Source organism: Podarcis filfolensis (assembly GCF_964270895.1).
Source record: "Podarcis filfolensis genome assembly, chromosome: 5".
In the NCBI taxonomy this organism is placed as follows: Eukaryota; Metazoa; Chordata; class Lepidosauria; order Squamata; family Lacertidae; genus Podarcis; species Podarcis filfolensis.
Genome location: NC_139608.1, coordinates 64363168 through 64492630, shown reverse-complemented (window position 1 = coordinate 64492630; position 129463 = coordinate 64363168). Strand labels below are relative to the sequence as shown.

The 129463-nt window shown below is 42.8% G+C and overlaps 4 protein-coding genes and 1 long non-coding RNA gene across 8 annotated transcripts; 4 read left to right on the top strand and 1 right to left on the bottom strand.

The window, feature by feature from the left end:
- Positions 1-1054: 1054 nt before the first annotated feature.
- Positions 1055-18548, top strand: LOC310763252 (lysosomal acid lipase/cholesteryl ester hydrolase-like; the record flags this gene model as incomplete). Its single annotated transcript, XM_083615137.1, is given in 12 exon segments — positions 1055-1125; positions 5570-5597; positions 6459-6563; positions 7642-7759; positions 9192-9390; positions 11116-11225; positions 12611-12681; positions 12684-12734; positions 14684-14830; positions 15495-15566; positions 16111-16176; positions 17354-18548. Coding segments are annotated over 12 exon segments (1272 nt in total). The 3' UTR covers positions 17588-18548.
- Positions 18549-30325: 11777 nt separating this feature from the next.
- LOC310762727 (lipase member M-like) lies at positions 30326-44297 on the top strand. Its single transcript, XM_083614188.1, has 9 exons — positions 30326-30606; positions 30999-31116; positions 31754-31952; positions 32581-32690; positions 33142-33278; positions 33926-34072; positions 41167-41238; positions 41974-42039; positions 43165-44297. Exons 1-9 carry the CDS (start codon positions 30460-30462, stop codon positions 43396-43398), a joined length of 1230 nt encoding a protein of 409 aa, XP_083470314.1. The 5' UTR covers positions 30326-30459; the 3' UTR covers positions 43399-44297.
- Positions 44298-47672: 3375 nt separating this feature from the next.
- LOC310762722 (lipase member M-like) lies at positions 47673-68191 on the top strand. Of its 4 annotated transcripts, none has more exons than XM_083614168.1 (11): positions 47673-47813; positions 47847-47952; positions 57722-57830; positions 58867-58984; positions 60041-60239; positions 62574-62683; positions 63189-63325; positions 64263-64409; positions 65087-65158; positions 66368-66433; positions 67662-68191. In XM_083614168.1, the coding sequence occupies exons 2-11, from the start codon at positions 47939-47941 to the stop codon at positions 67893-67895; spliced, it is 1206 nt and encodes a 401-aa protein (XP_083470294.1). In that variant the 5' UTR covers positions 47673-47813; positions 47847-47938; the 3' UTR covers positions 67896-68191. The 4 variants fall into 4 exon arrangements, with proteins under 4 accessions (XP_083470294.1, XP_083470293.1, XP_083470292.1 ...); XM_083614167.1 differs by lacking the exons at positions 47673-47813; positions 47847-47952 and adding exons at positions 56711-56751; positions 57136-57147; XM_083614166.1 differs by lacking the exons at positions 47673-47813; positions 47847-47952 and adding an exon at positions 56735-57147.
- A 30405-nt stretch (positions 68192-98596) lies between these two features.
- Positions 98597-112536, top strand: LOC310762735 (lysosomal acid lipase/cholesteryl ester hydrolase-like). The gene is given in 11 exon segments (XM_083614204.1): positions 98597-98940; positions 101979-102087; positions 102790-102860; positions 102862-102899; positions 105652-105850; positions 107154-107263; positions 108944-109080; positions 110015-110161; positions 111058-111129; positions 111693-111758; positions 112292-112536. Coding segments are annotated over 11 exon segments (1197 nt in total). The 5' UTR covers positions 98597-98926; the 3' UTR covers positions 112526-112536.
- On the bottom strand, positions 110678-123635 carry LOC310762798. Its single transcript, XR_014548184.1, has 2 exons — positions 123374-123635; positions 110678-111100 (listed from the first exon to the last, which is right to left on the bottom strand). It is a non-coding gene; the product is annotated as an uncharacterized lncRNA (long non-coding RNA).
- Positions 123636-129463: the final 5828 nt, after the last annotated feature.

The following is a 129463-nucleotide window of genomic DNA, read 5'->3' as shown; positions in this document are numbered from 1 at the left end:
TTCACCGGAAGAAATCAGCGCTCTCCACAAATGGCGACGCGGCTTCGCTTCGCAGGCTGGGTGGAAACGACTCTCGGCACCGCTCCACACACCCTCCACTGATCCACAGCCTTTAAAAAGGCTATTTCACAGCGTCGGGGGGGAGCAAAGGTGCCCGCCGAGTCTCCGGTTCACAGGCTACGTGCCTGTGATTTTTGAGGGTCCCCGCTCCGCCGTAGCTGGCAGGACCCGAACCCACGAAGCAGATCTCTCCCGGAGCTCCGGGGGAGATCCACCATTACGCGCTGGCGCTAACCGGAAGGCTGAAATATGCACAACTAGAGGTGTGCGTATCTAGAGGTACCACTGTAATTAGATCTTAATTGGACTAAAGTACAGGCATGTGCTAGAAGAGATGAGATCACAAACTGTGGAACAAAACCAACTAGGGCAGTGATGGTGAACCTTCCGGAGACCGGGTGCCCAAACTGCAACCCCAAACCCACTTATTTATCGCAAAGTGCCAACACGGCAATTTAACCTATATATCTCATTTTTTTCTGTGTGTTTCACGTTTCTTCTTTATGACTGCTGTTGTAATAAATAATCCTTCATAAACGTTATTGCATTACATTCTTCATTTAATTATCTTTCCACTGATATATAATTTTATGGTATAACTCAGTGCTTTTTTTCTTAAAAAATGTTTAGGGGTACTCTCATTTTGACTCAAGAAAATCACCACCAGGGGTGTGTGTTAGGATTCTTTTCCTGTGTTGCAGTCATGGGATTGTTTTTATCACATGATGGTGTATGTTTTCATTCCACATTGTGGGAAGTGAAGGAGACAGGATGCTTGTATTACTGTGTTTCCGTGAGGTAGGACATTTGTCCTTTGTTCTTTCTCTTTGCTGTCTGATGTTGAAGAGGAAGGAGCTGAGTTACGATGCTCCAAGTGTGTATATGTAAATAAACATAGTTTAGCCAAATGCTGCACTACTGAGTCTGTACACTGACTGCCTATACTTTGCTGATCTTGAAGTGTGCTGATGCCTCTGAGGTATCAGTCGCTGTGATGTTTGGGATGGAGAAAGATTTTGAATCTCCTGTACAACTCACCAGAAGGGAGAGAACATTGCCAGTCAGGTATGTGTCCCTGCCAGACTCCTAGTCGTGTGTAGGACCTCCTGACCCAGTGGGGGGGGGGATAAATACAGTTCAAATTGGGAAAAATAAATACAGTGGTACCTCAGTTTTCAAATAGCTTAGTTTTTAAACTACTTGGAACCTGAACACTTCAAACCCAGAAAGGAGTTTTCCGGTTTTGGAACTGTTTTTGGAAGCCAAATGTGCTCCGTTCTGAGTATAACTTCCGTTTTGAGTGCCACACTTCCGTTTTCCTAGTGAGCACTGCCGCCCTCCAGTGCTGGGTGCTTCTGCCACAGCAACCACCCCCTCCTCCAGCTCTGGCAGCCCCAGAACTGAGTGAGGGAAGGCTGGGGGGGGCAAGCGAGCAGGCAAGGGATGTTGCCCCCCCCAGCCTGCTCCTGCTTGCAGGCAAGTAAGAGCAGGATCGAGCTGCTCCACTAGGCAGTGTTGCTGCTTGCCCGGGAACAGGAGCTGGATTGGGGCTGCTCATCTGGGGAGGTGCAGGCTCTATCACACTTTCCACTGAGGGGTTCGCGGCTGCACTCCCCTCAAGGAAGAAGTTTAAACGAGCCCCCACCTCCACATCAGAGCCCCTGCACCACCTGAAGGCAGCCAGGCTGAATAGTTGCTGGGGTTGGGGAAGGTGGAGGCAGCCCAGAAGCTGCATCTGAGAGCCCCTGCACCACCTGAAGGCAGCCAGGCACTCCTCAACTGAGCTGCCCAATCCCGCTCCTACTTGCGTGCAATCAGGAGTGGAGGCAGGGATCTCTTGGCATGAAGCCTCCACTCCACTTCTGAGAGATCCCCGCCTCCCTGCCTGCTTGCACGTGAGCCCTCCTCTCCTCCTCCTCCCCTACCCCCAGCATGGAAGCTATGGCCCTGATGGGGCAATGGCGCACGTACTGGCATGCTTGCCATAGGTTCACCACCACTGAACTAGGACATAGTATACAAAGGCAATGCCAACAGGCCACACTTCGTCCACAATTGACTGCGCAGCACCTGAAAATTAAGCAGCTCATTAGTTGAGGAGGAAAACATATTAACTATATTATTCAAAAATTCCATGCATGTGCTTACACAACAGTATTGCTATTCCAAAATCATGTGTGTGTATAACATATATGAGAATATGTATACACATACATCCACATATATGATACAAGTGTACCATACAAGTGATCCAAGTGTACCATAATTCCCATGCCTTAAGCATAAGTAATACAACTAAACAATACATATGTGTACCCGCATGTGTGTGCATGGCTATATCCCTATGTATAGAAACAGCTTAAGAAATCAGTATCCTCTTGTAATATTACCACATTAAGGTTGGAAGGGGCCCTGGGTCATCTAGCCCAACCTCAAAAGGCACAGAAACCTGCATAATAAATTCGCAGCAAACTCGCATAACCAACACTATACATACACACCTGCACACATGTAAGCACACACATGCACATACACCCATGTCCACCCATGTAAACACACCGCAAACGTAGTGATTGATTCTCTGTACTTTCCTAAAGAATATAGTTAAAGTCGAGAGAAGCCCCTGGTCATCTAGCCCAATCTCCCAGCATATTTTATAGTTGAAGGGGATCCCAAGGACCATTCTAGTCCAACCCCCTACAATGCAGGAATATACAGGGAAGTTAGTACTCTGCTCTAACTACTAAGCCGTGCTGCCTGTAATGCCAGGTGTGCAGTTATGCCATATGTGGTCAATTTCTATACCACTTAATATAACAATAAACCTTGGGTTACAAATCTTTTTAACAGAATGAAGTGCAATATACAATGTAATTCTTTGTACAGACCTGCCTTGACATTAGGCATATGCTGGGTGTATAATTCTTATTATTTCTTAATCATTTTAGTTACTCTATATGTGTTCCAATATTTAAAATGTGTCTATAAAGAGACATGATGCATAATTATACAGTATGATGAAATTGATCTTATTATCTGAAGTTTATTATAACCTATAATAACCTATACAGGTATATATAGGCAGTGTGTAGTTGAGATCTGGTCACCACTGATGAACAGGAACAGGTAAGTTAAAAATATTTTCTTCCATGTATCTTTTAAATTATGTTTTTTGGGGGGTGACCTGTCTTCAGTTATGTATTTTAATAGCTTGCATTCTTAAGTTTTACATTTAACAACGTTATACGTTACTGTAATGAAGCACAATCCTGTAAAACTTAAGCAGACTTCCATCCCATTGTAAATAATAGTACACCTTGCCAATGCAAGTTTAAATTGCATTGTGCCATTTTAATATATATTGGAAACAGTTTAGCTAAGCCCACACAGTTTAATGGACTGAATCACGAGCTGTTGCAGTCCCTATTTCCCAGCATCAGAAACAGGAATTCCCACATCTCCAGACTCAGTCACCTTCCTTAATGGTTTTTTTTTTTATGGTGGTTACAGATGCTTAGTTTTTTTACTTATTTTTTACTTTAAAAGGTTTTAACTCCCCACCCCCAGCAGAATGTTGCTTATTCCCATGTAAATGTAGTTTTATTCCTGTAGAGAGTCTTGTAATCTGGGGAACCGGGTTCGCGTCTCCGCTCCTCCACATGCAGCTGCTGGGTGACCTTGGGCCAGTCACACTTCTCTGAAGTCTCTCAGCCCCACTCACCTCACAGGGTGTCTGTTGTGGGGGAGGAAGGGAAAGGAGAAAGAATGTTAGCCGCTTTGAGACTCCTTTGTTGTTGTTGTTTAGTCGTTTAGTCGTGTCCGACTCTTTGTGACCCCATGGACCAGAGCACGCCAGGCACTCCTGTCTTCCACTGCCTCCCGCAGTTTGGTCAAACTCATGCTGGTAGCTTCGAAAACACTATCCAACCATCTCGTCCTCTGTTGTCCCCTTCTCCTTGTGCCCTCCATCTTTCCCAACATCAGGGTCTTTTCCAGGGAGTCTTCTCTTCTCATGAGGTGGCCAAAGTATTGGAGCCTCAGCTTCAGGATCTGTCCTTCCAGTGAGCACTCAGGGCTGATTTCCTTAAGAATGGATAGGTTTAATCTTCTTGCAGTCAATGGGACTCTCAAGAGTCTCCTCCAGCACCATAATTCAAAAGCCAATTCTTTGGCAATCAGCCTTCTTTATGGTCCAGCTTTCACTTCCATACATCACTACTGGGAGGGCTAAATATTAAACTACATTTTATTTTATTTTTATTTTTATTTTATAAAATTAAAATTTTAACGTTTGATGTTTTATCGTGTTTTTAATATTATGTTGGGAGCTGCCAAGAATGGCTGGGGAAACCCAGCCAGATGGGCAGGCTATAAATAATTTATTATTATTATTATTATTATTATTATTATTATTATTATTAGTTCTGTTGAGTTTGATGCTCCACTCTGCTTTTTCTCTTCAATGCTACTCTTTATAATCATTAATTTCTCCTCAGATCTTTTGTCTGACTCTATGCATGCATACTCAAAGAAAGTTCCAGCAAGTTCTTTGGGACATATTCCAAATAAATTCTCCATTATCTTTGACCAGGGTGTCCAGTTTGATGCCATACACCCCAAACATGTAATTTCTTTCATAGCCATCTCAGTTTCCCTCCAAAGCTGGTTTGCTGTGGCATTGCTTTATTTGCACAGTTGGTGCTCTCCTTTAGTTAGGGAATCAGACTTTTGGGTGAGGGGCTCTTGGTACCCACCATAAACCTTTAATGAACTTTGATTAAGAGTGCTTGATAGCTTTCATAACTTTAAACCAGTCCTACCACTGGTTTAGGCTATAAGCACAACAAGATTTGCCAACCATGTGAACTAAGACTGGGGAGATTAGGCTGATAATTATTTTTAATAATAGTTTTATTATCTATATATGCTACCTATCTGATTGTGTTGCCACAGCTATTCTGGGCAGCTCCCAACAACAGAATAAAAACACAACAAAATGTTTCTGCCCTCTCATGCTAAAATGCTCAGAATGTGCCTTGCAAAATTAAGACCCAGCTCTGTGTATTGGCTTTCATTCCCTCCCCACTGTAGGAAAAAAATGGAGGTCATTTAGAAAAAGAAAAAGTTTGATGTCTCTAGATTTAATCTAGTTGAAGCCCAGAATGGAAATTGCAAGGAAGCAATGATGGTATTATTAAATAAATAGCTATTTATTGAAATGAAATTAATCACTGAAAACCACATTCTCAATTAAAACCACATTTTAAAACTTTATATGTACAATTTATATACCACATAATATAAAAATAAATGTCTAAGTGGGCTACATTTTAAAAAAAACCAAGGGAGTGAAATATACAATTCAATGTTTTATACAGACTAGCCTTGTCACTAGGCAAATGCTCAGTGTGTGGTGATACTTTTTTCTAAACCATTTTTGTTGATCCAATAGTGCATGATGAAACAGATGTTATTCTCTGAAATTTATTACAACCTGGGTTTTCTGCAGTGTCTATCTAGTAGCCACTGATGAACAGGTAAGGTAAAGGTAAAGGGACCCCTGCCCATTAGGTCCAGTCGTGACCGACTCTGGGGTTGCGGCGCTCATCTCGCTTTATTGGCCGAGGGAGCCGGCGTACAGCTTCCGGGTCATGTGGCCAGCATGACGAAGCCGCTTCTGGCGAACCAGAGCAGCGCACAGAAACGCCGTTTATCTTCCCGCCGGAGCGGTACCTATTTATCTACTTGCACTTTGACGTGCTTTCGAACTGCTAGGTTGGCAGGAGCAGGGACCGAGTAACGGGAGCTCACCCCATTGCGGGGATTCGAACAGCCAACCTTCTGATCGGCAAATCCTAGGCTCTGTGGTTTAACCCACAGCGCCACCTGCATCCCGATGAACAGGTACAGGTTAGCAAAAATACTTTATTCCATGTATTTTTAAAAATTGTTATTTTTTAGTGACATATCTTTGGTCTTGCATTTTAATAGCTTGCATTCCAAAGCTGTGTACATTAAACAGTGTTATATGTTACGGTATTGAAGTACAATCAAGAAAAAAATCGGCAGACTTGCATCCCATTGTATATAATGGTCTGTTTTGCAAATTACCAAAGCAAACATGTTAGCTAAGCCCACATAGTTTAATGGATCGAGTCATGAGGTGTTGCAGACCCCATTTGGTGTCAAAACTCGCTTGACACTGCTGGGTCTAGCTCTAGCATGGCAGATACTGGAGGAAGATGAGGAGGAATGAAAGAGGGAGGCTGGCCCCACCTCAACCCCACCTGGCTCTGTGTGGAGATAGGACTTCCAGCTCCGTTTCTTCCAGAGGGAGAATATTGTCAGAATCTGGGGAGGCCAAGCAGGATGATACTGTAGTTCTTTTTTAAGCTCAGGTACAAGATGTGTTTTGGGGAGTGGCCTGCTTAGTCCAACAGGCTCTGACATCTGAAGAATTCAGCAGCAGAAGACATATCAATCCTCAAGAATTTATGACTATTGTAAGTTAATAATTCAGATGGCCTTGAAAACAGTGGACCATGATCCTTATAATTTCATTTTTAAAACAGTTTTCAAGAGCACATGCATTTCCAGGAAGAAACCCCATGCTTGGCAGGAGTTATTTCAAACTGCAAATTAATCTGATCGTGTTTGAAACAATACTCTCTTGGCTGATTATCTGATCTAGAAGACACAGTTAGCTTTGATAACTCCTTCTCGGAGCAGAGGTTTAGGAGCCTGGCTCCTCAGTGTAAATGTTGACATTTGCTACACAGGCATTAGCTGAAGCCTTAGGCAGCAGATTCATTATATTTCTCATGGTGAGACATTTCTTTGTAGTTGCTTACCATACAGATTTGGTGTTCTGCATCATATCAGTACAGATTTCCTTTTTGTCTTTTGGTTGTGGAATGGAGAAAACCACAATCTCTCTGTGGTTATGTACACTTCACACAAATATACCCAGATGGGGGAAAGGGGGAACAAATTTGATTCAGTTTGCATTTCAAGTTGAATCTACATGATTTGCATTTTCTGGAACAATACACAAACCAGAACAAAGCCATCCTTCAAAACTGGCACGTCTCCAATTTTTGTGTGCTGTTTTCCAGCCAAGTAGTACCAATATAAATGCATATACCAGGGTAACATGTTTTTAAAAATGCATACACGAGTGAAAATAGCATACCAAAAAATCATTTTATTAGGCAAAAAAAAAAAAAGGGGGGGTGTGTGTGCAGAAAGGGGTCTGTTTGGCAAACTTGCATACAACCATGTGTACATTATGAGAGTTTAGGGGAGGGATAGGGAACCTAAGGCCCTCCAGGTGTTGTTGGACTACAACTCCCATAATCCTTGACCCTTGGCCATGCTGGCTGGGACTGATAGGAGCTGGAGTCCAGCTATAGCCACAGATTTCCCATGCCTGGTGTAGGACTAGTAAAGTTACTTCACAATAATCTTGGCCCTTGGAAGTTTTTGTTCTTTGAGATATTCAAGCCATTGTCCCAGAAATCGAATGATCAGATTCTTTTTAAAAAATCTAGTGTTTCTATTTCCATCCTTCTCCACTCACAGCCTGAAATCATCGGGTATTGGGGACACCCCAGTGAAGAGTATACAATCCTGACAGAGGATGGCTATTACCTGCAGGCAAACAGAATTCCACATGGAATACATAGTTCTGGGAAGACAGGTAGTTTTGAAATTTAGTAGTAAATGTTGTAAAATGCCACATGCCATAACTGATATTCCTGTGTTCAACTTTTAAAATGTTATCCATGCTTCACTATTTTTTCTTTCATTCAACTTTATGTGGTAGCAGTCTTATAAATAAAGGTAGAAATTGTTGCAAGGTGGCTAAAATTGCTTGAGTTGTGCTCAGTTGTTCATTATATCTGAGCAACAAGCAACAATAATCCCAAATTATCGACCATTAGAATACACAGGGATGCATAATTATCCAGTCTTCTATTCAGAGTATTAATAAAATGAGACACTATGAAACATCTTAAGTCATACGGGGATTAGTCTAATGGGGTTTTTTATGCCTTTTCAGAAATTAATTGAATCAATGCAGATATTAACTATCTCCTTATTCTTAGGAGAGTTGTTTGGAAATGGCCACTGGGCAGGATCTGGCTGTTGTAAATTCCCCAGCTGACTACACGGCAGTACAGGATAGCCCCCCAAGTCTAAAAATTTTAAAAAATTAAATTCCCCAAACTTGGGCAGCCTGTGAGGCTGTGTCTGGCTGTCGGACTTGCGCATGGAAGATCTCATTCTGGTCCGCCAGCTAAGGATAAAAGCTGACTGTGCATAGCGCTTATATGGTACCCCATTAGAGGGATCTAGGTGGAAATCTCTGTCCAGAAGGCAAGTGTGGGGCAGAGAATTCATAGAGCTTCCAGCAGTGGTTTTGGAATGGCCACCTTGGTAGAACGACCCTGTTTAAAATTTCAGCCCGCCAACTGGAGGCCGGGATGGATATATACCCAATGCCAGAACCAAAGTCTACCTACATCTGAAATCAATAAAGTGGTAGTGAACTCTTATCCCAGATCCTTCTCCTGTCATGGGATCACCTTCACATTGTGGCAGGGAGAGTGTTGCAAATAGCCCCACAATGATAATTTTATCAGATGTAGCCAGTTCTTCATCTGTTCATGTTGATAATGGTGGCAATGAGCTGCTTCACCCTCCTCTGATCAAAGTGTATGGTGGATAACTTCAGCGGCAGATGGCAGTCACCTCAGAGACACAGCGTTTCACCCACAGGAGAGGCAAGACCTGCCCACCTTCTCACCTCACCTACTTCTGCTACCTTTTGCCAATGCTTCAGCACTGCCTCTCTGGATTACTTGGGAAACGTAGGCAGGGACATGTTGGCAGAAGAGAAAGCGGGCGGGGAAAGAAGTGTCACAGCATTTTATGTAGGCTTACACAAAACATTGTTGCTAGTCTTCACACAATCAATGAAAACATTTTCTGAGGTCCTAGGAAATGTCTGGCTCACCTCCTTTGTACCCCTGCACCCTACTCTGCTTGGCCTTGGGCTAGATACCAGTGGGAAATGTTGGTGCTCTGTGAGTGCCCATTCTCTATCTAATGTTGTCTTTGTTTTCCAGGGCCTAAGTCAGTTGCGTTATTGGTACTTGGTAACTTTTGTGAAGGCAGGAGCTGGATTTCAAATCTTCCCAGCAATAGTCTGGGATTTGTTCTTGCAGATGCTGATTATGATGTCTGGATATTAAATAACAGGGGGACCACCTGGTCTAGAAGACATCAGCACTTCTCAATAGACCAAGAAGAATTTTGGAATTTCAGGTAAGTACAAGGGGCTATTGTTGCTTGGATGGAAGGAAGGGATGCTTTTCCTGAGAACTTTCCCAGGACTCAGCTAGATTCGTAAAGAAAAAGCTTTTATAGGCGTTGTATATGCGATATAACACTGTGACACCAGATGGCGCTGTGGAGTCCTTTCTTTCCCAACTGGATTTCCCTGTATGAGTTCACAGTGCATTTAACTGAAATGCTTCATAGATGTGTTTATAACCAGCCCCATATTGTGAGCATCTACCTTGAGTCCTTAATCATTTTACTTTCTCCTGCCTTGAAGCAGAACGGTTAGAGCCTAAACCAGCTTAAATAAGAGAACAACAGTATCACAAGAACCACAAAATACTTCAAGGAAATATTTCTTTTCCTAGAGAATTAGAAGAGAGGTAGGCTTGACCTGCAGTAGAAAGGGCATGTTTAAAGGGCAGATTGCATGCACTGAAAGCTGAGTAAAAGAGAAAACATATTGGAATGTGTTTCAGAGACGAACCTATGCATCATTACTCTAATACGTCAAGATCTGTCCCATCTTTGAGGGAAGGTGAGGCAACCACCTTCTGTGACAGGCTCCACAGGGTTAGCAGATTCAGCCTCGAAACACACTGTACAGAATATTAGAGAGTAGTGACAACAAAACATCCATTTTCTGCTCTTGCCCCTGCACTGTGGAATGCCCTTCCCTCTGCCATATGTAAAGGGTAATCAAATTGATTCCCCACATTGTTCCTGGTGTAGATCTTCCATCCCCACTTGTTCCTAATGACAATATTTCTTCCCACCTTCAGTGGCAGAGGAAGCCTCTCCGGCACCTGGGGTGGCACGAACCACCCATACGGGTGTAGTGAACTTCCCATAGGGAGGGATGGGATGGGGAGCATGGCAGCCAGGCTAGGGGGTGCAATCTGGCCCGGCAACCAGGCCAGGGGGGTGAGATCTGGCGCAGTGGCCTGGCTGGGGAGTGTGCTCTGGTATGACCGCGATCGGGCCCACCAGATTTTGTCACATCCCCCTCAGGGATGGTACCCAGGGTGGACCGCACCCACCACACCTACCTTGCTCCGTCTCTGCCCACCTTGTTCCTGGCATAGATCTTCACTCAGTGCTTCCTCCCTGTGAAGACTTACTGTATTTACATGACTCTAATGCATCATCAAATCTAATGTGCGCCTCAATTTCAAAACCTTGAAACCAAAAAAGCATTTGCCAGCAATTGTAAATGTGTCATCAAATCTAATGCACACCCCTATTTTCGTGACCTAATTTGGCCAAAAGCAAATGTGCATTACATTCAGGTAAATACGGTACCTTTTTGCCCAGGCTTTCCAAATCTTAGACTGTGGAAAGGGACTTCTGAATTACCATTTAAATTTAACACAGTTGAGTATTTTGATAATATTTTTTATATAATAATTTCTACATATAATTTTATATAATTCTTTAAAATTACCCTTTGACCTGTAGACGATGTATATATTTGAGAATCGATTGGGGCTAGTTTAAGGGACATAGAAATATTTAAATAAATCATAAAGATATATGTACTTTTTCTTTCCTTACTCCTTCCATGGGAGAATAAACTTACAACATAATTCTCCAGATGTCAGGTTATCATACCTGATGTATTATATTTTATGTATTTATACATTAATGTCCACAATTGTATGCAATTGCAGACAGGCAAAATTTCAGCTATATTCTGTGTTTGCCTTTCAGCTTTCATGAAATGGCAATTTATGATATTCCAGCAACCATAAACTTTATTTTTCAGAAAACTAAGCAAAAAAGCTTGTATTATATTGGCCATTCCCAGGGAAGTACAACGGGTAAGTTAAGAAGAAGAGAATGAAATGCCTTTTATTTTCTCGCCTTCTTGTATTATCAGGGACTTACTGAGGATATGGTTCAGTCTCAGGACTATTGGGAAGTTCAGAAAAGAAAAAGACAGATTAAAGCATGTTGATGTTTAGTCAATTAGTCGTGGCCGACTCTTTGTGACCCCATGGACCAGAGCACGCCAGGCACTCCTGTTTCCCACTGCCTCCCGGAGTTTCGTCAAATTCATGTTGGCCACTTCTAGAACACTGTCCAACCATCTTGCCCTCTGTCATCCCCTTCTCCTTGTGCCCTCAATCTTACCCAACATCAGAGTTTTTTCCAGAGAGTCTTCCTGTCTGATGAGGTGGCCAAAGTATTTGAACCTCAGCTTCAGGATCTGTCCTTCCAGTGAGCACTCGGCTGATTTCCTGAAGAATGGATAGGTTTGATCTTTATGCAGTCCATGGGACTCTCAAGAGTCTCCTACAGCACCACAATTCAAAAGCATCAATTCTCCGGCGATCAGCCTTCTTTGTGGTCCAGCTCTCACTTCCATATATCACTTTTGGGGAAACCATAGCTTTAACTATACAGATCTTTGTTGACAAAGTGATGTGTCTGCTTTTTGAGATACTGTCTAGGTTTGTCATTGCTTTTCTCCTAAGAAACAGTCATCTTTTAATTTCGTGACTGCTGTCACCATCTGCAGTGATCATGGAGCTGTGATCGTGGATCACTGCCTTCATGGATCACTGCCTTGTCATGGCGAAGGGGCTTGAATAACTCAGAGAAGCCATGAGCTATGCCATGCAGGGCCACCCAAGAAGAACAGGTCATAGCCAAGAGTTTAGACTAAACGTGATCCACCTGGAGAAGGAACTGACAAGCCACTCCAGTATCCCTGCCAAGAAAACTCCATGGATAATAACAAAAGATTAAAGCATATTTGTTTTTTTTTAAGGTTCCATGAGAAAGTCTTTTCAGGATCAGGACTTCAGTATACAGCTCTTATCAGTTCCACAGTCATGAATAATCTCCATTTGTGGTGCGAGGCAGCAAAGACCAGCAGGCATGAAAAAAGTGGATCCTGCTCAGAATTTACATGTGACGCATTTTATTGAAAACTCCAGCGCCTAATTTAAGACAGGTGGACACCCAACATCCAAAAAGCAAACTACCCTGAATTTGTTGAATGACAGGCATTTCAAAAGAAGAGAGATGAGAAACCTTTGACCCTCCAGGTGCTTTTGGACTGCAGATCCCACCAGCCCCAGCAAGCCTGGCTGATGGAAGTTGTTGTCCAGCAACAACTGGGGAGTCGCAGGTTTCTTATTGCTTATTTGTTCGTTTGTTTGCAAGTGTAATGTTTAAAATTCTTTCTTCCCCCCCCCAGGTTTAATTGCCTTTTCAACTATGCCACAGCTTGGTCAAAAGGTTAAACTCTTCATGGGCCTGGCTCCTGGCCACACAAAGGACTCTTTTCAATCATTCTACACCTTCCTAAAGAATTGATAAGAGTAGGTATTACTCAAGTGATTGCCATTGTACAGACCCATTATTTATATGTACATACATACATACATACATACATACATACATACATACATATATTCACCTTTACTGAAAGTTACTCTTCCTGCCATTCACTCCGTTTTTTTTATCTCAACACTGAGTGTGAGCTTGAAGGATTAGAAGGTCATGACTTAAGGTTTGAATGGCATGGACATCTGTGCTATGATAAGGTCAGAGTCAACATAGGCCTTAAAAACCATTTCATTAGACATACTACAATGAGAATCTTGAATATATATGAACCTAGGTTACATGTGAAAATACCCTTAACACTAAAAGTGTGATAGGGAAAGAGAAACGGCTAATGTACCATGAATTATTATAGGTCTACCAATAAGACTTTAAAGTTAGAACAAGGGAACAACTAGCACAGGAAGGTCACAGTCTCCAATGGTTTTCCTACTTACAACTTACAGAGTATAGCCTTTCAGTATAGAACAAAAAAAGACAGACATTGAAATACAGGTGTGTACAGATGATGAACATGTCTTTGCAAAAATGGCTACTTATCCAGTCTTGGTGTGGGCACCTGTTGAGGCCCTGTCGCAGCGGGCTCTGTCCCCCTGGCAAACAATGCTAGGCTAGGTGGCAGCATTTGGGGAATCTCCTGGCTTTCCCACCTCCTGATTTTTGAATTCCAGCCAATCCAGGGTGTTAAGGCTGTCAGATTAGCCAGCCAGCCACTGCAGTTCAGAAGCAGGCAAGAGACTTGACGAACAATTAGCTTTTATTGCTCAGATCACAGACACACAGAGATCCAGAAGATATGTCTCTGAGGATAAAGACATTGCAGAGATTAAGTCTCTGCCCCCTCCTCCCCTCACTTCAGATTCCTTCCCAGCAGCCATCACCTAATGATGAAGATGATGATGATGATGATGATGATGATGATGATAATAATAATAATAATAATAATAATAATAATAATAATAATAATTTATTATTTATACCCCGCCCACCTGGCTGGGTTTCCCCAGCCACTCTGGGCGGCTTCCAACAGAATATTAAAATACAATAGTCTATTCAACATTAAAAGCTTTCCTAAACAGGGCTGCCTTCAGATGTCTTCTAAAAGTCTGGTAGTTGTTTTTCTCTTTGACATCTGATGGGAGGGCATTCCACAGGGCAGGTGCCTGCCTCATTCTTTGCTCTGCTTTGTTCATGGCACTCCTTGCTCGGACTGTGAGAGGAGGTGGGGAAAGGACTGTCTCTCTGCAGAACAGGAGATGCAACTTCTGCTTCTTCTCGGCCAGCATCTGCGCTCACACTGAGCCTCTCCACCTCCATCCTCAAATGACTTCCCCCTTCTGCCTCCCCACCATCATCTTAACTCTCTGTATCTAATAACTCCCAGCTGGTTCCTTCTGTCCTGTCTCACCAGTCTGAATCAGGATCAAAATCTTCTCCCCCAGTATCATTCCTAGGGACTTCCTGGGCAACTGGCTGCCACCACTCCTCATCCAGCCAGTCCCTGACACTGGGTAGACAGGGCTTGGGCATGGACCAAAGTGGAGCAGGCTTCACTCCGGTTCGCCCCTAGCCTAGAAAAGTTGACTGTGCTGAACCCTGTCCACTATTAAAGATAAATTAACAGAGAATGCCCTTTCCCAGGACCACACTCCCAAATATTTTAGGAACTTAGCATCTGAAAGGTTGTGTGAGAAGGAGGTGGTTGTTCAAGAAATGTCTCTTCACCTATCCAGAGCCAGGCCACATCAGAACCTGGAGACAAAATTGCCTAGAAAGCCTAGGCGTATCATATTGAGCTTGCTTGAAGAAAAGTGGTATATAACTGTAACATAAAGGAGATCCGTTCCTAACAGGAACCTCAATGTTTCCTTCCAAGAAAGGATGATTATTTAGTAATGCTTCAGATTTTATTTTATTTTTACAGCTTATATGTGGCAATAAAGAATACTGCTTTTTCTTTAATGAACTAACAGCCATTGATGCCAAGCTGTGCAGCTATCCAGGGATTGACAAAATTTGTCTCCAAATCATGTCCTTATTTCAAGGACACAAGGAGAAAAACCTAAATGTGGTAGGTAGTTTTATTCTCTATCATTTATTTCTTTTTGAAAGAACTTGCTGTGTACATATACAAAACAACAAAAGAAAATCAATCAAACAAAATATAGTATTTGGCGTAATTTTGAGTTCCTTTACACTTCTCTTCCATGGTGAAATTCTAGCGGCCTATTCCAATAAATGCTAATCTTTCTTTTAAATTTTATTTTCAAAATTAACTTCACGTCTAGTAGGTAGTTGGTCACTTACTCGTCGCCATAGAGGAGGAAATGCACCACACTCCAAATATCAAAGAAGTCTCAGAGTGGCTTATTTTAATTGCTTATGCTAAACTCCAGGTGCAAAGACAGAAAGAATTCCTATAGTGGGGCGGACTGTGATGAGGTGAACTTTCTGCCTGCTTCATGTGCTGTTCAGGTGCTCACTGTTGAGAGGCAACTTCAAGGCCCCTGTTCTTCCTTCTTATGGCTCTTTATCAGCTGGATTCACTATGGGTGGGGGATACACATCTAGGTACCCAGACACCTCTTCATCAGAAAGCTGCTTCCTTGTGCTGCATGAAAGTGTCTGTATGCTGTACTGCCTTGAATGCCATGACCTTGTGAATGCGGGTGTTGCTTGAAAACTCTTCAAGAATGTGATTTTAAAAAGCATTTTCTTTCCTATCATTCTTCCAGAGTCGAGTAGATGTGTATCTTGGAATTTTCCCCGATTTTACTTCTGTAAAAAATATTGCACACTGGAGTCAGGTGCGTTCTAACAAATATCTTCTCAGCATTTCAAAACATGGGAGTCAAAAGTCTGACGTTTCGACTTGCCTGTTTAGTTTCTCATGTTTGTGTTTTGGTACTAAGGTTTCCATTTCATTTTATAAAATGAAGATTACCAGACCACTCAAAAGTTATATTCTAGATCAGTGATGGCCGAACTTGGCCCTTCAGCTGTTTTGGGACTATAGTTCCCATCATCCCTGACCACTGGTTCTGTTAGCTAGGGATGATGGGAGTTGTAGTCCCAAAACAGCTGGAGGGCCAAGTTTGGCCATGACTGTTCTAGATACTTCAATATTCAAACATGAGCTGTAACAGTTCTTTGGATCTTGTGGAAAGAACTCAGGAAGCTGCCCTTTACTGAATCTGACCTTTTGCTGCTTTTATTGGCCAGGGTAGATGGGTGGGAATTCTGATAATCAAGATCCCCAGCGTTTGAATTTTCTTGTGACTCTCCATTTTTTAGAGGATTTTGTGTTTTGAACTCGCACCAAATTTCATATTGTCTTTTCCATATTTTTAGTTTGCTAAAACCAACCAATTTAAGTATTTTGATTATGGATCAAAGAACAAAGCTGTCTACAACATGGTAAGTGGTTTGGATTCAAATGAGACATTTTGGTTGCAGGTTAGACATTCAATGTGAACCGTGTTATGATTTCTGAGTTCTCCTTTGGGAAAGAGTGGGATAATACCAAAGACACAGAACTGGTTGAAATTATGGTTTTGTCTATGGCAGGTATTTAATGAGTAGGAACATAGAAAACTGCCTTATGCCAAGTCAGACTATTGATCCATCTATTTCAACTCTGTCTATACTGATTGGCAGCAGCTCTGATTCCAAGCCCTATTTGGAGAACCTGGGAGACCGAGGACCTTCACACAAACCAGATGCTCTACCAGTGAGCTACCACTCCCCTCTAGATTTTGGCTTTGGGGCTCAGTTGAAGGTCTCTATCTGAGACACATGTGCGGGACTTCGTTGAGCTTGTTCAGCTGATGCATGAGGGAACTCTTCTGCATATTGGCTGAGCAGCCTCAACAAGTCTCATGCTTGTGAGGAGACTTTCCCCAGAGCTGGATGTGCAGCAGCGCTTTGCTGATAAATGAGGAAGTGGTTGCCTCTCCAGTGCTACCCGTCCCAGAGCCTGAAGATCATGTCATCCTCATGAGCTAGAATAACTTTTGAAGGTGCTCCCCACTTATGGGCATTTCCCTTATGCATGTGGAAGCCTGGAATATACGGTAACTGCTGTGTAAGTGGGGAGCTGCCTGTATTATATTACAAATATATATATATATATGTTTGCAGAAATATGTATATTACTTGAAACTGAAGAACAGAAATATGTATTGGGCAAAATTGCATGCAGCAATAGATGTCATAGATGACGTAATAGATGACATATGCAGGCAAATGTATACAAAAAACCCAATGCAAATTGTTGCAGAAATGGAGCAAACTGGAAAAATGAAAAACTAGGAGAAACCATAAATGACAGATTAATCCAGCTCTACTAAAAAGTAAGCCTACCAGGATTTAGTGCTATGTAAATGACTATGAGTCCAACTTAATTTTTTTAAAAAAATTAATTTTGCTGGTCCAGAGAACAGAATTAGATATTGAACAGAAAGTTAAAGAATGATTTGCAAGGGACAGATGTTAGACATCCAATACATTTGAAGACCCAAATGATGTCTTAAAAATGAGAAAAAGATGTGAAAGGTGAACCTCATTTTCATGTTTCTGATCTTTTCCTCAACAAAGTACACCCCCATTTTATAAGATAGAAGACATTACTGTGCCAACTGCTGTGTGGAGTGGTGGACATGATATTATTGTAACCACAGAGGCTATTGAATGGCTGCTCCCTCGAATCCCTCATTTAGTTTTCTATAAGAATATTCCTGAATGGCAACATACGGATTTTATCTGGGGTCTTGATGCACCAAAGCGGTTGTATAAGGATATGCTTTGTCTGATGCAAAAGTTCAAATAAAGTCTTAATGTAAGGTCCAAGCTATATATCTGATATTAATGCAGACTCATATTTTAAAGAAATCTTACATAAATCAACATATTCATTTATATTCTTTTATTCTGTCGCAAAAAAAATGAAGGTGGCATAAATAGCAAAAGTAGCATAAATAGCAAAAAGGATCTAAAGAAAAATACATAACAAAATGGATGGTAAAAATGTAACAATAAGCAGGAGTGCAGCCTCTAGTACTACTTATTATTATATTTCATTTTATATTTTGTAACCATGCTTTATAGAATAAACTTGCTTCTCTTCTGTATAGAATTATGGAACTCCCTATCTGAAATCCCCCCACCCCCTTTAAAATGTAATCAAAAAATTAACTGCAAATTGAAATATACTCTGAATTTAGTGGTTGATGTTTAGCTGCTGTATTCTCATATTGAACAGGATCTTAATTCTCTAAAGTGATTGGGCAGCAGACTTCTAACTCTAAATTAAAAATCAAACACCAACTAAACTAAAAAAGCACGTGAGTACAATTTGTCAATTACTGCAGAAAAAACCAACGAGGTAGTTCTATTTGAAACCACAGAACAGCTGCATTTCTAGAAATCACATTTGCTGATTGTTTGAGATTAAATGCTTCTTAATACTTACAAAGGGTTGGGAAGCCTGGGCCATGCTGTAAACTATGTCTCAGACCCTTCAATTCCTATTTTCCAGGAATTTACAGAAGCCATCCCATTTTCTGATTTTCTTTTGTTGCTGTTTTCAAGTGAGCTCATCCCAGGACACGTCCAGAGATGAGCAACCTGTTTCCCACCACTTGTTGGACATCAGCCCCAGCCAGCATGGCCAACTGTCAGGGATCACAGGAAATGTGGCCTAGGAACAATTAGCACAGGTTGCAGACCTTCTCTGATTAAGATTCAGAAACCAAGGCATAGGACTGTCTATGTTATAACATAGAAAGTATTAAGTATCTGTTCCTTAGGATGTTTCAGAAGAAGAATCAGCTGCAGCACTCTTATTACCTGTATACGCCATTTACCTTAAAAAACCCCAAAAGCTCTTGAACAATTGGAACAATTGGAAATAATTGTTATCACCAACAGCAAGCTTAACAGATCCAGCAGGAACCCAGTTTATTAAAGCTAATGCAACAGGACAACCTCACTAACCAGCAGACGTGCTGGTTAGAAAAGACTGCCACAAGTCACATTAGAACAAAGCATATATAGCAGTTTCGAACACAGCACACAAAGAGACATAAAACTTAAAAACATCCTTCTACATACAGCAAGAAAGGTTATAGGTCATAGTATGTAAAGATGCATGACTCCCCACTCAATTTCCTTGGGGTGCCCCAAGACATTTGGTCTCAACTATCCCACTTTAACCCCAGCTACCTTGGCAACCAAGCCTTCAGTAGGGGCCATCTTACTTCCGTGCTCCCAAAACATGTCAAGAAGCTTCATAGCTCAAAACACCATATAAACTTCTCCTTACGCAATGATTTAGAAAATCCTTTGTCATACCATAGGTAAGCATGCCACCCAAAACTATTCCCTTATCCTTCTAAATCCAACACTTTTGCATTCTTTCGTAATATCTATTTCTTTAACCAACTAATACACACTGTTTCATAGTATAATTTTAGATCTGGCAGTGGGAATCCACCTCTATCTTTTACATCTATTAAATTTTTATATTTAATCCTTGGCCTTTCCCCTGCCAGATAAATGTAACTATCTCCCTTTGCCATTGTTTAAAGCAGCTCACCAGAATTGTCTGAAATATTCATCTATACCACTGCTCAGAAAGGAGAGTCTCATCCTATTCCATCTTTCTTTGTCTTGCTTAATCTTACTCTACACAACCTCATAATTGTTCTGGATCAGATTCATTTATAATCCTTCTAAAGTCCGTTTCTCATATAACTGTGTGATTCCTTTGTGTCTCACTGTTATTCCTCCAACTCGTCTTGTTGTTATACTTCTATTACCTCCACTTTTTCCCCCCTCCCAGAAATCTTGTGCTCTTTGCAGATCTGTACATCTATGACTTTCAACTTTGTAAGTGGAACTCAGTCCCTCTGGGTATTCCCATCTAAATGGCATCTTCTGTTTCTATAATGCCTCAACCAAAAATCTGTATTCCTTTCTTTTATTTGGGATTTCCTTAAGAATTATGATCCTTTGATCTTCTATGCTTAGATTGTTTTGAAAATGAGTTTGCAATTTTTAAATCTCTCATTGCTCTTGAAGAAAATTGCACCAAAGTCCCCTGGGAGTTTCTTAGCTTTCAGATATGATGATTGACCAGTAATTATATAAGCTCTGTCTATTGAATTCTCCATTATCTCTGGTTGTAGTTGTAAAAAAGATGCCAATTCCTTTGCCAATCTTTTTTTAAAATCTTCCTCCCAAAGCTCCAGTATACCTCTAAATCTCATATATATATATGAGGGAGCCTTCCCAGACCCGCTGAAAGAGGCGGTTATTAAACCGCTTCTTAAAAAACCATCTTTAGATGCGGCCACGATGGCCAACTATCGCCCAGTCTCAAATCTTCCATTCTTGGGCAAGGTGATTGAGCGAGCGGTTGCCGAACAACTCCAGGCACGCCTGGAAGAAGCGGACCATTTGGATCCCTTCCAGTCATGGGACAGGAGGTGGGCAGTCATGGGATCCCTCATCATGGGACTGAAACTGCCTTGGTCGCACTGGTTGATGATCTCCGGCGGGCTAGGGACAAAGGTGAGAGCTGTTTCCTAGTCCTGCTGGATCTCTCAGTGGCGTTTGATACCATCGACCATAACATCCTTCTGGACCGTCTTCAGGGGCTGGGAGCTGGAGGCACTGTCATACAGTGGTTCCGCTCCTTCCTCCTGGGCCGTGTTCAGAAAGTGGTGGTGGGGGATGAGTGTTCAGACCCCTGGGCTCTCACTTGTGGGGTGCCTCAGGGTTCTGTCCTCTCCCCCATGCTTTTCAACATTTACATGCAGCCGCTGGGAGAGATCATCAGGAGGTTTGGGCTGGGTGTTCATCAGTATGCGGATGATACCCAGCTCTACCTCTCTTTTAAATCAGAACCAGTGAGGGCGGTGAAGGTCCTGTGTGAGTGTCTGGAAGCGGTTGGAGGATGGATGGCGGCTAACAGATTGAGGTTGAATCCTGACAAGACAGAAGTACTGTTTTTGGGGGACAGGAGGTGGGCAGGTGTGGAGGATTCCCTGGTCCTGAATGGGGTAACTGTGCCCCTGAAGGACCAGGTGCGCAGCCTGGGAGTCATTTTGGACTCACAGCTGTCCATGGAGGCACAGGTCAAATCTGTGTCCAGGGCAGCTGTTTACCAGCTCCATCTGGTACGTAGGCTGAGACCCTATCTGCCTGCGGACTGTCTCGCCAGAGTGGTGCATGCTCTGGTTATCTCCCGCTTGGACTACTGCAACGCACTCTACGTGGGGCTACCTTTGAAGGTGACTCGGAAACTACAACTAATCCAGAATGCGGCAGCTAGACTGGTGACTGGGGGCAGCTGCCGAGACCATATAACACCGGTCTTGAAAGACCTACATTGGCTCCCAGTACGTTTCCGAGCACAATTCAAAGTGTTGCTGCTGACCTTTAAATCCCTAAACGGCCTCGGTCCAGTATACCTGAAGGAGCGTCTCCACCCCCATCATTCTGCCCGGACGCTGAGGTCCAGCGCCGAGGGCCTTCTGGCGGTTCCCTCATTGCGAGAAGCAAAGCTACAGGGAACCAGGCAGAGGGCCTTCTCGGTAGTGGCGCCCGCCCTGTGGAACGCCCTTCCAGCAGATGTCAAAGGGATAAACAACTACCTGACATTCAGAAGACATCTTAAGGCAGCCCTGTTCAGGGAAGTTTTTAACGTGTGATATTTTACTGTATTTTTGGTTTTTATGGAAGCCGCCCAGAGTGGCTGGGGAGGCCCAGCCAGATGGGCGGGGTATAAATAATAAATTATTATTATTATTATTACAGTATGCCACACTCCAAACTGTCGCAGTAAGCTCTCACACCACACTGTCCAGGTCTCATAATTGTGCCGATTTAACTTTAGGCACTGAGTGCCATCATCTGAGGCTTGTGAAAACTCCATTCCAGCTCTTCACTTGAGCCTTGAGTCTTTATGCCTCCTTATCTCAGCAACTCATAAAACTTGAAGCCTAGCTTCGCTCGACTCCCAGGCTAATTAGCCTGCCGGACGTCAAAGTCTCTGCCGTGGCAACAGAAAAGCCTTGCTTTTGCTTTTCCCCACATACCTCACAGTCTCTCGCAGTCTTACTCTCCTCTAAGTGCCGTGAATCTGGGCCCGAAACCTGTTGTTGGGATACTGCCAGGGAGACAAAGGCCATCATTTTTTATTTTTTTTTATATAAATTTTTATTAATTTTCCAACATATATTAAGACACAATACAACTGACAATACATAAACAAACAAACATATAAACACGTATAATTTCATAACCCCTTTTTCTTAAACCTTATTTCAACGACTTCCCCATACCTCCCTTTTCTGCATCCCTGTTTTAAACTTTTCCAGCAACCCCTAATTTCAATTACTTATAATTCACTTTCTTTAATCCTTTTTCTCTTACCCAATTATTTGTCACTGCAATTCTGTTTTACATTACCCATGACATTTTAGCACTCATTAATTTTACAACAGTTCTTAAGATAAACTTTAAATTTCTTCCAATCTTCTTCCACCGTCTCTTTTCCTTGGTCGCGGATTCTGCCAGTCATCTCGGCCAGTCCCATATAGTCTATCACCTTCGTCTGCCACTCTTCCAGCGTGGGTAGTTCTTGTGTCTTCCAATACTTTGCTAAAAGAACTCTTGCTGCTGTTGTAGCATACATAAAGAACGTCCTATCTTTCCTTGACACCAATTGGCCTACCATGCCCAGGAGAAAGGCCTCTGGTTTCTTATGAAAGGTACACTTAAGGACCTTCTTAATTTCATTATAGATCATTTCCCAGAAGGCCTAATCCTTGGGCACGTCCACCAGAGGTGGTAGAAAGTACGTTCAGTTTCCTTACATTTCCAGCATTTATTATTGGGCGTATGATAGATTTTTGCAAGCTTGACTGGGGTCATGTACCACCTATAAATCATTTTCATAATGTTCTCTCTTAAGGCATTACATGCCGTAAACTTTATACCGGTAGTCCATAACTGTTCCCAGTCAGCAAACATAATGTCATGACCAATGTCTTGTGCCTATTTAATCATAGCTGATTTAACCATCTCATCCTGTGTATTCCATTTCAACAGCAAGTTATACATTCTTGACAAATTCTTAGTATTGGGTTCCAACAATTCTGTTTCTAATTTTGATCTCTCCACCTGGAAGCCAATTTTCCTGTCCTGTTTGAAAACTTCATTTATCTGGTAATAATGAAGCCAGTCTCTTACTTTAGACTTCAATTTCTCATAGCTCTGCAATTTCACTTTTCCCTCCTCTTGTTCCATAATTTCCCAGTATTTTGGCCATTTAGATTCCATATTAAGTTTTTTCACTTCCTTAGCTTCCATTGGTGACAGCCACCTAGGGGTTTTGTTTTCCAACAGATCTTTATACCGAATCCAAACATTATATAGTGCTTTCCTAACAATATGGTTTTTGAAACCTTGGTGAATTTTAACCTTGTCATACCATATATATGCATGCCAGCCAAACCTATTATTGAACCCTTCCAGATCCAAAATGTCTGTGTTTTCAAGAAGCAGCCAATTTTTCAGCCAGCAAAAAGCCGCTGATTCATAATACAATTTTAAGTCCGGCAGGGCAAACCCCCCTCTTTCTTTTGCATCAGTTAATATCTTAAATTTTATTCTGGGCTTTTTGCCCTGCCAGACAAATCTAGATATGTCTTTCTGCCACCTCTTGAAACAATCCATTTTATCCACAATCTGCAATGTTTGAAACAAAAACAACATTCTCGGCAAAACATTCATCTTAATAACAGCAATTCGGCCTAACAAGGAAAATCTCAAATTTGACCATATTTCTAAATCTTTCTTAACTTCTGTCCAACATTTCTCATAATTGTCTTTAAATAAGTTCACATTCTTAGATGTCAAATTAATCCCCAGGTATTTCACTTTCTTTGCTACCATTAAACCAGTTTCACTATGAAACCTCTCTCTTTCAGCAACTGTTAGATTTTTATCCAGTACTTTCGTTTTCTGTTTATTCAGCTTAAAACCTGCTACTTGACCAAATACTTGTATTAGCTCTAAAACTCTTTTCGTACTAGTGTCTGGCTCTTGTAAAGTTAATACTAGGTCATCTGCAAACGCTCTCAATTTGTATTGTTTAGCTCCGACCTGAATCCCTTTAACCAGCTGGTCCCCTCTGATCATGTTTAATAAAACCTCCAAGACAGATATAAAAAGTAATGGGGATATTGGGCACCCCTGTCGTGTCCCTTTTTCAATAGCAAATTCTTCGGTAACCACGTTATTTACAATTAGTTTTGCTTTTTGTTCAGAATAAATTGCACCTATACCATTCTCAAAACCTTGGCCTACCCCCATCCCTTCGAGATTCTTTTTCATAAAGCCCCAAGAGATATTGTCAAAGGCTTTCTCCGCGTCCACAAATATTAATACTGCCTTAGTATTAATATTGGCTTCTAATAATTCCATAATATCTATTATGTTTCTCACATTGTCAGATAAATGTCTTCCTGGAAGAAAGCCCGCCTGGTCTTTATGAATCTCTCCCACCAAAACTCTCTTCAGTCTTTTTGCCAAAATGTCTGCAAAAATTTTGTAATCCACATTAAGTAATGATATAGGGTGGTAGTTCTTAATCTGGTTCTTCTCAGTCTCCGATTTTGGTATAAGTGTAATATACGCTTCTTTCCACGATTCGGGTGCCTTCTTCCCCTCTAAAATTTCATTACAGACCTCCTTCAGCGGTTGTACAAGCCATTCTTTCAAAGCTTTGTAGTATCTGGAAGTCAATCCATCTGGTCCTGGAGATTTTCCCAATTGCATATTTTGAATGGCTCCCTCAATTTCTTGCTCAGTTATCTTCTGGTTCAAAATCGCTTTACTTTGTTCAGAAATTTTTTGTAATCCATATTTTTAAAGAAATTCTTCTATCTCTTTTTCATTCACTGGCCCTTGTGCGTAAAGTCTCCTGAAATAACTCTGAAAACAGTTTCTAATCTCATTTGGTTTATAAATATTCCTTCCTTCAACTTCTAGGCTTGTAACCATATTCAGTTTTTGTCTCTTCTTCAATTGCCATGCCAGAAGTTTCCCACATTTATCTGCCGATTCAAATGTCCTTTGTCTCATTTGTTTTATCTTCCATTCTATCTCCTGATTCATCAGTTCCATATATTGCCTCTGATAAAACTTAATTTCTCTCAAAATTTCATGTGACTTTGGCTTTGATCTCAGTTTTTTTTCTCCTTCTTTTATCCTTTCCAGAATCTTGTCCTTCTTCTCATTCTGTCTCTTCCTTTTTATAGCATTCTGCTGAATCAAAAATCCTCGCATGACGGCTTTACTTGCGTCCCAAATTACTCTTTTCTCCACCTCTGTTCTCAGATTTATCTCAAAGTAATCTTTCACCGCTTTCTGGGCCTTTTTGTACACCTCTTCATCTCTAAATAGGGAGTCATTCACCCTCCATCTGAAGGAGCCAGCTGTTGTTAAGTTCATCTCCATCTTTACAGCATTATGGTCGGAGCAAGTCTTTGGGCAGATTTCCACTTTCTTTATCTTTGGTGCCATCCCACTAGTAACACAAATTTGGTCAATTCTAGTCCAGGTCATTTTTGCTTCAGAAAAGAAAGTTCCCTCCCTCTCAAGAGGGTTCCTTGTTCTCCAAATGTCAATCAGGTCCATATTATCTGTCATTTCAAAGAAAGTCTTTGGTAGTCTCCCATCCTTGGAAACCACCTGTCTTTGTGCTTTATCCATATTTGTTGAGACCACACCATTCATGTCTCCCATCATAATTACATTGTAATCCAGATAGTCCATTAATATCTCATGCAATTTCTTGAAGAATTCTGACTTCCCTTCATTTGGAGCATAAATTCCTATTATCAATAATTTTTCTCCTTGAACTTGTATTTCAATTGCCAAATATCTTCCTTGTTCATCTTTAAAAATTAACTTAGGGGCCAACTTTTCCTTTGCATAGATCACCACTCCTCTTTTCTTCACTTTATCTGATGAAATAAATTCCTGTCCTAATCTTTTGTTAATAAGTAATTTTCGATGTACTCTGGTCACGTGGGTTTCTTGCAAACAAATCAAATCCAATTGTTCTCTTTTTAGAATATGAAAAACCTCACGCCTTTTTCTGGGAAGATTCAGTCCATTACAATTTCAACTTAGAAATTGCAGAGCCATCTTGTTATTTACTTAATTGTTCCCCCAACTGCTCCAAGCAGTTGTTCTTCCTCTGTTGGTGTTTTAAGCCCGAAAGATAAATTTGAAATATCTGTCACTTCCTTTACATTTGTAGGTTCCACCACTTCCTTCAAAAGGTCCTCCTCGTTCCTTTCCAGAAATTGTTCTTTATCTTGCACTGTTTTTATTTTAGTTTTCTTTCCTTTGTAGTTAAAAGACAAGCCTTGTGGAAACTCCCATCTAAATAGTATATTATTCTTTCTCAGCAGAGTGACCAAGTCCTTGTAATGAGCTCTCACTTCCAAAATATATTTAGGGATGTCTTTGTATATCTGCACATAGGAATCTTCAATCTCCAAAGTTCTTTGAAAATGTAAGTTTAATATTTTTTCCCTCTCCTCCTTAGATCTTAAAGTTATCAAACAGTCCCTTGGACTCTTTCTATTTTGTCTCCTGCCCAGTCTAAAGGCGGTTGCTATCTTGAATTCCTCCTCTTTCAAATTTTCCTGCCAAAATTCCAAAAACTCTTTTGTAAGAAAGTCTATCAAATTATCCTTTTCACTTTCTGGAACCAATCTCAGTCTCAAATTCCTGTCTTTTCTCTGCAGTTCCAATAAAGACAGGGCCGCCTTGTGCTCATCCAGCTTTTTGCAGACTGGTACTAACTTTTCCTGTGTAGTTTCTGCAGAAATTTTTGCCTCCTCAGCAATCTTTCGGGTTACAGCATTTTCTTCAATTTATTTATTTATTGTCTCTGTATTGGATGTGACACTTTTAGTATTTAAATCAAATTTTGTTGACAGTTCTGTCAGCTGTTTGGAATTCTCTGTGCTCTGCTTTGTCAGAGCTTCCAAGGCCTCATTTATTTTGACTAATGCCTGTGTCACTGGCTCCATAGGTATAGTTGTAACTGCGCCTGCTGCAGCTGAACCTGATATTGAGCCCCTTTTCCTCTGTGCAGCTTTACTTTTAGCTCTTGTTGTTATCTCTTCTGCTGGGCCACTCATGTCCCAAGGTCTTTCCCACGGGAATTACTTTCAGATGGAAAACTCCACCAGCTTGCTCTTCACAGTGTAGTTAGTAACTGTTTCCCTACAACCCTCTAGAGGGAGCAGTCCAAAGTTCAGAATACAAAGAAACAAGGATTCCCTTCAAAAATGGCAACAAATTTTCCAATATATTTCCAATAGTAGAACTGTCAATTAGTAACTTCTCCAGAGTCCCAAACTTATAACAAATAAAGTCCCCACTTTATAGTAAATAGGCAAAGCAGCAACTTTGTAACAAGTCTCTAATGGCAGTTCTCAGTCCCGGTGACTTACTTTCCAGGCAGTCCCTCCCAAGGATTTAAAACGGTAGAAAACTCCGCTTCTTTACTTCTTTCATGCAGGTAATACAAATTAAAATCTCCCCCCCCCGGCTCCTGCTTGCTGAGGGGGAGGTTCAGATCCAATGTCCGAGTCAGTCAGTTTTAAGGCTATTTTCTGTCAAATTGCAGCTTTGTATTTCGTTGCTTTAGCTGTCATGCAGTCCGGGGAAGGCAGACTTCCTTACTTTTTACCTTCCCCGTTTTCAGCCAAATTTCAGGAATTATTTTGAAGTTGTTGTTCAGTCTTACTCACGGATAATCCAATTAAGTTCCAAATGTCAGGAAGGAATCGTCGCTCTCCGTCTATGGCGACGCGGCTTCACTCCACGGGCTGGGTAGCGACTCTCAGCACCGCGCTCACCCGATGCCGCTCTGGAGCCTTTAAAAAGGCTCCTTTGCAGTAAGGGGGGCGCTTAAGGTGCCCACTGAGTCTCCGTGTTCACAGGCTTCCGCGCCTGTGATTTTAGGGTTCCCCGCTTCGCCGTAGCGGTCAGACCCGAACTCGTGGAGCAGTCTCCCTGAGCGGAGCTCAGCGGGAGACTGCCATTAAACGCTGGCGCCGACCGAAAGTCCCGGAGACAAAGGCCATCATGCCTCCACGTCGTTTCCGGATGATCCATCAACCTCCCGTAGAAACGCAGTATCAGTCAATTAGTGACACCAGCCTCAGAAACATCTGCCCACATTCCAAGGACTTGTGCACGCCCTTTGCAGAGTTCGCACAACGAAAGATGCACTCAGGAGAGCATTATTTACAACTTTATTCAGCGTTGGTCAGAACAAAGAAAACATGACTGCTGCCTGCGTGTCGAGACACAGAGAGAGACAACAGCTATATACAAAAACAGAAACTTCCTGTGAGCAGGAAATACGTAGGCTGTGACTCACAACAGCCTGTCCCCTTTTTAAGGTGGAACGGAAATATCCTAACACAACGATCATATGAATGCCAACCCCAAAGTAGGATCAAGTGGATTAGGGTGGCTTATTACCAGTTAAATGTGTGTAGGAGTACACCCACAATCAATCGATTACAAAATCCATGTAGGCCTCATAGATCAGGTGCTTAACCTACATATTTCAGAGGTTGAATGTGTAATGGTGTCCAGGGTACTGCATGCCACCATAATTATTCACAAAACATATGCAGCTAAATTCCCTTCAACACTTCTGCAGCATCCAGCTGAAATTCAGACTCTGTTGGAGAGGAGCAGGTAAGCAAAAACCTTCAGTCGGCTTTCGGTGGTGTATTTTTTCCTGTTGCAGCAACTTTTAAATACTGTATTTAAGGTTAGCTTGTATTTTGAGCAGAGCTCTCTATTAATGCCCCATACAAGTGAATCATAGTTAAACTTGCACTATTACCTAAATTGACCAATAAGAATATGAGATCAAGTTTATATCCTTCTAACCACTCCTTTCTTCGGCAACCCAAATTTATTGCAATTCCTCTACAATATAAATATAAATATGACTTAATCTAAAAATCTAAGTGGGCTACATTTTTTTTTAATAAAACAAGGAATTGCAATATGCATTTCAGTGCTTTGTACAGTCCTGCCTTATCACTAGGCAAATGCTCAGTGTGTGATGACATTTTTTTGAAACCTTTTCTGTTGCTCTGCATCTGCTCCAATAGTGTACGATGAAACAGATATTGTTCTCTGTAGCTGATTACAACCTAGGCCTTCTGCAGTGTCTGTTTGAGACCTCGTTGCTACTGATGAACAGGAACAGGTAAGCAAAAATACTTTCTTCCATGTCTCTTTTAAATTTATATTTTGCTGACATAACTTTTGTCTTGCATTTTATTGGCTTGCAGTCTTAAGTTGTACATTTAACAGGGTTCTGCATTACAGTATTGAAGTAAAATCAAGTAAAAAATGAACAGACTTGCATCCCATTGTATATAATAGTAGGTTTTACACACTACCAATGCAAGTTTAAAGTGTATTGTACCATTTTAAAATAAATTGCAAACATGTTAGCCAGGCCCACACAGTTTAATTGATTGAGTCATGGAGTGCTGCAGACCCCATTTCACAGTATCCCAGCAGCAACAGACTCATCTGTGACAATAGTCCAGGGGACAGGAATTCCCAGCATCTACAGACTCCAATGAGAACTCTATTTTTGTTAAGTTGTGGGTGAACATATCAGACGACACAGCGATTCTTCAAACAGCTCTTGTTTATTCACAGGCCAGAACAGAACTGAACTGAAGGGTTCAGCCAGCCTGCTTATATAGAGCTCCACTACAACGCAACTGTAACACTTTCTGTAACTATCCAATCACTGAACGTCACTTTCAATCCCTTATTTGCATATGTGGACCTGAGTGAAAACTATCTACAGTATCTCCCTGCTGGCCCAGGGTGAGAACTTCAGTACATAACAATTTCCCAGCATGCTATTTTGTATCGTTAATTCCTCATCTGATTGATTGTCTTCTTCCATGCCTGCTTATTCAAAGCAAGTCCCAACAAGTTCTGTGGGGCATATTTCCAATAAATCCCCATTATCTTTGGTTTAGGTGTCCAGTTGATACCATACAGCCCAAATTTTCATTTTCTTCATAGCCATCTCATTTTCCATCTGAGCTGGTTTGCTGTGACATTGCTTCATTTGCACAATTGCTGCTCTCCTTCAGTTTGGGACTCAGCCTTTCAGGTGAGGGGCTAGCCATTTCACTTTAATAGGTTTAAGTTCTGTGAGCCTTTGCCATAGGGCTCCCCCCCCAAAAAAGGTGTCAGAACTCACCATGAAGTTGCGACAGTAAGTTCTTATCTGAGACGTGCTAGAACCACATTCCAGTGTGCTCCGACCAGAAAAGAGCACTGGTTGCAGTAAGCATTTTGTTTGTATTTCATGGAGTCTTTCTGGAAGTGTTATTCAGACTGTGTTGCTCCTTCAGCCTCCAGTAAGTTGGGCAACTTTGTTCAAGTAATCCTTCCACCGAACAAAAGCTCAGCAAGAGATTCTCCATGTTCAGTGGGACATGCCCTATAATTTACAGCCAGGTATGAGCCAGTACCTTAATCATGCTGTGAAGCAACTTGGAGCTTGGAGTGATATGAAGCAACTCACATACGGTGGGAAAATCCTTACTCATGAGGTGCAAACTGGGGCCATTACCTGTCCGAACCACCTCAAGAATGTGGCTGTTTTTGGCAGTGGCGTGTTTAATCCAACAGACAATCGAGTCAGAAGAATTCCTAAGGAAACGGCACTTGAATCCCCAAGAATTCATGACTATTGTGAGTTGCTTGTTCAGATGCATTTGAAAACAACAGGCTATTGCTAGGACAAAATAATTTGTACATCTTTCTTTTAAGTGATATTCCAAAGCATTTGCTTTTCACAGAAGCATTTCCAAGCCTGCCTGAGTTACTCCAAAGAGGGCTTGATAGATTGCAATGGATGGATATAGCTGACTCCAAGGCCAAATGACATATTTTGTTTAATGATTAATACATAGTGTATTGATTGCACCTCCTCTGCTTTTGTTCATTACAGCCAGCAGGGGACAAAGGCAGAATCTGGGACTTTTTTCTCTTCTCCTCAGCACCATTGTAACTAAAATCCCCTGTAGCACATCTAGATTTAGAATAGAAGTCTCAGTCTGCCGAGCCTTTCTTTATTCTTGCAGAATGAAATCATTCAATATTGGGGATACCCCAGTGAAGAGCATGAGATTTTGACAGAGGATGGCTACTACTTGCAAGCAAACAGAATTCCTTATGGAATGCACAGTTCTGGGAAGACAGGTAATTCTGGAATGTAACTGGTTGGTGTTTTTTTTAAGGAAGTGTACTGAAAGGATTCAGCATAGCCTAGAAGTTCTTAAGTTTAAAGTTCCTAATTGTTGCAGAAAATAAGTCACATCCAACTGTGTGTGTTTTAATGTTTATTTACCTATATTTTATACATCAGCACAGCAGCTTGTAACATTCTGAATGCTGATAAAAAATTGTCGGGGATAATTTGAACTAAAATCTGAACTGAACATGAAACAGTTCCTTTTGTAAGTGGACAAATGTGAACTGGAATTAGTTCCTTTTTGGTCATGTTCAACTTGATCTAGAATTAGTTCCTTTTTTTTTAACAGCCCTTTGCAAGCTATGGAATCTTTCTTGAAAAGCAAAGGAATGACTTGTCTACACAGGCATTACTGTGAGGTCTTGATCTGAGTGTCCTATTTTACTTGCTGCATTATTTTAATGAATTGTTTTGCTGGATATTTTAATGATGGATGCTAATATGTGTATTGGGTTTTTGCATTTTGTAAACTACTTAGAGATCTATTAAGCAGTATATGTATTATTATATTAAGTGGCTAACAACAACTCCTACTGAGAACAATATTATCTAATGCCCATTTTGTTTCTGTTCCCCTCCCACCAGGTCCTAGGCCAGTTGTTTTACTGGTACATGGTGTTTTGGGTGAAGGTAGGACCTGGATTATAAATCCTCCCAAGAATAGCCTGGGATTTGCTCTAGCAGATGCTGGCTATGATGTTTGGATAATAAATACTAGAGGGAACAGGTGGTCTAGAAGACACAAGACTCTGTCAATTGACCAAGAAGAATTTTGGAATTTCAGGTATAAAGCACAACTTGTAGCTTGGATAGTTGAGATAATTGTAATAATTACTGTCTCTGAAGTATAACTGATACCAACATATCTTTTTTCCTTCTGTTGTGTCAGAAGTGCTTCAGTCCTGCAAAAACTTCCCAAAAAGGGAAATGGTAGACTATGGTTCCTTTTCTTGTTATTTTTAGAGCCTACATCAACATGACAAAATTCATGACTTTCTCCATATTCTTGCAGGCTGAATTGGTGGAGCTCTGAGATATAGATAAGGATAATAGCTAGGAATGTGCATTCACTCTGGATGAATCCTAGATTCTGAACTAAATCAGGCCAATCTGGGATTTGCTGGGAATGTGTAGATGAAGCTCTAGATTGCCTGGGTCTGGGTTCACCTGGAGCAATACAAAGATGTCAATGGGGCAGCGGTGGGTGGACAACCACACCTTTAACTCTCTTAACATTCTTTTTAAAGGCACAATCCCATTTAGGAATGGGAGATCACAGCCCAAATAATCCCAATTCACCTCATTATTTGGGGCAGAGTCCATACACACCTCTAATAGTGTGCCCTACTAATGCAACATGAGGCTAAGGGGAGAAAACTTCACCTGCATTTTGTTTCTGTAATGTTCTATAGCTTCCATGAAATTGCGATATATGATATTCCAGCAACAATAAATTTTATCCTGCGCAAAACTAAGCAAGAAGGATTGTATTTTATCGGCTACTCTCAGGGTGGGACACTTGATAAGTAATATGAAATGAATGGAATCCATTTACTGCCTGAGCCCTTAATTTTAAAACCTTCTTACAATCCAAAATTTGCATCACAGGTATAGTTCCAATCTAATAATTCAGATTGAAGGAACAACAAGCAGGGACAGAAATGCTGTTTTTGGTATTGGTTTTGAGGCCTCTGCAAACTGGTTGCAGATAAGCATATAGGAAGATAGAGAGCTGTAGTACCAAGTCAAACAGGTGCTTCCTGTAGCTCAACATTGTCAACACTGACTGGCATCAGCTTTCCTGGGTCTTTCCCAGCTCTACCTTGAGACACCTGGGTTGAACACATATGAATGCGCTCTTCCACTAGGATAAGACCATTCCCCAGTATGAGAGACCCAAAGACTGAGTGTGCATATTGACTCTGGTATATCTGGAAAAGCTGCTGAATTCTGGAATCCTTTCTCTTTGGCAGGTTTAATTGCCTTTTCACTCAGGCCACAGCTTGCTCAGAAAGTTAAGCTCTTCATGACTTTGGCTCCTATCTACACATTTGTGGGCACCAGTGGACCTGCAGTGCTAATTCTCAATCTTCCTGATGGATTAATGAAAGTAGGTATTTCTCATAGGTTTTTGTAGTGTCTTCATAGGCGCCAAACCCATGGGCCCCTGGGGTCCTCACTGCCACCCACTGCCTCTGAGACCACCTCTGCCCGCTGTGGTGGTTAGCCACCTCTGCGTGCTGCCTGCTTTGGCCTGCAGTAGTGGGATGGCATGAAGCAGTCCGACACAGTTGTAGCAGCACCACGGGGCTCCTGGGAGGCCCATGCACTCTCTCAAAGGCCCCACAGGGCCTGCTGCAGTTGTGACTGGCTCCATTGTCCCACCCACTGCCTTTCCTCTGGGGTTCAGGCCTGGTCCAGTTGTGGGTGAAGTGCGGAGCCAACAGGATGTGGTGCATGGAGACTGTGGAAACGGCCATATTGGGTGGTTCCCAGAAGGGGCTGGGGTGATGCATGGAGACAGGGGGCAGAGGAATCATTAGTGTAGTGCGTGCCGAAGTTGGGCACTCCCGAGTGCGTTAATGCAGTCTTCTAGCATAATCAATTTAGTGATATGGGCAGTTCAACCCTCAAGCTTATACAATGGTGGGAGGGTCATGCTATACCTGGTTTAATTAAGAGGATTTAATTTCTAAATGCTTGGAAATTAATTCTAAAGAGAATCACCAAGATCTCTCTGTGTGTTTAATTTTACAGCTGATATGGGGGAAGAAAGAATTTGTCTTTTTAAGTAACAAATTGAAAAGACTGATGGCCAAGTTTTGTAGCTATCCAGTAATGGACGAGATTTGCATCCAGTTTATGTTCCTTGGCTCCGGACGCAATCCAAATAACTTAAATGTGGTATGTTGACTCTTTATTTTGCTAAACATATTGGCAAAATACCATACTCCAGTCCCCACAAAAGCAATATATTTTATTCTGTTGGGTGTAGTGAAGGGTTAACCTTCTGTGCCTCGAGCTTGAGAGGAGGCGCGTACAAGGGAAGTACGCCAGGATGTGACAAAAGCAGCTTGGAATGCTGTGAGCTGAGGGCAAAATGAAAGCTGTTCTGTTGCGTCGCTGCAAGCTGAGAGAGAAGGGCACAGAGAAAATGCAGCTACACTCTGATGGCTGAAATGGATTGTAAATACGCTGTTTTGTTTCCAATAAAGAGGTATTAGGATAGAAGAAACGTCTGGACCTTTTTTACTGCCCTTTCACACACAGACGCTGTGCAATTCTGCTAATTGCTTTACGACCGCTCCAAAGCCACACTGCGTAAACAGAAGCTGCAGAGACTCGCAGGGGAGCGTGGCTCGGCGCCAAACAATAAAGCAATAAATCTACACGAAGAGGTTATGGGTCGACACGAAGCGTGTGAGAAAGGGCTTTGGAAGACTTCAAAAGACTGAATGTCAGCTTGAGCGACTGCCAAGGCTTCAAAGAGAGCAGAGGGCAGATCGGAGGAGGCTGACGGAGAGGGAGCTGAGAGCCACATCGTCCGGAGTGCCTGGTTTGGCTGCTGAGTGAGTACTTTTGCAAAGGCCAACAGAAGGGAGGCAATGGCTCAACCCCGAGAACATGGCTTTGAGCTTAAGCTGCCATGTCAGAAACTGGGTAGCCAAAATTGGCTGCAGTGGAGCTTTCAAGTGGAGCTTTTGCTAGTGGGGCAGCAGCTTTGGGACGTAGTCCAGCCACCACAGAACGCAGCTGGGAAAGCAGAGGCTGAAAGGGCTGCAGAGCAAAGTGGAGCTGAGAAGCGTGTGCTTGCTTTTTTGGCAGAGAATGTGGATGCTCATCTAGTGCCAGTTGTCCTGGGTGCAGGAAGGCCAGAGGCCGCTTGGCTAGCACTCCAAGAAGCTTGTGGAGCTGGGGTGGGAAGCAAGGGCCGAGACGTGGCTGCATCCGAAGGGGAGAGGCAAGATGGCGCCGGCCACATTCTTGAGAGCCGACACACAGCTGGGAGGAGCTGGGAGCCCCCACAGGGGGGCGAAGGGACTGTTGCTGGCAATGCTGCTGGTGCTTTTGCTGAGCCTGGGAGCTGTATGGATGCTGCAACGTGCCTGTGTGAGGAGCCTGGAGAGAGGTCAAGTGTTGGGAGCCCTTTACCCACCAGAGGGGGTGCGGGAAAACATCCTGGGAGCCCCATGAGTAGTGGGGGGGCAGTGAGCAGTGAAAGCTCAGAGACGCCTCTTTCTCCAAAAGCTGCCAAGAGTTGTTTATGCCAAGAGCTGAAGCCTAGCTGTGCTGGAGGCTTCAAGGCCGGCCACCTGCAGCAAGTAGAGATAAGAGCTGTGGAGTTGTGTGGGAACGCTGAGAAAAGTCCGGTCTCCAAGGCAACTGAGAGAGTTGCATCTACGGAAGCTGTGAAGGTCGTGGGCAAGTCTCCCTGCCGGGGGGAGTTTGTTGCCGTGACAACCAGAGAGGACATCTGCAGAGGCCCCAAGGAGGGGGGCAGTGAGAAGATTGTTGCCATGGCAACCCAGGAATGTAAACAACAAGACTTTCTCACTGTAATAATCAACTCAGGAGCCACAAATACGCTGGTGCCATCTCCTGGTCTTTTGAGAAATTGCAGGACAGTAGAAATTGAGAAATTTGTGACGATTGCAGATGGAAGCAGAAAAAGACTAACAGAGACAGGCTTTTTCTTCTGTCCCTTTCTTAAGCATGAAGTCAAAGCTTATGCAGTGCCCGGTTTAACTAACTGTTTGTTAAGTGTGCATGATTTACTCACTGATGGTTATCATGTCTCTTTTGCAGGTACAAAATGTGAGTTTTCCAAGGATGGGAAACACGTGTACACAGTGCAGTCTCAAGGCAATTTGTTTGCTGTAAATGTGCCTTTTTCTACAGGAGAGGATGACACCGAAGAAGCAAAGGGCCAATGTGTGAATGTAGTGCCTCACCATGGTTGTTCACATATTTGGCACCGACGCTTCGCCCATTTGAATTGGAGATATCTTCAGAAAGCACCAGAGCTGACACAAGGGTGCAAATTTAATGTTTGTGACAATTTTTTAGATTGCAATGCATGTAAGCAGGCAAAGATTGTGACATGCTCCTATCCAAAGTCAGAGAGGCAGACCACACAACCCTTTGAATTATTTCATGCAGATCTGTGTGGACCCATGTCAGTTGAGTCATTGGGAGGATCGAAGTATTCTCTGCTCCTGATTGATGATTTCTCGAGATCTGCTTGAACCTTTGCCCTGAAAACTAAAGGGGAGGTGGCTAAAATGATCAGGGATTGGATCACCGCAGTTGAGGCAACCTTTTCCACCAAAGTGCGTGGTTTTCAAAGTGATAGAGGTTCCGAGTTCACTGGTTCTGCTTTACAGGATTTCTTTAGGGAGAAGGGGATTAGCCACAGACTGACCACTCCTTACTCTCCGCAACAGAATGGGGTCGCAGAGAGAAAGAACAGGACGGTGCAGGAAGCTGTGTCTGCGATCCTGTGGGATGCAGGGCTACCCCAGAAATATTGGTCTGAAGCTACAAGATTTGTGGTCCATACGCAGAACAGAGTGTACAACTCTAGTGTAGGAAATACCCCGTATTTCTTGTTGCATGGAAAGAAACCCAAGGTACACTATCTTCGTGTGTTTGGTTGTGAGGCTTGGGTGCTTATTCCAAAGGCTCTACGCAAGAAAGGTGAGCCAAGATCTAAAAGAATGATCTTTGTAGGGTATGAGTCTGGCTCAAAGGCCTGGCGGTTTGCGTACCCAGGTGGAAACCAGTCAAGGTTGGTTATCAGCAATAGCACTGAGTTCTGTGAGCAAGCTGGTTAGAAGCGTCTGCACGCTAATCCAGACGTGATTCCACAGCCGTTCTATGACTCAGACGTTGAGGAGGAAGAGGAACTTATTGCTGGGGACCACGGTCCAGAGCAACAAGGTCCACCACAGAGACCAAGGCAGGGACAGCTCAGGATCACTCAGAGGGGGGAACCTAGAACACCTCCTCAGGCAAGTGTCAAGTTTGAGCCAAAGAGTGAGCCTTCTTCACCTGCTGGACCAGCTGTAAGGCCCAAGAGGCGCAGCAGGTCAGAGGGGGGAGACACTGAAGTTGAGGAAGATTTAGCTGGACCCAGTGAAGCAGCAGGGTCACCAGGAGTCACACTGAGGAGATCAGCAAGGACAAGGAGGCCTCCTGATCGATATGACGCTTCAGGCGTCTGGGTAGGTTCAGCCAGATGTGAACCTGAATCCTTCGAGGATATTCAGAGTTTACCTGAGGAAGAAGCAGATAAGTGGCACAGGGCAATGGACAAAGAGATGAAGTCCATGGAAGACCTAGGTGTGTTCTCACTCACAGAGTTGCCACCAGGAAAGCAGGCTGTGAGTTGCAGGTGGGTTTACCGCTTGAAACCCACTGACGCTGGAGATCCACAGTATAAAGCCAGGTTAGTTGCTCGAGGATTCACTCAGAGAAAGGGAATACACTTCACGGAGGTGTATTCGCCAACGTCACGAGCGGAGACTCTGAGAACGCTTTTAGCTTGTGCAGCACAGAGAGGCTGGAAGGTAAACCACTTTGATGTGGATGTTGCCTACCTTAACTCAGATCTCCAGGAGGAGCTATACATGATTCCTCCTCCGGGGTTTGAGAACTTGAGGCAGGATGTTGTGTGGAGATTGCACAAATCCATCTACGGATTACGTCAATCTGCCAGAAACTGGAACTTGTGCCTGAATAAAGCCTTAGAAGAGCTAGGTTTCAGGAGAAGTGTTGCTGATAGTTGCTTTTATTTGAGAGGTTCAGGTGCAACACAAGAGTATTTACAGATTTGGGTTGATGACTTGTTGTTCTTTTCAGAGACGAAAGAACAGGCAGAGAAGTTTGCCAAAGAGCTAGGTAAACGCTTCAAGCTCAAACAGCTTGGTGCTGTCAAAAACCTATCTAGGTGTCAGTGTTGAGCGTGCACAGGATGGAAGTTTCTTGCTCAGCCAGAAAGGCAAAATCGAGCAATTGCTTCAGAAAATGAGGATGAGTGATTGTGCAGGAGTGAGAAGTCCTATGGAGACTAGTTTTGTGAAGGACAGCCAGCAAGTAGAACGCGCTGCGTTCGAAAATACTGAAGTGTTTCAGTCAGCCCTAGGGAGTTTGTTGTACTTGTCGCAGTGGAGCAGACCTGATATAGCATTTGCTGTCAATCTGCTCAGCAGGGAAGCTTCAAACCCTAGTGTGCAAGCCTGGAATGGCATCAACAGAGTTCTGAGGTATTTGTAGGAAACCAAAGACTTTTGTCTTAGGTTGCCAGCACAAGGAGAAGTCAAACTGACTTGCTCTGTGGACTCAGATTGGGCTAATCTTGAGGATCGCAAGTCTGTGTCTGGCCTAGTGGTGAAGTTTGGGAACTCAGGAGTTGGATGGAGGTCCAAGAAGCAAAGTCTTATAGCGCTCTCATCCACTGAGGCTGAGTTCAGTGCTCTTTCAGAGGTGTGCAGAGAAGTAGAGTTCTATGCTTGCTTAGCGCAGGAACTCTGCGAAGTGGATTGTCAACCGATACGTGTTTTCGAGGACAATCAACCACGCCTGAGTTTGGCAGAGTCAGGTCAGTTCAAGGCTAGAACTAAACACCTAGACATTCGCTTTCGGAATGTGTGCCAGAGTGTTCAGGAGGGATTAGTTGCGCTGAAGTACTGTCCCTCTGCCAAGAACCTAGCTGATGGGTTCACGAAGCCACTCTCCTTCCAAAGACATGGAGAGTTTTGCGAAGGTCTGGGTTTGGGACGACCAAGGGTCGATTCTCCCCTCAGGCGAGAGACAAGAGGGGGTGTTGGGTGTAGTGAAGGGTTAACCTTCTGTGCCTCAAGCCTGAGAGGAGGCGCGTACAAGGGAAGTACGCCAGGATGTGACGAAGGCAGCTTGGAATGCTGTGAGCTGAGTGGAAAGCGAAAGCTGTTCTGTTGCGTCGCTGCAAGCTGAGAGAGAAGGGCGCAGAGAAAATGCAGCTACACTCTGATGGCTGTTATGGATTGTAAATATGCTGTTTTGTTTCCAATAAAGAGGTATTAGGATAGAAGAAATGTCTGGACCTTTTTTACTGCCCTTTCACACACAGACGCTGTGCAATTCTGCTAATTGCTTTACGACCGCTCCAAAGCCACACTGCGTAAACAGAAGCTGCAGAGACTTGCAGGGGAGCGTGGCTGGGCGCCAAACAATAAAGCAATGAATCTACACGAAGATATTCTAATATTTAAAGATAAATTAACCATGCTTTGGATTGCATACTGAGTAACTAACATGATGGAGTTCAATAGTACATGCTTCAAGTTATGCGTGTATAGAATTGGAGACCTAAATGTGTAACTGGGTGACCATGTCTGTACATGTTTGAGCCAGAATGGAGAAGAATCTTTGTGGAAGAGACCCTGGTATATTACGGAAGGGATAAACTATATGGCTTTTGTTGTTTTCTCTATCTGTTGATATCTCACGGGGTAGAAAACTGGTGGCCCTTCAGATGTTGTTGGATTCCAACTCCCATTCATCTCAGTTTGCCTGTCGAAGGGTCAGGGATGAGGGCAGTTAAGAGCCTGCTGGATCAGGTCAATGGCCCAGCTAGTCCAGTGCCCTGTTCTCACAGTAGCCAGTCAGGTGGCTAAACCCTTAAGCAGGACCTAAGCTCAAGAGCAACTTGCGTTCAGAAGCTTTATTGCCTCTGTCCATGGAGGCAGAACATGGCGGCAAGTTGCTCTTGTAGTCTAGAGTCAGGGAATGGTCTGAAGATGAGGGCTGTGGGATGCATTCTATGACAGACCAGCTTTTCTCTAATGGAGAGCTGGAGGCGGAAGAGTCATTCCCCTTGTCCACAGTGTGTTCAGAAGCAGAGAGAGAGACAGAAGCTGAACAGCTTAGGGAGGAGTTACCCAGTTGTGAAATAATGACAAGGGAACCAGAAGGGAGGGGACAGCTAGTCAAGACATCAATTGAGAGTGTGGGGGACCACCCCCCATGGACTCGGAGGTTTGAATGTATCAGAGAGCAAAGGAGGCAGAGAGGGGGAGGAACTTCCCGTTGGTGCCTTGAATGCTGTGGAAGTTGGAAGAAGGATTCAGAGTAGCCATCTGCCCTCCTTGCGGAGAGCTGTATATTTGTGCTTGCAACATGATGTTGTAATCAAAGAACTATAAACCTATAAACCTATCAACTGCTCAGTGTGGTTCAGATTCTTCCTGAGGTGCAAGCTAGGCAAGTAAGGTCTCTCTGGGCGACCAGGGTGCAGATTCCTTCTGGGCAGATACCCCAACAAAAAGCTTGTGGGTGCCATGATCAATCATCACCTCAGGTCCCTTATCACCCCCCCCCCCATACTGTGTTGATTCTGCCTAGTGGCATTCATGCCCTCATACAAACAACATTCTTCAGCTAATAAAGGAAGGCCATAATTTCACAGAGGTAAAGCAAGTGCCATTCAGGTTGAGTTATTTAAAATTATTTCCTTGCCCTCTCAACCAGTGACCGAAATTGCTCAGTGAATGCTCTAACCCCAGTGTGGGTGGGTGGGAAGCTTTCATGGCAAATTGGCCTTGAGTATCATAGGCAGCAGCCTTATATAGGCTTTCCACTCTTCTTTGCAAGGGCTCATGGGACAGTTTTTCCCCATGAGCCCACCACACAAACAAGATACTGAGCAAAGTTTTTCCGCAATCTGTGAGCCATAGCGCTGCTGGGCAACAGTGTCCTGCGCTTATTGACCACGGAATGATGCTTAAAATAGTATATATATATTTTTTAAAAAATGCAAATTGGTATGAAACTCACAACCACATCTTTCCTGAGATGTATGTTTTCCTATGCAATATCCCTTTAAATTTCTCAAGGTATTTGGATATTGTATTGCTCTAATGCTTGTGATCTTTTTGCTAGTTCAATTCATCCATTCCTCCCTCTGAATGATAGGAGATGATTCTTAAAAACATTTCCATACTTATTTCCCCCCACAGACCCGAATAGATGGGTATTTTGGAATTATTCCTGATTATGGTTCTGTAAAAAACATGATCCACTTGGCCCAGGTGAGCTTTAATGCATATTTTTCCTTATTTCAAAATTTAGAGGCCATTTAATGTTCAAGTGAATGTTTAATGTGTGTGAATATTTAAGGGTTTTCTTTTTTAAATTTTCAGAAGGTGACAGGAAAGTTACAGTAAATGAAAAACAATATAGCAATAAATGGTATATGACAAGCTGCCACTCACAGGATCTTTGTCGCTCTGAGTTACTGCTGGTGTAGTTGCCCGGTTACATGCGATATGCGTCTACAGGTGTAGAAACTGAGAATCATAATATGACAATGAAACCAAAAGAAAATATTCTTAAATAGGGTGATGCAAAAGAAGAAATAAAGAGAAACTTTTCAATTTTGTTGCCTAAAGAGTAGTTCTTAAACTTCAAACATCAAGTGATTTTTTATTCAATATATCTGAAGTGATAGTTAAGTTTTAATTTGCACATTGCAGTTTCTCATTAGCTTACACAGTTTGGCCATTACTAGGATAGAGAACATTAAGGATTGATTTTTGAAATTATTGTATAAGGGTTCCAAAATCATTTACCTTTTAATTTGCAAAGTATGCAAAATATTGCTAAAAACAGATTGTATTTGAAAAAAACAGATATATTAAAACTATCTATTTAAAGAAAAGTTTTCACAATTTTTGCGGGGATTAGGGACAGGGTTCTTTCTGTATGTTATAAAGATGCCTGCATTAAAAATTTGAAAATTCTGTACTTTCCCTTTTATTTTATAGGTTTTTAAATCAAGAGAACTGAAATATTTTGACTATGGCAGTAAGAACAAAGCTATATACAATACGGTAAAGAGTTAAAGAAAAGTAAAGTTTCAGGAGTAAACCAGGCACAAATTCGGAGACAGTTGGGTGGGGCCTTGTATGCCTCCTTCCAGCGCCTTCTGCAGCCAAGCTGGTGCCAAATGCATTGCTCTACTTCCTTTGGACCACATCAGTGCAGCCGAGATGGTGGTCTTATTGTCTGGGTAGCCCAGGTCATTTTGGTGCTGCTAGTGCAGTGGTTGGACTTCACCCCTGGAAACGCACTCCATTCTCTCCCAAGACAGATGGATACCAACATTGTAAACCTAGATCCCATCCCTCTCCTGGTAAACCCTTGATGCTTCCCACTATTCCTTGTGCAGCCATGCCTGGACCACATGGCTGAGGGCCCAGATTCCACAGCCCAAATGATCACCTAAAGAGCACCAGATAGCACTGGCAGTGACAAACCAGCCTGACTCCAGCACCATGGCCAGCATGCAGTATTCCAACGAAGATTTTTTAGTCAGGGGTGACCACCCTGGCATTTATGTGGTTAGAGATCTTCTTTTCTTTTCTTTTACTTTGAAATCATATTATCCTTTTCTTACATCAGAATGCTGCTTATTCCCAAGGAGATGTGTTTAACCTCAGAGCAGCAGAAGCAAACTGCTGTGAAGCCATGCAATGGCAGTAGGAAAGAAATATTCTGAGAACTTCAAAACTGAAGTCATATGGGCAGCTTTCTAAAGCCTGCTCACTGCTACCTGAAAGATGATTAAGTCCAGAGCCTAAATGTGCCAAGCTGAACTATTGCTCACTTTAGCAGACATGCACATTAATCCTGATACAGATCCTCAATGTCATTGTACATCCCACAATGTTGGTATATCCGATGTTCAATCCAGTCAGTCCAGTCAAGCCAGTCAAGCAGTTGTCCTACACATAAATCAAGAATGCACAGTAAACAATTAATACGTGACAGATTCATTAATACAATGGAGGAGAAAATCTGATACTAATGCTCAAGGAAGCATTTTCCAGAAACATAGGTCACACATCCCAGAGTTTTGATGGTCCTGCATCACCATCATATGGCTAGGAAAACAGGTAAAATCTAAGATTGGCAGATGAAGACCGCTTTAATCATTCTGATATTTTCATCCACAGACCACTCCTCCATTCTATCAAATCGAAGACATGGTTGTGCCAACTGCTGTGTGGCATGGTGGACATAATATTGTAATAAACAGAAAGGACATCCAGCTGTTGCTTCCTCGAATCTCTAATTTAGTTTTCCATAAGCATATACCTGAATGGCAGCATGGCGATTTTTTATGGGGTCTGGATCCTCCAAAGAAACTATACCCTGATATATTCTATCTTATGCAGAAGTACAAATAAAATGTTATGAAAGTCACTAACTGCTTATATTCCCTGTGATTGTAGACATTGCATTGGGTCTGTATGACTTATATTTATGGTCAATTTCTTAACTGCTTTTTGTTTCTATTACCTATTGCTCGTCATCTAATAAAATCTACCTTTTGGCATTGATACAATTGGTAGTGGAATTCATTGACCTTGCATTGCAAAAGTATACTTCTCTCTGCAAGGGCCTCATCTTTTAGCCACAGCATAGATGTTTCTTGTTGCTCCTTGTTCTTAACCTTTGAGCACAGTGCTCATAGGCCCTTTTTAGAATCTGATGAAAGCAGTGGAGCCCCTTTGCAGAATTCTTTTCACAAAGACAATTTTCTAAGGCACAAGAAGGAAATAAAGGAAGGGAGAATAATTTTTGGTGCCTGGTTTATGGGGCCCCTAAAGTTCATGCATGGAAGCCTAGGGGACCATGGCCTAGGGGTCCATGGTCAAGAACCCCTGCTGTGAATCATTGTCCTGACAAGGAGATAATGAGGCTAGGGGTGGGAGGTGGCACACAATTTCCTCCAGCAACTCTGAGATTACATCCAAATCTTATTGTGTACCCTTGGATGCAGTTCATCAGGGCCTGGAGATTTGAATTTATTTAAAGTAGCTATGTTATTGTCCATGGAGAGTCACAAAGAGTCAGACATAACTAAACAACTAAGCAACAACAAAGTAGCTAGCTGTTCCCTTACTACCTCTTTACCTATCTTGGGCTGTAGCTCCCTCTTTACATCATTTATTCTGCTATCACCAGGTGGCCATGCAGGAGTTGTGTGTGTAAGGGGATTGTACAAAAGGCGGGGATGTAGGACCGGTGTGTGTAGGTGAAAATGGGTGCAGAATAGAAGACATAAGTGGCTTCAAAAAGAAAACGTTGGGAAGGCCAGGTGTGAGCTTAGAAGTTGCACAGGGTGCTAAAAAGAAGCACTAGGAGGTTAATGTGAGGGGAGGTGGTTGGTGATTAGAATGAGTAGGGTGAGCAGGGGGGCAGAGCCCCCTAGTTAGGCAAAATTGCATAGAAACATGTCAGGTCAAATTGACACTAAATCACTGAAGAATGTTCAGGAGCATTTTTTTTTAATGCAAACAAATGTGGAGAACTGAAACTGAGAATGAGACGGTCCTGGAGGTTTTGCTTAATATGATTAGGAGGGACCAGTTGGTTAAAGGGATTCAGGTCGGAGCTAAACAATACAAATTGAGAGCATTTGCAGATGACTTAGTACTTACATTGCAAGAGCCAGAAGCTAGTACGAAAAGAGTTTTGGAAATAATTCAAGAGTTTGGTCAATTGGCAGGATTTAAATTGAATAAGTTAAAGACAAAGGTATTGGAGAAAAATTTAACACAGATTGAAAAAGAAAGGTTTCCGAATGAGACAGGGTTGACCGTGGTTAAAAAAGTGAAATATTTGGGTATAAACATGACAGCTAAGAATGTGAACCTATTTAAAGACAATTATGAAAAAACTTGGACAGAAGTGAAAAAAGATTTGGAGATCTGGTCAAACTTAAAGCTTTCCTTGTTAGGTCGAATTGCAGTTATAAAAATGAATGTATTGCCAAGAATGTTGTTTTTGTTCCAAGCATTGCAAATAATGGAGAAAATGGACTGTTTCAAGAAGTGGCAAAAAGATATATCTAAATTTGTCTGGCAGGGCAAGAAGCCCAGAATTAAATTTAAGATATTAACGGATTCAAAGGAAAGAGGGGGGTTTGCCCTGCCAGACTTTAAACTCTACTATGAAGCGGCAGCTTTCTGCTGGCTGAAAGAATGGCTGCTTCTTGAAAACACAGACATTTTGGATTTGGAAGGTTTTAATAACATTTTTGGGTGGCATGCATATTTGTGGTATGACAAGGTTAAAGCACATAAAAGTTTCAAAAACCATATTGTCAGAAAGGCACTATTAAATGTTTGGATCAGATATAAAGATTTGCTGGAAAATAAAACTCCAAGGTGGCTGTCGCCAATGGAAGCTAAGGCAGTTAAAAAGTTAAACATGGAGTCGAAGTGGCCAAGATACTGGGAAATTTTGGAAAAGGAAGGGGACAAACTGAGATTGCAGAGTTTTGAGAAATTAAAAGGGAAGGTGAGAGATTGGCTGCACTATCATCAAATAAATGAAGCGTTTAAATTGGACAGTAAAATTGGCTTCCAGGTGGAAAAATCAAAATTGGAAACAGAATTGTTAGAACCCAGTACTAAGAATTTGTCAAAAATGTACAATTTGCTGCTGAAATGGAATACACAAGATGAAACGGTTAAATCAGCTATGATTAAATGGGCTCAGGACATTGGTCATAATATTTTGTTTGCTGATTGGGAAAAGTTGTGGACCACCGGGATAAAATTTACGGCATGTAACGCCTTAAGAGAAAATATTATGAAAATGATATATAGGTGGTACATAACCCCAGTCAAGCTTGCAAAGATTTACCACTTGCCTGATAATAAATGTTGGAAATGTAAAGAAAAGGAAGGTACATTTTTTCACCTTTGGTGGACGTGCCCGAAGATTAAGGCATTCTGGGAAATGATCTATAATGAACTAAAAAAGGTATTTAAATATACTTTCCCTAAGAAACCAGAGGCCTTTCTCTTGGGTATTGTCGGACAGGGGGTGTTAAAGATGGATATAACTTTCTTTTTGTACGCCACAACAGCAGCTAGAATACTTATTGCGAAGTACTGGAAGACGCAAGAATTACCCACACTGGAAGAATGGCAGACGAAGGTGATAGACTACATGGGTTTGGCAGAAATGACGAGCAGAATCCGAAACCAGGGAAGAGAAGCAGCGCAAGAAGAATGGAAAAAGTTTAAGGATTACCTAAAGAAATATTACAAAATTAATGAAAGTTAGAATGATGTTGGACTGGAAAGTAAATGGTTACTATTAGCAATGGTTAAGACAAGGAGAATAAGGAAGATTAGATTAAATTCAAATTAAAGTAAGGGAAGATTTGCTGAGTATTTGATAAGAATTTGGAATACAGAAAAGGGAGGCATGAGGAAGTCGGGGAAGAAAGGTATAAGAAATTAAGATATGAAATGGTACATGTTTTTTGTTTTGTTTTTGTTTTTGTCTGTTTATGTATTTGTTATATGTTTGTTGTTGTTATAAAAACCTTTAATAAAAAATTATTTAAAAAAAAAGAAACTGAGAATGAGAAAATGAGAAAATGAAAATAATCTATCCCCTTGGCAAGGATTCTCTCAACCTGTGGTCTATGAGCTTTATTTAGGTGGTCTGCAGCAGACTAGAACACTATATCAATTGATTTCTACAGAATTCTATGGCATGCAACTGTAATACATGAAACTGCAATATAAGGAATAAACGAAGCCATCAAAATATATCACTATCACAGCACAGTACAATTGCCGTCAGAGGCAGGAAAAAGATAATTAAATGGTCCACCAGAAACCTCAACAATTTTCAAGCGGTCCATGGTTGGGAATTCTGAGGACCTACTGTGCTGGGGTTTATGCAGATTTTGAGAGGCTTTACATTTCTGTTACCAAAGCTGGGGAGGATAAACTATCTATGGTCTTTGTATGAATACCTCCCTCTCCCCCTGCATTTCATAGAAAATAAGTTTTAAGTTTGAGAGGTCCATTTGCCCTCCTAGGCAGGTGGTTTTGCAGATGGGCTCTGAGCCGCTCTAGCTAACCAGCTAATGGCAGGCCAGATGATCTGCTGCCACATATTGGCCTATGGCGGTAGGAGGTCTCAGGCATTCCCTTGGGCAGGGAACCAACTGACCAATAGGGGAACTTGGTCCTGTGTCCAGGGACAAGATAAATTGCCTCTTCCTTTTGACTTTTGGTTCAAAATGAAAAAAATCCCCCCAGATGGTCAGGATTTCCTGGGTGTATGGCAGCCCTATTAATCACTGAAAACCACATTCTCAGTTAAAACCACATTTTAAAATGCTGATATACAATTTATATGCCAATTAATATAAAAATAAACCTCTAAGTGGGTTACATTAAAACAACAACAAGGAAAAAGGAGAAACAACAATATACATTATAATGCTTTGTACAGACTTATCATTAGGCAAATGTTGGGTGTGTGATGATGCTTTCTTTCTCAACTGTTTTTATAGTTTCCAGAAGCTCCTGGCTAGTTGCCCTGGAACGTATAAAGACAAGGAAAGTTTCTTACAGTCCTTTTTCATTTCAAACACAGAGAGGCTCTAGACCCCAGCCTCTTGTCCTCAATCTGCACCCCCCTTCTCTCCCACTTCCTCATTCGCCATCATCATCACCTGCTATACGGGGGGTGCTAAGTGCCCTCTGTCTTTGAGTTCTTTCTCTCCTACTTTTAAGGCTCGCTAGGTTCTGGGAAATGGAAGGTCTGGAATGTTCTCTAAGAACAGGTCAGCAAGGTGTTGCTCCGCCTCTCCCATCAGGTCAGGAGGCGGAGGCGGTCTCCACCACTCCTCTGCTCACTCCCTGACACAAAGGTCTTCTGCTGTGTCTATTTGAAAACTGGTCGCTACTGATGCACAGCAACAGGTAAGCAAAAATACTTTCTTCCATGTCTCTTTTTGATTTATTTTTCGGTGACATAGCTTTGGTCTTGCATTTTAATAGCTTGCATTCTTAAGTTGTTCATTTAACAGTGTTATACACTGCTGAAGTACAATCTATAATTTTTTAGCAGACTTGCTAAAAATAATGGTCTGTTCCCAGCTAGAATTGGTGTCTGAAGGGTGCAGTAAGACTTTTAAAAAGTACTGGGGTTAGGAGGGAATGCTGTCTGGTGTCATGACTCACTCGGCGCTGTTGGGTCTAGCTCTAGCATTGCAGATACTGGAGGAAGATGAGAAGGAATGGAAGTGATAGGCTGGCCCCCAGTCGACTTCTGCTTTTACCACAGCTGCAACAGTGTGAGCTCTGACTGCAGTAAGCAGGTCGGAGCATACACCAGTACTGTGAGGGGCAACGTTAGGCTAAACGACCCCTGAAAAGGCTTGGAAGGAAGCTCAAGTCAAAGGAACTTCGGCAGTGTCCTTTTAGAGTCCCGGCACCCCTCGCTGAAGAAAAAACAGCTGAGGGGGGGGGGGAATCCAGGCACAGAGAAGAACAGCAAACAGACCGGTGAAAAGCCTCACATCACTGAAGCAGCGACAAGATGGTAAAATCTCTATTTCTATATTAAAATAAACATAAAGTGGTAGCAGCAGTAACAAAACCTAAAAGGAAATTAGACAGGGGGGGGGAAGGAACTCGGGGGGGGGGGAAATCCCTCACGGAGCGAGTAAACCCAAAACAAGATAAAGAGTAAAAATAGCGGAGGAGAAGTAATGCTACCACAAAAGTAAAGGGAAGACAGAAGAACAGAAAAAAATATGGAGAGAGTGTAAAGAAGTCACTCAGATTGCAATTAAACTATTTGAAAAGCACACTATCTGAAACGGACTTACTACAAAGTGCAAAGCGGGACAGGCTGCCTGTTGTTGGAGCTGGGTGGAGGAAAGCAGCTGCTTTGAAACTGAATGTCCTTGAAGGAAAGATAACGACAAAGGAATAAGGAATGCTGTGGGGAAAAGGAGGGGAATTTCACAAATAAGATAAGATGGCGTCAAAGGTCTGAAGACACTGAGTAATCATCAAAGAGGAAGAAGGAGGAAGTGACGAAGACAAAATAGTGAAAGAGAAGATTAAAGGAGGGCAGAAGCTAGCAAGCAGAGCAAATAAGAACACAGTGACACCCAACGGACAAAGTAGGAAAAGCAGTAATAAAGGAAAATTGGAACAATAGAAGGACATCTGGTGGTCGAAAAAGAGAACGCAAAATGTCTCATGCAATTAAAAAACAGACTGGAACTGGAAGTCAACAGCAACAATTAAGAAGAAACTCAGGCCTTGAAGAAATGGATTTGAGGGAGCTTATTATTAGTTTGAAACTGGACGTGGGAGGATTGAGAAGAGAGCTGGAAGAAAAAATCAATACAATTGATGGGAAATTAGAAAAATTAGAAAACACAATGAAAAAAATGAAAAAGAAAATGAAGAAATAAAGGAAAAATTAACAGAAGTCTTAGAAGGAATGAAAGAGACAGATAAGAAAGTACAAGAAATTAAGAATAAGAATCAACAAATGGATGAGATGGTGAAGAAAATTAGCAAAGAACAAAGGGAACAAAGAAAAGAAATGGACAAATTGAAAAAGGAGATGGAGGAACAAAAAGCAATCAAGGAAGCTACTGGGGATGCACTAGCAATGATGCAGATGCAGATTAAAGAGAAGACCTTGAGATTCAGGAATGTGCCAGAAGAGGAGAAGGAGGATATTTGGAAGAAGATGACTGAAACTTTAGCAAAGTGGCTACATTTACAGGAAAAAGACATAATAGAACAGACAGAGAAAATCTTCAGAGTGAACTCAAGGAAAGCAAAAATGAACAAATGGCCGGCAGACTGCATCATTGTATTCACATCGAACTGGATGAAAGATAAGATCCTCCAAGTAAAGAGTAAGAACAAATTAACCATAGATGGAAAGGAAATAATAATTTTACGAGAAGTCCCACCTAGGCTGTTAAAAAAGAGACAGCAATTCTAATTTCTAACAAAAGCACTAAAGGCCAAATCAATATCCTTCAGATGGGAATACCCAGTGGGAATTTCCTTCAACTTCAAAGGAAAAAGAAGACGATATGAGACATTTGAGGAAGCAGATATGTTTTGGAGGAAGTATCGAGGAGAATTAGGAGGTTAAAGGTATATAGGTCGGAGCTAAACAGTATAAATTGAGAGCATTTGCAGATGATTTAGTATTGACGTTACAGGAGCCAGAATCTAGTACTAAAAGGGTTTTAGAACTAATTCAAGAATTTGGTCAAGTGGCAGGATTCAAATTGAACAAGTCAAAGACTAAGGTTTTAGAGAAAAATTTAACACCGATTGAAAGAGAGAGGTTTCAGAATGAGACAGGTCTGACTGTGGTTAAGAAAGTGAAATACTTGGGGATTAACATGACAGCAAAAAATGGGAACTTATTTAAAGATAATTATGAAAAATGTTGGACGGAAGTGAAAAAAGACCAAAGAAATTTGGTCAAATTTGAAGCTTTCCTTGTTGGGTCGAATTGCAGCTATAAAGATGAATGTATTGCCTAGAATGCTGTTTTTGTTTCAAACTGCAAATTGTGGACAAGATGGATTGTTTCAAGAAGTGGCAGAAAGATATATCTAGATTTGTCTGGCAGGGCAAGAAGCCCAGAATAAAATTCAAGATATTAACTGATGCAAAGGAAAGGGGTGGATTTGCCCTGCCAGACTTTAAACTTTACTATGAATCAGCAGCATTCTGCTGGTTGAAAGACTGGCTGCTTCTTGAGAACACAGACATTTTGGACTTAGAAGGTTTTAACAATGTCTTCGGGTGGCATGCATATTTGTGGTACGACAAGGTTAAAGCACATAAAGTATTTAAGAACCATATTGTCAGGAAAGCTTTGTTCAATGTTTGGATAAGATATAAGGATTTATTGGAAAATAAAACCCCAAGGTGGCTGTCACCAATGGAAGCAAAAGCCCAGAAAAAGCTCAATATGGAGGCCAAATGGCCAAAATATTAGGAAATTTTGGAACAAGAGGGAGATAGACTAAAACTGCAGAGTTTTGAGAAACTAAAAAACAAAGTGCGAGATTGGCTTCATTACTATCAGATAATGGAGGCATATAATTTGGACAAGAAAACTGGCTTCCAGGTGGAAAAATCAAAATTAGAAACAGAACTGTTAGAACCCAAAACTAAGATTTTGTCAAGGATGTACAACTTGCTGTTGAAATGGAATACACAGGATGAAACGGTGAAATCTGCTATGATTAAATGGGCACAAGATATTGGTTATAACATTATGTTTGCTGACTGGGAACAGTTGTGGACCACAGGTATGAAATTTACGGCATGTAATGCCTTAAGAGAGAATATTATGAAAATGATGTACAGGTGGTACATGACACCAGTCAAGCTTGCAAAAATTTATCATTTGCCCGATAATAAATGTTGGAAATGTAAAGAAACTGAAGGTACATTCTTTCACCTTTGGTGGACGTGCCCAAAGATTAAGGCTTTCTGGGAAATGATCTATAATGAAATGAAAAAGGTATTTAAATATACCTTCCTGAAGAAACCAGAGGCCTTCCTTCTGGGCATTGTCAGCCAATTGGTGCCAAAGAAGGACAGAACTTTTTTATGTACACTACAACAGCAGCAAGAATACTTATTGCAAAGTATTGGAAGACACAAGATTTACCCACTTTGGAAGAATGGCAGATGAAGGTGATGGACTATATGGGATTGGCAGAAATGACTGGCAGAATCCGAGACCAGGGAGAAGAGACGGTGGAAGAAGATTGGAAGAAATTTAAAGACTATCTACAGAAATATTGTAAAATTAATGAATGTTAGAATGATGTTGGATAGAAATTAAGTGGTTTCCAGCTGTAATGCTTTAAGAATATGGAAGAAGGGTATAAATAGGTAAAAAAAAAATAATTAAAATGATGTTGGATTGGAAATAAGTGGTATTAGCAACAAAGTTAATAAGAATATGCAAAAATGAATTGATAATGGATGAAAATATTGAGTTATAAAATGTTAAGTTATAGAGATAAGATAAATGAAAGAGGGTAAGGATTTGCTGATTTGATTATGTAAATGGGAATACAAGAAGGGGAGGTGTGAAGAAGTCAAAGAAACAAGCAAATGAGTTTTAAGTTATGAAAAAGAATTGTTTTTAATTTTTCTTATTTTTTCTGTATGTTTATTCTCATTTTTTGTTTTTTTATTATGTGTTTTTGTATATTTGTCTTTGTAAAATCTTAATAAATATTTCTTTAAAAAAAAGAGAATTAGGAGGCGGGAAAAGAGAAGCAAGAAATGAGGAAGGAAGAAAGGGAGAGCTATCGGATGAGGCGGAAGAAGAAGAAAGAGCTCAGCAAAGGGTGGAAGGATAAAGAACTACGCCAGTGGTAAAGAATCAGACCAATAACTATCACAAAACCCTTCTCCTTTACCACTGCAGATAATTTAAACTCTTTCCACTAACTTTATAATTTTTCAACTAATATAGAATGGAATTTAATTTGTTATCTTGGAACGTAAATGGTTTAAATAATAGGAGGAAGAGGCAGAAAATAGAACGTATCTTAGAGAGGCAGAAGTGGGACCTTGTTTGTTTACAAGAAACCCACATCAATACTAAGCATAAAAGACTATTGGTAAAACCAAAGTTAGGGGAAGAATTCATCGCATCTGATGTAAGAAAAAAGAGGGGGGTTGTAATGTATGTTAAAAGCAAATATGAACCAGAATTGTTATATGAAGATAAAGAGGGGAGTATTGTAATAGTCAAAATATCACTAGAGGGGGAACCAATTGTGGTAGCGGGAATCTATGGATCAAATAAAAGAAAATCAGAATTCTATGTTAAAGTAAGATCATTATTAGTGGAATATATAGATATGAGAATTATTGTGTTAGGGGATTTAAATGGAGTAATGGAACCAGAATTGGATAGATCGCAGAAGAAGAGGGGGGGAAATGAAGGGAAGTTGCCAAAAAGCTTTATGGAAATGGTAAAGATTTTTGATTTAGTGGATATATGGAGATATAAATATCCTGTCGAAAAGGAGTTCACATATTTCTCAGAAGCAAAAAATTTGTATAGTCGAATCGACAGTATATGGATTACTAAGGATATGACAATTGAAGCAGAGAATGCCGAAATATTACCAAAAACACTTACAGATCACAATCCAGTATCATTAACTCTTAAAGGAGAAGAGGAGAAAGGGAAAAAAAGGTGGAGAATGAATGTTTTCTTATTAAAAAATGAAAAAGTAATACAAGGAGTATTTTGTTGATGAAGGAGTATTTTGAAAACAATTGGAGGAAAGGGACAGATGTTAAAACAGTGTGGGATGCTGGGAAGGCAGTTGTTAGGGGATATTTCATACAACAAAACTCAATAGCATATAAGAATAAAGAAAAAAGAAAAGGGAACTCTTAGAAGAAATTAAAAGGAAGGAAAAATTGGCCTATGCAAGCAAAAATAAAGAGAGATTAAATCAAGAAATTAAATTACTGAGAGTAGAATATAATAATATTATAGAACAGGAGGTAGAACAACAAATCAAATTTTGGAAATATAAAAATTTTGAATGGGCAAATAAACGAGGCAAGATCCTTGCCTGGCAATTAAAGAAACAAAGAAATGAAAAATTAATAAATAAAATAAAAGTAGAAGAGAGGACAATAAGGGATATGACAGAAATTAAAAAAGAATTTGAAAAATATTACAAAAAATTATATCAAAAAGATGAAGTGCCAATAGAAGAAATAGAGGAATATATAAAGAAAAATAAATTAATAGAGATAGCAGAAGAAGACCATAAATTATTAAATGAACCAATATCAACCGTAGAAATTAAGGAATCAATTCAAAAATTAAAAATAGGGAAATCCCCAGGTCCAGACGGCATACCAGCAGAATACTACAAAGAAATGTTAAATGAATTAATCAACCCACTAAAAGAAGTAATAGAGGAAGCGGTAGAGAAGGGGAATATTCCAGACTCTTGGACTCAAGCGTATATAACGCTCCTGCCAAAACAAGGTACGGACTTTGAATCTGTCTCAAATTATAGACCCATTTCATTGTTAAATTTGGATTATAAAATTTATGCAGGATTATTGGCTAACAGGTTGAAAAAAAATTATAGGAAAAATAGTACATAAAAATCAGGCTGGATTTGTGGAAGGCAGACAAATAAAGGATAATATTAGAAATATAATAGACATAATGGAATATCTACAAGTAAGAAGAGATAAACAAGCAGCCCTGATTTCAATCGATGCGGAGAAGGCTTTCGATAAAATCTCATGGGAATTTATGAAAAAACTATTAAAAGAATTGTGTCTAGGTGAAAAATTCCAAAAAGGTATAAATGCAATATATAACCAACAGAAAGCAAAAATTATTATTAATGGAGAGTTTGGAGAAGAAATCAATATTTTTAAACGTACAAGACAAGGATGCCCCCTATCCCAAATGTTATTTATAATAGTATTAGAGGTTCTATTAAAGAAAATAAGGCAGGACAACCAAATAAGAGGAATAGTAGTTGGTGAAAAAAGATACAAGTTTGCAGACGATGTTATGATCACAACAGAAAATCCCCTACAATGTACACCTAGAATACTGGAATACATAAACGAATATGGCAGATTAGCAAGATTCAAATTAAACTATGGGAAAACTAAAATATTAGTGAAAAATATGGAAGAAAAAGATAAAGTGAAATTACAAGAAATTACAGGATTGGAAATTAAAAAGAAAATAAGTTATTTTGGAATAAATTTAACAACAAACACTACAGATTTAAGTAATGAGAACTATGGGAAAACATGGAATGAAATAAAAAATGATTTGCAAGTATGGGGGAAATTAAATCTTTCTTTACTAGGGAAAATATCGGTAATAAAGATGAACATATTACCAAGGATGATGTTTTTATTTCAAAGTATCCCAATACTAGGAGGAGATAAATGTCTTAATAATTGGAAAAGAGATTTAGCCAAATTCGTATGGTCAGGGGAAAAGCCAAGAATAAAACACAAAATAATGATAGATAAGGAGGAAAGAGGAGGATTTGGTCTCCCTGACATGGAGTTATATCTTGATGCGGTGGGTCTGAGCTGGCTAAAAGAATGGATCAAATTAGATGACTCGGATGTATTGGATTTAGAGGGAGTAGAGACGAAATTCGGATGGCATGCCTATCTAATAGATGAAAAAGTCAAAGTACATAAAGGCTTCCTAGGGCATATAGTTAGAAAGTCTATATATAAAATATGGGAGAAATATAAAAGACTCCTAGAACCGAAAACTCCCTGGTGGGCATCGCCGGCAGAAATTGTTGCAGTGAAAAAATTAAATATGAAAGAAAATTGGGCTACCTATAAAATTCTATTAAAGGAAGAAAACGGAGAATCGGAATTAAAGGATTATACAGAAATTAAAGCTCATATTAGTGATTGGTTCCAATATATTCAAATTAAGTATAAATTAGCAAAATACAAAAAGTTAGGATTTGAAAAAGAAATATAAAAATTCGATAAATACTTAATACAAGAAAAATCAAAAAATATATCTAAATTGTACAATCTGATTTTAGAGTGGGAAACAAAGGATGAATTGGTTAAAGCGTCAATGATTAAATGGGTGCAAGATATTGGGAAAAATATTATGTTTGAACAATGGGGAAAATTGTGGAAAGAAGATATGAAATTCACTATGTGTTATATATTGAAAGAAAATTGCCTCAAAATGCAACATAGATGGTATTTAACACCTGAAAGAATAGCAAAAATGAATAAAAATTGTAGTGATGTCTGCTGGCGATGCAACACTGGAAAAGGGACTATGATACATATTTGGTGGAACTGTTTAAATATCAAACAATTTTGGGAAATAATTTATAACGAAATGAAAAAAATGTTCAGATATTCATTTAGGAAAACACTAGAAGGTTTTCTATTGGGAATAGTACCAGGAAGCCTAAAGGAAGAAGACAAGACCTTATATTTATATGCAACAGTAGCCGCAAGGCTATTGATTGCGAAAAACTGGAAAAGTGGTATTGTACCGACAAAAATAGAGTGGCTTGCCAAATTAGTGGAGTACTACAATATATCCAAAACAATGGGAGAAATTGGAAGGATCTCAAAAGAGAAGATAGATAGGGACTGGAAGGTGTTTAAAAGATACTTGCAAGACCATATCGAAAAATCAGAACTCCTATTAGAATAAACAAGTTCTGTTTCAAACACTGAAATACTGAATAAGATGGATAACAATGTGTAATAGAAAAAGAAGTGTGAAATTAGGCTAAAGGTGTGTGAAAGAAAGTAATAGAAGTGGAAAGAAATTGCAATTGAGTAGATTGGAAGTCTAACACAAAGGTGGGGTGAGGGGTGGTGGATGGTGATGGGAAAAGGAATTATTTGTGGTATTGAGTGTAAGTATGTTTGAACACTTTTAAGGATTGTATGTCAAAAAAAAAAAAAAAAGGAAGTGGTAGGCTGGCCCCACCTCAACCCCACCTGGCTCTGTGTGGAGATAGGACTTCCAGCTCCGTTCCTTCCAGAGGGGGGAGAGAGTATTGTCAGAACTTGGGGCGGCAAAGCAGGCTGGGTAGGGAGGAGGTGGGTACAGCACTCTCTCCTACAACACCATGAGAAGGGACAATATATGCCTGCTTAGACACAGCATATGCCTGCAGGTTCACCCAGCAACATGTTAGGATATTTCCGTTCCACCTTAAAAGGGAGCAGGCTTTGTGAGTCACAGAGTCTGCGTATTTCCTGTTCACAGGAAGTTTATGTTTTGTCTATGCTTTCGTTTCTCTCTCTGTGCCTGAGACACTGAAGCAGGCAGTCATGTTTTTTTCTTTGTTCTGACCAACGCTGAATAAACTTGTAAATATGCTCTCCTGAGTGCATCTTTCGCTGTGCGAACTCTGCTGAAAGAGCGTGCACCAGCCTTGGAATGTGGCATGCTATTTCTGAGGCTTCGTGTCGCTAATTGATTGATACTGTATCTATGGGAGATCGATGGATCGTCCGGCATCGGTGTGGGGGCGTGATGGACTTTGTCTCCCTGGCAGTATCCCAACAGAACAGAGACTCTCATGAGTAAGGGCTGCACTCATGATGGCTTTTAGCTGGATGAGTGGGCACGGAGAAGTGGTTGAAACAACTACTCAGCAGTCTTGAGGTTAATGTAATGGAAACTGAACCCAGGCACCTTGGCCACTCTTCATAGATCAGACCCATCCCAGTCAACCCTTTGTCCTGTGGGACTCTGAGACTGAAATAGCTCTTTTCCTTGTACCGAGTCTATACCATTTCCTTACATACAAGAAAGAGAATCTGAGGACATGTTTTGGGATGGGGGCCAGGGCATTTGGGCTCGGCTTCAAGGATCAAAATCCCCTGGGAAGCAATTGGAGCATATTGAGCAACAACAACCAGTGTTGTTCTAGGGTAATGCCACAGGTTCTCTACAGCAGTCCTCCCTGCTGCTAGTATAAGAAGAACACTGCTGGATCAGGCCAAAGGTTCATCTCGCCCTTTTATCTCACCTTTCAACACCCATCATGTCTCCTCAAGATCATTCTTCAATATATTGAGTTTCCCCCCTGAAATCTTTTTCATTAGGGACTCATGTTTTCAGACTAGAGATCCTGTAGTTCTGTTTTATACACAGGTCCAAGATGTGGCTGTTTTGGGGAGTGGCCTGCTTAGTCCAACAGGCTCTGACATCTGAAGAATTCAGCAGTAGAAGACATCTGAATCCACAACAATTTATGACTATTGTAAGTTAATAATTCAGATGGCCTTGAAAACAGTGGACCATGTTCCTTATAATTTCATTTTTAAAACAGTTTTCAAGAGCACATGCATTTCCAGGAAGAAACTCCATGCTTGACAGGAGTTATTTCAAACTGCAAGTTAATCTGATCGTGTTTGAAACAATACTCTCTTGGCTAGATTATCTGATCTAGAAGACACAGTTAGCTTTGATAACTCCTTCTCGGAGCAGAGGTTTAGGAGCCTGGCTCCTCAGTGTAAATGTTGACATTTGCTACACAGGCATTAGCTGAAGCCTTAGGCAGCAGATTCATTATATTTCTCATGGTGAGAGATTTCTTTGTAGTTGCTTACAATACAGATTTGGTGTTCTGCATCATATCAGTACAGATTTCCTTTTTGTCTTTTGGTTGTGGAATGGAGAAAACCACAATCTCTCTGTGGTTATGTACACTTCACACAAATATACCCAGATGGGGGAAAGGGGGAATAAATTTGATTCAGTTCGCATTTCATGCTGAATCTACACAATTTGCATTTTCTGGAACAATACACAAACCAGAACAAAACCATCCTTGAAAACTGGCATGTCTTCAATTTTTGCATACTGTTCTCCAGCCAAGTAATGGAAATAGAAATGTATATACCAGAGTAAAGTGTTTTTAAAAATGCATATACAAATGAAAATAGAATACAAAAAAATCATTTTATTAGGCAAAAAAAAGGGTGTGTTTTGGGCAAACTTGCATACAATCATGTGTACATTATGAGAGTTTAGGGGAGGGATGTGGTGTTGTTGGACTACAACTCCCATAATCCTTGACCCTTGGCCATGCTGGCTGGGAGCTGGAGCTGGAGCCCAGCTATAGCCACAGATTTCCCATTCCTGGTGTAGGACTAGCAAAGTCACTTCACAATAATCTTGTCCCTCGGAAGTTTTTGTTTTTTTGGGATATTCAAGCCATTGTCCCAGAAATTGAATGATCAGATTTATTTATTTTTTAATCTAGCATTTCTATTTCCATCCTTCTCCACTCACAGCCCGAAGTTATTCAGTACTGGGGATACCCCAGTGAAGAGTATACAATCCTGACAGAGGATGGCTATTACCTGCAGGCAAACAGAATTCCACATGGAATACATAGTTCTGGGAAGACAGGTAATTTTGAAATTTAGCAGTAAATGCATTAAAATGCCACTTGCAATGGCTGATATCCCTATGTTCAACTTTAAAAATGTTACCCAGACTTCACTATTTTTTTCTTTCATTCAACTTTATTTGGAAGAAATTGTTGCAAGTTGGCTGAAATCACTTCAGTTGTGCTCAGTTGTAAACACACTTGATGATTCCTTCTTCATTATATCTGAGCAACAAGGTTCCCCAGATTAATCAATAATTCCAAATTATCAACAGTTAGAATAATTATCCAGACTTCTATTCATAGCAGAACACTATGAAATATCTTAAGTGGCGTGGGGTTTGGTTGAGTGACTTTTTTATGTCGTTTCAAAAATCAGTGCAAATATTAACTATCTCCTGATTCTTAGGAGAGTTGTTTAGAAACAGCCGCAGCAGTTGTGGCCCCTCTTCAGTGGCAGGCAGCAATCGCCTCAGAGACACAGCGTTTCACCCACAGGAGAGGCAAGGTCCTTGCCCTGTCATGGGACTGCCTTCACATTGTGGCAGGGAGAGCGTTGCAAATCGCCTCACAAGGATAATTTTATCAGACGTAGCCAGTTCTTCATCGGTTCATGTTGATAATGGTGGCAATGAGCTGCTTCACCCTACTCTGATCAAAGTGTATGGCGGATAACTTCAGTGGCAGATGGCAGTCACCTCAGAGGCACAGCGTTTCACCCACAGGAGAGGCAAGGTCCACCCACCTTCTCGCCTCACCTACTTCTGCTACCTTTTGCCAATGCTTCAGCACCGCCTCTCTGGATTGCTTGGGAAAAGTAGGCGGGGACATGTTGGCAGAAGAGAAAGTGGGCGGGGAAAGAAGTGTCACAGCGTTTTATGTAGGCTTACACAAAACATCGTTGCTAGTCTTCACACAATCTATGGAAACATTTTCTGAGGTCCTAGGAAATGTCTGGCTCATCTCCTTTGTACCTCCTGCACCCTACTCTGCTTGGCCTTGGGCTAGATACCAGTGGGAAATGTTGGTGCTCTGTGAGTGCCCATTCTCTATCTAATATTGTCTTTGTTTTCCAGGGCCTAAGACAGTTGCGTTATTGGTACCCGGTGTCGTTTGTGAAGGCAGGAGCTTGATTTCAAATCTTCCCAGCAATAGTCTGGGATTTGTTCTTGCAGATGCTGATTATGATGTCTGGATATTAAATAACAGGGGGACCACTTGGTCTAGAAGACATCAGCACTTCTCAATAGACCAAGAAGAATTTTGGAATTTCAGGTAAGTACAAGGGGCTATTGTTGCTTGGATGGAAGGGATGCTTTTCCTGAGAACTTTCCCAGGACTGAAAAAGCATTTTAGATGCATTGTATAGGCAATATAACACTATGAAACCAGATGGCACTCTAGAGTTCTGTCTTTCTCAACTATAGATTTCTCTATATGATTTTACAATGCGTTTAACTGAAATGCTTCATAGATGTATTTATTTTTATCATCATCATCATCAGTCTTTATTATTGCCCAGAGACCCAACAAATCATTATAAAGCAATACACAATTCAGACAGCCTACCTCCAGGTTAAACGGGAGCATCTCCACCCCCATTGTTCTACCCGGACACTGAGGTCCAGTGCCCAGGGCCTTCTGGCGGTTCCCTCACTGCGAGAAGCCAAGTTACAGGGAACCAGGCAGAGGGCCTTCTCAGTAGTGGCGCCCTCCCTGTGGAACACCCTCCCACCAGATGTCAAAGAGAGCAACAACTACCAGACTTTTAGAAGACATCTGAAGGCAGCCCTGTTTAGGGAAGCTTTTAATGTTTGATGCATTAGAGTATTTATATATATATATTTTTGGAAGCCGGCCAGAGTGGCTGGGGAGGCCCAGCCAGATGGGTGGCATACAAATAATAAATAATAATAATAATAATAATAATAATAATAATAATAATAATAACAACAACAACAACAACAACAATAATAACAACAATAATAATAACAATTATTATTATTATTATTATTATTATTATTATTATTATTATTATCCACTACCATTTTATGCCTTGAGCTGTAGCCTGTGAGGTCAAAAAAGAGTATGGAAGGTGAGATAGGGGTGGAGTGGAGTGCTCTGGTAATTTTTGCATTTAAGCCCTTTTGGTCTTAGACTCCCATCACAATAAACAAACAAACAAACAAACAAACAAGCATAGAAGATGGTCAGAGATAAGAAAGCAGATTGGATTAGAACCTCATTGTTTATGCTACAATGCAGATAAGAAGAAAGATCCTTTTATATTTCAGTACAGCTCAAATAATCAGAAGATATCATTACAGTGGTACCTCGGTTTACGAACTTAATCCGTTCCAGAAGTCCATTCTTAAACCGAAACCGTTCTTAAACCAAGGTGCGCTTTCCCTAATGAGGCCTCCAGCCACCGGTGCCCTTCCACTGTTCGGATTCCATTCTTAGACCGAGATAAAGTTCGCAAACTGGGACACTACTTCCGGTTTTGCAGTGTTCGTAAACCGAATCGTTCGTAAACAGGACTGTTCTTAAACCAGCCCAGCCAGATGGTCGGGGTATAAATAATAAATTATCATTATTATTATTACTATTATTATTTTGTTCAGACTTAAGGATAGGGATCATTGATTCTTGCAACCACCAATAAAAACTTTGCCACTGCTAATGTTCTAGCGTTTTTCTGGTCTTCCAGTAGGAACCTGACATAGTGAGCCTCTGATTTTCCCGGGAAAGATACCAGCAAGGGTAATATCAGTTCAGTCACCCAGAGCAGAATTTTAATTTAATTTGGGGGAATTTTAAGCATGGCACCACACTCCACATAATATCAGAGGGTAGTGACCCCCCAAAAGGCATTTCCTGCTCTTGCCCCTGCACTGTGGAATGCCCTTCCATCTTCCATATGAAAAGCATCATCAGTGTGATTCCGCACATCGTTCCTGATGTAGATCTTCATTCTCCACTTGGTTGTAATGAAGACATTTATTGCCACTTTGTCCTGGGTGTAGATCTTCACTCACTGCTTCCTCCCTGGAGGGAAGTGGCCCAATTTTGTGGTTCACCTCCAGTGCCAGAATATCTTAGGCCAGTCCTAATACAACTAGCATATAAGGCCATGAACAATTTGGCATTTAGATTACCTGATAAATGGTCCGCTCTTGTACAGATCTGTTAGTTCCTCCAGGCATATTGTGAAGACACACCATTTTGCCCAGACGTTCCAGGATGTATACCTTTTAGACTGTGTAAAGGGACTTCTGAACTACGATTTAAATTTAACGCAGTTGAGCGATTTCATATAATTTAATATAATTCTTTAAAATTATCCTTTAACATGTGGACAATGTACATATCTGAGAACCTATTGGGCTAGTTTAAGGGTGATGTAAATATTTAAATAAATCATAAATATATATTTACTCTTTCTCTCCTTACACTTTCCATAGGACAATAAACTTACAACGTTATCCTCCAAATGTAAGGGTATCATATGTAATGTATGGTACTGTTTGCATTTATACATTAATGTCCACAACTGTATGCAATTGCAGACAGGCAAAAATTCACCTATATTCTGTGTTTTTCTTTCAGCTTTCATGAAATGGCAATTTATGATATTCCAGCAGCCATAGACTTTATTCTGCAGAAAACTAAGCAAAAAAGCTTGTATTATATTGGCCATTCCCAGGGAGGTACAATGGGTAAGTTAATAAGAAAAGAATGAAATACCTTTTATTTTCTTGCCTTTTTGCATTATCAGGGACTTATTGGGGGTGTGGTCCAGTCTCAGGACTATTGGGAAGACTAGTTCAGAAAAGAAAAAGACAGATTAAAGCATAGCTTTTAAAAAAGAAAATAAAAAGCAGAGTTCACATACGTTCCATGAGAAAGTCTTTTCAGGATCAGGACTCCAGTATACAGGATCAGGCAGCGTACACAGCTGTTATCAGTTCCACAGCCATGAAGAATGTCCATTTGTGGTGCAAATAAATTTGTTGAATGACAGGCATTTCAAAAGAAGAGAAATGGGAAACTTTTGCCCTTGCAGATATTTGAGACTCCAGCTCCCATCAGCCCCAGCAAGCATGGCTGGTGGGCTCCAGCTCCTGCAACACCTGGAGAGCCACAGGTTTTTTTAAATCTTTTATTTGTTTGTTTGTTTGTTTGTTTGCAAGTGCTATGTTTAGAATTGTTTCTTTTTTCCAGGTTTTATTGCCTTTTCAACCATGCCACAGCTTGCTCAAAAGGTTAAACTCTTCATGGGCCTGGCTCCTGCCTACACATTGGATGGCATGAAAGGACTCCTTTCCTTAATTCTACGCCTTCCTCAAGAATTGATAAGAGTAGGTATTATTCAAGGCCCATAATTCTAATATATATTTTTCTTCTGCATCTTTATGGAGAGTTAGTCTTCCTGCCATCCGCTTCATTTCTTTATGTTGAGTGTGAGCTTGAAGAATTAGAAGGTTTGGATCACATGAACATTTGTAGCATGATAAGGTCAGAGTCACCGTGGACTTTAGAAACAATTTCATCAGACATATTATATTGAGAATCTGGAATATATATAAACATAAGTTATACGTGAATATACCCTTATGGATCTCAACACTGGAAGCCTTTCACAGAAAAGAGAAATGGTTAATGGAAATTCTTCTTCTTCTTTGGCGATTACTCGTAGCCAAGTAAGATTGTCTTCCAAGAACACGGTCTTAACAGTGAGTCCCTAAGTGACTGTGGAGGCCAATTCTAGATCCACATGTCCTTCCACAGTGCTTTTTGGTGGCTGCTCCCAGACAGGATGAAAACTCTATCACAGTCAGGGATGCTAGAATGGAATGATTGACATTCCAACCTGCATGCGACACAACCAGTATCATTTGCATTCTGCTGCTGTTCAGCTTCTGCCAAATATTCTGTTATTCATCTTACTGTCCACTATTGAGAATGCCCTTTTCCAGGACCCTACTCCCAAACTTTTAAGGAACTATCAAGAAGGCCCCATCTGCCAATTTTAACACCTGAGAGGTTGTGTGGGAAGAGGTTGTTGGAGCGCACCCCCTTAGAAATCTCTCCTCAGCTATCCAGAGCCAGGCCACATCAGAACCTGGCAGCAAAATTGCCTAGAATGCCCAGGCATCTCACCTTGAGCATGCTTGAAGAAAAGTGGTATATAACTGTAACATAAAGGAGATCTGTTCCTAACAGGAACCTCAATGTTTCCTTCCAAGAAAGGACAATTATTTAGTAATGCTTCAGATTTATTTATTTATTTTACAGCTTATATGCGGCAATAAAGAATACTGCTATTTCTTTAATGAACTAACAGCCATCAATGCCAAGTGGTGCAGCTATCGAGGGATTGACAAACTTTGTCTCCAAATCATGTCCTTATTCCAAGGACGCAATGAGAAAAACCTAAATGTGGTAGGTAGTTTTATTCTCTATCATTTATTCATTTATTTCTTTTTGAACGATCTTGCTGTGTACATATACAAAACAACAAAAGAAAATCAATCAAACAAAATAGAGTATTTGCCATAATTTTGAGTTCCTTTACACAGTTCTTCCATGGTGAAATTCTAGAGGCCTCTTTTAATAAATGTTGATCTATCTTTTAAAATTTATTTTCAAAATTATCTTCACGTCTAGTTGGTAGTTGGTCATTGACGCATGACCATAGAAGAGGAAATGCACAGCACTACAAAAACCAAAGAAGTTTCAGAGTGACTAATTTTAACTGCTTATGCTAATTTCCAGATGCAAATTTAGAAGGAATTACTACTGTAGGGCAGGCTGTGACCAGGTGACCTCTGTGCCTGCTCCATGTGCTGTCCAGGTGCTCACTGTTGTGAGGCAACGTCAAGGCCCCTGTTCTTCCTTCTTTATTCTTTATCAGCTGGATTCACTATGGGTGGGGGATACACATCTAGGTACCCAGACACCTCTTCATCAGAAAGCTGCTTCCTTGTGCTGCATGAAAGTGTCTGTATGCTGCACTACCTTGATTGCCATGACCTATCGCTTTGTAAATAAATATGTTCCTTGAAAATTTTTCAAGAATGTGAATATAAAAAGCATTTTCTTTTCTATTATTCTTCCAGAGTCGAGCAGATGTGTATCTTGGAATTTACCCTGATTTTACTTCTGTAAAAACTATTGCACACTGGAGTCAGGTACATTCTAACAAATACCTTCTCAGCATCTCAAAAAACGGGAATCAAAAGTCTGACGTTTCGACTTGCCTGTTTAGTTTCTCATGTTTCTGTTTTGGTACTAAGGTTTCCATTTCATTTTATAAAAGTGTAGTTTTCCAGATTACCGGACCACTCAAAAGTTATATTCTAGATACTTCAATATTCAAACATGAACTAACAACTCTTTGGATCTCATGGGAAGAACACAGGAAGCTGCCCTTTACTGCCCATTGCTCCTTTCAGTTCAGTATTGTCTACTCTCACTGGGAGCAGCTGTCCAGGGTTGCAAATTGTAGTATCTCCCAGCCCTACCTGGAGTTGCAAGGAATTAAATCCGGAACCCTCTGAGTGCAAGGCAGAGACTCTATCACTGATCTATGGCTCTTCCTGAATATTTAATTTTGACATTATAATTCTTCCTTATGTTCTTTTGCCATTGCTTATTCTCCTTGCTGCTGAGTTCTACAAGGGAAACAATGAGACTAAGGAGTAGAAAGCTGACAGGCAAGCAGTGGGTGGAGGAGGGAAGATGGAGGTTGGTGGGGTACTGCCCCATGCACCCGAGTGCACTAACATTCACTGGTGCCGGGAATCCTCACATTACGCAGAAGGTGAAACATATTGCAGTGGTCTTGACAGCTGAAGATTAGTGAAGGCTGGGCAAAAGAAGAGGTCAATATTGTGGGCACAGGCACCAATTCTATGGGGTGAGGATAGCTCCTCCCTACCAACATATGCCCGAATGGGGCTGAACCCCCTCAATCTTGAGGGGCCGGACTCAGTTTTTTACTATTTTCTCAGAAATGAGGATGATAGATATGTTAATAACCTTCTACCTGACTTTCTAGAGACACCACTGTTTTAAGCAGAGCTTATGGTCCTATCATTGGCCAGGGTGGATGGTGGGAATTCTGATACTGTCAAACCTCGGTTCCTGAACAGCTCCATTTTGGAGCGCCTTGGCTCCCGAATGCCAAAAACCTGGAAGTAAAAGTTCCCATTTTTGAATGCTTTTATGAAGCTGAACATCCGACGTGGCTTCTCTTTGAGTTCGACAACCGAAGTTTGACTGTAACCAAGATCTCTTGATTTTGAATTTTCTTGTGGGCCTCCATCTTTCAAGAGGATTTTGTTTTTTGAACGTGCACCAAATTTCAAATTGTGTATAAGTCTTTTCCATCTTTTTAGGTTGCTAAAACCAACCAATTTAAGTATTTTGATTATGGATCAAAGAACAAAGCTGTCTACAACATGGTAAGTGTTTTGGATTCTAATGAGAGATTTTGGCGGTAGGTTAAATGTTAATGTGAACCATGTTGCGATTTCTGAGTTCTTATATAATTACTTTGGGTGAGATAACACCAAAGACACCAAAGAACTGGTTGTAATTATGTGTTTATCTATGAAAGTGCATGCATTTAATGAGTAAGGCATAGAAAATTTCCTTATCCCAAGTCAGACTATTGTTCCACCTATCTGTCTATACTGATTGGCAGCAGCTCTGATTCTAAGCCCTACTAGAAAACCTGAGGGACCTATGACCTTCTACACACAAACCAGATGCTCTACCAGTGAGCTACCACTCCCCTCTAGATTTTGCCTTTTGGGATCCATTGAGAGCCTCCTTCCAGGCCAGATGGGCAGTGGGGCTTAGCTGAGACTAGTCTGCTGATATGTGCGGAAGTGGCTGCCTCTGCTATGTTACTCCACCTTTCAGCTGTTGGGGGGGGGGGAGGCTGAGCGACATCATCAAAGCCCTACTGCCCCTCAGGCTCAAATGGAGACCCTACCTCTGTCCTGAAGAGCACGTCCTCCTCATGAGCCATGAGGGCTCTCATTCCTTTTGCTATTCTTACTGCTCCAGAGTAAGGAGTTGGATACTTAATAGATAGTTAAAGAATGATTTTCAAGGGACAGATGTTAGACCTTCAATGTATCTGAAGATCCAAAAGATGTCTTTAAAAAGAGGAAAATATGCAGTAACAGCAGCGAGAATATTATTGGCCCAAAAATGGAAACAGGAACAACTGCCGACGCTCGAAGAATGGAGAATGAAACTGATGGAGTATGCTGAACTGGGCAAACTAACAGGAAAGATCAGATATATACGAGATCAAAAGTTCATTGAAGACTGGGGAAAATTTTCAGACTACCTGAAATGTGTATGTGATGAGCAAATAACGCTAGTGGGATTTCAAGAAGTTCTGTAAATGATAGAGGACTATTGTATTGATGAAAACTAAGTGTGTGAAGGTTTATAAAATGCAATATAAAATTAGGAAATGCGTATTTAAAAATTTGAATAATGGATGATTGTCAGAGAGGTTGAAGGAAGTCTAAAAGAGAAAATATGTGATATATTTAGACTGGATACTATAAATGTATGTTGGAAAATTTAATAAAAAAATTAATAAAAAATTAAAAAGAGGAAAATAAATAAAAGTGAACCTAATTTTCATCTTTCTGTTCTTTTTCTCAACAGAGTACACCCCCATTTTATAAGATAGAAGACATTACTGTGCCAACAGCTGTGTGGAGTGGTGGGAACGACATTGTTGTAACCAAAAAGGCTATTGAACGGCTGCTCCCTCGAATCCCTCATTTAGTTTTCTATAAGAATATTCCTGAATGGCAACATTCGGATTTTATCTGGGGTCTTGATGCACCAGACCAGTTGTTTAAGGATATGCTTTCTCTGCTGCAAAAGTTCAAATAATGTCTTAATATGAGGGGCAAACTATATACCTGATATTAATGCAGACACATTTTTAAAAAGTTTTACATTGATTGTTTTCTGTACTTATGTTCTTCTTTTCTGTCGCAAATAATATTAAAGGTTGGCTAGCAATAACAAAAGGATCTACGGAAGAAAAACACACAACAAAATTGATGGTAAAAATGTAACAACATGCAGGGGCACAGCCTCTAGTACTACTTATTATTATTATAATATATATTCATATTATATTGTGTAACCATGCATTATAGAATAAACTTGCTTCTTTTCTTCAATGAATCATGGAATTCTTTGCCAATACGAAGGGACCCCCAAAAGGCCAAAGAATATGCAGCTTGGAATAACTTTTTGTATTCCAGCAGAAGGTACTCCAATTCCGACTAACCCATGCAACCAGAGGTCAGTGAGGGAAATGTCACACATCGCTCAGGTTTGGCTATCAAGACCATGAGCCTCCATAGGGCGGCTGTCTCTTATTTTAGCAAATGTTTTCAACTGCTTGACCCCTGTAATACCTTCCACGTAAAAGAAGCTAATCGCTGGCTGGCATTGTGTACACCTGGCTTTGCCAGACACAAGGGAGCCTATTACTGTTGAGACTTTGCGGCTCATCTGGGGCAAGTTAGGCAGTGTTTGTTGGTCCAGTTTTGAGGTCCAGTTATTTGCAGTTTGTCTTGGTACCTGGCTCTTGCTCCAGCATGGAATGGTGGGGAGGGGGGCAGGGAGGCCTGCCGATAACCCTCCAAAGCCACCATTAAGAAGCAGAGGTTCTCCATATACAGTGGTACCTCTGGTTGTGAATGGGATCCATTCCAGAGCTCTGGCCGCATCCCAAGGAATTTGCAACGGGAATTCTGCGCATGTGTGTGGCGCAGTTTAATGCTTCTACGCACGAGCATGGTGTATAGAGCGCTTCTGCGCATGCGCGCACGGTGAAACTCAGAAAAATACTTCCGGGTTTGCTGTGTTCACATCCTGAAATATGCACAACTAGAGGTGTGCGTATCTAGAGGTACCACTGTAATTGGATCTTAATTGGACTAAAGTACAGGCGTGTGCTAGAAGAGATGAGATCACAAACTGTGGAACAAAACCAACTAGGGCAGTGATGGTGAACCTTCTGGAGACTGGGTGCCCAAACTGCAACCCCAAACCCACTTATTTATCGCAAAGTGCCAACACGGCAATTTAACCTATATATCTCATTTTTTTCTGTGTGTTTCACGTTTCTTCTTTATGACTGCTGTTGTAATAAATAATCCTTCATAAACGTTATTGCATTACATTCTTCATTTAATTATCTTTCCACTGATATATAACTTTATGGTATAACTCAGTGCTTTTTTTCTTAAAAAATGTTTAGGGGTACTCTCATTTTGACTCAAGAAAATCACCACCAGGGGTGTGTGTTAGGATTCTTTTCCCGTGTTGCAGTCATGGGATTGTTTTTATCACATGATGGTGTATGTTTTCATTCCACATTGTGGGAAGTGAAGGAGACAGGATGCTTGTATTACTGTGTTTCCATGAGGTAGGACATTTGTCCTTTGTTCTTTCTCTTTGCTGTCTGATGTTGAAGAGGAAGGAGCTGAGTTACGATGCTCCAAGTGTGTATATGTAAATAAACGTAGTTTAGCCAAATGCTGCACTACTGAGTCTGTACACTGACTGCCTATACTTTGCTGATCTTGAAGTGTGCTGATGCCTCTGAGGTATCAGTCGCTGTGATGTTTGGGATGGAGAAAGATTTTGAATCTCCTGTACAACTCACCAGAAGGGAGAGAACATTGCCAGTCAGGTATGTGTCCCTGCCAGACTCCTAGTCGTGTGTAGGACCTCCTGACCCAGTGGGGGGGGGATAAATACAGTTCAAATTGGGAAAAATAAATACAGTGGTACCTCAGTTTTCAAATAGCTTAGTTTTTAAACTACTTGGAACCTGAACACTTCAAACCCAGAAAGGAGTTTTCCGGTTTTGGAACTGTTTTTGGAAGCCGAATGTGCTCCGTTCTGAGTATAACTTCCGTTTTGAGTGCCACACTTCCGTTTTCCTAGTGAGCACTGCCGCCCTCCAGTGCTGGGTGCTTCTGCCACAGCAACCACCCCCTCCTCCAGCTCTGGCAGCCCCAGAACTGAGTGAGGGAAGGCTGGGGGGGGGCAAGCGAGCAGGCAAGGGATGTTGCCCCCCCCAGCCTGCTCCTGCTTGCAGGCAAGTAAGAGCAGGATCGAGCTGCTCCACTAGGCAGTGTTGCTGCTTGCCCGGGAACAGGAGCTGGATTGGGGCTGCTCATCTGGGGAGGTGCAGGCTCTATCACACTTTCCACTGAGGGGTTCGCGGCTGCACTCCCCTCAAGGAAGAAGTTTAAAGGAGCCCCCACCTCCACATCAGAGCCCCTGCACCACCTGAAGGCAGCCAGGCTGAATAGTTGCTCGTGTTGGGGAAGGTGGAGGCAGCCCAGAAGCTGCATCTGAGAGCCCCTGCACCACCTGAAGGCAGCCAGGCACTCCTCAACTGAGCTGCCCAATCCCGCTCCTACTTGCGTGCAATCAGGAGTGGATGCAGGGATCTCTTGGCATGAAGCCTCCACTCCACTTCTGAGAGATCCCCGCCTCCCTGCCTGCTTGCACGTGAGCCCTCCTCTCCTCCTTCTCCCCTACCCCCAGCATGGAAGCTATGGCCCTGATGGGGCAATGGCGCACGTACTGGCATGCTTGCCATAGGTTCACCACCACTGAACTAGGACATAGTATACAAAGGCAATGCCAACAGGCCACACTTCGCCCACAATTGACTGTGCAGCACCTGAAAATTAAGCAGCTCATTAGTTGAGGAGGAAAACATATTAACTATATTATTCAAAAATTCCATGCATGTGCTTACACAACAGTATTGCTATTCCAAAATCATGTGTGTGTATAACATATATGAGAATATGTATACACATACATCCACATATATGATACAAGTGTACCATACAAGTGATCCAAGTGTACCATAATTCCCATGTCTTAAGCATAAGTAATACAACTAAACAATACATATGTGTACCCGCATGTGTGTGCATGGCTATATCCCTATGTATAGAAACAGCTTAAGAAATCAGTATCCTCTTGTAATATTACCACATTAAGGTTGGAAGGGGCCCTGGGTCCTCTAGCCCAACCTCAAAAGGCACAGAAACCTGCATAATAAATTCGCAGCAAACTCGCATAACCAACACTATACATACACACCTGCACACATGTAAGCACACACATGCACATACACCCATGTCCACCCATGTAAACACACCGCAAACGTAGTGATTGACTCTCTGTACTTTCCTAAAGAATATAGTTAAAGTCGAGAGAAGCCCCTGGTCATCTAGCCCAATCTCCCAGCATATTTTATAGTTGAAGGGGATCCCAAGGACCATTCTAGTCCAACCCCCTACAATGCAGGAATATACAGGGAAGTTAGTACTCTGCTCTAACTACTAAGCTGTGCTGCCTGTAATGCCAGGTGTGCAGTTATGCCATATGTGGTCAATTTCTATACCACTTAATATAACAATAAACCTTGGGTTACAAATCTTTTTAACGGAATGAAGTGCAATATACAATGTAATTCTTTGTACAGACCTGCCTTGCCATTAGGCATATGCTGGGTGTATAATTCTTATTATTTCTTAACCATTTTAGTTACTCTATATGTGTTCCAATATTTAAAATGCGTCTATAAAGAGACATGATGCATAATTATACAGTATGATGAAATTGATCTTATTATCTGAAGTTTATTATAACTTATAATAACCTATACAGGTATATATAGGCAGTGTGTAGTTGAGATCTGGTCACCACTGATGAACAGGAACAGGTAAGTTAAAAATATTTTCTTCCATGTATCTTTTAAATTATGTTTTTTGGGGGGTGACCTGTCTTCAGTTATGTATTTTAATAGCTTGCATTCTTAAGTTTTACATTTAACAACGTTATACGTTACTGTAATGAAGCACAATCCTGTAAAACTTAAGCAGACTTCCATCCCATTGTAAATAATAGTACACCTTGCCAATGCAAGTTTAAATTGCATTGTGCCATTTTAAAATATATTGGAAACAGTTTAGCTAAGCCCACACAGTTTAATGGATTGAATCACGAGCTGTTGCCGTCCCTATTTCCCAGCATCAGAAACAGGAATTCCCACATCTCCAGACTCAGTCACCTTCCTTAATGTTTTTTTTTTTATGGTGGTTACAGATGCTTAGTTTTTTTACTTATTTTTTACTTTAAAAGGTTTTAACTCCCCACCCCCAGCAGAATGTTGCTTATTCCCATGTAAATGTAGTTTTATTCCTGTAGAGAGCCAGTGTGGTGTAGTGGTTAAGAGCGGTAGTCTTGTAATCTGGTGATCCAGGTTCGCGTCCCCGCTCCTCCACATGCAGCTGCTGGGTGACCTTGGGCTAGTCACACTTCTTTGAAGTCTCTCAGCCCCACTCACCTCACAGAGTGCTTGTTGTGGGGGAGGAAGGGAAAGGAGAATGTTAGCTGCTTTGAGACTCCTTTGGGTAGTGATAAAGCGGGATATCAAATCCAAACTCTTCTTCTTCTAGTCATGATGGCTCTATGTGTTAAGGGCATTTTAAAATATGAAACCACACGTGCTCAGCATCAGTGCTCTGAAGAAACTATTCCCTGTTATATTTCATCTTATGCAGAAGTACAAAAAAGTCATATTAACACCACTAACTGCATATATGCATCCATATGTCCGAGTTTTCTTGATACATCCGGGAATCGGACTGTCAAAATGGAGTCCAGGTGGATTTTCATTGAATCGGCAAAATGTCCGGGAAACCCAGCCGTATGGCAACTAGGGCAATTTTTAAAATAAAATAAAATGCTTTATAAATCCCCCAAAAGGCCAATTACTTTCTCTGGATGTCCACTTTGGGGAATATGGGAACCCTAAACAGTGACTGTGTAGACACTGCATTGGGTCTGTATGACTTGTATTTATGATCAATTATCTGAGTTTTATTATTATTATTATTATTATTATTATTATTATTATTACCTCTTGCTCATCGTCAGATTAAAACTACCTGTCTGCACTGACACAACTGACAGTATAATTAATTGACCTTGCATTGCAAAGAGCATATTTCTCTCTGCAAAGGCCTCATCTTTCAGCCACAGCCTAGATGTTATCTGTGGTTCTCAGAGATCAGAGTCGGTGAAGCCGGCTCTTTCATTTCTGGCTGTATCGCTTTCAATTCTTTCCTGCAATCCAGCCTCATGTGGACCAAGTTAAAGTGTGTTTTATCATCTTCTGCATGCCAAGCATTCTAGCAAGTTTGGACAGTTTACAGAGCGATACCAAGGTTGAATCAAGCCCAGGAACACACAGCGAATCTAACGTAACGAAGGACTGGCTTTGCTTTTGCCTTTGACCAGACAAAGTAGTTCCTAATGTCAAGTATAGTGTGGGGAAATCTCACCTCATGCAGTGAGTAATACTGCTTCGAAAGAACAATATGTTCCCATATCTCAAAGGACAATAGCCATGGAAATGCTGAGGATTTGGCCTTAGAGACTGTCACAGCCTAGCTTTGATATTCATGTACTGAAATATCGTTTCCTATGGAAACATCTCTCTTACTGAATATCCTTCCCTACCAACATTGTCATTATGTCCCTCCCCCAAATATGGGGTAGCACTTCAATTTAGTTCATGTTTAAATGTGACTTGATACACATTGCACTTCCCAAAACAGTATATGAAAACAATCGCAGCCATCATTTGAAATTCACACTTCTTAAAATGTTGTAATGCAGTTCCCCAGTGAATAATGTGGACAGTGGGTTGCCTTTAGATGTCTTCTAATAGCTAGATAGTTGTTTATTTCCTTGACATCTGATGGGAGGGCTTTCCACAGGTTAATGTGATTCTTTATCTCTAGCTTAATTTTATGTTGCTGTTGTTTTCAGATAGAAAGCCAATAATCTGGGGAACTCATTAAAATTCCTCAATGGCTTACCTGTCATTTTTTATTTGCTGGGTGTTTCTTATGGTCACTTGTGGTCATCTGAAGGCAGCCCTGTTTAGGGAAGTTTTAATAATAATAATAATAATAATAATAATAATAATAATAAGAAGAAGAAGAAGAAGAAGAAGAAGAAGAAGAAGAAGAAGAAGAAGAATTTATTATTTATACCCAACCCATGTGGCTGGGCTTCCCCAACAAAATATTAAACTACATTTTATTTTAATTTAATTTTAATTTTATAAAATTAAAATTTTAACGTTTGATGTTTTATCGTGTTTTTAATATTCCGTTGGGAGCTGCCAAGAGTGGCTGGGGAAACATAGCCAGATGGGCAGGGTATAAATAATTTATTATTATTATTATTATTATTATTATTATTATTATTATTATTAGTCCTGTTGAGTTTGAGGCTCCACTCTGCTTTTTCTCTTCAACACTATTCCTTATAATCATTAATTTCTCCTCTGATCTTTTGTCTGACTCTATGCATGCATACTCAAAGAAAGTTCCAGCAAGTTCTTTGGGACATACTCCAAATAAATTCCCCATTATCTTTGACCAGGGTGTCCAGTTTGATACCATACACCCCAAACTTCTGAAGAATTCAGCAGTAGAAGACATCTCAATCCACAACAATTTCTGACTATTGTAAGTTAATAATTCAGATGGCCTTGAAAACAGTGGACCAGGATCCTTGTAATTTCCTTTTAAAACAGTTTTCAAGAGCACATGCATTTCCAGGAGGAAACCCCATGCTTGGCAGGAGTTATTTCAAACTGGCAAATTAATCTGATCGTGTTTGAAACAATACTCTCTTGGCTAGATAAACTGTTAGGAGAGTTGTTTGGAAATGGCCACTGGGTGGGCAGCTATTGTGGCCCCTCATGAGCTGCCCTCCCAGCATCTGGCTGTTGTAAATTCCCAAGCCGACTACACGGCAGTACAGGATAGCCCACCAAGTCTAAAAATTTAAAGTCCCCAAACTTGGGCAGCCTGTGAGGCTGTGTCTGGCTGGCGGACTTGCACATGGAAGATCTCATTCTGGTCCGCCAGCTAAGGATAAAAGCTGACTGTGCCTAGCACTTATAGGGTATCCCATTGGAGGGATCTAGGTGGAAATCTCTGTCCAGAAGGCAAGTGTGGGGCAGAGAATTCATAGAGCTTCCAGCAGTGCTTTTGGAATGGCCACCTTGGTAGAACAAACCTGTTTAAAATATCAGCCCTCCAGCTGGAGGCCGGGATGGATAAATACTCAGTGCCAGAACCAAAGTCCACCTACATCTGAAATCAGTAAAGTGGTGGTGAACTCTTATCCCAGATCCTTGCCCTGTCATGGGACTGCCTTCACATTGTGGCAGGGAGAGCGTTGCAAATCGCCTCACAAGGATAATTTTATCAGACGTAGCCAGTTCTTCATCTGTTCATGTTGATAATGGTGGCAATGAGCTGCTTCACCCTACTCTGATCAAAGTGTATGGCGGATAACTTCAGTGGCAGATGGCAGTCACCTCAGAGGCACAGCGTTTCACCCACAGGAGAGGCAAGGTCCACCCACCTTCTCGCCTCACCTACTTCTGCTACCTTTTGCCAATGCTTCAGCACCGCCTCTCTGGATTGCTTGGGAAAAGTAGGCGGGGACATGTTGGCAGAAGAGAAAGTGGGCGGGGAAAGAAGTGTCACGGCGTTTTATGTAGGCTTACACAAAACATTGTTGCTAGTCTTCACACAATCTATGGAAACATTTTCTGAGGTCCTAGGAAATGTCTGGCTCATCTCCTTTGTACCCCCTGCACCCTACTCTGCTTGGCCTTGGGCTAGATACCAGTGGGAAATGTTGGTGCTCTGTGAGTGCCCATTCTCTATCTAATATTGTCTTTGTTTTCCAGGGCCTAAGTCAGTTGCGTTATTGGTACCCGGTGTCGTTTGTGAAGGCAGGAGCTTGATTTCAAATCTTCCCAGCAACAATAGTCTGGGATTTGTTCTTGCAGATGCTGATTATGATGTCTGGATATTAAATAACAGGGGGACCACTTGGTCTAGAAGACATCAGCACTTCTCAATAGACCAAGAAGAATTTTGGAATTTCAGGTAAGTACAAGGGGCTATTGTTGCTTGGATGGAAGGGATGCTTTTCCTGAGAACTTTCCCAGGACTCAGCTAGATTGGTAAAGAAAAAGCTTTTATAGGCGTTGTATATGTGATATAACATTGTGACACCAGATGGCGCTGTGGAGTCCTTTCTTTCCCAACTGGATTTCCCTGTATGAGTTCACAGTGCGTTTAACTGAAATGCTTCATAGATGTGTTTATATCCAGCCCCATATTGTAAGCATCTACCTTGAGTCCTTAATCATTTTACTTTCTCCTGCCTTGAAGCAGAACGGTTAGAGCCTAAACCAGCTTAAATAAGAGAACAACGGTATCACAAGAACCACAAAATACTTCAAGGAAATATTTCTTTTCCTAGAGAATTAGAAGAGAGGTAGGCTTGACCTGCAGTAGAAAGGGTATGTTTAAAGGGCAGATTGCATGCACTGAAAGCTGAGTAAAAGAGAAAACATATTGGAATGTGTTTCAGAGACGAACCTATGCATCATTAATACATCAAGATCCGTCCCATCTGTGAGGGAAGGGGAGGCAACCACCTTCTGTGACAGGTTCCACAGGGTTAGCAGATTCAGCCTCGAAACACACTGTACAGAATATTAGAGAGTAGTGACAAGAAAACATCCATTTTCTCCTCTTGCCCCTGCACTGTGGAATGCCCTTCCCTCTGCCATATGCAAAGGGTAATCAAATTGATTCCCCACATTGTTCCTGGTGTAGATCTTCCATCCCCACTTGTTCCTAATGACAATATTTCTTCCCACCTTCAGTGGCAGAGGAAGCCTCTCCGGCACCTGGGGTGGCACGAACCACCCATACGGGTGTAGTGAACTTCCCATAGGGAGGGATGGGATGGGGAGCATGACCCCCAGGCCAGGGGGTGCAATCCAGCCGGGCTGGGGGGGGGTGCGATCTGGCGCAGCGGCCTGGCTGGGAAGTGTGCTATGGGTGGGGGATTCCCATCTAGGTACCCAGACACCTCTTCATCAGAAAGCTGCTTCCTTGTGTAGCATGAAAGTGTCTGTATGCTGTACTGCCTTGATTGCCATGACCTTGTGAATGTGGGTGTTGCTTGAAAACTCTTCAAGAATGTGATTATAAAAAGCATTTTCTTTCCTATCATTCTTCCAGTGTCGAGTAGATGTGTATCTTGGAATTTACCCTGATTTTACTTCTGTAAAAACTATTGCACACTGGAGTCAGATATGTTCTAATATCTTCTCAGCATTTCAAAACTTGGAAGTTAAAAGTCTGACATTTCGAGTTGCCTGTTTAGTTACTCATGTAAAAGTGTCATTTTCAAGATGACCAGACCACTCAAAAGTTATATTCTAGATCAGTGATGGCCAAACGTGGCCCTCCAGCTGTTTTAGGACTACAATTCCCATCATCCCTGACCACTGGTCCTATTAGCTAGGGATGATGGGAGTTGTAGTCCCAAAACAGCTGGAGGGCCACGTTTGGCCATCACTGTTCTAGATACTTCAATATTCAAGCATGAGCTGTAACAATTCTTCAGATCTTGTGGAAAGAACTCAGGAAGCTGTCTTTTACTGAATCTGACCTTTTGCTGCTTTTATTGGCCAGGGTGGATGGGTGGGAATTCTGATAACCAAGATCCCTAGAGTTTGAATTTTCTTGTGACTCTCCAAATTTCATATTGTCTTTTCCATATTTTTAGTTTGCTAAAACCAACCAATTTAAGTATTTTGATTATGGATCAAAGAACAAAGCTGGTAAGTGGTTTGGATTCAAATGAGACATTTTGGTTGCAGGTTAGACATTCAATGTGAACCGTGTTATGATTTCTGAGTTCTCCTTTGGGATAGAGTGGGATAATACCAAAGACACAGAACTGGTTGAAATTATGGTTTTGTCTATGGCAGGTATTTATAATGAGTAGGAACATAGAAAACTGCCTTATGCCAAGGCAGACTATTGATCCATCTATTTCAACTCTGTCTATACTGATTGGCAGCTGCTCTGATTCCAAGCCCTATCTGGAGAACCTGGGGGACCTAGGACCTTCACACAAACCAGATGCTCTGCCAGTGAGCTACCACTCCCCTCTAAATTTTGCCTTTGGGGCTCAGTTGAAGGTCTCTATCTGAGACACATGTGCAGCGGGACTTCGTTGAGCTTGTTCAGCTGATGCATGAGGGAACTCTTCTGCATATTGGCTGAGCAGCCTCAACAAGTCTCATGCTTGTGAGGAGACTTTCCCCAGAGCTGGATGTGCAGCAGCGCTTTGCTGAGGGCAAAGCAGTGCTTTGCTGATAAATGAGGAAGTGGTTGCCTCTCCAGTGCTACCCATCCCAGAGCCTGAAGATCATGTCATCCTCATGAGCTAGAATAACTTTTGAAGGTGCTCCCCACTTATGGGCATTTCCCTTATGCATGCGGAAGCCTGGAATATACAGTAACTGCTGTGTAAGTGGGGAGCTGCCTGTATTATATTACAAAAAAAAAAAAAAATGTTTGCAGAAATATGTATATTACTTGAAACTGAAGAACAGAAATATGTATTGGGCAAAATTGCATGCAGCAATAGACGTAATAGATGACGTAATAGATGACATATGCAGGCAAATGTATACAAAAAACCCAATGCAAATTGTTGCAGAAATGGAGCAAACTGGAAAAATGAAAAACTAGGAGAAACCATAAATGACAGATTAATCCAGCTCTACTAAAAAGTAAGCCTACCAGGATTTAGTGCTATGTAAATTACTATATGATTCCAACTTAATTTTTTTAAAAAAATAATTTTGCTGGTCCAGAGAACAGAATTAGATACTGAACTGACAGTTAAAGAATGATTTACAAGGGACAGATGTTAGACATCCAATACATTTGAAGACCCAAATGATGTCTTAAAAATGAGAAAAAGATGTGAAAGGTGAACCTCATTTTCATGTTTCTGATCTTTTCCTCAACAGAGTACACCCCCATTTTATAAGATAGAAGACATTACTGTGCCAACTGCTGTGTGGAGTGGTGGACATGATATTATTGTAACCACAGAGGCTATTGAACGGCTGCTCCCTTGAATCCCTCATTTAGTTTTCTATAAGAATATTCCTGAATGGCAACATACGGATTTTATCTGGGGTCTTGATGCACCAAACCGGTTGTATAAGGATGTGCTATCTTGTAACCATGCTTTATAGAATAAACTTGCTTCTCTTCTTTATAGAATTATGGAACTCCCTATCTGAAATCCCCCCACCCCCTTTAAAATGCAATCAAAAAATTAACTGCAAATTGAAATATACTCTGAATTTAGTGGTTGATGTTTAGCTGCTGTATTCTCATATTGAACAGGATCCTAATTCTCTAAAGTGATTGGGCAGCAGACCTCTAACTTGGATTTGAATCCAGAAATTAAAAATCAAACACCAACTAAACTAAAAAAAGCACGTGGAGTACAATTTGTCAATTACTGCAGGTAAAAACCAATGAGGTAGTTCTATTTGAAAGCACAGAACAGTTGCATTTCTAGAAATCACTTTTGCTGATTGTTTGAGCTGAAATGCTTCTTAATACTTACAAAGGGTTGGGATGCCTGGGGCACGCTGTAAGCTGTGTCTCAGACCCTCTAAGTGCTCCTATTTTCCAGGGATTTACAGAAGCCATCCCGTTTTCTGAATTTCTTTTGTTGCTGTTTTCATCTAGAAAGCCAATAAATCTGGAAAACTCTTAAGAAAAACTCCTCAATGGCTTACGTATCTGCTGGGTGGTTGCTTCTTCTGCTGAGACCAGGGCTTCACTATTTTTCTCTTCAACACGATGTGTCATAATCAAAGAAAGTCGAGCACATTCTGTGGGACATATTCCCATTGTTTTTGGCCAAGGTGTCCAGCTGAAACCACACAGCCCAAACTTTTCATTTTCTTCATAGCCATCTCAGTTCCTCCTTGGTCTGGTTTTCTGTGATATTGCTTTACCTACTATCACAACTGCTGACCTCTTTCAGTTAGAGTCTCAGCTTTAACTAAGAGCCGATGTCAGCGGTGGGTGCTTTGAACCAGTCCTGCAACTGGATATAGGATGTAACCACAACATGATTTGCCAAACATGTGAGCTGAGCTGCCATCCAGCAGCCTGACCAGAGAGATTAGGCTGATGTTTCTGCCCTCACATGCTAAAGCTACTCACAATATGCCTAGCAAAATTATGACGCAGCTGTGTGTTATAAAAGCTTTCATTCCCCCACTGATGGAGGAAGAGGGGTGTGGGGGGAGCGCACCGCCCCCAGAGGCATAATCCCGGTGGGGTGCCATCGCAGCTGCCTACCCCCCCCCCGCTGGGTGCCACACCCCCAGGATGCACGCCACGCCCCTGTGGGCAGTGCGCCACGCCCCCAGGATGTGCGCCACGCCTCTATGGGCAGCGTGCCATGCCCCTGGGATGCGTGCCAGCAATGTTCCCACTTGCTCCCCTCCCTCGGAGCTTGAAGCTCCCCCACTACATTCCCCTGCCACTCTGCCTCAGTTTCCACTGCAGGCATAAAATGGACGTCATTCAGGAAAAAACTTGATGTTTCTAGATTTAATTTAGATGAAGCTCAGAAACAAAATTGCAAGAAAGTATTGTTGATATTACTAGTTGTGAGGATATTATTTATAATGTATATATGGCACCCAATTTTAAGAAAAGGTCTTCCTTGGATGCTATATAGCAGGGTGGCCAACTTCCAAGAGACTGCAATCTACTCACAGAGCTAAAAACAGGCAGTGATCTACCCCCTTTTTTGGGTTTCAGGTCAAAGTTGTTGAGCTTTTTTAGGGAGTAGGAAGGAAAACCCTGTTTTTGGTGGTTCAGGTCAAAGATGTTGAGCCAAAGACATCCAATGATCTACCTGTTGGACATGCCTGCTATATAGCTATTTAATGAAATGAAATAAATCACTTCATATACCACTTAATATAACTTTCTAAGTAGGTTAATTTAAAAAAAATGCAAGGCAGTGTAATATACATTTCAGTGCTTTGCGTGGACAGGCGGAGTCCCCAGATCCCGCGCGGTCCCCCCGTCATGTGGAATAACGACTCAAGACAACGTGCTATGGGATTAAATTGGCCACAACTTTATTAAATTTCAAATGTGGGTAGACCTTGGCTCAGGCATTGGGCGTTCTCCCTCCCCAGTCCCCAGCCGGGGACCTAGGGAGCATCAGGGTTATCAAGTGTGTGTGGGGGGGATGGGCCGGCTCTGGAGAACATATGTTCAAGCAGAGATAGCCGCCCCCGTAACGCCGCCGCAGGGGAGAGCAATGACGACCTTTCGGCGTACGGTCAAAGCCTCCCTACAGAAAACCCCTTTAACGGGGAACCCTGGTATCGCCGCCGCAAAGAGGAAGATGGACAAAAGGATTCCGCCCAAGGCCTGATACCGCCAAAGTTGTGACGTTTTGCTACGGGAAAGGCGAAACCTGCCAATGCAGGGAAATTCCTTTCCGGCCCTTTAACAGCGACCTTAACGTAGCAGCGCCCGCATACCTGTGGAGAAAAGTTAACCTGCAAAACCTGTGAAGAAAAATTAACCTGTAAAATAAGACATTAACTGAGGGTGGGTAGGGTGGGAGAAGCTCTGGAGCCAAGTGAGGATTCCCAGGTAAGATCCTCCCTCTATTGTGTGGGCAGGTAATCCCTCCCCTACCTGACCTGGTCTCCTTGGCAACGCTTCCCCCAGGTGGGATTGGACGACTGACTGAGGTAGGCGGAGACCTCCAGGCATCCCACCTGAGGGAAGGCAAAGCCAAGCCTATGTTGTTGGAGCCGCTCCAGATCTAGGGGCTGCACGCGTCCACGCAAAGGGCGCCCCCAGTTTTTTAAGCAGGGAGCGGTCATTGTACAGACTTGCCTTGCCACTAGGCCAATGCTGATGATCCCTTTTTCTTAACCATTTTGCCAATATTAAAAATGTATCTACACAGATGCATGATGCACAATTATCTAGTGCATAATGAAACCAACCTTATTCTCTGAAGTTTATTACAACCTAGTTTTTCTGCAGTTTCTGTCTGAGATCTGGTCACTACTGACAAACGTACAGGTAAGCAAAAGTATTTTCTTCCATGTATCTTTTTAATTTATTGTTCAGTGACATACCTTTGGTTTTGCATTTTAAGAGCTTGCATTCTTAAGTTGTACATTTAACCAAAGGGTACACGTTACTGTAAGAAGTACAAGCCTGTAAAAATTAAGCAGATTTACAGCCTATTGTAAGTAATAGTACACCTTACCAATGCAAGTTTGAAGTATATTTTACCTTTTTCAAAAAATCAAACATGTTAGTTAAACCTACACAGTTTAAGAATTGAGTTATGAAGTGTGACGGCTCCATTTCCCAGTTTCAGGCACAGGAATTCCTGGCATCTCCAGACTCAATCTGTTAATCTGGGAGACAATGAGAGTTCTATTTTCCAGCTAATAAATGGTGTCAGAGGGGTGTAGCAAGACTTTTAAAAAGAACTGGGGTTAGCAGCAGTCGTGTAGCGTGGGTAGCCAGAACCCAAAGCAAGAGAAGTATTGAGCCTTCTAACTTGTGGGCCATTAGCATTTTCTGAGTTCCTTTCAGCAGTCCAGTATTGAACCTCTTACTGCCCAAGCACATCTACTGTATTTTAAGAAAATACTGATGTAATTAAAATGAAATGAAATTAATGATAGTATACTCAAATTTATTTTAGATCACTTACTTTTAAGTTATGCAATTTTTTAAATAGCAGCATTGAATTCTACGTTGAAATCTCTCTCAGTTGACAGTATTGCTAGGTTACTCAGCTTCTCTTGGCTCGTTATGGATCTCTGATATGTTTTGATTAATTTAAGTTTTGAGAAACTTCTTTCACAACTGGCAGTTGAAACAATGATAGTTAAAAAGATTCTTAACATCACAACAAAGTTAGTCAAACTCTCTTGTAGCTTCCACTTGTACAAAAGATAATTTCAATAGATTTCAGTTCTTCATCTGTTCATGAAGATAATGGTGGCATTGAGATGCTTCACTCTTCTCTGCTTGAAGGCAGGCCGCTATCAGTGACAACACCTGCAGTCATCTCAGTAGGAAAAGTGCATCACCCCGCAGGTGAGGTAAGGCAAGCCCACCTTCCCACCTTATCCTCTCATGGGGGGAAGAAGAGTCATGGTGTTTTATGTAGGCTTACACAAAATGTAGATGCTGGTCCTCACATGTGATATGCAAATGTTTTCTGAGGCCCCAGGAACATTCTTCCCTCCTTTGGCTCCCGAGGCATGTTTTTTTTACCTTAGGCAGGTATACGATGAACTTCCTTAACCTCTCTCTCGTCTGCCTTGAGCCAGATGCCAGTGGGGAACTTTGATGCTCTGCAAGCATCCATACTCCAATGATCTAATATTCTCTTTGTTTTACAGGGCACGGATCAGTTGTGTTATTGGTAGCTGATTTCTTTTTGGAAGGCAGGAGCTGGATTGCAAATCTACCCTGCAGTAGTCTGGGATTTATTCTAGCAGATGCTGGTTATGATGTCTGGATATTAAACAACAAGGGGACCACCTGGTCTAGAAGACACAAGCACTTCTCTGTATTTCAAAAAGAATTTTGGAATTTCAGGTAAGTACAAAGGACTCTTGTTGCTTGGGTGAGTGGGATGCTTTTCCTGAGAACTGTCCCAGACTGTAACCATCTAACTTGAGTGCTTGAGCATTATACTTTGCCTTGCCTTGTAGTGGGACAAGCCTAAACTATCTCAAGTAAGAGCAGAAGGGCATCACTGGAACCACCAAATACTGCAGGAACTGTTTCCTTTGCTAGAAAATTAGAAGAGGGGTAGACTTGATCTGCAGAAGGAAAGGCATGTTTAAAGTGCATATTGCATACACTGAAAGCTTAATGAAAGAGAAAGCAAATACATATGCATTTCAGAAAGGAATGTTTACATCATCATCACTACTATGAGGGCCGGCCCATCCATGAAGCAAGGTGAGGCAGTAGCTTCAGGCATCAGCTTTCAAAAGGGTAGCAGATCCAGCCTCCAAGGAATGCATCACCTTTTGTTGCTGCCATGGTGGCAGCAATGACTGTGGCATGCTAGTTGGAGGCCAGAACTGACACTTCCTTGGCAACCCCTCCAAGAAAGCCTCTTGGCGAATAGGAGGTGCCTCTGGACTCCTCCTACCCACAGGAAGGAAATGGTGGGGACTGCCCTCTGGACTCTCCTGGGTTTGGCATTGCCCTGAGTGATTCCGAGAGGGCTGCTTTCCCTTTACAATAGCGTTTGATTCCTACTTCAGCCATGGGTAAGGTTGTACCAAATGTATCAAAATGCACCTACTCGGGGGAAATGTGCATAAAAGTGCTTATGTTAGTTGAATAAAATATAAAGATGCATTACTTCAGAGAGAATTGCTTTGCAAAAATGTGTATATTTGGCAAAATTGCATACAAATGTGTGCATATTAGAAGAAATTTGCGATAGAATGATAATGAATTATCATGGTGACCTTTTAAAAGAATTGTAAACTAATGTGGAAATAAGGGGAACTGAACCTAAATTGGATAAATTGAAAAAATTGAGAAAAACCACAATTGAGCTATCTAATTATATAAACATACACATTCTTTACTATGGTCCAAAGAACCACAAAAAAAAACAATTTTGAAAGCAAGATACAGTAGAAATACGGGGGGGGGGGGGATTCCAAGGCAGCCACTATGTTTTATCCAGAGCATTTTGATTTCTATTACCTTCAAGAGAAACTTAGCCATGGACCGTGTCAGGGATCAATTTGCAGGGGTGGGGGGAAAGACAGGAATGTACAGAGAGCCTGCTCCTCTGTTGAGCAGCTGTACTTCGTCAGAGTCAGGGGAGGAAAGGCCGTCAGGAGACACGGAAGATGAGAGAGGGAGGAACCCAAAGGCTGCTATCAGAGAGCAAAAAAGAGCAGTCTGTGTCACTTAGTTTGTCATGGAAGGAAAAGAAAAGAAGGGGGGCTTCCGGGGTTTCTCTGCTGGAGGGGGAACAGGCGTGGGGCACTTCCGGATTCTGCTACTGATTGAGACAGACATGCTTTTGAAACCCCTGCACTGTACATAGTTTTTGCACTCAATAAATCCTGTAAAAGACAGGCTGGAGTCCTGAGCTGTTATCTCCGCAAGCAGCCATTAATCACTCTGACAGACTGGGTAGTATTATTTGACTTATCTTCAAGAAGATACTTGAGAGAAAAGGTTTCAGATCTCCCAAGTAAGTTTACCAATAAGGGCTTGTTTATACTGACTTGTTTATACTGGCCACAGTGTAGTAGGATATGCTTCATGCAATAAACACCCTGAGAACATAAACAGAGCCTATGTTGGTCAGACTGCCATTTAGTACTTCAGATGTAAATACATTTAATCTGCCTTTGGTAAACAGCCAACGATACTTAGTGTGGATATTTCACCCCTCCCATTGCAAGAATCTGCTGACAATGTTTCAGAAAGGAGGGGGCGGAATTTGCTCATCACTTCTTCTGCTCCAGCCTGTAGGAGTCTGAGTGTTATCTGTATAGAGATATTGCAGATGACCTAGTTTGCAGATGACCTAGTATTAACTTTACAAGAGCCAGACACTAGTACGAGAAGAGTTTTAGAGTTAATACAAGTGTTTGGTCAAGTAGCAGGTTTTAAGTTGAACAAACAAAAAACGAAAGTACTGGATAAAAATCTAACAGTTGCTGAAAGAGAGAAGTTCCAGAGTGAAACTGGTTTAATGGTAGCAAAGAAGGTGAAATACCTGGGGATTAATTTGACATCTAAGAATGTGAATCTATTTAAAGATAATTATGAGAAATGTTGGACAGAAGTGAAGAAAGATCTAGAAATATGGTCCAATTTGAGACTTTCCTTGTTAGGCCGAATCGCTGTTATTAAGATGAATGTTCTGCCGAGAATGTTATTTTTGTTTCAAACATTGCAGATTGTGGATAAAATGGATTGTTTCAAGAGGTGGCAAAAAGACATATCTAGATTTGTCTGGCAGGGCAAAAAGCCCAGAATAAAATTTAAGATACTAACTGATGCAAAAGAAAGAGGGGGGTTTGCCCTGCCGGACTTAAAATTGTATTATGAATCAGCGGCTTTTTGATGGCTGAAAAACTGGCTGCTTCTTGAGAACACAGACATTTTAGATTTGGAAGGGTTCAATAATAGATTTGGCTGGCATGCATATATATGGTATGACAAGGTTAAAATCCATCAAAGTTTCAAAAACCATATTGTCAGGAAAGCATTATACAATGTTTGGATTCGGTATAAAGACTTGCTGGAAAATAAAACCCCTAGGTGGTTGTCACCAATGGAAGCTAAGGAAGTGAAAAAACTCAATATGGAATCCAAATGGCCAAAATACTGGGAAATTATAGAGCATGAGGAGGGAAGAGTGAAATTGCAGAGTTATGAGAAATTGAAGTCTAAAGTCAGAGACTGGCTTCATTACTACCAGATAAATGAAGTCTTCAAACAGGACAGGAAAACTGGCTTCCAGGTGGAGAGGTCAAAATTAGAAACAGAGCTTTTGGAACCCAATACTAAGAATCTGTCAAGAATGTATAACTTGCTGTTGAAATGGAATACACAGGATGAGACGGTTAAATCAGCTATGATTAAATGGGCACAAGACATTGGTCATAACATTATGTTTGCTGACTGGGAACAGTTATGGACCACCGGTATAAAGTTTAAGGCATGTAATGCCTTAAGAGAGAACATTATGAAAATGATCTACAGGTGGTACATGACCCCAGTCAAGCTTGCAAAAATCTATCATATGCCCAATAATAAATGTTGGAAATGTAAGGAAACGGAAGGTACTTTCTACCACCTTTGGTGGACATGCCCAAGGATCAAGGTCTTCTGGGAAATGATTTACAATGAAATGAAAAAGGTGCTTAAATGCACTTTCGTGAAGAAACCAGAGGCCTTTCTCCTGGGCATGGTAGGCCAATTGGTGTCAAGGAAAGATAGGACGTTTTTTATGTATGCGACAACAGCAGCAAGAGTTCTTTTAGCAAAGTATTGGAAGACACAAGAGCTACCCACGCTGGAAGAATGGCAGACAAAGGTGATTGACTATATGGGACTGGCTGAGATGACTGGCAGAATCCGTGACCAAGGGAAAGAGACGGTGGAAGAAGATTGGAAGAAATTTAAAGTGTATCTTAAGAACTGTTGTAAAATTAATGAGTGCTAAAATGTCATGGGTAATGTAAAACAGAATTGCAGTGACAAATAATTGGGTAAGAGAAAAAGGATTAAATAATTGGGTAAGAGAAAAAGGATTAAAGAAAGTGAACTATAAGTAAGTAAAGTGATAAGTAATTGGATAAGAGGAAAAAGATCAGAAATTGTATTACAAGTATTGAAATTAGGGGTTGCTGGGAAAATTTAAAATAGGGATGCAGAAAAGGGAGGTATGGGGAAGTCGTTGAAACAAGGTTTAAGAAAAAGAGGTTAAGAAATTATACGTGTTTATATGTTTGTTTGTTTATGTATTGTCTTGTATTGTTTTTTTTTAATATGTGTTGGAAAATCAATAAAAAAATTATATATATATATATATATAAAATATCTGTATAGAGATAAGGGGAATATATGGCACTCCAAATTTGGACTCCAACTTCCAGCAGCCTCAGCAACATGGTCAACAGGCAGGGATTATGGAAGTCCAACAATATCTGGAGGGCTACAGCTTCCTCACTTCTGCTTTATGAACATGAGAACACAGCCTTTGGCTTATTGGATCACAGTAAGATCCACCCTCTTTAATATTCTGTGTTCCAGAATGTATCTGGGAGCTTAACAGCTACGCATGAAAGTAGTGGTCATCCCTGTTGCCTGGATCTGCAACCTACCCGAACAAACCCACCTATGCATGGAGCACACCACCATTTTCATCACTGCTTTCACCTGCTTCCTGTTACACTTCTTAGAACCCAGGTCTCCAATGTAGCTCAGTAGTGGGAGATTAAGGGAGAGAAAAGAAAGTACTTATTCATAGTGTGCATTGTATAACTATGCAATTCACTACCACAAAAGCTGGCTATAAATGTAGATGTTTGCAAAATGGGATTGTAAAAATCCATGAAAGTTAAAAATATTAATGGTTATTATTCATGATGGCTATACTGTATACTGCCTACATTTCTCTGAATGCTATTCACTCGAGAAAGACAGCAGGATAGGCCACTATTCCTCATGTCCTATTTTCTTATAAGCATCTTGTTAGGCACTGCAAGAAACAGGGTGTTGGACTAGCTAGGCCTTTGGTCTGGTCCAGCAGGGCTCCTCTTGCGCTCCTAGTGGCAGGTGCAGCTGGTAGAAATGGCTGTGCTGTGTGCAGGTGCAGCCTTAGGCTCATTTGAATGCCTCCAGCTGTAAAAAGGCCAAGCTGTCCCAAGAAACAGGTCAGGGTCAGAGTGGCTGACTGGGACAGAGAGCTACAATTACATCCTGGACTCTCCACATCTGCCTGCCTGTGGTTTCGGCCATGCAGAATATACCTTATTTTTTGCTCCATAAGACACACTTTTTTCCTCCTAAAAAGTAAGGGGAAATGTAAGGGTAGATGGGTGGGAATTCTGATAACCAAGATCCCTACATTTTGAATTTTCATTTGACTATTCATCTTTCAGAGGATTTTGCATTTTGAACATGCACCAGATTTCAAATTGTGTATAAGTCTTTTCCTTCTTTCAAGGTTACTGAATCACACCAATTTAAATATTTTGATTATGGATCAAATAACAAAGCTGTCTACAACATGGTAAGTGATTTGGATTCTAATGAGTGATTTTGCTTGCAGGTTAATCATTCAATGTGAACAGTATTGTGATTTCTGAGTTCTTACATACTTCCTTTTTGAAAGAGTTGGATAACATCTAGAGACTCTGCCCTACAGCAGCAAATGTAACGTATTAAGTGTGTTGTACTGTGTGACACTAGATAGGGCTGATGAGTGATGACAAAATTCCATATATATTTTAAAACTTTTTAAAAAGCATTTTAAAGCATATATCTAGATGCAGCCAAAGACACAGAACTGGTTGAAGTTATGGGTTTGTCTAGTAAAATGGTGGCATTTAGAAACCCATCTAGTTCAACACTGTCCATACTGATTGGCAGCTGCTGTCATTCCAAGCCCGACCTGGAATGCTTTAATAAATCAGTTTAATGGACTCTGATATTTAGTACTGAGAAGCAAAATTCATAACATAAATTTCTGTAGTGCACGTAGATCACCATCATGAGACTGCTGCACCTCTGCTACAAATACTGTGCTTGAAATTTAGTATTTTTAGGAGAGGTGCAACAGTCTTATGATGGCGACTTATGTGCATTACAAATTTATTAAAGCATCTGAATACATTAACTAAATCAAAGCAAATATTATAAAATATAAAATGTTTAAATCTAAAAATTCAAATTTTAACATGTGGGATCTCAAAAGTGTTTTTTATAGTGAACATTTATGGGACTATTTGTACACAAATCCTATTCCAGCAATTTGTATTCCCACTTTGTTTCATGTAGAACATTGTAAAGAACCTGCTTGATTTTTAGTGTGGAATTATTGAAGCTTGTGGTTTTGGCACAGTATATTTGTCTGATATGCAGTTAAATCTGGCACTTTCAGAACCAATATTTAAAACAAAGGACAGCTATCCTTCATGTTGAAAGTCACACATCTCTGAATTCTGTAATGCAGTTCTACAACCAAATTAATGAAAATATTAAAGAACAACTACAAATTTGTTTCTCAGTAAAACTGTAAAAATAAATACAAAACTGCATAATATTACCAAAACTGCTTGCAAAAATATGTATATTGCTAGCAAATTTGAGCACAGAAATCTGTGTTACATAAAATTGTGTTCAAAAATACATAGATTAGGAGACATATGCCTATTGTCTTTGTCCATGGAGTTTTCTTGGCAGGGATATTGGAGTGGCTTGCCGGTTCCTGCTCCAGGTGGATCACATTTGGTCAAAACTCTCCACTATGACCTGCCCATCTTGGGTGCCCTGCACGACATAGTACATAGCTTCTCTGAGTTATTCAAGCCCCTTTGCCATGGCAAGGCAGTGATCCATGAAGGGTTGGTTTTCCCAGTATGGAAGTGAGAGCTGGACCATAAAGAAGGCTGATAGCCGAAGAATTGATGCTTTTGAATTATGGTGCTGGAGGGGACTCTTGAGAGTCCCATGGACTGCAAGAAGATCAAACGTATCCATTCTTAAGGAAATCAGCCCTGAGTGCTCACTGGAAGGACAGATCCTGAAGCTGAGGCTCCAATACTTTGGCCACCTCATGAGAAGAGAAGACTCCCTGGAAAAGACCCTGATATTGGGAAAGATGGAGGGCACAAGGAGAAGGGGACGACAGAGGACGAGATGCTTGGACAGTGTTCTCGAAGCCACAAACATGAGTCTGACCAAACTGCGGGAGGCAGTGGAAGACAGAAGTGCCTGGCGTGCTCTGGTCCATGGGGTCACGACAAGTCGGACACGACTAAACGACTAAATAGCAACAAAGGAGACACATGCAGGCAAATGCATATACATTTTCATGAAGATTTTAAATAATTGCAAATTATTGCAGAAATGGTGCAAACTGGAAAAAAAATGAAAAACTGGGAGAAACCTTAAATGTCAGATTAACCCAGCCCTACTAAAAAGTAAGCCCCACAGGAGTTAGTGAGTATAGGATTCCAACTTAAATCTTTAATATTATTCATTTCCCTACACTTATTGCTCCAGAGTACAGAATTAAATACTGAACAGATGGTTAAAGAATGATTTTTCAAGGTACAGATGTTTGGCATGCAATGCATTTGAAATCCAAAAGAGGTCTTAAAAATGAGAAAAATGTAAAAGTGAAAGGTGAACCTCATTTTCATGTTTCTGATCTTTTCCTCAACAGAGTACACCCCATTTTATAAGATAGAAGACATTACTGTGCCAACTGCTGTGTGGAGTGGTGGACACAACATTGTTGTTACCACAGAGGATGCTGAACGGCTGCTCCCTCGAATCCCTCATTTAGTTTTCTATAAGAATATTCCTGAATGGCAACATACAGATTTTATCTGGGGTCTTGATGCACCAGAGAAGTTGTATAAAGATGTGCTATGTCTGATGCAAAAGTTCAAATAAAATCTTAATGACTTACTTATACCCCGCTCATCTGACTGGGTTGCTCCAGCCACTCTGGGCAGTTTCCAACAGAAGATAAGAGAGCACACAATACATTGAATATTAAAGGCTAACCAATCAGGGGCTGCCTTCAGACGTCTAAGGAAGGTTGTATAACTGACATACTCACTTGAACTTAAATTAGCTTGCTTTATCCTTCATGAGTATTCGGTGAGGCTGGTTTGGCAACAACACGAAACTGAGTCATTGGTGTCATTGCTCAAGTCCTGTGGAACCCTCTGCCAATAGAGATTCAGGGGGCACCTTCTATGGCAACTTTTAAATGCCTCTATTCCACCAAGCATATGCTGGCAATTAATAGTACATCTCCCACAATGGTCTACTGATGTTCATTTTTAATTTCTTTTTCCTTTTAACTTGTTTTTAACTTTTCATGATACTGTTGTTTGGTTGTATGTTTTTATATCGATGCAAACTGCTGTGACCATTTGTTTTAAATGATGCAGCAATATATAGATATTTAAACAAACAAAAAAATCAAACTTTGGAGGGGAAAAAATGTGAGTGTAATTTCTGCACCTCTACCTAATATCTTCATTTTAATTTTATGTTGCTGCTGTTTTTCATCTAGAAAGCCAATAAATCTGGGAAACTCTTAAAAATTCCACATTGGCTTATCTTTCATGTTTTTATTTGCTGAGGGGATGCGGTTGTTTCTCCTGTTGAGATCCACTCTGCTTTTTCTTTGCAACACTACGTTTCATAATCAAAGAAAGTGCTAGCAAATTCTGTGAGATATACTCCCTATAAATTCCCCATTTTTTATGGCGAGGCTGTCCAGTTCATACCATACAGCACAAACCTTCCATTTTCTTCATAGCCATCTCAGCCACCCCCCCCAAGCTTGTTTGCTGTGACATCGCTTTATTTTCACAACTGGTGGCCTCTTTCACCTAGGACTCAGCTTTAATTAAGAGTTCTTGTCAGCGTTGGTCGCTTTGAACCAGTCCTGCAACTACATTAGCTGAAGTAGCGTCTCCACCCCATCGTTCAGCCCAAACACTGAGGTCCAGCTCTGAGGGCCTTCTGGTGGTTCCCTCACTGTGAGAACTGAGGTTGCAGGCAGGGCCGGATTTAGATGAAGAGAGGTCCTAGGCTACTCCACTTGTGAGGCCCTCCCCATCCCCCCCTCACAACTAGAAGAAAATGACACAGTGTTATAAACAAAACTGAGCGAAGTCAAGGATGATGACGGGCATTTAAAAGTCTGCAATTCACAATTTCTCCTCTAAAGGACAGAAGATGTTATTGTTAAATACCACAGTGATTTTTAAAAATGCATAAAAGCTTTTGCAGTAAAGACTCTCCTCATGCAAAGAGGGGAGGGGTTGTGGGCGGGAGCCGAGCTCCGCCTCAAGCAGTGCTACCCACTCACCTGGCTGGCACACCACGCCCACGGGCAAGCGCCCAACCAGGTGCCTTGGAAGGAGCGTGGACGGCAGCTCAACTTGCTGCCGCGCCAGCCATGAGGCCTCACTTTTCGCTGTCCCGTCGCGAGGCTTTCAGCCGGTCTCAAGCATCCACACCACAGGGTCAGACTTCCCAAGTCGGTTAAGGCTGACCTAGAGATCTGGATTACATTTTTGAACCTCTACAACAGAGTATCCTTATGGCAGGAGGTCCTTAACTTGACCTCAGATTTCCAGGTACAATCAGATGCAGCAGGGTCCCTGGGCTTTGGCTTGTACTTCAGGGGACGGTGGCGCGCTCAGCAATGGCCTGCGGGGTGGCAAGGCGAGGCTATCACTAGGGATCTCACTTTTCTTGATTTTTTTCCCATAGTAGTGGCTGTGCATATCTGGACGGAGGAGTTCCGGAATCGCCGGGTGTGTTTCAGAACTGATAACCAGGCGGTGGTGAACATACTGGCTAGGCAGTCATCTCGTTCTGAGAGGGTGTCGTCCCTGCTACGGTCGTTCGTCCTCCGGTGCCTTGAGTATAACATAATTTTTTTGGCCAAATTTATACTGGGGGTCAATAACGATATAGCGGATGCCTTGTCTTGTTTCCAGATACCTTGCTTCCTGTTGCTAGCACCTGGAGCTCAACCGTTGCCCGAACCCTTTCCGGAGCACCTGTGGAACCTTGGAGACGCAAAGTGATTAAGGGAGTATTAGCGTCTGTCGCACCCTCCACCCTCAGATCTTACAAGAAAGTGTGGTGCGATTTCATGGGTTTCAGGTCAGGGATATCGGGGCTTTTGGCTAACGTTCCACCCACCACTGATGACGTTCTACAATACCTTTCCCACCTTGATGATTTGGGACGGGCCCCCAAAACGTTAAAGATACACGTAGCCGCCATCAGCTTCTTTTGTAAAGCCATGTTTTCCTCCGACCCGTGCAGTGACTTCTTGAAGGTTGGGGTAGGCTGCAACCCCTAGAACCGAGGGCCGTAAGCCAATTTCGTACGGGTTGCTCTCTCAAATATGCATAAAGCTTAGGTTGATCTGCTGGACCAAGTTTGAGGCCCGCCTCTTTTCCGTAGCATATGCTTTTGCCTTTTTTGGCACGTTTAGGGTTGGTGAGGTAGTAGCTGAGGTTACCCCAAGCGGCTCAACGCGCGGCCTCCTCATGGAGGACGTGCAGTTGTCCGAAGCTAGCATGACGGTGTGGATACGTCAATCCAAAACTGATCAGCCGGGTAAGGGTACCCTTGTTAAACTTACAGCCTCAGCGCAGCAGGGCCCATGCCCAGTCAAGGACACCAGGCGGTACCTTTACCTCAGACCGCTTGGTCCTGGCCTGCTCCTGGTTCATGAGGACAGGTCACGATTGATGAGGCACCAATTCACAAAGGTACTCCGCAAGGCTATAGACGCCTGTGGTTTATCTTCTCAGGACTACGCAGCACACTCGTTCAGGATCGGCACCGCCACAACAGCTGTGTGCTTGGGCCTGCTGGCAGATAGGATAAAAGAAATGGGCCGCTGGAAATCAGATGCGTATAAAGGATACATTTGTTAGCATGCTTTTCGCTGCATTACCTTTACTTACCCGTCTTCTCTCTTTCCTTTATCCTTAGCCGTCCTCAGAAAAAGTGTTTGGATCTGCAGCCACAGCATAGTTCATTGGGCCCACGTACGGGCAGCAAGCTGCACCCTCACCCCTAATCTCGGGTTGCCTTCTGGAATGCGAGTTTCCTGGTTTGCAAGGTGAGGCATGCGTTGGGAGGAACTCATGCCATTGCTGAGAGATAAAGTTGCCGTGTTTGGCCCCCCTGACATTCTTATCCTTCAACTGGGGGAGAATGACCTTGTTAGCAGAAGAGGTGCAGACTTGTTATGGAACATAAAAAGAGACTCAGATGAGCTTGCTGCCTTGTGTCCCGGAACAACGGTGTTCTGGTCCTCCTTTCTGAAGAGAATTGTTTGGCGCGGTGCACAGAACAGTATGGCCATAGAAAAGTCCAGGAAACTCTTGAATCGTGCAATAGCCTGCTGGGTGCGCTTTATGAACGGCCAAGTCATTACTCATGACTGTATCCGGATTGGCAATCCGGCCTTGTACCGGAATGATGGGGTTCACCTTTCAGACCAAGGGAATGATATTTGGTTAGGTAGCAGCAGCAGCAGCATTAGGGATTGGTTACAGCTGTGAGGGTATTGGCGGCGAGCCTTTTGGGCTCTGGTGGCGGTTAGGCATTGGAATAATGTGTTTGTGGTGCGTGGAAGGTGTGGCCATCACCTACGCCTTCAATTTCTGGGTATTCCGTTAAAGGAATCCGGCGGTCGTGTATTCTGTCCGATGCCTGTGTGGCGGGGGGCCATGGCACGACCCTCAGTGACATCAGGGGGGAGCTTATAGTTGGATTAGCATCAACAGGCTTCACCTACTGGTGAATAAGCCCCCCTTTTAGACTCACCCCTCTCCGAGTGGGTGGAGTCAACTGACGTGATCCAATGCCTAAGCCAATACCTTTTCACTTGCTGTAATCAATAAAGTTGTGGCCTTTTCTTGCCCATTAACCTTATATCACGTGTCCATGTGTTTTTCATTCCACTACGCGGGGATCGGGTCCTCGAACCACAACTGAACTTTGTAAACCTTTTGTGAAATAAGCATTATTTTTTAGGAAAATGAAGTTGTAATGTTATTCTTAAAAAACCCTGCAAAGGCAGCCTGGCCAGGCGGTTGTCCTCTTATATACCTGCTGGGATTGACAAGGCATCTGACCCTCACTTAAATCTCATAACTCTCCTGACAGGTGATTTGGTCTGCAGCCACAGTGTGGAAATAAAGGATGAGATTGCCCACCAGATATCAAGCACTCTGCTATTCAAATTAGGCCTCAGTGTTTTTGTTACAATCCCCTTCTCAATTAAGTAATCAATTTTAAACTAGAATTTAAATTCTCAAAACTTTCTTATTTGTTAATTCGAGCAAGGTAACTACTGCTCTCACTTCATTAAAATCAATATTTCTACCTGCAACAAACCTGTTGAGCAGACCTGCTCCTCTTCATTTCCCTGATATTTTGTTGCCATTTGCAACTGTAGCTGCGTCTGATGAGTTATCATTTAACTCTTTGGGGAAATAATTAGCATCACACCTCATGTGCATGGAAGTTGCCAAACCAATTAACCAACTAGAAGGATTACTGTTAATAGCACCAGTTTTCCTATAACTTGATATTGCTGGATAGTTCTGATGAAGTGCAAAAGCATTTCTAGTTTGCTTTCTGTTGCCAGTCTGGAACTTTTCTTTATTAGTGCCACTTTGTTTTGTACAATTCCTTGCAAATGAAGGAAAACTACTTTTCTGTTTGTATATGTTGATAATATAATTTTGGTTACTGAGAACAAACAAGATTGTACAAAAACAAGATTGGGCACAGGACATAGGCGCCCTGACTGTGACAAAGGTGACCTGTGTGCTTGCTTGCTTGCTTGATTAACAGCTGTTGGGAACTTCAAGGTCCCTGCTCTCCCTTTTTATGGTCTTTGTACTGGACCTGGAGACTCTAATAGAGAGCATTCCATGTCAAGGAGGAGGGCAAGTGGACACCCTATCAAATGACAGGGCAGAAGCTACACGGAGCAGGGCCTTTTCACTGGTGGTGCCCATTGTATGCCTCGCTCTTCCCAGATCTGCTCTCTTTTGGCCTGTATTTTGGAGCTTTATAATTTAGGAAGACTTTGGAAGAACTGGTTGACAAGTCTTATCAGTCACTGACGTATGAGCAGATTTTATTTGCTGCTATTCTGGGCTTCTGGTACACCAAGGTTTACACCAGCGTAATAGAGTTGGCCAGGGTGCCAGAAGGGATACAGTTTACGAGCTTTCTCCATTATCTGCACAGTCAACAGTGCAAAGGCTGAGCTTTCAGCAATAGGGAGCACTGGTTGGTAGTACCCAATTGGTTAGCTGTCAGATTCTAGAGCTCCTTATTGCTGGATCTTAGTAATTCACAAAATACAGAGTCCACTCATAAAAAACAGTGTTCATTCATAAAGCTGTAACATAAATCTCCATTGCTACATATTGGGTGTATATTTCAGTGGTTGAATATATAGGTTTATGGCCATGCTGTAGTGTAGTGCTTATGCAACTGTGAATAAAAGGTGGCTGGGCTCATTGTCTCAGGGTTGGGGGGGGGAGGTGACAAAACTGATTTCCAATAAGTGCCCCCCTTTTATTTCCATAGCAAGTCCCTGAGTCTGTACTCTGAATAGTGACACCAGGGACCTAGAAGGTGCAGGGCTTGTCAGCCCAACCCCTGCACAGTCTCATCAGGACTGACCTTAAGGAGCAATTTGGCCAAATAGGGCCCCACGTTCTGCTCCTAGGGCGGGGGGCCCTCACCAGAGCAATCTAGATGGATTTTATTTCTAAGATTTTGCAAACTTTGGCTGTGAACTGGGGCCTTACAAAAAAAAATTCAAGTTGCGCCCCACTACTTCAAATTGGGCCCCACTGGCTAGCCCTGAGTCTCATAGTTGCTGGGCCTGAATTGCCCTGCCCTCGCATGAAGTCTTGGGTTTGCAATTTTGGGAGAGGGGAGGTTGCCTGCTGGAGAGTGGGCAGGCTGGTGAGGCCCCCTAGATTTAGAGGCCCTAGGCTTCAGCCTACTTAGCCTATACATAAATCCGGCACTGGTTGCCGGGAACCAGGCAGAGGGCCTTCTTGGTAGTGGCGCCCGTCTTGTGGAATGCCCTCCCATCAGATGTCAAGGAAATAAACAACTATCTGACTTTTAGAAGACATCTGACGTCAGCACTGTTGAAGGAAGTTTTTATTGTTTGATGTTTTATTGTGCTTTTAATATTCTGTTGGGAGCTACCCAGAGTGGCTGGGGAGACATACATACATACATACATACATACATTACCACCTCATGATTTGCAGACTATGTGAGCTGAACTACCTCTCAGCAGTCAGACTGGGGAGATAAGGCTAATGTTTCTACTCTCACAGGCTGAGCTACTCAGCATAGGTTGATAGAATGGGGGTGGGCTACCAGGTCAATGGGTCCTGGGGCAAAGCGTGTGTGAAGAACGCAACAGCCATGCGCTTTTCTATTCCAGCCTCGCAAAGCAGCTCAGGTCTGGTGTCACTCTGGCCTAACAAAATTATAACCCAGCAATTTATAGTGGCTTTCATCCACTGCCACATCTCCCCACTCCCAATCACCCTGCCTCTTTTTTCCACTGCAGGCATAAAATGGAGCTCATTCAGAAAAAAGGAACTTGTCTGGATTTGATTTATATAAAACCCAGAGAAGAAATTGCAAGAAAGCAATGTTGGTATTAATTCTTTGTGAGGATGATACGATTTATACAGTGTAAAAGGTAAAGGTAAAGGGACCCCTGACCATTATGTCCAGTCGCGGACGACTCTGGGGTTGCGGTGCTCATCTTGCTTTTAGGCTGAGAGAGCCGGTGTTTGTCCGCTTCCACAGACAGTTTTTCTGGGTCATGTAGCTAGCATGACTAAGCTGCTTCTGGCGAACCAGAGCAGCGCATGGAAACGCCATTTACTTTCCCGCCGGAGCAGTACCTATTTATCTACTTGCACTTTTACATGCTTTTGAACTGCTAGGTTGGCAGGAGCAGGGAGCGAGCAACAGGAGCTCACCCCGTCATGGGGATTTGAACTGCCAACCTTCTGATTGGCAAGCCCTAGGCTCTGCAGCTTAGACCACAGTGCCACCACGCCACCTAATTAAGAAAAAGTTTCAGTAATGATAAACAAAATTGAATCCACAGAATTCTAAAAACAGCATCAAACCAGCAGCAAAGGAAAAACCAATACAATATAAAAGACTGGTTTTGTGTGATTCTTTGGATGCTATGTAGCTATTTAATGAATTGAACTAAATGATTGTAAACCACATCTTATATATAATTTGTCACCTTATATAATAATAAATATCTGAGTTACATTAAAAAAATACAGGGAAGTGTAATATACATGTCAATGTTTTGTACAGACTTGCCTATGCCACTAGGCATATGCTGGGAATATGATGATATTAACCATTTTGCTTGCTGTGCATCTGTTCTAATATTTAAAATGTACCCGCAAGGGCACTTGATGCACCATTATATAGTGCACGATCAAACAGATCTTCTCTGCAGTTTGTTACAACCTAGGTCTTCTGCAGTGTCTATCTGAGCTCTTGTTGCTACTGATGAACAGGAACAGGTAAGAAAAAACATTTTCTTCCATGTATCTTTTAAATTTATTTTGGGGTGACATGCCTTTGGTCTTGCATATTAATAGCTTGCATTCTCAAGTTGTACATTTAACAACATTAGGCATTACTGTCATAAAGTACAATCCAGTAATCAATTAAAAAGTAAGTATACCCGCACCCCATTGTGAATAATAGCAAGTTGCACTCCTTACAAATGCAAGTTTAAAGCATATTTTACCATTTTTTAAAATACAAAAATGTTAGCTAAGTCCACACCATATAATGGACTGAGTCATGAGCTGTTGCAGCCCAGTATTTCCCACTATCCCAGCCAGCAACAGACTCTTCTGAGCCAATGGGCCTGGGAACAAGAATTCCCAGCATCTCCAAACTGAATCTGTTAAACAAGGAGACAATTAGAGCTCTGTTTTCCAGGCAGAAGTCAGTGTCTGAAGGGTGCAGCGAAACTTTTACGAAGCACTGGGGTTAGCAGGGCATGCTATTTGGTGTCACGACTTGCTTGGCGCTGTTGGGTCTGGCTCCAGCATTGCAGATATGATACCCTCTAATATTCTTCAAATGAAATTGGGAACGTTCTATTCTACATCACAAAGCTTCTCCCTTGTTTGATATCGCCACACACGTATGCATCATATATTCATATACAGTTGTCACCTAGACCCACTTACAGCCTCTTAGCCTCACAGGATTTTTGTAAAGAAAAAAAATGTGTTGATTCCGATAAGATACACCTTTAATGGATAAATGAAATAACATTCTAGCTATAAACTGCCTTGAGTCCCTGTCAGGGAAAAAGATTAGATATAATGATAATGATAATGATAATGATAATGATAATGATAGAAACTGTGAGAATGATCAGGAACATACCAGAGAGTAAATCCTATTGATTTCAGTGGGACTTACATCTAAGTAACAATGCTTAGGATTGCAGAGTACAACTGCACAGTCTTTACCCAGTTACCTGGGAGCCCCAGCTTCCAAAGGAGTGAAGCTTGTGGGCTGGAATTCATGGTCTCTGAGCCTTGATTTAGGAAGTCCCAGTTGAGTTCCAGGGCCTTTACTCATGTGAAAGTGTACATAGGGGTAAAGTCTCTGCACTGATTAGGAAATGTGTAAGATCTAGATAGATAGAAATGCTGTGATATATTTTGCCTTGCCTATGAAATGTAATTTAATTGAAAACAGTTGCTGTAATTAGAAAGGGAAGAAAGAAAGGAAGAATCAGGAAAGGAGAGAAAGAACGAAGGAAGGACAGAGAGAAGAAAGAAAAAACAGGAAAGGGAAAGTGGGAGAGAGAAAGAGAGAAAGAGAGGAAGGAAGGAAGGAAGGAAGGAAGGGGAATTGGAAGAAAGAAAGAGTAAAGAGATGGGGAGAGAAGGAAAGTGAAGCGGGAGAAGAAGAAAAGGAAAGTAGGACTGGGGAAAGCAGAAAAGGAAGGGAGGGAAAGTAGGGAGAAAGTGAAGCGGGAGAGGAAGAAATGAGAGGGAAAGCAAGAGAAAAGGAATGGAAATTGAACAGAAGGACATTTTTGGAAAAGGAGGAAAGAAGAGAATATGTAGTGAAAACCTCTGCCAAATGGGAAGGATGAGAGACAGAGTGAGAGAGTGCATAGGAAAGGAAGGGGAGAGGGCAAGAGCACTTCCAACCTCACAGCAGAGGAGACACGTATTTTGAAAGCATTCTCTCCCCGCTCCTCTCCTCCTCTGCCAGGTTCTGCAGGCTCCAAAAACATCTTCACTCACATATGACCTCCACTGCTGATGTTTGCGCCCCCTCCCCCCATTCTTCTCCTCTGCATAGGGCATCCATGGATGGGGCTGAAGACAGGGAGCCAAGCTATTCTTAAAGGGGGCCATGGGCAAAATTGCAGCTACACTAAAACCGCAAGCTCGCTGCAAACCCAGTGCCCCTTTGACATTACCTTAAATCAGAACTCTCTGACAAAGTAAAAACCAATGATTCCCCAACGGTTTTCATGATGGTCCTGGCATTTTCGGCACAGTAGAAGGATATGCTACATTGTTCTAGTCCTTTCTGGAGAATACCCATGCGGGTAACATCAAACTTTTTCTTTTGAAGAACAATTTCTGTAGAACTTATAGAAGCTTTGCCAGCAATGTGAAATAATTATAACTGGCCTTATTTTGCTCTGTTCAGATGGGCTCAGGCTGCCATCCATCTTGGAACACAGCTTGATCTCTGGCATGTTCTCAGTCCTCAATTTTTCTAAGCAAACACATTTGCCTTGGGCCACCTTCACAACAACCCCAACATACCTGGCAAGTTTCAGATCTGAGAGACAAGTGTTCATGATGTGGACAAATTGCATTGCAAATTACATGGCATGCTTTTGTGATCACAGTGTGTGTATAATGATATATAATGAGCAGTTGTCACCAAGAAAGAGCAATTATTTTCAGGCAAGTTGGGTTTCTTCATACAGATGCTACTTTGGGTCACAGAGTTTAACTTTTTGAAGTCTTTTACTTTCATGCTCCAGATCAGCACTTATGTGAGTTGCTGAGTGCATCAGGAAAGAAAAAATCTCATTAATTGCCCTTAATTACAGCGGCATAAATAGGAAAAACCACTTGGTATTTATTTCATCCCACATTAATTTTTCATGATATCTCAAAAGAGATTAACTACTAATGCTGCTTGAGAAGTGAATGTTCTCATGCATAGGCCATGTGTATCTACTGAGGTGAGGGAGCACTCAACAATTGTGAAGGGGTTTGCATAAATAAACTGAAAATTGTTGTTTTTTTTTGACCCATTAAAAACATTCTGAGAAATGAACACACATTTATCGACACATCATTTGATATTCATTTGTTCTTCCCAACCTCAGACTCTACTAATATCAAGGACCATCAAGGTAGCATTTAGCATTAATACATTAATTACTGTTGCATCATACCCTTTAACACCCATCAGGTCTCCTCAAGACCTTTCTTCAATTCAGTGTTTTCCCTGAAACCTTTCTCATTAAGAAGATACTGTAATTCTGTTTTATACACAGGTCCAAGATGTGGCTGTTTTGGGGAGTGGCCTGCTTAGTCCAACAGGCTCTGACATCTGAAGAATTCAGCAGCGGAAAACATTTGAATCCTCAAGAATTCATGAAAATTGTAAGTTGATGATTCAGGTGCCCTTGAAAACAGTAGACTGTGATCCTTACAGCTTCCCTTTTAAACAGTTTTCAAGAGTGCATGCATTCCCAAGCAGATTCTCCAGACTTGACAGGGTTATCTCACACTGCAAATTCATCTGAAAGTGTTTTAAACAATTCTCCTCCCTTGGGGAGAAATTTGATTCCGTTCACATTTCAAACTGAATCCACCTAATTTGCATTTTTTGAAACAATTATTTTTAAAAAATCATTCAAAATTGGCATTTCCCAAATTTTGCAATGCTGTTCTCCAATCAAGTAATGGAAATAGAAGCACATATGTCAGGGTAAAGTGTGTTCTAAAATGCATATATGAGTGAAAACAACGTACAGAAAATGCATTTTGTCTGGCAAAATTGGCTTGCAGAAAGGTGTGTTCTGGGCAAACTTGCATACAATCATGTGTACATTATAAGAGTTTAGGAGAGGGATGGGGCCCTAAGGCCCTTCAGATGTTGTTGGACTACAATTCCCATCATCCTTGACCTTGGCCATGCTGCCTGGGACTAACAGGAGCTGGAGCCCAGCTATAGCCACAGGCTTCTCATTCCTGGTGTAGGGCTAGTAAAGTCATTGAAGAATGATCCTGGCTCTGAGAATTGTCCCAGAATTATTATTTTTTTAATCAAGCTTTTCAATTTCCATCCCTCTCCACTCAAAGCCTGAAATCATCCAGTACTGGGGATACCCCAGTGAAGAGTATACAATCCTGACAGAGGATGGCTATTACCTGCAGAATTCCACATGGAATAAACTGTTCTGGGAAGACAGGTATTTCTGGAATGGTGTTTCGTATGGTTGTTTGAAGTGCTGTTCATTCCCTTTCTGTGAAAAATATTGAATAACAGCATGAAAATTTCACCAAGTGTGACCTCTGTTAACAGGTTCCACAGATCTAATGGCTTTAACTGTGCATTTTCAAAATTTGCTTTATGTATTAGGGGGTAAATGTTGCATTTCTTTTTTCAAAATTGTCACCATTAGAGTCAGTAGGCTATCTATTTGATAAAAATAAAGCTTTTCTCTCCACATCACTTTTGGATATGGTGGGATATATCCACAAATATCTCTTCTCGAATATCATCTATACCAAGTTTCTTCCAAATTAGTGTCAAGTGTGCTGTCATCATGTGGCCTTACCCTCTCGCACCTAACTCCATCGCATCTATATCCAGTGCTGTTTTTCTAGAAAAAGAGGTGCCGGAACTCACCATGAACACATCCCTCTTTCTCTTAAAATGCCTGAGAGGTGCCGGAACTGAGTTCTGTCTGAAAAAAAGCCCTGCCTATTTCTATATTTAGGTTTGATGCAACCAGTTTGGCTTCATTCACAAGCATTTCCAGTTGTTTCAAAGTTTGTCAGCTCCATGAGGAGAACGTCTATGTTTGCTACTTCAGTTTCCAGTGTGGTATCTCTAGCTGGGATGACCTTGTTGCAAATATCTATGCCAGCTAATATTTTGTACCACCTGGCTGACATTAACAGATAGGGAAAAGATGTAATCATAAATTCCATGGACTTCATTTCTTGTTTTGGCCAGCAAATTTAGTTCTATAAGTTATTCCAGGGCTAATTTAATTCTAGCCAAGTGAGCTGCAAAAGGCTTTGCACATTCAACATGTGTCATAGAAATGGACGTGCTAACAGTCAGGGAAGAGGCAGACAAAGCTGAGGAAGGAAGATAATTCCTAAAAGAGAGGGGAGCAGCAGTTAGCAGCAGGAACTTGACCCCTGTACACAGAGAGGAAGACAGGAAGACACAAAACACAGGCAGGCAGCTGACAAGCTCTGAGAATGACTCAGAAGAAGAATTAGGGGGAGTAGAATCCCCCGAACTCATAGGCTCATAAGATTGGTCGAGAAACGCAGGACTGGGAGAAAGAGGAAGTGGCGGGGTTTCCTGTTGGGGGAAAGGAAGGGGGAGGAGCTCAGTCCCGGCAACTCATTCATTGAGTGAGGACTGAAAGAGCTGAGCTCCAATCGGGGCTTTTTTATAGACTAATAAATCTGAAGTAAATACCGTATTTTTTGCCCTATAGAATGCACTTTTCCCCTCCAAAAATGAAGGGGGAATGTGTGTGCGTCCTATGGGGCAGATACAGGCTTTCGCTGAAGCCTGGAGAGCGAGAGGGGTTGGTGTGCACCGACCCCTCCTGCTCTCCAGGCTTCAGGAAGCTCCGCGCAACCCTCCGGAGCCCGCGCTGGGCTCCCGAGGGTTGCGCAGAGCTGCCTGCTTCCTGGAGCGCGGGGCGCGCTGGAAGCAGAGCGCCCGGCACTTCGGGAAGTCATCTACAGCCTAGGGAGCCCCGTGGGAGTTCCCGCAGGGCTCCCTAGGCTGCGGATAGCAGCCTGCTTCCCGGAGCGTGGGGTGCGCTGAAAGCAGAGCGCCCGGCGCTTCAGGAAGACATCCGTAGCCTGCTTCCCGGAGCGCGGGGCGCACTGGAAGCAGAGCGCCCGGCGCTTCAGGAAGACATCCGCAGCCTGCTGCACGGAGCGCGGGGCGCGCTGAAGCAGAGCGCCCCGCGCTTCAGGCAGACATCAGGCAGCCCCTTCCAAGAAGAGTACAACATCATACTCTCCAACATCTCTCCAATGAAAATAAGGACATCCCATTCCATAATGATAATTTTACTATTTATACCCCACGCATCTTACTGGGTTGCCCCAGCCACTCTGGGCAGCTTCCAACATATATAAAAACATAATAAAAAATTAAACATTAAGTCAGTCAGTCAGTTTTATTGCACATAGCCAAAGGCTGCCGCAATGTACACAGAATTATTTGACAATTAAAAGAAAATATACTGAATTGATTAAAAAAAGACTTAAAACATTTATATTATTAAAACATTACGTACTCTAAACAAAGCTATAAAAATACCCCAATGTACAAATAAAAACATTAAACAATAAAATTCATAAGCTAAAATCATCACATGGTCACTAATGTTAAAAACAATATCAATTAATACAGTGTGCAATTTATACTCAGAGTGTGGTGACAAAGATAGAGCATAGCCTGAGATAGATAGATAGGATCAAATAAATTCATCACCTTTACAGTTAATGGCTACCTTGGCTATATAATTTGCTCTAATTTTCCTAGCAGCAGTTGCAAAAAGTGCTACCCGCCAGGTCACATACTTATTAAACATTAAAGAAATTCCCTATACAGGATTGCCTTCAGACGGCTCAGGAGCTGGATAACTCCATATGCGCCAACATTTCTCCAATGAAAGTAGGGACATCCTAAGGAAAAGCGGGACATTCCGGGATAGAATAAGAAACCGGGATGGCTTCTCTAAATCAGGAACACCCATTTGGAGCATCTGCAACATTGATTAAGCCCTTTAAAAGGAACATTCTAGCGCCCCTCCTTTGGCTCCCAAGCCACACTTTTGACCTTGAGCAGGTGAATGCACCCTGTCTCCTGGCCCTGAGTCAGATACCAAAGGAGAATGTTGATGCTCTGTGAGTGAGCATATTTGGAGTATTTGATCTAATATTCTCTTTGTTTTACAGGGCCTAGGCCAGTTGCGTTATTGGTAGTTGACATTATTTTGGAAGGTAGGAGCTGGATTGCAAATCTTCCCAGCGATAGTTTGGCATTTGTCCTAGCAGATGCAGGTTATGATGTCTGGATACTAAACAACAGGGGGACCACCTGGTCTAGAAGACACAAGCGCTTTTCTATATTTCAAAAAGAATTTTGGAATTTCAGGTAAGTACAAGGGACTATTGTTGCTTGGGTGGAAGGGATGCTTTTCCCGAGAACTTTCCCAGGACTCCACTAGATTGGTAAAGAAAAAGCTTGTCCCAGACTGTAACCATCTAACTTGAGTGCTTGAGCATTATACTTTGCCCTGCCTTGTAGCGGGACAAGCCTAAACTATCTTAAGTTAGAGTGGAATCGCATCACTGGAATCACCAAATACTGCAGGAAATGTTTCCTTTGCTAGAAAATTAGAAGAGGGGTAGACTTGATCTGCAGAAGGAAAGGTGTGTTTAAAGTGCACATTGCATACACTGAAAGCTGAATGAAAAACAAATTGATATACATTCCAGAGAGGAATGTGTGCATCATAACCACTACTACGAGGGCCTGTCATACATGAGGCAAGGTGAGGTGGCAGGCTCCAAAGGGGTAGCAGATCCAGCCTCCAAGGAATAGCCGCTTACTGGCTTTTCCTCCTGGTGAGCAACAATTGCGGCCCAGCGCCTCCCTCAGCTCGCTCCACTGTGCAGTGCCATTTTCTGCATCCCTCTTGGCTGCTGTGGTACCTCTTGGGTTTCCGCCAAACCCAGAGATTCAAACGGGCCAATCCCCAGCCATCTGGGGGTGCGTGGCTTGGCGAGCAGACCTGAGGGAAGCAGGCTTCACTCAGGTCCGCCTGCCAACTATTTAGCCTGGCTGACCCTGTGTGCTGCATTCCAGTCGGCTGGGAGCATTGCCCACTTTGCCCTCCCTATAACATAGTTGCTATTTCTCTAACCATTTCTTCTTCAGCTAGGAGGGCTTTGCTGTGGTGTTTTGATGGTTGCCGAATTTGGGACTGGGAAGGAATTTTCCTTGCGTCGCAGGTTTCACCTTCCCCTGGTGGGACATGGCACAATTTTGGGATTTGACTCAGGTACCAAAATGTCTTGGGCCTGCCCTGACTACTACTGACATATAAAGCCCTGAAAAATTAGGGATTTGAATTACTAGACAGCAGGTGGACAATGTATATATTGTCCACTTGCTGTCTAGTAATTCAAATCCCTAAATTTGATTTAATTTCTCTGAATCTGAGAACCTAACTGGGCTAGTTTAAGTGAAATAGAAATATTTAAATAAATCATAAATATATATTTACTCTTTCTTTCCGTACTATTCCCACTGGACAACTTGCAAGGTTAATCTCCAAATGTCAGGGTTACCATGTCTAATGTATTGTATTTTTTATATTGATACATTAATGTACACAATTGTATGCAAATGCAGATGGTCAAAATTTCACTGATATTCTATCTATGTCTTTCAGTTTTCATGAAACGGCAATCTATGATATTCCAGCAGCCATAAACTTTATATTGCAGAAAACTAAGCAAAAAAGCCTGTATTATATGGGCTTTTCCCAGGGAGGTTCAATGGGTAAGTTAAGAAGAAAAGAATGAAATGTCTTTCATTTCTCTTGCTTTCTTGAATTATCAGGGACTTACTGGAGATGTGGTGCAATCTCAGGGCTATTCGAAAGACTAGTTAAGAAAAGTATAAGACAGGTTAAAGTATAACTGCTTAATAATAATAATAATAATAATAATAATAATATGCCACCCATCTGACTGTGGAGCTTTCAACAAATTATAACACAGCAAGATATCAAATATTAAAAACTTCCCTGTACAGAGTTTACATATGTTCCAAGAGAAAGTCTTTTCAGGATCAGGACTTCAGTAGTCAAGCAAGGGCTCAGAATGTGATCAGAGGACTGCCACTGTTTCATGAACAGGGATTTGGTGACGTTAAGACATGAATGGGGAATATTTGGCACTCCAGATTTGGACTCCAACTCGCAGTAGCCCTAGAAGCATGATTTGTAGTCAGTGATTATGGAAATCCAACAATATCTGGAGGGCTACAGCTTTCTCACTACTCACTATAGCTTTAAGAGCATGAGAACACAAGCTTTGGCTTATTAGAGCACAATAAGATCCACCCTCTTTATTATTCTGTGTCCCGGAATGTATCTGGAAGCTTAATAGCTAGGCATGAAAGTGGTGGTCATCCCTGTTGCCTTGATCAGCCACCTACCTGAACAAACCCACCTGTGCATGGAGCACGACACCATTTTCATCTGCCTCCTGATGTACTTCTTAGAAGACAGGTCCTCCAATGTCGCTCAGTGCTGGGAGATTATGGGAAAGAAAAGAAAGTACTTAGTCACATGGTGCATTGTATTACTATGAAATTCACTACCACTAAACTTGGTGATGGGCTACAAATGTAAACGTTTGCAAAATGCTTGCAAAGTGGGATTATAAAAATCCATGAAAGTTAAAGCTATTAATGACTACTAGTCATGATGGTTATATACTGCCGTCATGGTTGGAGACACCATATCTCTGAATGCTGTTCACTAAGGGAAACATTTCCTTCATGTCCTGTTTTCCCATAAGAATCGTGTTAGGCACTGCAAGGAACAGAGTATTGAACTAGCTAGGCCTTTGGTCTGGTCCAGCAGGGCTCCTCTTGCGCTCCTAGTGGCAGGTGCAGCTGGCAGAAATGGCTGTGCTGTGTGCAGGTGCAGCCTTAGGCTCATTTGAATGCCTCCAGCTGTAAAAAGGCCAAGCTGTCCCAAGAAACAGGTCAGGGTCAGAGTGGCTGACAGGGACAGAGAGCTACAATTACATCCTGGACTCTCTACGTCTGCCTGCCTATAGTTTTGGCTGTGCAGAATATACAGCTCTCATCAGTTCCGCAGTTGCGAAGAATTGCCATTTCTGGGGCAAGGGAGCAAAATCTGAGAGAGAGACCAGCAGGCATGAAAGAACAGGATCCTGCTCATAACTTATATGTGATGGATTCTCTTCAAAATTCCAGTGCCTAATTTAAGAACCTGAATTTGTGGAATGACAGACATTTCAAAAGAAGAGAGATGGGAAACCTTTGACACTCTGGATGCTTTTGGACCCCAGTTCCCATCAGCAGCAGCAAGTATGGCTGATGGGAGTTGTAGTCCAGCAGCAACTGGAGAGCCACAGGTTTCTTATCCCTGATTTGTTTCTTTGTTTGCAGGTGCAATGTTTTTTAAAAAAACTTTCTTTTCTCCAGGTTTAATTGCCTTTTCAACCATGCCACAGCTTGCTAAAAAGGTGAAACTCTTCATGGCCTTTGCTCCTATCTACATATTGGTAGACACCAGAGGGCTATTTTCATTTCTTCTACGCTTTCCTGATGTATTGAAAAGAGTAGGTATGACTCAAGCATTTGCAGATCCGTATATTTAATATCTATTTTTCTTATGAGTCTTAACAGAGAGTTACCTTCCTGCAGTCCACTCTGTTTCTTTAACTCAACATTGAGTGTGAGCTTGAGAAAGACCTTTCTGGACAGAGAACTGGTGACCACACCTGACTCCCCCTCCCTAACCCTCAAGTCTGACCTGATGCGGCACCCAAGTGGGCATAGCTGAATGAGAAGAACTCCACCCTGCTCATCCTCTCAGGTCTCAGTGATGAGGTCTAGATCAGCCTCCTCATTCACAATCAAGTCATGGCTGAGGGAGGTCTCACTCCGAGCTGACCTGCATTCAGCAACAGCATCCACAGACCCAAGGGTTGGTTGATAAGACAACCACAGTTCCCTAGGTTGGATGAAGGGCTGGCACACGGCATAGTCACCAACTGGCTGCATTGTGTGCCCCTTACCTTGGTTGCCCCACCTCCCACACCACACCTACCCCTACTCTGAACTACTGTAATTGCCCCCCATTGCACTCCCCAGCTCCTCTCTTCCCAAGTACATTTTCAGATAAAACAACACCCACCCTGTATTTTATACCCCCAAGATAAAAACACCATCCCCATTAAAACAAAAAAATACCCCAAGGGGGCCCCCACCTTCATTCCACTAACTTACCACCTGAGAGGTTCTTTGGGAGTAAGGTAGTCCTTCAAGTGTGCATGCCCCAGAAATCTTGCTGAAGCCATGCAGAGCCAGGCCTGCATTAGACTCTGAAGGCAAAATTGCCTAGAAAGGCTAGGTATATCACCTTGATTGTGCTGGAGAAAGGTGGTATATGACTGTAACCTAAAGGGGATCTATTCCTAGCTGGAGGCTTAATGTTTCCTTCCAAGAAAGGACTATTAATTAGAAATTTAGAGATTTTTTTTTATTTTACAGCTTATATTTGGAAATAAAGAATTCTGCCTTATCAGTAACAAATTAAAAGCTATCAAAGCGAAGATATGCAGCAATCCAGTGATTGACAGACTTTGTCTCGAAAGCATTTTCTTCCTTCTAGGACGCAATGAGAAAAACCTAAATGTGGTAGGCAGATTTATTATATATCGTTTATGCATTTACTTCTTCTTTTTTTAAAGAACTAGTTATGTACATAAACATAACACCGAAAGAAAAGCAATCAAACAATCTATTACTTGCCATAATTCTGATTTCCTTAGCACAATTATTCCATAGTGAAATTCTTGAGACCTCTTTCAATAGATGTTAACCAATCATCATTTAAAATGTACAGTGGTACCTCGGGTTAAGTACTTAATTCATTCCAGAGGTCCGTACTTAACCTGAAACTGTTCTTAACCTGAAGCAGCACTTTAGCTAATGGGGCCTCCTGCTGTTGCCGCGCCGCTGGAGCACAATTTCTGTTCTCATCCTGAAGCAAAGTTCTTAACCTGAAGCACTATTTCTGGGTTAGCAGAGTCTGTAACCTGAAGCGTATGTAACCCGAGGTACCACTGTATTTTCAAAATTAACTTCACGTCTAGTAGGTAGTTGGTCACTTATGCGTCGCCATAGAGGAGGAAATGCACCAGACTCCAAATATCAAAGAGTGGCTTATTTTAATTGCTTATGCTAAATTCCAGATGCAAAGACAGAAAGAATTCCTATAGTGGGGCGGACTGTGACCAGGTGAACCTTCTGCCTGCTTCATGTGCTGTCCAGGGGCTCACTGTTGAGAGGCAACTTCAAGGCCCCTGTTCTTCCTTCTTATGGCTCTTTATCAGCTGGATTCACTATGGGTGGGGGATACACATCTAGGTACCCAGACACCTCTTCATCAGAAACCTGCTTCCTTGTGCTGCATGAAAGTGTCTGTATGCTGTACTGCCTTGAATGCCATGACCTTGTGAATGTGGGTGTTGCTTGAAAACTCTTCAAGAATGTCATTATAAAAAGCATTTTCTTTCCTATCATTCTTCCAGAGTCGAGCAGATGTGTATCTTGGAATTTCCCCCGATTATACTTCTGTAAAAACAGTGGTACATTGGGGTCAGGTACGGTATAATAAAAAACCTTCTCAGCATTTCAAAATTCAGGAGTCAAAAGTTGAACATATTTACCTGAATGTTCAGTTTCTCATATTCTTGTTCTTGTAATAAGGTTCCCATTTCGTTTTATGAAAGTGTCATTTTCAAAATTACTCCCCACCCCTGAAATTATATTCTAGATGCTTCTAGAATACTTCCTGTTAGCATCTCACAGGAAGAATACAGGAAGCTCCCCTATACTGAATTGAACCATTGGTCCTTTCAGTTCAAAATTGTCTACCCTGACTGAAAGCAGCTTTCCAGGGTTTCAGACCGTAGTATCTCCCAGAGTTTTCTCACAAACGAGGTTGATAGATACATTAATAATCTTCTACCTGACTTTCTAGAGACACCACTGTTTTAACCAGAGCTTTTGGTCCTTTTATTGGCCAGGGTGGATGGGTGGAGATTCTGAAAACCAAGATCCCTACATTTTGAATTTTCTTTCGACTATCCATCTTTCAGAAGATTTAGTATTTTGAGCATGCACCAAATTTCAAATTGTGCATAAGTCTTTTTCATCTTTTTAGGTTGCTAAATCAAACCAATTTAAATATTTTGATTATGGACCAAAGAACGGGGCTATCTACAACATGGTAAGTGATTTGGATTCTAATGAGTGATTTGGCTTGCAGGTTAAACATTCAGTGTGAACAGTGTTGTGACTTCTGAGTTCTTGCATAACTGATAACATCAAAGACATAGAACTGGTTGAAATTATGGGTTTGTCTATGAAAATGCAGCCATTTAACAAGGGGGAGCATAGAAAGATGCCATATATCAAATCAGACAATTGGTCCATGTGGTTCAACATTGTCTATCTAGATTGGCAGCAGGGTGGGATGTGGTGCAGGTGGAATGGGGCAGAACAGACTAGTGTGTGTTCCAGTGACACCTGTGGTGGTCAGGAAAGGAACCCCTATGTAAGTGGAGATTCCCCTTTAATACATTTTGCTATTCTTACTGGTCCAGTGTAGGGAATTTGATTCTGAATAGACAGATAAAGAATGATTTTCAAGGGACAGATGTTAGACATCCAATACTTCTGAAGATCCAAAAGTCATCTTAACAATGAGAAGAAATGTAAATGTGAACCTCATTTTCATATTTCTGATCTCTTCATCAACAGAGTTCACCCCCATTTTATAAAGTAGAGGATTCTATTGTGCCAACAGCTGTGTGGAGTGCTGGACGTGACACTATTGCAAGCAAAAGAAATGTTGAAGTGTTGCTTCCTCGAATCACTAATTTAGTTTTCTACAAGCATATTCCTGATTGGCAGCATGTGGATTTTATCTGGGGTCTTGATGCACCAGAGAGGTTGTATAAGGATGTGCTTTGTCTGATGCAAAAGTACAAATAAAGTTTTAATATGAGGGGTATGGAGAGAGTCAGAACTTACAGGGTTAAGAAGTTCTGAGTGACGTCTCACATTCTGAGGCGTGGTTTAGAATACTGAGGGGAGTGTTCTACTCTGTCTCTCAGAGAGTGTGTGTTGCTCCGTACCAGGAGAGGAGCAAGAATGAGTGCTCTGTCACCGGGAGAGTTATGATCTGTTGTTTTGCTACGAGAATAAAGCTATTTGTAAGATAAGGAGGACACCGTGCTTCAAGCCTGATTTGTTATGCACACACGACAACAGCTTCTGTTTCTACGCTGCATATGCACTCTGCTGAAGCAAGCTGTGAGGAGCCCTTTGGAGCAGAGCACCGCAGGGGAAGCGTGTGGACTCCAGGGGCAAGCAAAGCTTCCAATAAATCATCCCATAGGTTATGGATAGGTTATGGAGTTGTCAGCAACGCTGTGAAGCAAGCTGCGGTCGTGCCGGTGTGTGCTGCGGCCAGCTGAAGAGACGCTGGAGAAAAGGCTGAAGCCAGCTGGAGCTAAGCCTATGTTTAAGGCAGGGAGCTCGCTGGGAAGATCTGCGCTTGAACCGGGTGCGAGAGAGGCTACTACTGTTCGTAAGTAAGCTGGGCCCCGGGGGAGAAGATGGCAGACAGCCATGAATCGTACTCAGTCCTTTTTGAAAAGGTGGACGGGAAGGAGCCCTGGGTCGCGTGGCAGGCACTGAAGACGGCATGTCAGGCCGCAGTGGGAGCCAGACCAGAGGGGGCTAGAAGCTGCCCAGAGGGAGCACCAAGCCCAGAAGGGGCTGAAGGACGCCCAGAAAGCCCAGTGGGGGCTGGGACTGTGTTTGGAAGCTGTGCACCCAGGAGTGGGGGTGCAGGCCAGATAGGCCATTCCAAGGGTCTTGAGAGTGCCCAGGCTGTTTGGCAGGAGCTGGAAGCCGAAAGCCACGTCCCCAGTTGCAGAAAAGCCTCAAGGAGCGCTGCTGGCAAGGTTGGGGGGGCAGGGAAGACCAAAGGCAAGTTTGCAAAGTTTTCCACTCGTCGTTGCTTTGTTTGCAATTCCCCTGACCATCTGCGCCGCTGCTGCCCACAGAGAGCAAGGGAGACAGGGCAGGATGTTCCAAGGTCGCTTCCCATGGGAACCAGCCAGGTTTCCATGGCAACCAGTCCAGCAGAGGAGGCAGGCGTGGGAAGACGCAGAGACGACCAGAGGGGGAAGACGGCGCTTATCAGCTATCTGCTTCGATGGCAGTGTTAGAGAACACCTGCAAAGGCCCCAAGGACGGGGGCAGCGAGAAGTCTGTTGCTAAGGCAACATCGAAGGACAGCGCCAGTGAGGACAGAGTGCTGCGTTGGGTTGTGGACTCTGCTGCAAATAAACATCTCGTGACTGAGACGCCTGGTGTCAAGATAAGGAACTGCAGGGCTGTTTCAGCTGGGAAATCAGTGTGTTTTGCTGATGGGTCACAGAGACGTGTAACCAATGTGGGAAATGTGTTTGTTTCTGTTTTACAGGCGCAGCTGGAAGTCTACGTGTCGCCAGGGATAACACATTGTCTTTTATCTGTACCTTGTCTCTTACAGGAGGGGTATACGGTTTGTTTTGAGAAGAATGTCTGTACAATTTCCAGAGGGGGGAAGCAGCTAGTACGTGTTGAGAGAAATCAGAACAACCTCTTTGTTCTGGAAACATCTCTGGAGGGTGAGGGGAATGCTGGCAAGGCCACCATTCACACTCATGTTTCATGTGCTTGCGTGTGGCACAAGAGAATGTCACATGGCCCCTGTGAAGACATTCAGATGTTATCTGAGTGCACCAAAGGGTGCAAGGTAAGAGAATGTGGTGAACTTCTAAATTGCAGGGCTTGCAGGAAAGCCAAGAATAAGGGATACAGTTATCCCAGGGTGGAGAGAGTAACCACAAAGCCTTTTGAGCTTGTGCACGCAGACCTTTTTGGTCCCATGCCACAGCCAAGTCTGGGCAAGGCCAGGTTTCTGCTGACGCTGACAGATGATTTTACGCAGAACTCATGGGCGTTCACGCTGAGAACGAAGGAGGACGCAACACAACTGATCAAGGATTGGGTTGCAGAGGTGGAACTAAGGTTCTCCACCAAGGTGCAGGGGTTCAAGTGTGACCGAGGTTCAGAGGTCACTGGGTCTGCTCTAAAGAGGTTCTTTCGCCAGAGAGGGATACGTCACAAGGTGACTTCTCCTCAGGAGAGTGGCGTGGCAGAGCTGAGGAGTAAAGCTCTGGTTCAAGCATCAGAGATTCTACTGTGTGACTCTGGTTTGCCTCAAAGTTTTTGGGGGGAGGCGGTAAAGACGGCCAATTTCACGATGAACAGGTGCTACAATTCAGTGGTAGGTGACACCCCGTATTTCTTGCTCAACGGACAGAGACCGCAGGTGCATTTCTTCCGTTCGTTTGGTTGCAGAGCCTTGGTGCCTGTACCAAAGTTTCAGCAGCAAGAGGGTGGCCCAAGGTACCAGGAAATGATCTTCTGTGGGTATGAACCTGCGACAAAGGGGTGGAGATTTGCATGTCCAGAAGGTGATCAGACCAAGCTTCTGATCAGTAAACATGCTGAATTCTATGAACAGGATAGTAGGGCAAGGCGCAAAGCGAGCCCTGATGTTCACTGAGATTGTCTGTCTGAATCTGAGGAGGAGGGAGAGCCAGGTGATGGAGACCAGATCTATGATCAGGGTCAGCACCAGGGTAGGGCGTCTCCACAGGTTGTTAAAAGAGTGTCCAAGAGTGAGCCCTCATCTCCTGTTAGCGTAAAGGAGAAAGCTCACAGACGGTTCAAGTCAGAGGGGGAGTCGTCTGATGAAGAAGACGCAGTTGCTGGCCCCAGTGGGTCAGAAGAAGCACCCCAGTTTGTGCCCAGGCGGTCATCTCGGGCAACAAAGGGAATTCCACCTGAGAGGTTTCAGGTCACAAATGCGTGGGTTGGTCTCGCACAGTGCGAACCTGAGATTTGTGAGGAGGTTCAACAGGTGCCTGACAATGCTGCCAGGAAGGAGCGAAAGGCAGTGGAGAAGGTGTTGAACACTCAGAGGTCCTCTCAGAATATGATACGAGAGGGGGTATGGAGAGAGTCAGAACTTACAGGGTTAAGAAGTTCTGAGTGACGTCTCACATTCTGAGGCGTGGTTTAGAATACTGAGGGGAGTGTTCTACTCTGTCTCTCAGAGAGTGTGTGTTGCTCCGTACCGGGAGAGGAGCAAGAATGAGTGCTCTGTCACCGGGAGAGTTATGATCTGTTGTTTTGCTATGAGAATAAAGCTATTTGTAAGATAAGGAGGACACCGTGCGTCAAGCCTGATTTGTTACGTACACACGGCAACAGCTTCTGTTTCTACGCTGCGTATGCACTCTGCTGAAGCAAGCTGTGAGGAGCCCTTTGGAGCAGAGCACCACAGGGGAAGCGTGTGGACTCCGGGGGCAAGCAAAGCTTCCAATAAATCATCCCATAGGTTATGGATAACGGGCAAACTATATATCTGATATTAATGTGCACATTTATTTTAAAGGAATCTTACATCGGTTGATTTCTGTATTTATATTCTTCCTTTCTGTCACGAAGAATATTGAAGCTGGCTTACAATAATAAAAAGATATGAAGAAGAAAACTGCATAAGAAAATTGACGGTAAAAGTGTAACATCAAGTAGGGATGCAGCCTCTAGTACTACTGTCAGGGCTACCCTAGGTCCCAGCTCACAAAGGACCAACGCTGCTTCGTTGTTAAGTATAAAAGCCTTTATTGAAGTTCAGTTTCACTTCCAGAGCCGCAGCGCGCAGCCCCACGTCTAAAGTGTCAGACCACTGATGCTCCGTCTGAGTCTCCTCCCCCTTGACACCAATTTAAGAGTCTAGCCTTGCTCCACCTTCTCCGCTGCTCCTTCCTCCTCTGGGTCCGCCTGCCCGCCGGGGTTCCGCCCTTTCTAGCCTCTTCTCCCGCTGATTCCCCTGAGCCTTCTCCCTCCCTCCGGCGGGCTTTAGGAGCTGGTTCCCCATCCGGGTCTCCTGCTGTTCCGCGCGCCTGCACATTTGAACTTGGCGCGCGCGCCCAGCCAGCAACTTTCCTCCTGACCGTTCCACTGCTGCTGTCACTGCTTCCCCCATCGGGGGGGCTAGCTGCAACTGACCTCCCCTCCGTTGGAGGCGTGGTCAGCCCTGACTCCCTCTCTGGAGGAGACACTGCTCCTGACACATGTGACTCCTCCCCCCCACTACGCTCTGGTGGGGAAACTGGTCCTGATCCTCCACTGCTGCTTTGGGGTTCCCCTCTGGCTCCTTGTTTCTGGTGCGTCCCCCCTGGGACCCCCCTTGCCCTGACCATCGGCGCCCCCTTCTGGGAATCTTCTGATTCGCTGGAGAAGCTCATGGAATCTCTCGGGCCACTGTCATACTCCCCTACGCTGCCCTCGGATTCTTCCCCTTCGCTCTCCCAATCCTCTCTCCCCAGTGCTCCTGCTCCTGATTCCCTGACATCCATCCCCCCCTCGAAGCCCCCCCTTCCCCCCTCCCCCTCTTCGGGTGTGGGTTCCGGGTGCTCCAGTCCAGTGGGTGTGAGTGCGGGATACCATTCTTCCCCCCTGGTGTGTAGCCGGTCCACTGGATCCGGCCCAACCGCAACGGGCTCGTCGACGTCGATTTCCTCTGCTTCCATCTCTCTGCTGATGTGCTCGAATCCAGGATCCTCCCCCAACACGTCCATGTCCTCCCCTCCCCCGGGTACCTCTGGTGAGACAGCTTGCAAAGGTCCCCGCAGCAGCTCCCTGCGCCACCCCACCTCCGGTTGAGTGTCCCACCAATAGGAGCGGTCTGTGGCAAACCCCGAGAGAGACCCCTCCGAGGAGCTAGTGTCTGGCGTCGTCTCTTCAGCTGATGAAAAACCCTGGAACGTACTGGCTGACAGTGTGGGCGTGAAGAGCCAGTCGTCGAAATACTCTGCCGGCATAGGTCTGTGTGGGAAGAGTGCATGGAACTCGTCTTTAAGATAGTGCTCCTCCACGGCATAGCACGGTACCCACCTGTTGGCACTGGCTGGGGTACCTTCCCTGGCGAGGAGGTATTCCACCCCCTCTTCCCCCCACCTCGAGTCCAAAATCTCCGTGACCTCGTTGAGTGGCGTCGCCCTCCGTGACCCCTCCCTCTTCGGAGATTCACTAAGTGTGTCTGGCGCGTTCCCTGTCGCCTGAAACCTGTGGGGTTCCCTGTAGGGTGTGAGCACTGACCTATGAAAGACTGGGTGCATTCTGGAGCCCTCCGGGAGTGTCAACCGGAAGGCCACTGGATTGATTTGCGCCGCGACCTGGTAAGGTCCCAGCTGCTTGTGCTTGAGCTTCCTCTTAGCTAGCGTCCTGGCCGGCACTGCCTGGGCTGCTAACCAGACCCAGTCCCCCACCTGGATGTCCTCCCCGACCCTCCTGTGCTTGTCTGCCTGCATCTTGTAGGCGTGTTTCGCCAGTTCCAATTGCCTTCGGAGTTGCTCGTGGACCTCCTGTAACTCTGCTGCTAAGTGCTCTGCTCCCCTTGGCTCCCCCTCCCCCGTCGTCTCTAACCCCGGGAAAGTTCTGGGATGCCGCCCATTATTGGCGAAGAACGGTGTCACTCCCGTAGACCCGTGCTTCGTGTTGTTGTAGGCAAACTCGGCCAGCGGTAGGTAGTCCACCCAGGTCGAGGGTTGTTGATTGGCGTAGCATCGCAGGTACTGCTGCATGATGGCGTTGACCCTCTCCGCTTGTCCGTTGGTCTGCGGGTGTCGTGCCGACGCTAAGTTGATCTTGACGTTCAGGATGCCCAGCAGCTTCTGCCAGAAGCTCGAGACGAATTGGCGACCCCGGTCGGACAGGATGGACCGCGGCAAGCCGTGAGCTTTGAACACGTGGTCTATGAACAGCTTGGCGGTCTGTTCCGCTGTGGCCACCTTCGCGCACGGAATAAAGTGTGCCATCTTGGTGAACATGTCTACGACCACGAGCACCGCTGTTTTGCCTCGCGAGCTGGGCAGATCTGTGACAAAGTCCAGGGCCACTCTCTCCCACGGTTCGAGCGGCGTCTGTAGGGGTTCTAGTAGACCCGCCGGCTTCCTGTGTACTGGCTTGGCCCTTTGGCAGGTGTCACACCTGGAGACGTAATCCGCGACTTCTCCCCTCACCTTGGGCCACCAAAAGTCTCTGGTTACTAATTCCGCCGTTTTGTCCTTGCCGAAGTGCCCAGCGCTGGGCGCGTCGTGTAGCTGCTGCAAGACTTTCGCGCGGAGGTCGTCTCCGGGCACGTAGAGAGCCCCTTTGCGGATGAGCAGTCCGTCTCGTATCTGGAACTCGTCGTCCTTCGCTGTGCCTCTTCGCACCTCCTCCATCTTGGATTGTGCGAACGAATCCGTCTGCAGCGCTCGACGCACCGCGTCCAGGTCCACGGCAGCTGAAGCGCACGCCCACGCTTTCGGTGCGAAAATGTGCTTGGCCGCCACCGGCGCCGCTTCCTCGAGATACTGCGGCTTCCTGGATAGTGCATCCGCCATGACGTTGTTGTCTCCCGGGATGTATTCTATCCGGAAATCGAAATCCGCAAAGAACTCCGCCCAGCGGATGTGTCTCTGGTTCAGGAACCGCGCCGTGCGCCAGTACTCCAGGTTCTTATGGTCCGTGCGGACTTGCACTGTGTGTCTGGCTCCAACGAGGAAGTGCCGCCACGCCCTGAAAGCTGCATGAATGGCCAGCAACTCCCTGTCCCAGATGGTGTAGTTCTGTTCCGCCTTGCTGAGTTTCCTGGAGTAGAATGCGCACGGCCTCCATTCCCCTTGCGGATCTTGCTGCAACAGGACGGCCCCCACTGCTCTGTCTGAGGCGTCCGTCTCAACCCTCATTGGTCTGCTGGGGTTTACATGTAGCAGCTGTTCTTCGGACGCGAAGAGACGCTTGAGTCTCCGAAAGGACTGCTCCGCCTGGTCCGTCCAGGTGAACTTCTTCTTCTTGGAGCTGAGGGTGTCCGTGATGGCCGCCGTCTCCTTCGCGAACCCTTTGATGAACTTGCGATAAAAGTTGGCGAAGCCGACGAACCTCTGGACCTCCTTCCGATTGCGCGGGCTCTTCCAGTCCAACACCGCGCGGACCTTGGCGCTGTCCATGGCGAGTCCCTTGTCGGACAGCTTGTAGCCCAGAAAATCCACCTCCGTCATGTCGAACTGGCACTTCTCTAATTTGGCGTAAAGTCTGTGCTCCCGTAGCCTCTGCAGGACCTCCTTGACGTCCCTCTCGTGAGCCTCCTGCGATTCCGAGAAGATCAGGATATCGTCCAGGAAGCAGACGCACTTCTTGTAGAGGAGTCCCGCTAACACGTGATGCATGAAAGCTTGGAAGGTATGGGAGCCATTTTGCAGACCAAAAGGCATTACGCGATATTCATAGGTGCCTAAAGGTGTAAACATGGCTGTCTTCCACTCATCGCCCTCCCGCATGCGTATAAGGTTGTACGCCCCTCGTAGATCCAACTTGGTGAAGATCCGTCCCTTCCTCACCGTCGCGAGCAGGTCGTCGATCTTGGGCATGGGGAATGCTGCGGGCTTTGTTTTGGAATTTATGGTCCTAAAATCAACTATGAGTCTCCGTTGGGGCGTGTCCTTCTTCTTCACGAAAAACACGGGACTGCCCCCCACTGCTTTAGATTCTTGGATGAACCCCCGCTTCAAGTTGTGATCTATGAACTCCCTGAGTTCTTGCAGTTCATCTTCAGACATGGAATACAGTTTCCCAGTCGGCAGCGTCGCTCCCGGCAGGAGGTCAATCTTGCAGTCGTAAGGCCTGTGGGGAGGCAGCTTATCCGCTTCCCTCTCGCAGAAGACCTCCAAAAACTCCTTGTACTTGTTGGGTACCGCTTGCACCATGCCTAGGTGTAGCTGCGGTTCATCCTCTTGCCCCTCCTCCTCCTGGCGGGTCTGGATGCAGTGTTCTGCGCAGTAGGAGGAACAGAAGGTCAACTGCCGCTGGTACCATGCCAATGCCGGGCTGTGCCTATCCAGCCAACTCATACCCAACACTATGGGCGTGTCCGACAGGTGGGTGACGTTGAAGCTGATGACTTCGCGGTGGTTTCCAATTTGCATCACCATCGGTGGTGTTTGCTGTACCACCTCTCCTCCCAGTAGCTTCCTGCCATCGACCGTGACGACGTTTAGGGGCATCGTGGCTGGCATGAGTGCTATGCGATGTTGCTTGATAAAGTCCACTCCAATAAAGTCTGCGTTGCTCCCAGAGTCAATGGTTATTGGTACTTGCATGGTGTGCCCATTGGGCAACTGGAGCGATGCGGTGAGTTGCACCACTGGTTTGGGTGGGAGGGGGTCTGTGGGCTGTAAAATCTCTGGGGACTGCTTCACTGACTTGCCTGGTTGGGCCCCAGTGGCTCTGTTTCCAACCAGGCTTCTTCTTCCCCCTGCAGCTGTTTCAGCTGCTCACCTGTTCCCTTTACTGTTGCTGAGGCTGCAGTGTGCTTCTGGAGCCTCTGGGGACACTCTTTGGCCATGTGCTGTGCACTGTCGCAGATGTAACACTTCCTGGTCCCTCTAGGAGCCTTCCCCTTGACTGCTCCCGGTGTTTGGGCTCTGCTGGCAGTCTGAGCCCTTGCACCACCAATCTCCATCGGCTCTTCTCCCCTTCCCAAAGGAGGCATGGACAGCGCCCGCCCCGCCTCTCTGGGAAAGAAAGGGGTTGTCCTGGCTGGGGTGCTTCCCTTACGTCCTTCCAGGCGCACACCAATTGCCAACGCTCTTTGGGCAACTTCTTGGGTATTTTGGGGTCTTTCTCCTCTTGCCAGTTCATCTTTCACCTCTCCACTTAGCCCCTCCCAGAACAGGTCTCTGACAGCAATGGAGTCCTTCTCCCAGCCCAGCACGTTCAGTAAGGCAAAAAAGCGCGAGTGATACTGCCTCACCGTCGCTTTCCCTTGCTGTAGTCCATGCATTTCCCTCCGAGCAATATCTACATCTACCGTAGATTTAAAGCAAGCGTCCATAGCTTTGATAAATGCATCGGAATCTTTGAGGGCAGGGTCTTTTTCGCGCCACAAATTCCGCAGCCACGCTTTTGCTTCCCCATGCAAATGAGTGATTATGAAGCCCACCTTCTCTTCCTCATCTCTAAAGTCTTTCCGAAGCAAATTGAGCGCGTAAACCACGTCAGCTCTGAAGTTAGGGTATTGCTGCAGGTTCCCATCAAAGTGCGCCACCAGGCTGCCCCCCCTCTTCCCGAGGCCAACTCCCTCCGGTTTGGGTCCTGGCAGCCCCTCTTTCCCCCAACGGTCCCACCTGGCTTGCAGATCCCGGCAGAGCGCTACTGCTTCTTCTTCTCTTTTCCTGGATGCTGCTACTTCCGCGTAAAGCGTCGTGACTGCTTCTTGCAGTTCTTTCACCTGGCTCTCTGTAGTCATCTTTGCCTATCTTCGTGAGCTCGCAAAACACCAAGTCTTGCCCCTCGCTGCACCAACTCACGCTGCGAGGTTTTTATGAGAGACGGAGCATACTGTCAGGGCTACCCTAGGTCCCAGCTCACAAAGGACCAACGCTGCTTCGTTGTTAAGTATAAAAGCCTTTATTGAAGTTCAGTTTCACTTCCAGAGCCGCAGCGCGCAGCCCCACGTCTAAAGTGTCAGACCACTGATGCTCCGTCTGAGTCTCCTCCCCCTTGACACCAATTTAAGAGTCTAGCCTTGCTCCACCTTCTCCGCTGCTCCTTCCTCCTCTGGGTCCGCCTGCCCGCCGGGGTTCCGCCCTTTCTAGCCTCTTCTCCCGCTGATTCCCCTGAGCCTTCTCCCTCCCTCCGGCGGGCTTTAGGAGCTGGTTCCCCATCCGGGTCTCCTGCTGTTCCGCGCGCCTGCACATTTGAACTTGGCGCGCGCGCCCAGCCAGCAACTTTCCTCCTGACCGTTCCACTGCTGCTGTCACTGCTTCCCCCATCGGGGGGGCTAGCTGCAACTGACCTCCCCTCCGTTGGAGGCGTGGTCAGCCCTGACTCCCTCTCTGGAGGAGACACTGCTCCTGACACATGTGACTCCTCCCCCCCACTACGCTCTGGTGGGGAAACTGGTCCTGATCCTCCACTGCTGCTTTGGGGTTCCCCTCTGGCTCCTTGTTTCTGGTGCGTCCCCCCTGGGACCCCCCTTGCCCTGACCATCGGCGCCCCCTTCTGGGAATCTTCTGATTCGCTGGAGAAGCTCATGGAATCTCTCGGGCCACTGTCATACTCCCCTACGCTGCCCTCGGATTCTTCCCCTTCGCTCTCCCAATCCTCTCTCCCCAGTGCTCCTGCTCCTGATTCCCTGACAACTACTTATTATAATATGCATTTTATTTTATATTGTGTAATGATGCCTTATAGAATAAACTTGCTTCTGCTCTGCAATGAATCATGGAACTCCCTATCTGAGATTTCCCTGCCCCCTGTAAAATGCAATAAAAAAATTAACTGCAAACTGAAATGTACTCTGGATTTAGGGCTTGTTGTTTAGCTACTGTATTCTCATATTGAATAGAATTCTAATTCTCTAAATTGTTTGGGTGAGGCTGGGATCGAGGGGTGCATGGCTGCCGGGTTCCCACACCACCTTTCCCCAAGCAGCCTTGCAAGGTTGAGATGGGGGGGGGCGAGGAGGGTGCAACAGCCTTGCCGCTCGGGGCTGGTGTCGCTCCAGTGGTAGCAGAGACTGGGCAGACCCAGTACACAAACACAAATGCCCTAGACAGATTCACCTTCATTTCAGAATGTAATTTGTCACCAGGTGGCAGTAGACCTACTGAGGGAAACAGGATGGAATTGGTATCTATTCTGTTTTTGTCTGATAGGTTTTTTTACCTATTGTTTTTCCCACAGTCAAGCAGATGTATTTTTCATAATCTCTCCTTATTTTTCTTCTGTAAAATCAGTAGCCCACTGCCGCCAGGTAGAGTTTAATCAATGGTTCCTCAGCATTTCAAAACTTAAACATCAATGGTTGATTCCTTTTGTTGTTGTTGATGGTGATGGATGATGGCTTTGGATCTGATTTCATCACTCCATATTTGTTTCTTGATATCAGAATCATAGAATTGCAGAATTGGAAGAGAACCTGGTCCAAACCTCCTGCAATGTTGGGAATATCAACTAAAGCATTATCTTGTGCCATTACCTACTTTGTTCTAGGCTGAAATTCAACAGTTTCCCCCCACTATTACAGTGCTGCAACAACAAAAGAAATCATGTCTGCTGTGTTTTAGCACTGGATCTTCTGTAAAATGGCAGCAGCTACTGTCTTTCTTACATTTGCTTACAATGATACTTGTGAAAATACAGTTAATCAAATATGAGCAGTCAAAGCAATTTGGTTATTGCTTGTTACTTGCTCATTGCCTTTATGATAGGGAAGAAGAACTCGGTCAGTAAAGAACTACCACAAAACAATCACCTTATGCAACCTTTCTCAACCTGTGGGTCCCCAGATGTTGTTGGACTACAACTCCCATCATCCCTGAGCTCTGGCCTTGCTAACTAGGGGTGATGGGAGTTGTAGTTCAACAACATCTGGGGACCCACAGGTTGAGAAAGGTTGCATAAGGTGATTGTTTATCTCCTTTGAGCTGAGGATGTGTCACAAATCAGTACCGCCCTGCTCACATCTGATTGGCACTGACAGTCTCTGCTGATATGTGTCTCTGCTCATGTGTGCCCAGTGGTACCACACATACACTCATGAAAGCTCGATGGAGCCATGCACAGGGGTCAATTTCTTTTATATATATATATATATATAATTTTCCAACATAAATTTATACCAAATTAAACATCCATTTCTTAGTCATTCTTTTAGACTTCCTTCAGGTTGTCTGACAATTCTCCGTATTATCTCTTCATCTCACATTTCATAATTTTATATTGCACTTTAACAATCTTAGTCAAATCTTATCTTTTTAGCAATATTTCTATCACTATTTTTCACAGAGCTTCTTGAAATCCAACAACTATTAATTGATCATCACAAACATTTTTGATATACTCTGTAAATTTCTTCCAGTCCTCGGTGAATCTCTGGTCTCTTTGATTCCTGATTCTTCCCGTTAGTCTATCCATTTCTGCGTATTCCATCAATTTCATTCTCCATTCTTCTCTCGTGGGCATTTCTTCCTGTTTCCATTTCTGCGCCAGCAAAATTCTAGCTGCTGTCACTGCATACAAAACTAATTTCACATCTTTTTTGCTAATTTCATTACCTGCACAGGGGTCAATTTCTGTGTGCAAAAACTACCATTGCTAAATTGGGGCTTAGTCATGGCCACAGCTGGGAGGCAGGGGGGCAGCTGCCCCCCAAATCAAGTAAATCAATACAAAACACTTAACTAACTGAGGTTCTGCCCCTGCAACATAAAGCCTGCCCCCCAACATAAATCCTGGCTATGCCCATGGACTTAGTATGCTCATCTGTAGAAATAATAATAATAATAATAATAATAATAATAATAATAATAATAATTTATTATTTATATCCCGCCCATCTGGCTGAGTTTCCCCAGCCACTCTGGGCGGCTTCCAACCAAGTGTTAAAAACAATACAGAATATAGAAATGACGATGATAAATATTTGTATAGTGTTTTCAAGGGGGGAAAACAGCTGTCCACTAGCAAAAATAATTAATTCACTCAAATCCCCCAGAGGAATAAATATTACACCAAATCAAAGTGCATATATATATATATATATATATATATATATATATATATATAAAACCAGTGATTGTTTCCCAGATGATTACCACCATCTGAAACGAAGAACGTCTGCATAATGAATAAATAAATTTGATAAGCCTGGAGCATAAGTGAGTCAGGTGGCAAGATGATAACTGTTTTTTTAAAAAAATAGATAAATAGAAATAATTGTATTGTATTGGTTTATATAGCCAAAAAGAGAGAGACGTTTTTCAACATAGAATGAAAATCTGGCAGATGATCGTGTGACGTTACCATATATGAGAGAGTGCTGGAGGGGAAATAGTTAAATAGGTTGCACAGACAGGACCCAGGGGGTGGAGTCAGTGGGTCTATAAAGGAGTTCTGGGAGGAGTTCTGGGAGTTAGTTCGTTGGGAGTTGTGGGTGGGTAGTTGGTTGATTTGACTGGGTTGGCTGGTTGGGAAAGGCAGTTGGTAATAAAGAGACAGTTAGGGCAGTTGGTCCTTGAGTGTGGGGTGGTAGCAGAGATAGAGAGAGGAACATAAGACTAAGAAAGTAAAGAGGAACACTGTTTGGAATGCTGTAATAGTTTTGTTTTAAGTCTGAAATAAAATACACTCTTCTTTATGAATTGAAAAGCTGACTGAGACTGAAGTGATTTTACCAGGGAGGACCTGGTTGGTGGCAGCGGATTAGTGGTGTATGGGTCAAAAGTCCGTGAGACGACCGGGGGCTCCGAACGAACGCCACAGATCGTGTTTGCCAGCATGACTCATGGGCTGTATATTCTGAAGAAGAAGAAAAAAAACGGGACCAAGAAGTAGGAGATGCAGATTTTGAAATACAGCTCATTGTTATTTTATTTAAAATAACTTCCATCTGTTTCTTTGTCACTCTCTACTTCTAAACTAGATGTGCCCTTGGCTGAGTCCAGCAAGGCTCTTCTTATTTTCTTAAAAATAACAGTGGTTAGATGCATGGTAGGCCGCTCCCCCTCCATTCCATGCTTACAAAAAAGGTGCCTTGGGGTTTCCAGAAACATAAGAAAATAAGAAGAACATCAAGTGGGCGCTATTGCCCTTACGAGAGAACAAGGAGGTGTCATTTTAAAAGCTGACAGGTAGCTAAATTCCAATTTGCACATTAATCCAGTCAAGTAATGTGTAAAAAAAATAATGCATCTGTTAATGAAAATAGTGTACAAGCACATTCTATTAGGGGAAATTACTTTGCAAAAATGTTGTATTACACTGTATATTTTAAAAGCATACATTAGGAGAAATGAGCACTAAGATGCTGGTGAATTTTCACAAGGCCCTTTTAAAAAAAATCAAAACCAGATGTGGAAATGTGGAGAACTGAACTGAAGTTTGTAAAAATGAGAAACTGAGAGAAACCAAATTAACTCACCCCTAGCTCAGTATTGTCTGCACCCCTGGTCTTCAACTGGTGGCCTGGTCCAAGGTAGGTCGCAAGGGGAACACTACCACCATGCCAATATATGGTTAAAGAAATGAGTCCTCAAATTCATGTTTGGGTTACAAATGGGTCCTGGGTCTGAAAAGGTTGAAGACTGCAGGTCTACACTGACTAGCAGTAATAGGGGACTTTTTTGGGCCCAGTCTTACCGATCAGGGTTAAGGGCTGAACCTGGGACTCTCTGCCCTCAAAATAAGTGCTCTACCACTGAACTACAATCCTACCTTGGTTTTCGAACAGAATGTGTTCTGGAAGTCCGTTCACCTTCCAAAATGTTCGGAAACCAAGGCGCAGCTTCCGATTGGTTGCAGGAAGCCATGGAAGCCATGCCAGATGTTCGGCTTCTAAGGCAAAGTTTGGAAACTAGAACATCTACTTCCAGGTTTGCGGTGTTCGAATTCTAAGTTGTTCGTGAGTTAAGCTGTTCGAAAGCCAAGGTACAACTGCATAGTCAAGGTACGACTGAAATCAAAGTCCCTGTGCCTGCAGCAAACCAAGGACAAGGTGTACAGAAATGCACAGCACATGTGAGGTCACCCACCATGCAAATATTTCCACTGCTTCAAATATTTTTTACTAATAATGTGGGGCATCTTCCCTCTTCATGTGCCCAAAGTCTTCTGGCCACGCTATTTCTCCATGGGGTTGTATTCAAGTAAATTTTGCTCGCAGTAGACCATTGAATGCCCCTAACTTAGCCATAGTCACTCATTTCAGTGGGTCTGCTTTGGAAATACTCCATTTCCTTTCCCCTTTTTAAGACTTAGCCTCCCTCGTATGACATAGAAAAAATGTGCATACCAACAACTATATGGCATGGTGAAAAGGACTTGTTTGTTGACCCAGATAATGTCTGTTTCTTCTGGTTTACTATTCAGTTTCGTAAGGTACGTTTGAAGTAAAGAATACACAACCTTCATTTGGGGAAGACCACATCTTTATCTTAGTACTACAAGGATAATAAATGCAGCTTGATGGAGATTTTATTGTTATGTGTGAGGCTTAGTTCCTGTTTACTGAATGGTGATAGTTAAGTTTTGCTGGTCAACATGGTTATTATTGGGATGCGGGTGGCACTCTGGGTTAAACCACAGAGCCAGGACTTGCCGATCAGAAGGTCGGCAGTTCAAATCCCCACGACAGGGTGAGCTCCCGTTGCTCGCTCCCTGCTCCTGCCAACCTAGCAGTTCGAAAGCATGTCAAAGTGCAAGTAGAGAAATAGGTACCACCCCAGAGGGAAGGTAAACGGCGTTTCTGTCCGCTGCTCTGGTTCTCCAGAAGCAGCTTAGTCATGCTGGCCACATGACCCGGAAGCTGTACGCCGGCTCCATCGGCCAATAAAGAGAGATGAGCACTGCAACCCCAGAGTCGGTCACGACTGGACCTAATAGTCAGGGGTCCCTTTACCTTTACCTTACAGTTAGTATTATGGTCTTATGGCAATGTTGGGGGCAGGGCCAAAACATGCACTTTTGACTCACACGTGCAGGAGGAATGACTGAAAAGGGCTAAGGCGTATGAGCAAACAGGAAGCTCAGCTAAGAATCTAAGGATGGCTCTCACATGCTCTGACGCTGGTGATTTTAGTGGTAGCATTCAAGATAGAACCCTGAGGCATGACAGCAGAAGGGAGGAACAGGTTTCTGTAGTTTAAGTAGTAAATGACCAGGTTCACCTGTGCAACCAGGTGAAACATCCAAGCAGTACTGTTGCTGCAAGCAGCAGGAGCCACAGGACAGAATGGAGAAGGGATGTTTTGGTAAAGCTGGGTGTTACCAATATATGAGGGTGTTGAAATGAAAACCATCAGATGTGTTGAAGTGATCAATATAGAAATAGAAAGGACTTGGAATTGGATCCTGGAGGAACTCCATCCAAAAGTGATTGTGCTGTTCACTAATTATTATTATTATTATTATTATTATTATTATTATTATTATTACCCCGCCCATCTGGCTAGGTTTTCCCAGCCACTCTGGGCGGCTTCCAACAGGATATTAAAAACACAATAAACCATAAAACATTAAAAACTTCCCTAAGCAGGGCTGCTTTCAGATGTCTTCTAAAAGTCAAATAGTTGATTATTTCCTTGACATCTGATGGGAGGGCGTTCCACAGAGCGGGCGCCAATCTAGGATGAGATTCTTTTGCATGACATTCATATACAAACACACAGAGATCTTCATTTTACTAAAACACCCTGCTTCAGAAACCAGTTAGGACAGGTTTTACAAGAGTTCATGAATGGGGAAAGGCCTTAAGTGATATATAATGACAGTTAAGAGGTCAGAAAGGGAGCACAGAGAGCAATCTTTGCAGTTTTGTGCATGCACAACAGTGTTCTTGTTTATAATTGTAGAATGAGCTGGGATAGTCTGGGGAGAGAAAAGTCCAGAATCAGAGGCAGAAGCTGATGCAAGGGAGGAGGGAGGCCAAGAGGCAGAGACTGTTGAAGAGTCATGGGTGTCCCCTCGTCCTGTTGCATAAGGCCCCTTCCCCGTGGTCTCCCAGAATCAGAAGAGGCATGAAAAGGGTGGAGGAGAGATTGGCTCCATGTAGATACAGTCTCTGATTGCTTGGGTAAAGCCTTGGAGAGGAGGGGACCTTCAGTCTCAGCAACTGCTTCATGGAGACAAGACCTACTGGGAATGAGTTGCTGTGTTAATTAGGCCTGACACTGCAGTAAGTCTGCGAGGATAGTGTTTTGCTAACAAATTTACACAGTGTGATTTATGGCCTGTTGACTCCTGACACCAGCGCTATGC

Bases quoted from the DNA above. Each gene is read 5' to 3' on its own strand.
- LOC310762727 (XM_083614188.1), top strand. From the start codon at position 30,460: ATGAGGTGCAAACTGGGGCCATTACCTGTCCGAACCACCTCAAGAATG. The intron at 30,607-30,998 runs GTGAGTTGCTTG...TTATTCTTGCAG, and splicing joins CCCAAGAATTCATGACTATT to AATGAAATCATTCAATATTG. The intron at 42,040-43,164 runs GTAAAGAGTTAA...TTTCATCCACAG, and splicing joins ACAAAGCTATATACAATACG to ACCACTCCTCCATTCTATCA.
- LOC310762722 (XM_083614166.1), top strand. From the start codon at position 57,056: ATGGGAGATCGATGGATCGTCCGGCATCGGTGTGGGGGCGTGATGGAC. The intron at 62,684-63,188 runs GTAAGTTAATAA...TCTTTTTTCCAG, and splicing joins TTCCCAGGGAGGTACAATGG to GTTTTATTGCCTTTTCAACC. The intron at 65,159-66,367 runs GTACATTCTAAC...CCATCTTTTTAG, and splicing joins CTATTGCACACTGGAGTCAG to GTTGCTAAAACCAACCAATT.